Here is a 129,046-nt window from a genome sequence, read left to right as displayed (position 1 = left end):
GCATAAACAAACAGCAAAAGCGTACATACACACACACACACACACGCATGCACGCACGCACGCACGCACACACAGACATTTTGTACAAAAGTGATTTTTCGACGTTTTAGATCATTCTAAACACTTTGCCAAAGATAGTTGAAAAAAAATTTTTTCACGAAAACAAAGCTTCCTTTATGAGGAAGCAAAATTATCCATTAATGAAAAATCAAACTTATCCTTCAAAAATTAAAAAAAAAATTTGGCACTGGTTTCAAGAAAATCGGTTAATTAATACTTATTATTTCTCGAAATTTGAATAATTTCCAAACCGGTTTCCAAAAAATCGGTAACGAAAAATTATCCATAAAAAAAAATTCAGTTTGATATCTCAAAGTTTGCGGAAATTGGAGCATACTTTTTTTAAACAGAAATCGGAAACCCCTTTACTATTAGCAATTTTTCTAATTCTATTACATTCTTTAGTTCTTTCTACCCCTATTTCATACATAATTCTTTAAGATTCGGTCAATTATTTCCCGAAAAATTGGAAAAATTTCGGAACCGGTTTCCAAAAAATCGGTAACAAAAAATTATACACTTTATGGCAATCCCCGAAAAATTCTACCCCTACTTCATATATAATTCTTTAAGATTCGGTCGATTAACGAATGAGTAGTTCGCGGACAGACAGACAAACAGTCGGGTCTTATATTATAGTATGAAATATGATATATAACATATATAAATTCTATTCCTACTTCATATACAATTCTTTGAAATTCGGTCAATTAATTCCCGAATAATTGAAAAAATTTCGGAACCGGTTTCCAAAAAAATCGGTAACGAAAAATTATACACTTTATAGCACTCTCCGGAAAATTCTACCCCTGTTTCATATACAATTCTTTGAGATTCGGTCAATTATTTCCCGAAAAATTGGAAAAATTTGAAAAACCGTTTTCCAGAAAATCGGTAACAAAAAATTATACACTTTATGGCACTCCCCGGAAAATTCTACCCCTATTTCATATACTTCTGGTAAAAATTCGGTCCACTAACGAATGAGTAGTTCGCGGTCAGACAGACAGACAGACAGACGTCCGGTACTTATATATATAGATTATTAAAGGATAGTTTTTGTATTGTGTTTTTACAAAAAATTATAATTTTAGAAAATGAGAAAAACATTACTCTTATAAATGTAACAATTGTATTTAAAATATGATTTTATAGAATATTATATAATCTCGCAATTTTACTGTTTGTAAAAATACAATACGAAAATTATTTTTCTAATTACTTCAATTTTTTTCTACAAGAGAAAAATACACATATTGACGTAGATATTTTATGTATAATTACATACAAAAATTTTTTCTTGGACATTTACAAAAAATATATATCGATCTATCTTAAAGTATCTATCTATGTATATTGATATTATATAAAATACAACTATTATAGTCTTATACCTTATATATTATATAATACTACTAATCTTAAAACGTCACAGTGCATACAAAGGAAATGATGAAATGGTTTTTTATACGGTAAAAAAGTATAGACTTGAATTCTCTTAGGCATGTCCTAGGTCCGATGTACCAACGTCGCATAATTTTAACCTTAGCTTAACTCACTCTTCATCCCTTTCTAACTTCCTTTAGAAAGAGAGTGAGTTAGCTAAGGTTAAAATTATTTGACGTAAAATTATTTGGTGCAACCGGGCCTTACTTTATACAAAAGTAATTCTACTGATATGCAGCGATATATTATAGGTAATATTATTTAATGGATATAGATATGCAAATGTACACGGAGAGCATTTTTTGTTATATTTTACCCTTAAATTTACTACAAACTTGGGACAACTTGGCAACCAAGGAATTTTTAAAATATACAAAAGACATTTTACAAACAACGTGATAAAAATTACCATGCAGATTTGTAAATTTTGAAAAATTATTAAAATTTCCTAGATATATTTTAGTAAAATTAATCAAATATATTTTATATTTTAATGAAATAGATATTAATATTTCTTATTATGGTGGATATTAATCAGAATAGCTCACATAAAATTCTTGGTGGTACATGTTGTTCCACAACTACCATGATTTCAGGGTAAATTTTAAGAGAAAATTCTCTCCGTGTACATACAGGTACACGTATTGTCAATAAATGTACAGAATAACAATTCCAAGTTATTGTAAAATTAAATAGAATTATTAGCTGTAATGTTTACTAAATTAATGTAATTAAATAAAAAAAAAAGCTCACATCAGAGTATATCCAACGTGCGTCATAAGTATATCAAATAACGATGTAATTTGATAAAATAGAAATGCTTAAAGAATTAAAGATAATTTGATAAAATAGAGACTATTGTATAAAATTTCAAGAAATTTTCTTATTTCCTAAAATGTCACAGTATAAATGCGTCGTTAATTAATCGTGAATGGTGGTTACACATACGGTGCAACATTAAACATTTACTTAGGTGTAACAGTAATGGAAAAAGATTGAACTTATAACTCAGAAGGTATAACTTTTAAATCTGGATCGTCTGGTTTTATTTCTGCTATTATGTCTTTAGCTTTTTGACGATATGCTGCAAAAAACAAGGAGCATATTTATATATACCTTCTTCTTTCAATATAATCTGCCACTTCTCGCAAAGTTCTAATTTCAAGCGTTCAGGAAATGTTTTACGCGCGATGACCAATCGACTGGGTGCTAACGCGACGAAAACCGGCTCACTCTGCCCTTCACTTGAACGGAAGAGCGATTTGAGATGTTTCACGCGGCGACCTATCGAGCGGGTTGCGGCTCGCGATGAAACAATACGGACTTCGCGCAATTACTTTCGAGAACACTCCCGAAATGCTAATTGCCACGAACGGCCGGCTCGACTTTCTTCTTAGAGAGACAGAACAGAAGATCGATCCACGATGTAGTATGAGACGAATCACATCGATCCGCGATGTAACGCGTTGCGCGGTGTACGCAAATTAGGAAACGCGTGCGCGTTTTACATCGCGCGGTCGGAACGGTAGGCGCGACAACCGGATGATCTTGGGCGAGCTCGAGCCAAGCTCGAGGGTTGTTTGTGCTAGCGCAAGTGGCGTTCGCTGTCGCGACAGCGCCCTATTAGAACGACTTTACCTTAATCCTAAACAGATATATATGTAAAATCAGATATCATATCTGATTATCATTATCATGTCCCGGAAGGATCAGTGCGTTTCCCGGGGCCCCCTCACGGCGTGCCACGACGACACCCTCGGGATTTTAGTCAGTAGAAGTCTGACTTCCGGGATTTCCCCGGGTAAAAAAAATAAAAGATAAAATTATCATGGCTTTTTATAATCTTGGAGATGTCTCTGAGATATTCTCATGAATCATGATATCTTGCGCAATCAGATATTCCGCGTCATTCAGATGTCTTCTAGATATCTTGGTGATATATTTTGCTGTGTGGGCATCAGCCATATTCGGGAAAAAATATAATCGGATAAGATATAATTGGATCAACCGTCTATAAATTAACAAACGGATCGAATGTTTTACAATTTTTTGATCGGATAACTTTGTGTCGGATATCACTTCGGTTTGATCGGGTTTTTTTCTGATCTAAAAGATCGGAAACATCCGTCTGTTAATTTTCGGATGGATTATCCAATTATTTTAATCGGAAACAGCCTAGATTTTTCTCTCAGTGTAGTCATAGTAAACTCGACGGTCGCGTCAATGAACTCGAATCATCATGTCGGACGATCAAGATAGTAAGTGTTTATAACATCAAGATTCAGATAAACGTCAAAATATGCTTGTGCAATTTTTACAGGCGGAATATGGCAGATGCAGAAGAACACGATGACGATGTTCGTGGCAGAGATCATTGGCACTACTATCCTCCTATTCATTGGTTGCATGGGAAGTATCGGCGGCATGGGATCCGCGCCGCCTCCGCCGCTGCAACCGGCGCTCACCTTCGGTCCGACGGTGAATCTCATAATTATGGTACGTATTGTCGAATACTTGATTCCTCGAAACGATATGAATATTCTTTTTTGCTGAATATATTTAATAAACACAATTTACTAAAATACGTATAATGTACACTTGTTTTATGATACGGATTTTGTAATGTATATAATGCCAAGTTTATATTTGATACTTATTATTACATTTTATACTTACTACTTGTAATGCATAATATATTGTATTTTTCATTTATATGCGATATAAGTTTCATAAAACTTGCAATATCGATGAAGTTAAATTTTGCTGATTGGAATTTATGAAAAACATATATTTTTACAAGGCATATAAAGTCTGGTTCATCGTGTTTCCGCGTACAAAATTTCAATCGCCGATATTTCTCAGATGATAGGTCACGTAAGTGGCGCTCATCTTAATCCGGCTGTCACCATCGCATCGGCGCGGTCATTATGGGCCTGAAGTCAATTCCGACCGGCGTGGTTTACGTCCTGGGACAATTTATCGGCGCCACCGGTGGATATGGAATTTTAAAGGTGCTGTTTTATTGTTTCGTTATTGTTACACGGTACACCCGATATTCGCGCGAATGATGATCTGGTATTCCCGCAGATGATAACGCCGGCGGAATTGTTCAACGATGGAAACCCGAACTCGACTGTCGGCGTGTGCATGACGGTCGTTCATCCGGGGATCAGCAACGTGCAGGCTTTATTAGTCGAGGTGTTTTGCACGAGTTGCTTACTTTGAGCGTGTTGCGCCGCGTGCGATCCACGATGCGCTCACCTTTCAGACGCCCTCAAATTCGGCCTTTCGATCGCTACCCTTTCCTTCGCGGCGGTAAAAAAAAATTACTCTTAAACAACGCAATTTTCTTTATTATTAACATCATTATTACTTCAATGCATCAATTATTCTTTTACTGGAAAAAATATATTCTGTGTACAGTCCAATAATTTTCTATGAAATTTGTTATCCTATACAGATGCCATTTTATAAGAAAGGAAAGTAACAAAGTACATAGAAGTAACCGATAATCTTTTTACAGTGAAATATGCGATTGAAAAAATCAATAATTTATTCTTTTCTATCCCTTGAGAGCCCTTACACAGGGTGCAGTATGAATCCAGCGCGGACATTTGGGCCTGCAGTTTGGAATAATGCTTGGAAGGATCATTGGGTAAGTTGAAAATGAAAATTCTGTTTTATATGACAATCTTGCTGTATTATAATATGAACGAAAATTTATTCCTAAGATTGTCAGACTCCGATTTTGTAATGATAGTATATTTTATTGTTTTATATAATCAACTCGCACAATCAGATTATGTACGATACATAGAAGTCCGATTACATTAAGCCTTTCTTTTAATTGATCAATTATAAGAATTTTTATAAAACTACCCAGGTAGCAGGATGACGTCTAAAGACGTCTTAATGACGTTTTATTGACGTTAGAGACGTCACTAAGACGTTATTAATACGTCATTTGACGTCACTCTGCTACCTGGGTACATACCTGACATACCATACCTGATATGCGATAACGAACGCACAAACAACTCGATTGTAGCACACATAACAAAATTATCTTTAACGCTATATCAACTTATTTAAACATCGCATATCGATGATTTTTTTTGTTTTAATTCAGTGGCAATATCATTCCGAGATTAAACTATTGTAGAATACAATATTTTGTATAAGAATGAAACGTATAATCCTAACAATAGTTAAAATAAAATATGAAAATAATGTTCTTTTATCTTTAATTTATTTTTCTTTTTAAATTTCTATCAAATCGTTTAATTTTTTGTTTGTCCAATTAGATTTATTGGGTTGGTCCTATTTTGGGAGCTTTACTTGGAACATATGCCTATCACCTGCTGTTTGCAGAAAAACGACAAAGCAAGACAGAATCTATTGATAAAAAGCTTAACACTATATGTACGAAAAAAATCACGAGAAAAGTCAAAATGACGTTGTTTCGACGTCTTTGTGGCGTCACAAAACCGTCCTTGCCAAAAACACCTAACCTAACCACAATGATGTCATCATGACTTATAGAATTATGACTTTTGAAAGATGTCATTGTGACATCATCTTGACCTATGTGTTCTCCTTGGGAGGTTTCACGTATATGCTACTTGTACAAATTATCATATAACTGCGTCAATACATTTATATCACATAATTTTCCAGTTACGTCTTGGGCCATAAGTGTCTCCATTTGTGTGAAGTAACTGACTAATTGTAAGGGTCTCCGTGTACACTCTTAAGTTAATGTAAACGACAAATTTATTCTTCTCGGATTATTATTAACTTTGTAAGTCTTTTGTCTTCCTGAACGCCTTTTCCTTGAAGGTTTACAAAAATTCCAGTCCGACACGCATTCACGATTCTTGTTTCTGCGCTGAAAAATATGTAAAATAATGTATGCGTGTTTCTCTCAGAAAGATCGGTAGGGTCACTCTACTGCATAATATATATTGGACATCCATAAGCATTACTTTTGTTTATAAAAGATGAAACGAAAAGGAATAAGATTTTCTGTCGAACCAATTCGCATATGCCATATTTCAAAATACAAATGATGGAAATATATTCTGGAGAAAATCGATAGCAAAAAAGTATTCTACTGCTATACTATACATACCAGTGAGACTGGACTTCCACAGACACTCAGAGAAATAAATAATCGGATAATTCGTTCAAAAATTAACAAATGGATAATCCGATACTTTCAATCGGAATTATGAAAAGCCGATCAAGATTAGAATAATGTTCAATCAATGATAGCCGGATATCATTGATAATAATTGATCGGCTTTTTAATTATTCCGATTGAAAGTGTCGGATTGTCCGTTTGTTAATTTTCGAACGAATTGTCCGATCAGTTCAACCTGGATTTTTCTTTCAGTGGAAAATTGCTAGAAGGTATTTTTTGTTCCAATAAATGTGTATAATTGCAAAATTTGGGCAGAAAAGAGGACAAGAAAAGCAGAAGACTTCCCTCTAACAATGTTATTTCACTTGTGACTCACTGTTCTATTTATCTCATCGTTGTATTTATAATTAGTGTTTATATATTTAAGTGTGTGTGTACATATATATGTGTATACATATATGTATGTATATGAAAATTCAAAGCTCTGCCAGCCGTTTTTCTAAAAAATGTGACATTACAGGAACATAGGGGAAAAAATTTTATTACTCATGGACACCCAAGATAATCATTGGTGATGATTCTATTTTTCGGGACAAACCGGAATTAGATGTAACTGTGATCAGCTTTGAAATTTTAAATGGGAACATGGATCGAGTAGCGTATCGTTGGATAGAGCTTTGAAAAAAGAACAGCTTTTATTAAAACTTAATTCAATTATCTGTATCAGGTTTCGAGAAAAACGTTCGAATGTGTGAATCTCTGTAATAATTTATAAGTGTTTGAAATATTTTCGCGCTAGTGATTTGTCCAGTAGTTTGTCACCGGCATGGCAAAGGAAACATGTTCTCAGTTCTCATATAAGAAAGATTTTTATACGCTTATGATGTTGGGTGAATGTTTCAAATTGAAAATATTATATATGATATATAATTTTAAAGAAAATTTATTCGAAAAATAAACGTTTTGATCTAGATATTACATATTACTCTCTTTTTTTCTAACAAACTGCTTAAGAGAAACGTACAATGTGAATAACAAATTTCTGTAAATGTACTATAAATCGTGAATTATTAAATTGCGAATCGCGCATAGATTAGAGTTAGTTTAAAAATTCTTATATTCTAATATAAGCTAGATATGTTTTAAAAATCTTCTTAAAATAAACAGCTTTAATATATGCAAAAATCATATATGTATATTATAAGACTTGCATCAGTAATGATTACATTAATTCATTAAAAATTATAGTCTACAATCTACGGTGAAAATTACATCAATTGCGATTAATACGAATAAAATTACATCGATACTGTGTGTCCGCAACATATTGATGTCGCCGTAACGCATATTATTTGTATTATTATTGTACCTTTTCGTCGAATTACTTTATAAAAAAATGTATACTATTAATAACGCAAGAAACATAAAATTCAAATTACAAATATTATATATATTTTATAAAATATTCTTATCGCATATCTGAATGCGATTCCAAATTAATCACGTAAAACACAGCTCCTCAAAAAAATACATTCGTACAAGTATTTTATCAGTTAGTTAATAATAATAATGATTTCTCGCTGAAATTTTACTAGCGTACGTCACAAGTATATCAAATAATGATATGATTCATATAGATTATAATACTATGCAGAATGCATAGTATACAATCATGAATTGCATTTGTGAACACTTAATAATGTGACACTAATTATTTATATCTATATTCTATATGACGTGTAATGGAGAAAAAATTGAACACAATTACAATCGACTGAGAACAAATTCTAAATCCGGATCGTTTGACTTCATTTTTGCTATTATGTCCTTAGCTTTTTGACGATGTTCTAGAAAACAAGCGGTATATTTATACATAACTTTTCCTTTCTCCACAATCCTCCACTTTATACATAATTTCAATTTTAAACCTCGAGGAAATATTGGACACGTAAGAAATGTATAAATCCGAGTAAAAAGTGTGAATAATGAAACGTTTTTAATTCTATTCCTTTATTTTCTAACGCTATAAGCTCTATAAGCAAAAATATCGCATAAGGCGTACGCGCGACTTTTAGGAAGAACGGAAAAAATCGCAGGGAAAAGGATTCTTTTTGGAAGATTAAAATCAGAAAATTTATCAAAATATTTGGTATGCATGCCCGTATCAATGCTCATATCAAAATATATACTTGGGTAAGACATTGCTACGTCACGCAATGTGATTTTATTTTGCTCTCGTGTGGAATCTGTATTATTATCTCTCATTTCATTCTCTATCTATCCCGTACTTATTTATCATTAGTGACATCAAAATCTCTACTGTACGGCAGTTACGAAACCTGCTGGTGTCGCTCCGGAATGCGTGAAATAAAAAACATAGAATCGTAATATCATCACTAAACAACATGTTGTTAGAATATTGAAAAAAATGTGCAATATCATTAATGTCGAAATATGAGAAAAGACTTATTATCAAAGGATTTTGTTGTTTAGAAATGTCACATACATTGCGCAAATATGTTGTCAGCATATCCCGAATAACGTGTTTTGGATTAAGTTCGTTATCGAGCGTTCGTAGTGCGGCGAAGTCTTTCATATAATATGTCTCGCGGATATTTTTATACCGCTTGCGAAAACAATCTAACGACTGTAATACCAGTATATCGTCATCTTTTCCAGTTACATCAATTATTGCTGGTATCTCTCCTATTTCTATCGTTGTGTCAGTTACATTTGACATCCTTACTGAATCAAACTAATAATTGGTTTTGTATGAACTAATTTGACTAAAGATCACCTTGTACGCTATAATGTTACCGTGATCACTCAGTCACGAACAGAAATTCAGTCTTCTCGGATAATTTCCCCTATTAGTCTTCTGTGTTGCAGAATGTACTTCTCTGTCTCTGTGTTGCATAAACACCTGTTCGATATGCCCTCACAATTTTCTGCAAAATGTGTAAAATAATATGTGTAATATGTGTGTGTCTCTGAAAAATATTTGTGCAGGCATTCTACTGCATGCTAATATTGTATAAAGTTGTACAAAAGCATCGCTTGTAAAAGATGAGACAAAAGGAGAAAAGGGAATAAGATTTTCTATCAGACGAATTTGTATATATGGCACATTTCAAAATACAAATGATATGAATATACATATTCTACATATGATCGATATTAAAAGCACTTTACTGCTACATACCAGTGAGATTGTACTTTCATAAAAATTGCTAGAGAGTATTTTACATTCTACGGAATGCGCGTGAATTATTTTATTCCTATATGTAACTGCAAAATTATAGACAGAAATGAGAGAAAGAAAAGATGACTTGTCTGATGTAACATCTCTATCTGACTTGTGACTTATTGTTCTGTTTATTTCATCTTTCTGTTTATAACTAGTGTGTGTGTGTATATTTATGTAAGATATGTTACTTGTACATATACAATATATGTATTTATGCGTATGTGTTACACGTATACAGCTAGGGTATTTGGTAATCACAGTATTATTTATCATAGAAAAGTAGAGCGGATTAATCTCAAAGAGAATTAATGAGAAATTAATAAAGATTTGCCGTTCAGTGTGCAATCGCATGATTCAGTGGCGAGTGTAAGCGCGCGGTAAGGAAGAAACACGAGCGACGAGGCACTGAGATGAGCGCAATTCTAGCGAATAATGCGTAATGCTACGTTGTCTATTGCCACTGGATCACGTAGATGATCACATTTATTCGCAGATATTTATTAATTAATTTCTCATTAATTATTGAGAAGAGCGTAAAACTAGATTTTTTTATTTAGCTTTACCCGCTCTACTTATTAATACATTTATTTTATGTAATTCTTTAATAAGTTGTTGAATGTGTACTTAAACATGTTGACTCGGACTTATCAACTCAGGATGTATTCTTCTTAAATGTTGTTTTAAATTCCCATGCAGTGGTTTTTAAATAAGATGTTATTGAAACACATTTATTACATTTTGCCTCATATTTTGGTAAGTCTGTGAAATATTGCCGCAGCTTGTGAGATATTGTGCAGTTTTTATCGGGAGTCATGTCATGTATGTTTAGTAAGTGTGTTCTTAAATTTGTTAGAACTGCAGTTGGCGAAGGTAACCGAATTTCTTCTACACAATACTTGCACTTTGCGAGCAAACGTTTCAATTTTTCGAAATGATCCACAACACGCTGCATTTTCGTTGCTTCGGTAATTTCATTTTTAAAAATTGTGATTTTATTGAAAGTATAAACAATTAATTTTGTGAAAAATACCGGCTTCTTCTAAAAATTAAAACACTTAGGATGCACTTCAAAACCACTTTACAAGGAATGATAGACTAAAGTAAAATTTAATGAATTATTTAATAATATTTATTTCTGCCAATACAGGATTCTGATGTGTCGACAATTTTATGAGTTACATGGCATCTGCCACTAAAGGTACAATTTTCTGTACTTAATATAATTGCTCTTCTTTCGAATCTCTCTTATCCTTATACCATTAAATTATGTTTATAATTTACACTGGAGTAAGAAAAATATATTTGGCGACTTCTCATTCTTTATCTCACTTTAATATCTTTATTAAAATACTCTGTCAGATTAATTTTTTAAGCCATATAAAGTAAATGTATCAATGCCGGAACATTAAGACCTATGTCTGGACACCTTTATCATTTCAGTTTTTAAATAAGTATAACGCGAATTAAAATCAAAGATAAAAATATAATACAGAAAAAATATTTTTATCTTTGATTCTTATTCTTTGATTTAAATTCACGTTATAACTTATTTAAGGACTAAAATGATAAAAATGTCCATACATAGGTACGTGTCCAGACATTGGTACATTTACCTTATATTATAGAGCAAATTCAGTCATTTTCGCTACTCTTTACCGGTTAACAGATAAAAAATCAAATATTTTATTGATCAAAGCGTTGATATTTTTCACACAGATAACTTCATGTATATCAATCTTTGTAGCACATTAAAGGAGAGTTAGTGCATATTTGAGATCGTGATATTTATCTTTGCCGAATTTACTCTGATACAACCATCGGGCGTGGCTTAATTATGATCAGATTACTTTTTAAAATGTCATAGAACATAGTCGCAGCAATGATTACATTACAAATTTATCGAAAATTATTGGCTATACGGTAAATGTTACATCAATTGGTTGATAAAATTACATCGATGTGTGTCCGCGACATAGTGCCGCCGAAACGCACATTATTTTTATTGTGCTGTACCTTTTCGTCAAATTACTTTGTAAAAAGTGTATAACGCTAACGATGAAAAACATAAAACTTAAATTACAATTGTAATACATATTTCATAATACTTTGATCACATATATATGAATGTGATTCCAGTCAATTTCTAAACTAAATTACAACTAAATTACAAAATTAATCGGAATTATAGGTTACATGTATTGAAACAGTTAACTAATAATAATAATTTCTCGCTAAAATATTACTAGCGTATGTCACAATCTCAAATAATAATAGAATTCGATAAAGTAAAGATGCATTGTTAAAATAAGAAATTCTTAATTTCTAAATGTCACGATACAAATGCATAGTGGTATAATCATGAATTGCATTTGTGAACACTTGATAATGTGACATTAATTATTTATATCTATAACAGTAATGGAGAAGAAATTGAACACATAATTATAATGAAAGAAGAATCATTTGTAAGTACGGATCGTTTGATTTCATTTGCGCTATTATATCTTTAGCTTTTTGACGATGTTCTAGAAAACAAGCGTTATATTTATACATATTTTTTCTCTTCACCACGATACCCCATCTCATACATAATTCCAATTTTAAACGTCGAGGAAATATTTCATGCGCAAAAGCTCGAGAAATCTTCATAAAAACTTCGTCTGTTGAAATGATATTAATATCTATTCCTTTATCTTCTAACTTTTTAAATACTACAAGCATAAGTATCGCATTAATCGTTTTGCGAGTAACATTAGGAAGAAGGAAAATAATCTGAGGAAAAAAGATTCTTTTTGGAAGATTAAAATCAGAAAATTTATCAAGCCATGTGCAGGTATACATGCCCGTATCAATGCTCATATCCCATGTTATACTTGGATAAGACATTGCTACGTCACGCAATATGATTTTATTTTGCTTTTGTGTGGAATCTGTATTATTATCTCTCATTTCTTTCCCAATATCTATCCCGTACTTATTTTCCATTAGTAACATCAAAATCTTTACTACCTCGCACTCGTTAACCGTGGGACCACTTGATGCGTGAGATAAAAAACATAGAATCGTGATATCATCTTTAAACAACATATTGTTAGAATATTCAAATAAGCGTGTAATACCATTATTGTCGGAATATGAGAAAAGATACTTTTTCAAAAGATTTTGTTGTTTAGAAATATCACATGCGCTGCGCAAATATGTCATCAGCGTATACTGAATAACGTGTTTTGGATCACGCGTGTCACGGTACGTTCTAAGCGCGGCGAAGTCTTTCATATAACATGTCTCTCGGATTTCTGTATATTGCTTGCGAAAATTATCTAAGAACTGTAATATCGGTATATTTTTTCCAGTTACATTTATTGTTGGTACCGTTGGGTCAGTTACATCTGACATCCTCACCAAATTAAACTAATAATTGGTTTCGTATGAACTAATTACTAAATGACTAAAGATCACCTTGCACGCTGTAATGTTACCGTAATCGCTCAGTCATGAACAGAAATTCAGTCTTCTCGGATAATTTTCCCTATTAGTCTTCTGTGTTGCAGAATGTAAGTACTTCTCTGTTTGATATTGCATGAACATCTGTCCAATATGTTCTCACAATTTTCTGCAAAATATGTAAAATAAGTGTGTATTTCTCATATTTCTCTGAAAAATATTGGTGAAGGCATTCCACTGCATACTAATATTGTATAAAGTTGTGCAAAAGCATCGCTTGAAAGAGATGAGAGACAAAAGGAGAAAAGTGAATAAGATTTTCTATCGGACGAATTTATATATATGGCACATTTCAAAATACAAATGATATGAATATATATATTTTACATACGGATCGATAGTAAAAGCACTTTAATGCTATACGTACCAGTGAGATTGTACTTTCACAGAAATTGTTACAGAGTATTTTTTATTCTACAGAATGCGCGTGAATTGTTTTATTCCTATGTAAAACTGCAAAATTACAGACAGAAATGAGGGAAAGAAAAGCAGATGACTTCTCTGTAACAGTGTTATCTGACTTGTGACTTATTGTTCTGTTTATTTCATCATTCTGTTTATAACTAGTGTGTGTGTATATTTGTGTAAGTGTATATGTATATGTTGCTTATACATATACGCGCATATGCGTATGTGTTACTTGTACAGGGTATCTGGTAATTACCGTATTACCTGTCGTGAGAAAGTAGAGCAGATTAAAGAGTGATGGCAAACGCCCATTTTTGGGACCTCGAATTTTAAACTTTTTTTTATGGAAAATAGTACTATTAGATGAAACATTAATCCCAGTAAAATTTCAAGATGAGCATAGGCACGGTTCCGGAGATACAAGGGGGGTGAAAATAATACGGGATGTCGAAAATTCGTATAAGGGTAACTTTGTCATTTTTAGAGATATTTTAAATCCGCAAGCGGGTGCTGTTTCTCAGAATCGTTTGTACCCGTTTGTACCACCGCCAGTTTTGTTTGTACCTTTAAGGGGGTGATTGTACCGAATTTTCAAAATTGGGGTAAGAGCTATCTTCGCCATTTTTACAGATATTTTAAATTTACAAGCGGGTGCTGTTTCGGAATCGGGTACAAACGATTGAAGCAAACAATGGTAAGCAGAAGAGTTTTGGAATATTAAAACTGGAAAATGTTGTATAATGAGATAAAGAAATATCGACAATCTCATGATAGAAGATCGCGAATGTTATGCTCGGGTAAGAATACGCTATTCTGAACCAGGTGATACTTTTTTCATTATCTTTCGCCTAATAGACATTCAAATTGTCATGTATAGTATATTTCTTTTTCATTATGTTGAGTAAGTTAGTTACCGAGTGGAATTTTTTATATATTCATCTGTTCTCATAATATAATACAAGTAGCATATAGTTATAACATCCTCATAGAACTTCATGCCATTAGAAAATAAATACTCCTCTTATTCGTCGCCGGAATTGTATTCATAAACAAATCTATCAAGATCTGAAGGATTTGCCAAAATCATCTTCATAGTATCTCCATGCGTTTTTATCGTGTACTCAATAATCCATTTTGGACTAAATTCTTCTTTAGGGATGGGCATTTTAGTTTCAAGAAACTTATCCAGTAGAGAGAGCTCGAGGATGCCAGTAGGCCGACCAGATTTTTGCAGCATAGTCACTAACGAGCGCAACAGGCAAATATCCTTTCCGTAATTGCGTATTCCTTCGAATATCTCTAGGTTCATTTTTATCAGATCAAGTTAACGCGCGCCAATAATACGTATGTATCGAGTGAATAGTTGTTACTCTCTAATTTTGCGGTGCAGTTGAGTTCTCCAAGACGATTTGATCTCTAATTCTCTCATATTTATCCCGAATATCTTTTCTGTAATCCCGTTTGAGTTTGATACGCACGCACGAATTCTAAATACATTTTAAAATTATATAAATGTATGATTTTTAAAAAGATCGTTGATAAATACAATCAGTATAATAATTAATATTATACGCATATCACTATATTTTATTCTATGGCAATTATATTAGAAAAGATATAATAAAAATTACATCGTTTTAATAGATTTAGCATTTGAATCTCAAAATACAACAATATGTTTAAAATACATACCTGAGAAACTAATCCATTGCAGAAAAATATTCTTGATACTGCAATGGAGAGTATGTTAAGACCTTATCTTCGAAAAAGAAGCATCCGTTCTAACAAATAGCAATCAAAATAATATTCCAATGAAAGCTTGAAAAAGAAAATAAGGAAAGGTGATAAACAAATACATTTGACTAAAATATGTTAACTATACATTTTGCTATAGTACATGTTAAATTCGATGAAAGAAGAAGAAATAGAGAGATATTTTTCTGCGTTACATTATCCAGTAATAACTTTTCTTTGTTTTTCTCTCACTTTTGTAATATATTTCAGAATTCGCGATTTACAGTGCGATTTTCTAAAAGCAAAAAAGATACTTTTTTAGATAAAACTGCAACAGTAATTTTTAAATAAAAGTAATTAAAAACTTACGCATGAATCAGGAACAGTTAAGTACGTCATGGATATGTTTTACTGTTTTACTGTTTTTTCTAAAAATATGGTAGGGGAGACCGGGGCTAGACCGTTAGTTTTTTTTTGGTGCCGATTTTTAACAACAAAATAAATAATTGTAGTTAAATGTGGTATACCACTGTAAAGAGTGAACCTTTAGCTACAAAATTTATACAGGAAATTTTTATCTACGTCGCTTTGTTTAACCGGTATAGAGCAAAAACGACAACGGTGCAAAAATTGAAATCTCAAAAATGCCGGGGTTGAACCGCCACCCCCCCGGGATAAATCAGTTTCAGGTTTGATCGCCCATGAAATATTAGATATCTACACTGGATTCGTGTTCAGCATGCATTACTCTTTATAATCACGTACCTCGAGATTTGGAGAGCAAATATTATTGCAGATATTACAAAATTTCCACGCGCAGAAAATTTCACTTTTTACTACGAAAACACGTTTGCCTCCGTAAAAATCATAACACGGCAGGTAACCTGCCGAAACTCCGTTGGTCACATGGGTACCATAAGCAGCGTTTACAATTAAAAGTTTACAATGTTAATAGCGAGTTCGCACAATATACAGGTTCCGAGATATTTGATTTGGCGGATTTACCCCGTTAGCGGTCTAGCCCCGGTCTCCCCTATACCTATATAGGTTGTATAGGTACAGACGGCGTCATTAATGCCTTCCTAGCTGTGTTCTGGGGATTTCTATAGTGCACGTTACATGTACTATGCCTTCAGGTGGAAGGCATTAATGACGCCGTCTGTACATATTCAGTGACAATTTTATACTAAATGCATACCAAACTATAATAAAACATAAATACACATATATGCAAGGGAGAATTTGATAGAAGGTAAGTTATTAAAAATTGCAGACTACAATAAATATCATATCACAATTGCATTTAATGAATACGAATTAAAATCGTATGTTATATAATATATTATTACAGATATCGTTATTACAAATGTTTTCAAAAAATATGTTTTTTGAGTAGGTTTATGGATTATACATAATTTAATTTGATTATATTCAATTTTATATAATTACAACTTATAAAGCTTATGTAATAACGAAAGATATGTAGTCCGAGATAAAATATATCGAATTATTTTCTATTGTATATATAAATGCACGTTTAGTAACATGAAATTCAGTCGATGTAAAGTTGTAATATATAAAAATATATTTAGAAGAACAACATTAGAGAATTTACACATTAATACATTAAATCATATAGCTTTATTTTTTTGACTATATCTCTCTCACTTTTAAAGATGTATGTGCGCGCGCACATACGTATAAATATAAATATAGAAACTTTCGTTTTTTTTCAATTAACATACTAAAACCTTATCTTATTACAAAAAAAGGTCTCCGATTGATTACTATTTTCATTTGATTAAGAGCATAGTGTAACAAATTTAAAGAAAAAAAGCAAAACTTAAATTAAATTTATTGAAGATAATTATATTAAAAAAACATAAAAGATATAAAAAGATGTGATTTAATATGAGAAACGCTCTTACATGCAATTGTGCAAAGTAGATATATTAAAAATTATCTAATGTAATTATACATATAATACAGAAATATAGTTATAGGGTACACATATACGTGGTCGGTCTAAAAAGTAATGACCCACACAGACATTAATATTTAATAGATATCTATTAAATATCCACAATGTATATCCATGATATCCACGAGATATTTAATAGATATCCATTAAATATCCAGATGTCCGCCACCCGAGATCTAATCGATATCCATTAAATATCCATGGGGATATCCAGTGGATATCCATTAAATATTAGTGGATATATCTGCATGGATATCCATCAAATGTCTAATATACGTCCAGTAGGTATAAAATGGATATAAATGGGATAGGTTGGTTATCTATATATATATATATATAAACAAAATAGCTTTTATTTAATAAATTTTTTATTTTAAAAATTAAGTGTTGCGTGTGTACACGTGTGTGTGTGACGATCGTGGATCTATAATCGCGCGATTCAAAGATTTCACGAGAGAATCGATTTTCTTTTCTCTGCAAAATAATCGTACTTTCTTCTTCGATTCTAGTTCGATATAACATGCTACATTGACATCTGAATAATAATGCGCGTGACTCAAGAACTAATTTACCTAATATATCTTATGTCTATAAAACAATCGTTTTGCGAAATCGACTGCGCCCAATGGAGCTCTCTGCGTGCGAGGATAATCGGAAGAATCTAAACTTGGCAATATATCGTTTTTAAATGCATAGACTCTATATAAATCATACTTGCATACGTCGTCCAAATCATCACATTCGTATTCTTATGTCAGAAATAAATCTTAGGAAAAAAAAGAATTGCATTAAAGAGAGATAACAGTTTTGTATATCTGAATATCAGCTTATAAACTTTTTTATATATAGCTTTTACATATATATATATATATATATATATATACATAGTTTTTATATCTTATTTCGCTATAATACAATTTCAAATTCCTTTTTTTTACTCTGCCAAGTTTAGAGTTAATTTAATAACGAAGGCTTCCTATAATTAACACGACGATCGTCGTCGTAAATTGTAATTTAGTATTACTACCCGATTCAATTGACTCTTCGAAAAGTATCGGTTGCGCGGAGAGTGACACATGGAATATTTGCGCTATAGAATCCGTTTTACACCGTTCTGTCTTCAACACATGCTTTACACGAAAAGTTCTTGCGGTCCATTGTTTGACGTGCGTCCAGCGTCTTTCGCAAAATAATTAATAAATACTTTGCAAACTTATACTTACTTTGTAAAACTCGAGATCGCAACCTCATGCAAAGTCCTACCGCAAACTGCATTTGGTCGTCGCGCGACATCGAATCTCTGATTAGCATCGATCGCTTATTCCGACGGTTTCAATTAAGAATACAGTTTCGGCGGACCCACGGTTGCATTTGAGCTTAGTCTGAATTAAATATATGTGAATTTTTTGCTAGGACGAAAGGCCGCTAAACACACGGGACATCCCTCGCCCATCACATTTTATTTTAAATTTCTAGTACCTGATATAAACTCCTTTTAGATTTTTTTTAGATTTTACTCGAAACACTTATGCCCACGCATACACACACGCACATTCACTCACACGTACCGATCACCCGGTCATCAAGCGAATCACCATACAATGTAACGAATAGGACGCGCGCGTCGACGTTTCGTGAAAGTTTTAAACACAATTTTACATGGATTCTTTTTCGCCGCGCAACTGACGCGCTTTGTTTTATAAGACTTAATTGGATCGCAGAATTGATTACATTGCTAAGATTCACGTAGAACTTATTAACAAGGACGAAACGATAACGACGCGAATGTCCATCTTGGATAACGAACAAAGACTACGAAAATAATAACGACTAATCCTAAAGGCACCTTCCGCGCCGCGAACAGCAAAAAAAATAAGGAAAAAAAATAATACAGCCAGTTCTCGGTCACAAAAATAACTTTCTCCTGATACTTAAGCAATTTCAAATCATCAACATGCAAACTATTTGGCTATTTGTACTTCTTGGTTTTTCCGTAAATCCGCGTGTGTTCCGTCCAAATGACCGATATAACAGGGTATGGTCCCCCGCAATTACGCACGCAATCGGCATTATTAAGTACGTATCTGTTTCCGCAATTTCGATCGATGTGCAACGGATCTCCGAGATCGGCTTCGAGAGCGCTGACTGAACGCGTCATTGTGTTCGGAACGAAAAACATACACGCGATTGTTTTTCTTTTTACCATTTGGTGTCCAAATTGCATTTGTCTATCGACGATATTGGCGCCGACGACGAGAATGCCTTCCGTTCAGCGCCGGGCGCAGCGCTTCCAGAGAACGGACTAGTGCGTTTGTTCATTTCTGAAAGAGAAAAGAGTTATCGGGATTAGCAGTGTATAGAAAGAAAATAAGATATATCCAATTCTCAGTACAAAAAAGCTTTGTTCGTTATTTTTTTCTCTTTAATTTTATATCATGACACCTAGATAATTTTAAATCATGCAAAGTAGATTTGGTTAGTCAGATAGCTTCACAGAGATTTCGAGAGAGAAAGAATGTTATAGAAATATAGAAAAGCAGAAAATAGAGTAAAAGCAAAGCAATGGCACTCAATAGAAGGCGTGCAATTACTAGATTGTAACTTGTCCATACTCACGTATATATTTCTCCAAGCCGATACTAGTCAACATGCTGCCCAGATCATTGGTCATCTGTTTCGGCACTGAAAAATCAATATATAAATAGTAAGATTATTATATTTTATGACATAAAAGTCATTATTAGTAAAAAAAAAACAAGTAATTACTTACATATTAGATGGCCTTGTTTCCGTTGCCGTTGAAGTATTGACGTTATTATGCCAAAATACTTTAATAAATCTATTATTCAACACAGCCTCTGGGCTTCTGTAAGCAGACTCTGCTTCGGTTGGCAGCTGGAAGGCAACCAACGCTGCCTCAGGATCGCCGTCAAAATTAACATGGATATTTACAATTTTACCGAATTTGGAAAAATGATCATACAATTGTGTTATATTGTTTAAGCTTTGTGGAACCTTTTTCAGTTCCAGAGAGCAATTGGCCGGGAGATTAATATGTATGAGCATCCTCACCAAATACAATTAATAATTAATTTCGTACACTAAAGATCACCTTATAGGTTACCACAGACTAAAGGTGGAAGCACATAAAACTACAGTTTCGTTATCATCGTTATATTATCGTTGTGCACCCAGATAACCAAATATTGGCACAATGGCCGCATAATGCACGCACGCGTGCAATGGCATGCTGTCATGTGATGTCCAGATACTGCCGCACCTGACGAGCACAGTGACGGCACATTGCGCTTAACGGGCAATGCAGGTAGCATGCTAGCATTTTGCAGGTCAAAATTTTCGGCATCGTGCATAAGATAACAAACAATACTTATCGTGATAGCACCGTGCTAGCACTGTCTGCTTATCGATATAAAAGTGACACAGAGACATTTTTTGCATGACATGCTGAGCACAGCGTGCGCTGTCGTGCTAGCACGCTTGGTTATCGGGGCAGATATAATATATGATAAAAAAGCTGCGCAACGACAATATAATGATAACGAATTGTTGTTAATAGTTATGCAATCAAAATTAAGTATGTTAATTGTTAGGACTTTCAGCCCTTAAAAGAAATTTGTTATGTCAATTGTAGTTAAAAAGATATTGATGATCAACATAGAGTCTATTGCATCAAAGTTGCGACTTACATACACTGAAAAAAAAAATAGTTAGATTTGAGAAAAAATTTTTTCTTATAGTACCAATGGCCTTATTTACTTAATATAATCACATATTTATTTAGAATTAGATATCTGTTGAGAACCCATTTATTAAGGGAGAGGAGAATAACTGAGAAGACGCGTAAGGGGAAACGCGGGCGTTTATTGTGACTCCGTGAGACGCCGAGACGAGCTCACGATCGACTGACTCGTCGACTCGATATTAGGCGTTTATAGATACCATGTACCTTTAGGTGGGGATACCACAATATCTTTACTTAATTTAAGTAAAAATATCTAATTCTAAATAAATATGTGATTAAATTAAGTAAATAAGGCCATTGGTACTATGTGAAAAAATATTTTCTCAAATCTAACTATTTTTTTTCAGTGTATTGTTCAAAATATATTAATTCATTTCTAAGTCTTATTTATACCACAAGAAAAGATCTTTTTGTTCAAAGAAGAATCATATACCTATATCATCTATTTAGATTTTAAATTAATATGACATATTAATTAATAACTAAATTATAACATAAAATATTAATTTTATAATTTAGTCATTAGTTTTATAAAATATTAATTATTTCTTTAACTTTATAATGCGACAGGACTTTTTCTTAATCGACTATTATATTAGACTAGATTAATATCTTGGACTATAAATTCTGTAATAATATTTTTGTATAATTATTTTTCTTATGTGTAATTTTACATTTTACAGCTGACTTATGTTATCATATTAAATGTATTCGCACTCGTATATGCAATTAACAAATTTCGATATACATATATCTTATCGATGTATATTTCGACCTATATTATTTTAGTATTAACTTTATGAACTTTATATACTGTAATCGTAATACATTGTAAATATAATAAAAACTGCCAAAATAAAATATTTTTTTAAAAACACTATGATATAATTAAGTACATACTTTCATGTATGTTTATCAAACGCTATTTATACAATATTTATCACATTTAATAACTTCAAATTTTTTTATTCCAAGTTATTAAATTATTTATCACTAGTGGTAGGAACGAGCTAATTAAGAGCCAAGCGCGGTACACGATGCGCAGATTTTTCTTGAGAAATAATTCATTATTTGTTCGTACGTTTATAATACGTTTGTACGTATACATATAAATGTGTAAGCTAAATAGAAAAGTCCTGTACAGTCCTGTACAGTTTTACGCTCTTATTCTCAATAATTAATGCGAAATTAATTAATAAACATCTGCAAATGAGTGTGCATCTACGTGATTTAGTGGCAACAGACAACCCAGCGTTATATCACTCGCGATTGCTGAAAACGCGCTCTCTTAAGGCTGCGTTCGGGGAGCGCGCTATATTAGCGCTATATATTGAATCATTTTGTCTTTATCGCTCATCAGGTGTAAAACAAGGATAGAATAAGCAAATAGCGCTAATAGCGCGCTCCCCGAATCCAGCCTATATGTTCCGCTGCTTGCCTTGTTTCTTACCGCGCGCTTATATATCGTCGTTGAATCATACGAATGCATACTGATTGGCATATATTTATTAATTAATTCCTCACTAATTTTTTTAAATTTAATCTGCTCTACCTTCTCACGACAGGTAATACGGTAATTACCAGATACCCTGTATAAGTAACACATACGCATATGCGCGTATATGTAGAGGAACGTCCCCTATTATGAGATAGGCTCCTAATATGCGACAGCGAGGTTTCTGCTAAACTAATAGGCCCTATCTGTTGGTTCCACCATGAACTTATTGCCCTTGGGGTAAAACCTATTTAGTGGAAAATTCATTGTTTGATCGTGCGTGTAGTCGTTGCAGAGAAAGAAATTGTGAAATTGGATGTTGTCAAGTGCCATGGATATGAGTCTTTAAATCTTGTTTATTATATAATTAATAAATATTTGGCAATAAGTTCTGCATGCAGCGATAGAGTAAGGTCGTATTAATAGGAAAATACGGGATATGTTGAGTTGCTCAATTGTAGAGATTAGATTTGGTGATCGCGAAACCGCAAGGCGTGGTGCTCGTAACATGAGATACTCAGGGTACTCCTGGGTTGCTGGAGTATGAAAGTTATTGTATAGTAATAAAAGAAGAGAAAATACTATATTAACGTTAAGGGAAGGTTTATACGAATTTATAAGACTGTGCTGACCTTGAGTTGAGGGGAAAGGGTGGAGGGGGAAGATTAGGTACAATATTGAGTATAAGTGGGTTTACGATTGTTGCAAATATGCTTCTCCATTACATTTGTCTTTCAAAAACTTTAAATAAAGTTTTTTAATTGCAATATGATATATTTTGCACTTTATTAGCGATTTCCCGGGGTCTCTCATATTAGGAGCACACTTTTTCGATTTTTTTGAAAGCTTATTTTTTACATTTTTCTAATTTTCAGAAAAATCAATATTTAAATTAAATTTTACATTTCAGGATCTTAAAGTTGATTAAATTCCCTTCAAAATAACCTACTATATTTTTCAATTCTGCCCATAGACTTCCGGCAATCACACAAAATAGATGTAGTATCTCATAATCGGGGTCTTTCCTCTATAAGCAACATATACATATACACTTACATAAATATACACGCACACTAGTTATAAAAAAAGAACGATGATTAAAAATATATAATTGATGCATGATTATTAACATCGAGATTAACACAGAATCTATTGCGTCAAAAAGTTGCAACTATATACATATACCATTCAGAATTTATGAATTATTTTTTAATTATGTATTCGAAGTTAAGGGTTTTTTTTTAAATAACCGCAATATTAATCGGATGGCAAAGTTAATTAAAAATAGCGGATATTAAAAATAAAAATAATAGAATTTTTATTTTTGATATCCGGCCGCTATATGGCTCCGACATTTTGAATTTAGCAACTGAATTTAACATCAGATTAATATTTAGCAACCTGAAAAACTCTTAAGTTTGAATAACAAAAAAAATTTCATAGTTTCTTAATTAATGGTCTACCCCGGGTGGAAATGTGTCTGGGCGATCCAAGTTTCTATTTTGGGCCCCGTGGGGAATGTCGTGGCACGCCCGTATCGGAAATCTAGCCAGGCGCTGCCTAGTGTTTCATCTAGGCGCTAGACAGAATTGTGCGGGGGTGCCAAGATGGGAAATCCAGCCGGGGGCTAGCTAGCGCCCGGCCAGTGAGGCAGGATTATAACCCATGTGCGAATGTCGGACTTCTGCCAGAGTTGTCCGCATGGCCCAGAAGTGGCACAATATTGGCTGCCAAGACTTGATGTGTGTGGGTGGTACTGCCCCAGTACGGCTAAACCGCTAGATCAGTATTGTGCCAGTCTCGGTGACCAGTACCCCCATGCAACCATATTCTGTTCCGAGGCTAGTCTTGTCTCAGTACTGACCGTGTATAAGGCCAGAAATGATATTGATCTACGGCCGAGAGTCAGCTCAGTACTGGGCATGTATTGGGTCGACTTAGAAAATTTTCGCTCGAGCGGCGCCGGAGGTAACGACCGCGGCACGAAAGCAACACGCCGCGAGTATGATATGGCAATCAGTGTTGTCTTGGGGCAACATTGCTCCGCGAGCCAGGGCCTAGATAGTTTTCCAATATTGGAGCTGGCCATTATTGCCGTTACCACCCAGTACAACCCCAGGCTAGCCTTCCATCATAGCGCCCACATTAACTCGTGGAAAACTAGCCGGAGTCCATACAGCGCCAGGTTGTAATTTCCACCCGGGAATGCATTGTCGATTATCTGCTATTAATTATATCATATAAATTAACTATATAGTATATATATACCAAATATATTACATTTTAATTGTATACTATTTCTATAACACTAATTGTACGATAGTACAATTTAACGAAACAAAATTGACTATATATTGAAACAAATTTTCGTTTTTTAAACATCAGGACAAGTGTATTGTCAGTTAACTGTGCAATGCCAATGCAATCCTTGATGTAACGTTCATCATATATGTCTATACTAGTTCGAGTAACTATCTATTTCAGAAAATATTTGCATTAAATCTGATTCGTTTCTTAATTTTAATATTAATAATCTAGCTTTATCACGAGCATCTCTAAAATAAGAAGCATATTGATATTTATTTTCTTTTCGATGCACAACACCCCACTTCTGGCATAATTGTAATTTTAAATCTAGAGGAAAGGCTTTGGAAATGTACAACTTAAATGTATTATCCCAGATTTCATGTAATGAAATTTTATTGCTGCGTTCGTCATCGCTGTTTATAATAACAGCAAACGCCAGAAGCAATTCAAGTGGAGGATGAGAGTCCAATACAGGGATAATTGAAGCAAACAATGGTAAGCAGAAGATTTTTGGAATATTAAAGCTGGAAAATGTTGTCACTCTCTGATATTGCAGTTTGGTCCTTCAAGGCGACTCGATAGCTCTCTCAGATTTCCCGAATGCCTTCTCTCTAATCTCGTGTGAATGCCAGCCCGATACACAAGCATAAATTCAACGCCTACGGTTTAACCCTTAACTAGCACACGGGGTGTCAAACACCCCAAAACAAATTTCGTCAAGTTTAGGCATCTTTCTCGGTCGGTTAAACATAAAATAAAAATAAGTTTTCTTATAAAAATCAAGATTTCAATTCAGAAAAAAGGGGCACAGGCGATCATGAAAATAAATACCTTTTTTTAAATACCCACTACAATCATAATTTTTTTCGTAAAGTACTCTATCTCAAGAACATCGTGTTAAATTTTTATCAAAAAATATTTATTTTTGACTGAGATATGATTTTTTTTTAGCAAAACAAGCCATTTTTCATAACTTTATTTCAAGAATTTTTTTGAAGCCTCAAAACTAAAAATTTTATAGTTTAGGCTAATGGGTATCATTTTCCAGTGTTTAATGTATGTACTTGATTTTTTTCAAGCCTATTGGAGCCTCCATTTCGCCGTACCCAACGTTCAAAGTGTGTGGGGTGTACAACACCCCGTGTGCAGATAACGTTCGATCGCGGACGTGTGCTAGTTAAGGGTTAAGACACACAAATGCTTATAATTTTCAAAAAGATCGTTGATAAAGGCAATACGTTGCGTAATATATTTTCATTCGATTAAGAGCAAAGTGTAACAAATTTAAAGAAAAAAAGCAAAACTTAAATTAAATTTATTGAAGATAATTATATTTAAAAAACATAAAAGATATAAAAAGATGTGATTTAATATGAGAAACGCTCTTACATGCAATTGTGCAAAGTAGATATACATATAAATAATAAAGACGGAGATTAATATACATTTTTAATCCTTGCGATAATGATTTATTCTACTGTACATAATATACCTTACAATATATATGTATATATACACATCACTTACATAATGAATGCTTTGTAAAACTCCTTATACAGTAGACGAGAGTTTATAATAATTTTCGCGTATATACAGTAGAGCTACAATCTCGTTAAGAACGGGATACGAAATTATTGAGAATTATAGGCTACAATAAATATTGAATCAGCACGGTTAATGAGCTCACGTGAAAGCATCGCTGCCGTGTACCCTCGTCTCGATGCGGCCAATATAATCTCTTTTGTCTTTACAATTTTGTACTTCACGAACTGGTTTTACATTGTATATTTTACAAGGTGCGTATCATATAATGCTAATAACGACAGATGTTTAAATTGAGGGGTATTCGTATAAAACATTGGCCATCAAATTGTTCGATCTCATATACATGCAGCTCCACTTCAACGTGATCATGAAAAACGCAGTTATATCCTAACATAAGGGGGACACGGTGTACACTTACAAAAGTAACATAAATATTAATCGTCAGTCTAAAATGATCACAATTTATATCGGCTACATAAGTTTCGTATAACAACATTGCAGGTATTCCTTTACAAATGTGACAAATATACCGATCTAAAATCTTAGAATCTTTTCGCGAAACGAAGAAACGTTTCCTCTCTCTTCGCTAGAAGACAATAATAGAATAGAGGTGAGTTTCTTTAGGCAATGCACTTTCAATTAAAGAAATAACTCTATTGTATGATGATACAATTCGATGAATTATGCATTTTTTAACTAAATTCTTGCCTTCTAAATGCCGTAGTGCAAATACATTGCTAGTTAACTATGAAGTGCAAATCCTTGACGATGTAATAACATTAAATAAATTATTATTTACTATTAAATTATTTAGGTTCACAGTGGAACTGAAGAAGAAAAAGGGAACTTATATATATCATGGAAATTATATTTTCTAGGTCTGGGGACCTAGGATTATCAGATCTTTCCATTGATATTTGTTGCTTAAATCTCTCACGATACTTTTTAAATAAAATGTTAAACCTATATACATTTTTCTTCACCGTCACAATGCCCCATCTCCTACACAATTGTATATAATTTTAAACGTTCAGGAGAAAGACTGTGGAAGCGTAAGACATAATCGATAGATTGTGGATAACGAAGTCTTTGTATCAGAGAAATTGGAGCTATTGTCCAATTTAACAGCTACAGCCGTGAGTACCGCAATGGGAGGATCATTTAACTTAGGGATAATTAAGACGATTAAGAGAAAAAAATCGCATTAGGAAGTTTTCTACAGCAGAAAAATAAGTTACAAAGGAAACAGAGATAGTCATTGACATCATACGAGAGCATTTTCAATGTTACTAAATACATAAAATATGCGTTTTTTTATAATGCGTAAATCCACGATGGGGCATATACATCTAAGCATATATCTGAATCATGTATATACCTGAGATTTGCGTTTTGCAGAAATTACTTTGCATAAAATATCTTTGGTTCCGGAAAATCTTAAAGTTACTTTATTTTCAAGGTACTGGCATTCTTTCTAACAAACGTTGATCAGAAGAGTGTTCTCGACAATGGAAGTTTGGCCAGCAAACAAAGGAAAGATCATAAACGTACATATTTAAACTCTGCGCATTAGCCATACACTTTACTGTAGTTACGCATTGACAAAACGGGGAGAAATAAAACAATAGAATGCATAACCAAATTACTCTATACAACTTGTATTTTCTCCTTCTTTACGTATATATATGTATATATTTTTCTAATTTATTTTGATTCATTATATATTTTATATATCTTTATATAACGGAATAGAAATAAATTAGAAAAAAAATTGAGACGATTACATTAAATTATAAATCTATCACAATAAATGTAATGCTCACATATCACGTTAAATCGTCAAGGACTTTCAAACGAAACTGTATATTTAAATATTGAAATTTTGGGCGGACACACATAAGTTGATCATAATCTCATATTTGGCCACAATGTCGAGAGATTCGCGACACAACACGCATAACATCATGGAATTAAGTATTGAAAAAGATATCAAACAATTCTTAGGTTTTCAGTTATCCAATGAAGTTCTGAGTGTCTCTCAACGAGAGACACTCGATTGTACTTTAAGAATTATTTTTTACAGTGTACAATATTATCTTATCCCATATTGCTTAGAAAAACTAGCTGAGTATATCAAGTTTGTAACGATATCAATATCCTCAGATCGAGGCAATATTTGATTGACCAAAAAGTTTAACCCGTTCATGCTTCTTGATCCATGAATATGAGATTGAATATATATGAAAAGAATGAACAAATCTTCTCGAGTAACTCATACTTTGGTTTAACAAAAATACGACAACTTAAAGATGATTACGTCATTTGGTCCATTTGCGATACAATTCGGTGACAGTTCTTGCCCTCTTGTATTGCAATTATGATTAAAATATGAATTTATTATGTATATAATATATGTACATAATAAATTTACTATATATAAATAATTAATTATATTAATTAAATGACAATTATCTCAAGTGTAAATCTTCAAGCATTCAGAGGGCAAAAGCAGTTATTGTAGTAAAATTATGAAACTTTGCATATACGTATAATTCTTGGAACATATATACCAGTTTGCAGCCTTAATTATACGTATAACATAAAATTGTCATGTTAGCACTCACGTTCAACACAAGTTATATTCGATTTCAAGTATCAAAGCACAGCCATTAAAAAAAAGTAATCATTCTTTGATTTGCCTATCTAAAAATCATTGTCCGAGACTCATCAGATGCGCGGATATTTTGATAAATTCCTTTGTATTCAGAAAATATCTTCGCACAGAATCAAAAATCATCATTAGTCCACATGTGTACAGGTATAAAAATTATTTCGAAAGATATTTTGCATGCATTAAAAATATACGATAACGTATAATAATATAGAAACTTAACATCTAACAGCAATGATAATGTAAAATGATATTGATTAAATGGGATCACATCTTTGGTACACAATTTGTCATTAGTATCAATATTTCAACGAACACCACCTTTATCGTGCTAATAGCTATGGCAAGATGCGGCCAAATATATTCTGATTGTATATTAATTTCTTATCACCGATAATAATATTGTACGCTTCTGAAACAGAACGAGATTTCCGTTCTCCTTGTTTAATGTTATATCTGATAAATCTCACGTTAATCTCTCTTGTCGCTAATTTGTTATTCATAAAAGCATATTGTACAGCTACATCCCCATAACAGTCTTTATTTTAATATTAAATCCATCTAATTTCTCTCTTAATAATGAAATTTTTATTTCATTATTAAAAATTTCAAGCTTTTTATCGTTCCATACGTAATAACAATCGGATTCGTCATTTGTTACTATTTAGTATTTAGTTAAACGGCTCTCTTGTCAATTAAGAATAAATATATATGTTTCTATCCATGAAAAGCTTGATCGATCTAATTTCGTCAGTAATTAAAAACACCACAATAACAGCTTCTACCGATAACATTGGAAAACCGGACGTATTTTTTAAGATCGAAACTATTTCACGATTCGCGACATTTATCGAAAGAATATGGAATATTTGCAACGAATTAGTGTACATCGATACGTTTTGGCAAATACTAACATATACTTGAAATTCCATGGGTCAAGCTCTTCTCGAGGACAATATGGAATTCGCTCAACGGCTCAAGAATATGAATGAGGAAGGTCAATAAAGTAGGATTTCTCAAAAACGAATTCTCCTCGTACATATCCGTCGTTGAACGCGCGTCACTCATCGGCCGCAACATTGGATGAAGAAGCTGTTCTCTGAAAATTATATTAACGAACGATCCTATAAATAACAGCAAATGAAGAATTGTGTGTGAGAGTGGATAATATCGTTAAAAATATTGTATAAACTTACCTTGCCGCCAAACAAATAAATAGCTGGAATTTTCCATCTTTCCCTAAAGTTTGACTAAACATATTAATTTGATCGATGAGATGACAATAACATCTCAAAACCGTGAATCTTTGGCTGCTTTCCGTGTATACCCTTCTATCTCGGTTGAGTCTTTGAGAATACTCGTCCATTTCCTCTAGCAGAGAAATCTCGAAATTTTCTTTCACGCGTACTGCAATAGTTTTAATTATACACTTTTCTAAATTCCAATTTTGTCATCAAATATGATCAAATTTGTACTCACAGAGGTAGTCCCACACGTAAAAGTTCCTCCCAAATATTCTCTGATTCTTAAAGCCAAATAAAAATATGTGTTCCAAAGACGGCACGAGACCGCCTTCTCCACATAGGAGAGCCGTCAAAGAACCATCTTGACATTCTCTTCTGTAGTGATATTTGACTATGGCGTTTACAGCTTCACCTGTAATATTATATTTGATATTATTTTATTTAATTCTTAATATAATCTGGATTTTATATCAATTAGAATAAAAAAATTTGTATCATCTTTTATTTTATCATGCTATATAAATTTATTTTATTTTTATATATGATCAATAACATAATTATAAGTTTATTTTAATTTTTTAAAGAATTTACTATATGACTATAATTTACTATATAAATTTAATATATATTAAAATTAATATATATTAATATATTTTTAATGTATATAAATATATATTAATTAATATGAAATATAATAAATAGACAAATAATAGTAATTATAATATTTACCGAGCATGTGTTGCAGTTCAACTTGCGATAATATAGGGCGCCTAGGTATACTCGGAGATCTACATCTTGGAGGTGTGGAACATGACTCTACCAACTCCTCGCTGTCAATGCTTCGAGGTACTAAAGCACCCACTAATAAACGCTCCGTAGACCCGTCATCTATTCCTCTACCGAGCCAACGACCACAGGGAAATTTAAACGTGTGTCCAGTCACTTCGTTTCTCACTACAACGTGTTCCACCATCCATTTTGGTGATAATCCAGTATTGTCATGTCCAATCCGTAACGTAGACAACACGCCTAAATTTTTATGCTAAAAAAGAAAAATACAAAAATAATTACATAACTAGAATACACGAAATAAAATCTAATGCACAATACTAAGTTTAGAAAAAATTTTGTTTCTAAAATGTTGCAAATGAGCATTTACTATTATTTTCAGAATACTAGCCATCCTAAAATGGTTGGCTCAATTAACTTAAATAGAGCTGGCCAATTTAAATAAAATTAATAACTCTATTTTGTGCAGTTAAGTAGCAATGTAGCAGTGGTATATATAAATTAAAATACTTACATGAAATACAAATTCGAGTGCTCCTTTTGGTATGGGTACTGGATTAGTTTCGCAGAGTGTGCCAGAAATAGCGATCCAACTATTAGCCGAAGTTGTAGCAGCGCTTGCCTTTCGACTGGGGAATATCACAACTCGATACGGTAACTTTGTCGTGGGATAGTTATTTGTGAAGCAGAAGTAGTCAACAGCGTTCAGTGTCAGAAGATGGTACAAAAATTGCTCTTTCTCTTCTTCACAACGTAAAAACGCTGATCGTTTGTACTGGCTCCTAATAAACCATAAAGCTAACGAATTAGTTTAATGCTCAAGGAGATTATTATTTAGTTATATTTAATAATATTATCAAATATTATTAGCATTATTAATATTAATTAAATATTGCTAATATTATCACATATATCATGCAAAAATGATCGAATAAAAATAATAATTCTCAAAATGCACCTCAATAGAGCAGTATCCGACAGTAGCGTCTTTAAATGGCGCGACAGCAATTTCTTCTCAAGCGCTAACCGCACCCACGCTCTTGCGTACCCAATGTGTGTTTTGATATCGGTCATCGCTTGAACATTACGGATGTCGAAGATTAGAGAATCCGGGAGAGGTCTCAAGTGTTCAGGACCGACAGTTTTCCTCTCACCGAGAGATTTGTGCTTATCTGTACCTCTTGTAGGTGAAACGTCCGTCTCCAATTGCAAATTCGACAAATCTATCACAATATAAAATATTTTAGATACAGGTATTCCCCTCCAGTCAAGCAAGGGATGCGAACAAAACACAAGCAAAGACACAATATATTCTTTTGGTCAAACATTCATCTAATTATATTCAATATATATTTTTGCGCATACAATAATATACATGCAAGTTCAGTAACATGCTTCATATAAACATTCAACAACACGTGTAGACGTACACACAATCTTTATAAGTAATTTATATAAAAAATACATTACATATATACATATATATAATTATATCTATAATTATATTGTAGCAATCTGACATGCAATCTTTTCAATAAAAGATATTGGTAAATTTCTTTAAAAACCGTAATAATAAAATAATATGTAATGACAAATGTAACGACAAACTCTCACTCTGAAATGATTTGTTAATTAAACATTCACGAGCTTCAAAAAAAGAAATACCGCTAATGGAATTAGTTCATAAAACCGTTTTTTGTGGCAAGCCAATATTAAGGCTTACCATTAAAATTGTCCTTGACGTAAGAAGCAATTTCAATAATACTTTTGCCTCTCAAAAATGAAACCAAACGATCCGGTATCTCGAAAAACTTATTCGAGGATTTCTTAGCTAGTTACAACATAAAAAAATAAAAAAAAAGAAAGAAAAATTAAACATATAATAATGGTATAACAGAATGATAAAATCGCTTACATTATTGCTTAATTTAGACTTTGGGCGCGCTAATGCCGATTTCGCTTTTCGTCATCAAATATACGAAAATATTAAAATAATACGTGCGGCGAAGCGTAAACACGTAATATCAACTATTGTTTGGTGAATCACTTACAAAACTAATAGTGCGGGATATCTACGTACGAAGAGAACACTAATCTCTACTTTATAATACATTATCTTATTGTAAAACGGAGACACGTACAATCGAGTCGCTTCCGCAGCACGGACCACGCTAGTGCTGCATTTCCGCAAAATAATGATAATTCAATGTAATTTACAATCGATTCTTTCTCTGCTGCGTATATGTGCGTACATATCATATTTATGCGTATATTATTAGGTAAAAAGTATAACATTAAAGTATACTGAACTGCAATATTTACGCGACATTAAAACACATATTTAAAACATGCATATCTTACCAGGGGAAAGAAAGTTGGGATCTATAGACTTAGTCGCGTCATTACATTCTTCTGATTCCTGGTACATGGTCAAGTGCGACCAAAGAGCGCTCTTGCCCTGCTTGTTTTGTAGTCCGTGGCTCCACACTCGTTCCAACAGATCACAGAGACTAGCGACTAAAGTGTTCTCCTCGACGTCAGACAGAGACTCACCCCCGTGACCAAGTGCGACGGCTTCCGATCCCATCTTCTCCACTAACATTCTCTTTGTTTTTGATTTACAATCCTTATCACAAAAATGACATTTCGTAATGATAATTTTACAATTGTAATAGTTAAGGATAATAATAATCATATTAAACTTTTAATATAATATTAAACTGATGTAATATATAATTTATATGAAATAAATGTAATTTTTAAATACAATTTTTTTGTCATTTTTATATACTAAATATATAGTTTAAGTATAAATAACTCTAAACAATTAAAAAATTAGTATTTTATATTTAAATTATTGAAAATAATTTTAGATAATAAATAAAATAAAATTTCAATTATATTAAATAATATTCATAAGAGTACCTTGAGCAATTTTTCTACAAATGTCCAATTAGCTTGCGCTATTAAAGCAGGGCTCATGTCCGCTGAGAGTTTAGTTTGAGGTCGAGGTGATTGAGATTCTTGGGGTGTTACAGGCTTTCCATTTGTATCCATGGATTTCATCTTATATTTCCATTGTGTCTGTCCTCTTCTACTACTACAAACGGAAGCAATTATTTAATTACATATTCATATCATTAGACACGATAATTTGCGATACGATTTACAGATACATGCAAAAGTACATTTTTGAAGGACTCAGAGCAAAATGAATCAAGCAGACAATTCATACGATTTTCCTTAAAATTCTTTTAGTTGTAAAATAAACCTTACAGATTACAATTATGATACACTTTGCTGTAAGCCCCGTCATTTTATTCTGTTTGTACTAAAAGTTGACTCTTACCGAAGTATACTATACAAGAAGCACAAAATAGAAATAGCAGACATTAATGAATTTGAAAATGGGAGATTATGTTTTTTAAATAAAAATGTCGCAAATAATAATGTACCTTTGAGCAGGCTCTTTATTCAACGCGACATTATCCAACAACGGAAAACTCCGAAAATATGCGGCTCTATGAGGAAGAATCTCCGTAGGCGGATTTGTTTCAAAATCTATGCTAATTAATCTCTGTTCGAGTATTTTTTGCGTATCTGCGATGTTCGTGCAAGGCTCGTATCGCATTGATCGTATGATGCTTTCTCCGACTTTCTTCCTGAAATGCAGCATAGATCAAAGATAAATTTAGAAATTTTTATATCTTTTACTTTCAATTATTTACCTAAATAGAAATCGTTAAAAATAAATCAAAAGAGCATTATATCATTATGCCTTACTTTAGAGCGGAGATCCTTTGGTCGAAAACTTTAATATTACAGTCGAGTTCGCTCCACGTCGACATCACTTTGCTGTCAACGAGAGAAGCGAACATCTGTGTTTCCAGAAATCTCGACAAAAACGGCAGATGTTGAGTCGGCTGGTCAGATAAAAACGTAGCCTTGTCGAAAACGTGCATACTATCCCTATTGGTTATCCATTCATCCTTGTCCTTCAACGTAAAATTTATTATCATTTTATTATAATTACAAAAGGCAGATTTAATTTTGTCTTGTGAAAACATTGTATGTTTGTACCTGACTTGGTTGAATAACAAAATGTTCGTAACTAGAAAACATTTGTACAAAACGGTTCAAAAAGATCTCCCTAATAGCATTATTGAAGATAAGAGTCTCTTGATATTCCTCCTGCGGAGTGAGTATTTTTTCTGTGTCATCTTCTATAGGTTCAATATCATCCATGTTCACTGTAAGCACGAAAAAATTAAAAACTTTTGTTAGAAATAATTCTGATAATGTTTCGCTATATATCGACAAACTGTCTTACCTGTTCTCTTAACAATATCCACTATTCTTTGCAGATTATCTGACTGTGACCCTGGTTCCGGCCGATCCCAATCTAGCACATCGTGCAAAGAATGTTTTCTGCGAGGAAGATGAAAACCAGAACCGGGAAGCGTCAGGCTGCTGGTCATGATGTCGCCATTGTAATAATTAATGACCATGTTATCAGTCCTATAAAGATTTCGCTCGATTTAGATACAGAGTAGCACTAATCGAATTTCCTTGATTTAAAGATAGACAATTAACTCACTTTCCTGAATGTGGTATTTTGTACTTGTTTAGAAGCGCTCTGATTTCAGTAATAAATTGCATTTTATGAGGAAATATAGGTAACTCTTCCGGAAATTGGCTACTTTGCTTATCTATATCTACATAACAAAGGTTTGCCTGTAATCAAACGCAATTGGTATTACTCATAACTAGTAGCACACAAAATTGCCTTGATCTTTCACAGAACATTACTTTTATCGAATGTGATAAAAGAATGAGATATAGAAGGAAGATTTACAAAAACTTACCTCGCTAGCGATTTTTAGTACGCCACCCTCACTGTGCGCATGCAGACCCATTATAAAGGGCACAGGTGCATCTAGGAAGTGATGCAGACTCGCCGGCAATATCGGTACATAAACGTGTTGCCATGAGAAAGGAAACAAGAGCGCCGTTATGCATTCAGACACCACCATCAGCTTGTGAAAATCAGCGCTTCTCAAGAGAACTTGGTTCTCCAACAGCACGCAAGTGAACAATTGGATTAGGCAGTCTGCACCCAACCACGTAAACACGTCCTTGAGAGGATAGTCCAACATCGGTAGTTCTAGCGATGGAGATGGTTGATGGATAACCAATTCCAACGGTGATTTCGCCGGTTCATCATTAGGTACGAAAAACTTCAACGATTTGCCGGGTAACGGTACTGGTACGTTATACAGAAGGTTATACACGTAAGATTCTAAGCTAAGACCAGGTCCGGGATGTCTAGGAACACACCTAAAAAATTAAAAAAAATTCGCTGATTAAGTAATAATCTCTAATATTATCACAATATACATTAGCTTGTTATACATAAGTTCTATCAAACAGAGTATTTATCACTTCTAAAAGCTATCTATCACTCCTTGGCTTTTTAAACCAACGATATTTACACAGCATACAAAAGGCTTAAGACATTTTCGTTTAGTTTACCGTTGATTAATTATCCTAAAAAAATTGTGCAAATGTTTCAAATAATCAGTAAAACATAGTTAGCAGTATTACATGTTGTAAAAGTTTTAATTTGACTATAATAATCATGGATGCAGTAAAAAATATTTCCATAGCACTTAATAAAGATATTGTTATATGTTTGCATTGCGTCAGTAATTTGCAGAATTTCGTGCTGAAAATACGAGCTTAAACATAATATTTGAGAAGCCCGTCTAAAAATTAACGGTGATAAGATAAGCAAATTACTAAAAAAAAATATTAATTAACAAATTCTTTAAAAAAATTAAATTCCCGTCTCCTATGTTCATTAACAGACAACGTTTATACAGCGCTTTAATATAATATTATCACTTGTAAGTGCTCTTACGAAGCATAGCATAAATCTAGTTATATAAGAAGAATGGAGTGCTGTGTCAGCTTGTTTCAATGGAGCTTTATAAGATTCGCGGAATATCTTACTTATAGAGATTAGTGAGGAACGTCTTTGCCGCGTGGAGGTAAGGTTGTTGGCATAGCAAGGATATTGATTTGGTCACTAGCAACTTGTCTTTGGTAGAGTCATAATATCCTAATGCAGCACCGGGTGAATGGGCTGACAATTTAAAATGACGTGGCAGCGATCTCGTATTATGTCCATCCTGACCCTTCCTCGCACTGAAAAATTGCGAAACGTGTTTAAAAAATTCCGAAATATAGAAAGGCAAAGGGATTTATTTAACGTATGTCTATGTGCATGTCAAACGCACTTTTCAGATATTTTTACATTTTCCAGATTGTCCAAATTCGAAACGATGAGTTAGTTTATCAAATTCTGAGTTTTCAATTTCGCATAAGTAATCTTTGCCTCAATAAGAATTAGAAAGACAAATAAGAATTTCCAATTTATCGAGAAATATGACACTGAAAAAGATTTTTATACATTTGACACAAAGAGAGGTATACGCGGGTAAATAGAGAGAATTAGAAACGGAATTTGTACGGAAAGCAAACGTACGTAGGAGGCGTGCCGTTTTGGCCGCTGCTGAGCTCCGTGATGTGCATCGCCTGTAGCGTTTGCATAGCGGCGCATATTTTGCGATTGCGGCACTCCTCGTAGAAAACAAGGCTGAACCCATACGTCCTGTGACCGTCTTCTTTCGTGAGGACGAAGGAGTGGAAGGTCGGCTCCACCGAGTGCTTTTGCGTACGGAATCGCAAACCGCTTGGCAGACAAAGCTATTATCAATGTAATCGATAAGTTACTCCCCTCGAGTGCGCGAGACACAAATGTTTCCTGAATCTAATTAGAACGCGACTGAAAACACTTCGAGTCTGACAGCTTCTTACGTGACATAGAGTAAATTTTCTATTTTACATTTAATTATTATTAATTAAATTAATTTATTTTATTTATTTTTGCGACAAATACATGTATGAACTTGTTGATATATATTAACAAATAAATGTTACAAATTAATTCAGCTATTGTAGCATAGTAAATGAATTATATTAATACACACAAATTTATATTCATTACTAACTTATAAGACGCGACATAATTGTAATCAACAATTGGCTGTCATAACAGATACACGTACCATGCAGACAGCGTGTTCGTCGAACGGATTCCATGGTACCGAGTCTGGATAATGTCCTAATACTTTGCTTTTGTATGCTCGATCCAGGGGTGTGCACTGCAATGAGTCACCTGCAAAAACAATCAACAGCCAAATTAGACTTAATACCCTTCGTAAACATCAAGTATCGTTCTTAACGGCTCGCGGAATGAACGGTTTCTTGTAGTCACGAAACATTTTTTTCCGTTGGCTTCCACTTAAGAAACGATTAAAGAAACGCCACTTGTGCTTGTGCATTCTCTCCGTCACGAATGTCGCCGAGCATCTAAGCGTGGTTTCTTTTCGCGAACACGCAGTAGTCAAAATATTTGTGATGGAGGAAAAGAAAATTCAACGTGCGACTCAATCTTTGGCGAACAACGAAATTATTCCGGCTCTCACGAGAAAGAAAGAGAAAAAGAGAGAGAGAGAGAGGGGGGGCGCTTATCTAACAGCGGAATCAGCAAAGTTGTTATCGAACATGCCATGCACGAGAGACGGTCCAGGAGGAGCCTTGGCGCTGTTCCAACTGCTCCGGAGTATTACTCGTCAGAATACAAGAGTACTCCTGTACGAGGTTAATCGTTCATGATCAAAGAGCCACCCAAGACGATGAATTTGCATTTGTAAGATGCGAAGGAAGGGAAACTGCGAGTGAACACCGCGAATTGTGCAACGTCCTTTGCAACAAGATTACAAGAATTAATCACGATCAATGAATCAACCAATCGGTCACAGTCAATTAAGCCCTCGTTCTTCTTGATGCAAAGAAAATGAGCATATTAGCTCGTCGTCCTTGGGAACGTGGAGCTTTAATTCAGTTCCATTTTACAAAATTTATTTTATATATGGATTAATGGATATATACGTATAACATGTACAGATCGCATAACAAGTTGTAAGTTATTATATTTATAATTTACATGAATGTATTTGCCTATATAATTTGCGATATAATATTAAACACGTTTCATGTTTTAATTTACATACAGAACGCGTTAATTTACGAAATTACGCGTTACTATACAATGTTAATTGGATTACATTTTGAGAAAGATAGCTTTTTCCATTTACAGTGATTATCGCTTGTAAGATATCTCGCGAAGTTTCTGAAATTTTATCTCAACTATCGAGGTAGATAATGACCAGAACAAGGAAATGAGATTCGATCCAAGCATTACTTCCGTATGCGAAAGTCTCCCGTAAAGCCTCGTAAGCCGTTTGCCGACGTTGAACTTTCCTCGGATTAAAGTCGGATGGTACGCACATCCCAAGTTCGTGCTCCGAATTAATCTACGTGCATTCGAGGATCCGTTCTATCCAATAATTCTCGCTGCAGCATATTACGGCAATTGAATCCTACCTTAAACAACTATAGCTGTTTATACTGTCACATCCTATTACGATGTTGCTAGCGCAAGTTTCTCCGCTTGAATTTGTTGCGTTTTATACCCCCAGAACGCTTTGAAAGAGCAATTTATACAATAATTGTATTCGTACAGTAACATTACAACTTTAATATTAATAAAAACAAAATGCTTTTAACGTACATGTACTGCGTAAAAGTAAAATATTAAACGACTAGCTTGAATTACCCGGGGCTGTCCGAGATTCTTTTTTTATAGCAATTATATTTTAAAATTAACTGGTTTTTTCATTTAATTATTACATAATGCTCATTTCCATATACTTCATTAAGCAATGCTTACTTAGGTATATAATAATGCACTTGAATTACCACAAAATATCAAGGGGATGAAATCAGGAGGAGAAGATGGGTGGGATATCCAGATTTCATGGTAGCCTATATTTTTCGTAGTAGTTTAGAGAGTAAGTGACTATGCAAAACTTAACCCAAATCGGTAAAAGGATTTAGGAGTTAATAGGGAACATACAGACATTCTATTTTAGATATAACACATCGATAAAAGTATATTCAAATAAATGGTTAATTAACTAAAAACTCCCGATATTAAAACGTTGTGTAGCGCAACGATTTATAATTTGTGTTAAATTATTAACTAAATTTAAATAATGTCAATTCACGCACAACTGACCGCGTTTCACTTTCAAAGCTCTTTTCCTTGTTAATCGTTAATTGATAAAAGTATTAATAAATATATTTAAAAAGTAATACTCTCTTTAACATTTTGCAAAAAGTGGAAAATACAGCGATTATGGTTTGCTTAAAAAATTTTTAATAAATTTCAAATATACTTCCTTACAGTAAATGCAATAGATATTTTCTATGTAAGACGCGCGTGTCTGAATAAATGTATGTAGAATTGATTTTAATCTGAGGTCTTAATTGACGTTATAGACTGGTCTGCGAATCAATCTCCGGTTGGAAATGATGTTCACGAAGTAGCCGAGTGTTAATCGAATGGGCAGATTGAGTCGGTCGTCACCAAAATCACCAGTTTCGATCAACAGGCCGATAGCTTTTTCCGATATTTCAGTTTCTCATCTAAACATACATGAGATTCCCGAATAACAATAAATCGCTGTATATCGGATTGGCTCAGCGAATTTCAGTCTTCTATACAAAAAATATATATGTGTTTCGTTTATTTTTAGAAAACTGCGCGTCAAACTCATACAAGAATCTCTGGTTAAATATTGCAGCAGCAACGTTGTAAAAACTCGCGGCAAGTTTACAAAATAAACAATTTTCATCAAGAGTTCATATTCATTCATAAATGCATCAATTTTTATTAGAATATTATTCGCACTTATAATGAAAAGTGACAAACGAGAAATTTTTCTACCACTTCCATTTTATTATATGCACTACTTACTATTTATATACATATTTTTTCTTACCGTTATATTTTATTATTTATTATTATATAAACACAAGATTTTTAACAACAATATCAAATTGTACAGAGAGAAGATATCACAAATTTTACAAATTGTATTACAAATGTTTATTTTTATTTTAACCACGTAAGAGATTGTAAATTATAAAACAATTCATATCAGCATCGTATGGTTTTCTCTGTAATATCTAAACTTATTCTTTAATTTTTATCACTCTACACTCAACGAAAATTATTATTACGATTCAGCGACTTATGCAATGGTACGAGTTATCGATAAAAATTATCTACGATCTATTCATCTAAAATCATTGCGTATCCCCACCGAAAACGAGTCATACGGATCTGTCATCATCGTGTTTAATCGAGCGCAGAAAATTGGTTGCCGATTCCTTCAATTAAACGCTCGTTGCCATCGTGAGCCATCGTCTCGCGATGTTTAATAATTTCGCGATGTATCTCTAAGTACAAGTGCGTGCTCGAGGAAAATGTTGTAGAATAGCTTGTTTTCAACATCGTAATTATCGTACGAATGTTAGGACTCGAATTACGGCTCGAATCGCCCGTAACATTGCATGATTCAGGCCTCTTACTGTACGTCTACCTCGTCCCAGTTATTACACGAATATATTGTCCCTAAATCCCCCCCCCCCACACGTGAATCTTCGTGAACTTTCTACTCTCGTACACGCATCGCTGCCGAGACGGTCTTTATTACGAGTATACTCCTAATTACACCATACCTTACGCGCAACATCAAAGTGCGGTTACTAACGGTAATATGGAACGGGTAGTCTTGAAACAAACGGGTTTGCACCGGTTCTTAATTGTTCTACAAATCTCCCTGTGTTGCGCGAGTAACTATATAAATCAATTAAAACACCTCTAAAAATAGGTATATTTAGAGTAATCAAATGGCCGATATTGCATGTATGCGCAAAAACGTTAAAATCTTTTTTTCAGGATTTTTTCTTAGCTGCACAATTGTTTGAATTTCTTCTGTTTAAATTTATTTAAATTCCCCCCCTCTCTCTCTCTCTCTCTCAATGCTTCTTTCACTTTACATATAATTTATGAATCATATTTAAGTATTCAGGAAGTTATTTTGTTACCAAAGATAAATTTCTCAATTTGTAGTTTAGTTTCAAGCAGAATTATAGCTTAATTTTCTGTGAAATTACACTTAAATATAATTGCAAAATTATATGATAAGGTTGTACTATACATTCTATAATTTTCATTAAGTCCCTTTCGCAGAGATCATTGATCTCGTTTACGAGCAACCCGGGTACTTGCCTCGAAGAAGATAAACATCACGCGGTCGATTTATATAATATGCATCCGCGTGACACGAAGTAAATACAAAATGCAAGAGGAGAGCGAGGCACGAGCACGGCGGCAGAAGAGAAAGAGAGAATCACGTCCGAAGCAGAAGAAAAGGGGAAGAAAACGAGCAATAAATGAACGATATGCCCCTGTGCCATGGAAAGTATTGATTCGAGAGCATGATGCTCGGCACGAGGCGTAGAACAAACGAATATTTTCTGCGAATCCGCCTGTACGTATACACGTGCGCACGCACGCCCCACACGTGCTTGTAAAACGCGTGTATCAACCGCATGTGTCACGCAACAGCCAGAGAGAAGACTTTTGAAGTATTTTCTTAAGTATTATTTTCTTAAAAAAGAAAAAAGCTAAATTTTTTTTCTTTGTCAGCAAAGTTTTTAATTGCACCTAATTTATCAACCGACATAATTGATTACGAATCAATTATGTCGAGAATATTTATGTATATGAAGGAGAGGATTAAAGTTTTTTAGAAAATAATTTTTTTCATAAGTTGTAATCTGTGGCGAGGGAATTTAGAAAAGTTATTATACAATACCATAATGAAGCAGGGTTTCTGTGCGAAATTAATTAACTTTCTGGTAGCTGGAAACTGTCAACGATTAATAATATTAAGTTTAATAAAATTAAAAAGTATATAATTTATGTAATATGCATTCTATACTTTTTTCAGATTTATGTTGGAAAGCATCACTCTTGGAAGAATCTTATCTGCAGTCATAAAAAATGATCGTTGACCCTAACTTGTATATATCCTGTTGATAGAAAAATATCAAATTTTGATACAGTAGACATTCAAATTCTTGTATGAGATTACTTTTTCTTACAGCAAAACATTATAAAAAATTCCAAAATAAATAAATCAAATTAAAAAATGATCAATTAGATAATATGAGATTTATTCTAAAACAATATTCACTAAACCAATTTTGGACTCTCTTCAGAAATAATTTTATCTATTTTTAAATTCTATGATTGGCTTTCGCGAAATTTTCATGGAAAAATAAGGTTTTCTCTTATCCTAATTAATTAATTAAATAAAAACATACTAATTACCACTTATATTTAATAACAAAAAATAATTATTTTAAAAAACATATTATATGTGTTTATTAACGAATTATCTTTAATAATAAACGTTCCGCGATTCTTTTATTATACAAAAATGTACATTATTAAAATATTTTTAATTAGATATTGCGTTCTCGAACGCAAATCTGGTTTGTGGCAATTTGTTAAAGGTGTAAGAATTGAATTTTTGTTTTGTTTTGTTCCCATATGCTCCGTTTCAAGCTTCCCAAAGTGTCGTATCCGAATAAGTTGCCTCTCCCCTTCTTGCGAGCACGTATGATGTCATCATGTATGGGGTCATTTGTACACGAAGGGACTACCGGCACTTAAGTATGCGTTTAAAAGGCGGAAGCGTGGTTATAGGGCCAAGTCATACAACGCACATGCACGTAGGCGTTCACAACAAACATGTATGCACTATGATAAATAAAAAGAAGTTCGTTCTGCGCTAAAAAAGAGTTCATTGAACATCGAAAAATTTTAAGCAGTAGACATATTTCAAAGCAGTAGTAATATTTCGAAAATCAAAACTTTTCAAAAACACATTTAAATATACATTTTTTAAATATATAATTTTTAATAGTCTATATAAAACTATAACCACTTTAAATTATTATCCAAGCATTATTCTCTCCTACAACTTTATTCGTAATTTTTGTAAAAAATATTTCTTTATTATATGTTTGTAGTAATATTTGTTTACCGGACTAATCATCCCTAAATTAAATCATAATGATAAAATTGCAGTGGCAGATCTAAAATCGAGCTAAAACGTACGAAGAGTATATTTTATAGCACCGATATTTCATATTAAAATATTTCATACTTAAAATCTAACAGGCTAAAAATAAGTATTTAAGGGGTAATGCGACCCCTCTGCAGACCATTGCTCTTTAGACATTCGCAAAGAAGGGTGAGGCCCTAAGTGAAAAGAATGAGGCATGAAAATATGGATAGCTAATATTTGCAAAAAAAAACAGGAGATTTACTAGACGTAAGGAGATTGCTATAGACAAGTCTGCTAAAAATAAACGAAAGGAAAGCAAAGCTAACCGAAGGATACGCAATAAACAAAAAATGTGATTAATTTATGGATTAAAAAATAATCTAAAGATGGATCAACGATTAATTAACCCGTAGAAAAAAAAACAATCAAGAGTCACGATAATATTTCAACTAGATATTTTCAACAATTATTTGTATTCCCGCGAGGTATAAAAAAATATGTTGCATATATTGCATAGCGCGTAATAGATTTTTTGCGAACAAGGAGAAATGTTTTTCTATTTACGCATTTGATGAATATAAAATACTTCTAACAGAGAATAGAGAATACTTCTCTCCCTCGCTCTCTTCGCTAATTAACCGAGTTATTGCATTCCATTCGAAGCAGAAAATGAAGAACCGCAGTGAAACTGGGTGAAGTGTCGCGCTCGACAATCGTGCAGTTATTGATATTTACTAGTGCGCAATTTTGCGGAGAAATCAGCTTGACAGTAATAAAAAAAAAAATATCGGAGAAACGCGAAGGAAATAATATACCTAAACTGCAGTTATTACGTCGTAAGAAATTCGTCAACAGCATATATTAAACATTTAAAGTCATATTCTATAATACTATTTTCATAGAGAAATAGAACTATCTCTTTTTTTACTTCAAAAATGGGTTTTTTTCCAAATATCATAACAAATTTCTAAATTTATATATTCTACTTTACTTAAATAATCAAACAGAATAAAATATATACGCAAGCAATTTCACCTTAAGAAGTTTTCGCTGAATTCTGAAAGTCGCTATTAATCTCTTGTGCGAGATATATTCGTTATATACGTATGGGGGAACTTCGGAATATCCTGTGTAATATACTAATATATAAAACCCTCTGTGTATCCTGTATCGTTCCTCATACACATAAACTTTGACCTTATTCTCAGGCACGCGTTACCTTTTTTTCTTATGGATATTTTTACGCTGCAAATCTTGCTGATCTCGCTAAGAGTTAATCTTAAAACTCTATGCGCAAATCCAATAATTCAATTATATCATAAATACTATTATCATCATATTAAATATAGGTACATCGTATTGAAACTGGTATAAACAGAATAAATTCGCTATTCGAGTGTGAGAGAAACCATGTAATTACTTCCGTGAAAAAATCCTAAATAAATATCCCCGTTATACTCAACCCGTTCGAGGAATCGTTTCTCTTTTATCTGCAATTTTCGAGGCTGAAATTCTCGTGCAATTTCCGAGGCCAAGATCCTCGAGCGAGACGAATAACGTCCGAAGCCCATAAAACAATGTAGGGTAACAACTGATGGCGGGACAAGCACAATTCGTCACCGGGATACAAGAGCCCTTTTAGTTACGGGAGTTCTCGAGGGAGAAACCTCTCATTGAAACGATTCTTTTTTTTACGTGGAAAGCCGGTCCCAAAGTTTCTCAGAAGGGTTGTCGCTCGCCGCACATTCACGTATATCCCGAAGCCTCCCTATCGCGAGGTTTCCCGTACATCCGGTGTGTACGACAGCCTAACGACGGAGAGGGCCCGACACACGGGATTGAACGCGCGGTCCATTCCCGCACGCTGCGAGCTTAAACGCTTCCACGAAGGAAAATCAATTGTCAAACGTTCCCTGCGTCCGCACGAGGAAAACTATACCGCTCTCTACGCACCGTGTGGGTCCTTCCGCTCCTTCCTCACCCCGGGAGTCCTTGTTTCATTTGGAATGCAGAAAGTTTCAAGAAAGTACCGCCGAGATCCACACTTCTTGCTTAAAACGGAAACACGCGCGCCTTTCGTTCTGTTAATGTTAAATCTGCATTGCCCGTCGCTGTATGCGTGCGCGACTCGCAAAAAATACATTAATTCGCAAAAATCAAATGTGAGTCATTACGAGGAGCCTGCTTTTACTTTCGACTCGGAATGAAGCGCAGCTTAAATTCAATTTGCGGCTTACCATTGGACAGATTAATTAAACCTCGTGTAATATTTATACCGTCCCAAGTCTAGTCGCGAATGAAAGTTCCATTAAACTCTTGAATAGTAATTGAACTTTTTCGCCGGGCACGCATCGCGAAAGCTCAATTACCGCAATCGCGCACGAAATTATATTGTTAATACGAAGACCAATTGTCTCACCAGAGATTGGTCCTTGATGTCGGTTATTAAGCCGTGCGAATCGACGATTTTGGAACGCACTGTATACAATATAGTCGCGCCCTTGGATTACGGATCCTCTCGCGGATTTGGATGGAATATTATCTGCCTGCCGAGAGATTGTATTTTAAGACGAAAAATTATTTTTAGCAATATCCTTGGCCCCTTTGACATTTCGTTTTTCGCGACTATTGAATTCTGTCTCGGTTATAGAGCATTCTCCCCTCCCCCTCTCTCTCTCTCTCCCCCTCAGTCTCGCTTTCTCTCTTTCTCTCTCGCTTAATTCCACGCTGAGAATAAAGACTCGCGGGATAGATAACGACGAGAGCGCGGTATCAGCGCGCAAGAGGAAAGCGCGAGTGGCAACGACTCACCGAAGTACTTGTCCGGTTCAAGACCCGAGTCCTTATCGAGGCCGCATATGACGAAGTAATCCGCGAACCGATGTGGATGTTGCTCCGGGCCGCGCGTTATCCCCAGACTCCCGTTCATCTTTCCCGACGCGGATTTGTAGCCAAGCAGCAGCAGCAGCAGTTGCAACGCGCTGCTGCTCACCTCGCGCGGGCCACCTCGACCGCCGCCGCCGCCGCCTTCACGAAATTGATTTCCACATCGCGCACCACCGACGCGGTACTGTCACTTCACTTGGAGCGAGCCGAGACAACAGCTGAGCGAGCGCGCTGCGTATGACGCGACGCGCACGGAACGACTCACACTGTACGCTCTGCGCCTCTGCGGAGTGAAGCGGAACGGGACGGAATACGGAGCAGCGCGGAGCGGTGCGGTGCGGTGTGCGGTGCGGAACGAATAGCCGCGAATAATTGATCTCTCGCGGCGACGCTTGAAGTTGGCCGCGCGTCGTGCGCGCCGCGTCGACGCGCTCCGCCAGCTTCAGCGCCGCGGTGAGATTTGGCGCGCGATTTGATTTGGGAGCGGAAATCTTTGAAAATTTCTCTGCGAAAACACTGACAGCACCGACAAGGTAAGTACTATTAAAAACTGACAGTCTTAGCATGCTTTGTGGGTCTATCTTCTTCAGTTAAAAAAACGATGTTTCTTAAATTATTTTATAGCGATAGTTTTAGCTATTTAAACTTTACACTAAAGTCGAAATTAATGTTATTACGAATATGTTAATTTAATATGTTATTATAAAGCTTAAAGCGTGAAACACAGACTTTTGCATAACGCATAATGCGTAAGCATAAGAAAATTGATTGGTCTATTTTCTTATGCACATGTATATGGATCAATCAGTTTTCTTATGCTTACGCATTATGCGTTGTGCAGAAGTGTGTGCTCCCCGCTTAACTCATGCTTATCGCAAGTATTTCGTCTGTATGTATATGTTATGCGAGCAAAGATTTCGAACGAAAGATTAATTTGAATTCAAAAAGATATAGGGCCATATTGCGAACTCTCTTTTATTGATAAAGGCTGCGGTCCACTTGACGCTACAAATGCTTCGAAGCATTCCTCTTCTCTTTTTTTTCAATGAAGAAAGAAGGAGAAGAAGAACGCTCCAAAGCATTTGTAGCGTCAAGTGGACCGCAGCCAAAAGCGTCTCTAAAAGTGACGTATAATATTTATAATTGGCTGCAAACCACTTTTAAAGGTACTTGTTGTTAATGACGATAGTTTATGCAACAACCCCCGGGACGGGATGCGAAGAAATTCTCTCCAGACTGAGAACACGTGTTACTTTATTACGCTGACTCTCTCTCGTCAAGGTTCGCACGTACAGTAAGGCCCGGCCTACAATGGGTGTCGTAACTGTCGTAAGTCGTTAGTCGTAAGAAATTGACCAATCACAATCGAATTTGAAGAGAATAATCAACTAATGATTGGTCAATTTCTTACGACTCACGACTTACGACAGTTACGACATCCATTGTAGACCGGGCCTAAGGGGCGACGCTTGTCGCAAGCCGGCGATATCGCGGAACGCGAGAAAAGCGCGAGGTGAGGGAAACTGGACTTTGCTCCCTCGCGCCCGACTACCGAAACTGAGCTCTACGCATACTCACACGCATACGCTCATCCATAGCATTGCACGGGAAGCAAAAATAATTCTCAACAGTACTTTTATAGATAAAAGAGGACTCAGAATATGGACCATAGCTATGATAGATTCTTTATTGCTTTCTCAAAAGTTACTGAATGGAAAATCGTAGGTTTTTATATTTACGTTTTTTTTTCTGCAAAACAGTTCGATATTTGAAGAATAACGCAAAAAATGAAATTTTTTATTTTACATATACTTTTATGATTTTTGTGCATTTTAATCTATATTGCCGGAAAAAAATTATTTATATCAAAATATAAAGGTTCAAATTTTTGTTCTATTATATTACAACGATACATAAATTGTTATAGTTTAAAAAATTAAATTTATATGAAAATGATATATGTCACCCAAGAATTCGTGCATTTACATATAAATTGTGTTATTTTAATATTTATATGCTATACTATGCTAAAGTTAATGTTTTTAATGTAGGACTTTTTTCAGCGTATGGGCAAAAACAGGGATTGCTATTTTTATACATTATCCTTACAAATTTTAATTTTTATGTTTATTAATATTTATTTATAATTATATTTGTAAATTTTATATTTATAAATTTCATATATAATATAATTAAATAAATATTTATAAACATAAAAATTAAAATTCGTAAGTGTAAACATAACCCTGGCGAAAATGAGAAGTTTATTCATAAACGTTTGTTTGACGTTTACGTGAGCGTTTGCGGAAGTTCATTGAGAGTTTAGAAACGGTGAGTAGAGAGTTCGTAGGCAGCACATCCCCTCCATATAAGTATTATGCATTACCATGCATTACCGACGCTTTGGACATAGCACAGAACAGAACCAATAGAGCGTGCACATAACGGGTTAGGGCCTTGGCACATAGAAAAACTAAAGCCCCTTGCACAATGCCAGGCAACAGGCAACAGGCAATAGGAACAGGGAATAGAAATCAGAAATCATGTATAAATGCAGAATAAACAGTGACACAGGCAATAGGCACAGAGTTTCCGTCACGTTGGAAATTCTGTGCCTATTGCCTGTTGCCAACCAATCATAGCATTCGAATTTTTTAGGTTGTAATTAACGATTTTTTTGTTATTTCCTGTTCCTATTGCCTGTTGCCTGGCATTGTGCAAGGGGCTTTAAGCAGTAAAAGCCATCGCACACAAAATCCATAGCTTAGCATAAGCGTAGCATAAGACCGCTGGACCAATGAGCATTTTATGTAAATCAATATGGCGACTTTATGCTGGATGCTCATTGGTTTAGCGGTCTTATGTTACGCTTATGCTAAGCTATGCAATTTTGTGTGCGATGGCCTTAAGCTATATCCACACAAACTTGCATAAGCCCATAAACATAAGCATAAGAGAATTGATTGGTCCATATGCATGTGCATAAGGAAATAGACCAATCCGTTTCTTTATGCATATGGTTATGCACCTATGCAAGTTTGTCCGGATAGACCTTTAAACTTAAGCAGTAAGAAATCAACGGTATGGATTCGCTACCGCTTAGAGCCGTGCCTTAAGTTCTTGACTGTGATTGGCTGATTTGTTTACTGCTTGAGTTTTACTGCTTAAGTTTTTCTATGTGCCACGGCCTTTAGGCTGAGTTTCCACTGAGCGCGTCACGCGTCGCGTCATGTGTCGTTAACCAATCTGAACATCCCGTCACAAATAATGTAATAAAATACGATGTGTTGATTGGTCGTGACGGATGACGCGACGCGTGACGCGCTCAGTGGAAACTCAGCCTTACTCATCAGAAATTTTCGTGGACATAGCTACGTAGTTCAATGTCCACGTTTTGTGCACATAGAGGCGCTCATGGACGGGGACCACCTAAAACGCGGGCATGACCACTCTCATCCTTCTCTCTGACGAGACGCTCCCTTCGCCGCTTCAACACGTGGAAGCAAGGAAATAAACTCTCTTACAAGTAAGTATAGATATTAGGGCTGGTGATTTGCTTCGAAGATTTGGATATTTGAAGCTTCGAAGTTTCGAACAATATATTTGTGTGAATGTCGAATTCATTTAAAGGACGCTAAAAATATTTAAAAAAAAAGAATTAGTCAATATATAAGCTAAAAAAATGTGTAATTATTCCTAAATTACAATCTTGAAATATTATAACATGAATTATTACATAATTAAAATAGAAAAGTTTTAAATAAAATGTGTGCACATTTTTCAGAACATCCATTTTTCATGAAAATTTATAGAGAAAAGTCCCCTATTATGGGATAGGATCCTAATATGGGATATTATGTGATAGAATCTCATAATATGTCTCTGTGGAACCTATTAGTTTAGCAGAAACCTCGCTATCTCATATTAGGATACTATCCCATAATAGGGGACTTTCCTCTATCTAGAGGTTTTTGAGTTCGCTAATTACAAATTCATTGTTGGATTTTCCTAAAAATCGCCTAAAAAATTAAAAAAAAATTAAAAAAAATAAAATTGAAAATGGCGGATTTAATATGGCGGATTAAGATCCGCTATCTTGAATTTTGAAAATATCGCAGTATGCGTTATTTGATAATTTCAGAACGAGAAATATTTCCGAAAACTCGTTTTATGTTTCAATAAGAACGGCTTAATTTTTTATTTAAAACTTTTCTATTTTAATTATGTAATAATTCATGTTATAATATTTCAAAATTGTAATTTAGGAATAATTACACATTTTTGTAGCTTATATATTGATTAATTCTTTTTTTGACAATATTTTTAGCGTCCTTTAAATGAATTCGACATTTGCACAAATATATTGTTCGAAACTTCGAAGCTTCGAAGCTTCGAAGTTGTCAAAAGTAACAGCCCTACTTTGCGGTAGATAGATAGATTTATTTAATTTCAGCTACAGAAAGCCAAGAAATGGACTTGGTTTACAATATACCTTAAACACACTCATACCAACTTTTTTTATCTTAACGCGTGCAACTGTTAATTCATTATTCCATATTTTCTTAAAAAACCATCCCTTAAACCCTAAACGACTAAACCCATTATTTGCACGTTAACTCACAAAACTCATAATTAAACCTAGTCCGCTTCAGCAGTAGGCCAAGAAACGGACATTATTCACCTACACACACACACACACACACACACACACACACACACACACACACACACACACACACACACACATACCTTCATACAACACGCGCAACAAAATATTCCTTGCATCCTAAAACTTATAAAACTCGAATTCTAAATCAATGCATTCTCTCTATAAACCTTATACTTCAGAACCTATCGTATACCTTAAACTCATATCTTCCATAACTTCTGCGTGCGAAACTCAAAGCCTAATCTTAAAACTACAAAACATAATTCTCTCTCTTTTTCTTTATCCTTACCTCTACCTTAATTACATATAATAAACTCGACTAATAAAAAAACTCCTGCTTCCTAACTAAAACTTTCCTATGTCCCCAGCCCTACCGAACTCATCACATCTCCCTGTATGCCCCTCCCTTCTCATCTTTTCTTTTCTCTTCCAATATAACTTCTGTACCCTCGGATCGCTCCATTCCTCTTCCTTATTTGCCCAATTCCTCGGCACTGCTCCTCTCCACTCTTACTAAATTGTCTCCCAGCTCTTCTTCTCTCGTTCCCTCCGATGCAACATTTATTTCCTCCGCGCATGCGCGCGCGCGTTCTTTGGTTATCTTCCCGTACCTGCCGTTGCATAACTAATATACCTGGATTCGCCTCCGTGCCATCCAAAGATTCTAATATTTCCAGAAAACTGCTGCGTCCTTTCTTAAACTATAACGTTCATACCTCTTATTTTTCCTCCTTCCACATTTCCTTCCTCATCTTCCTTTCCTCTTCTCACCACGCCTTGTGTCCTCGTTCCTCAGTTACTTATCTTCTTTTACTACCCTTTCCTGGAACACCTCTGGACCCGCCAATCCTTGTGTCCTAGCTTTATTTCACCTTCCTTCTTTTCATTTCCATGAACCCGGAACTCTAGAGCTTTTACATCTACTTTTTCTTCTTTCTTCTTCGATAATCCTCTTCACATTTAATCCTCCCTTGTTTCGTATAACCTCTTCTATAACAGCGCTTCTTTCACCTACCTCTTGTCCTCTCCTCTGTTTTCTTCCCTTTTCCTCTTCTTCCTCTTCTTATTCTTGATCCTATATTTCCAATCTAAAATTTACCTGTGTTCTGAGTTCAACCTGTCATCCCTTTAACTATCTTATTAACCTATGCTTAATTTACGACCGAAGGTTCCTTAGCTAATCACTTATCATACAATCTTCTTTACAATCATCGATCGAAACCTTCCCTATACTTTACCTACATTACCATTACCGCCTTTCTCGCCTAACTGACTCGTCACCATAACCTCAACCTACCACGTTCTCTAAACACTTCTATACTACTTTTCTCTACTTGCATCCTACTATCTCCCTTCATTCTCATCGCATCCCCTACTTACACCCTATCTTTCCATTATCCCTACTTATTGCCACATACTGATTTTTAAACCCAGAAACAAAGCTAAAATCGCACAACGCACTTTCACCGCTACCATTCACACACGCGCCATCTAACCAAGTCCTACTTTGCAGTATAATTATAATAAATATATATTATTATGCTAACAAAGCACAAAGATTATTACATTATTACATTTTATTATACTATTACTTTATATTTTCCATCTTTTTTAAGAGAGAGAATATGACATTCAATTATCATTCCTCACATTGCGAGAATGATGTCAGATATCCTTATACTGACAGAGTAGCGGTAGGAGAGGATTATGTTGACTTCATCTATCAATTTGTGAAGGATAGCAATATATCTACAAAGGACTGTAAGAATACTACTAGCATAAGTAATATTCGTAATAATATAATTGGAACACCTAGCAATTTTCAAAGCCATGAAGATTTTCTTTTGGTATGTGTATTTTCTGTTCTGTAGAAAGTATATAATCGCAAAATCTAATTTATGCTACAACATTTGGTAATATTCAGTACTTTTTTTTACTCTTTAATACTAGGAGACGTATGATTTCGATATTTCAATATCTCCATGGCAGAAACAAGTGCCATATACTTTTGTACAACGGTTTCGGAAAGATTATTATTTTCATCATATTGGTATGTAACATTTGAATTGATAAATAAGATATTGTTAAGGAAAATGTTTGGGTTCAGAAAAGGTTATAATTTTCTGTTTTAAAGATCTCGAGTTTCATGAAGCTGTATATCCAATCAGAATCTCTATATATGAAGTATATAATTTTGGGAACGTAACTGAAGTTTGGGCTCAAAATTCTGAAGATGAAGGTCGGTGGATTTTATTATGGGATGGACCGCCACAATCCTACGAATTTTGTCATCTAACCAAACGTAGACGTTCGGAATCACGGATATTTTCTCCGCCCTTACGGTCTTGCAACTTTAAAACCAAAATGCTCAGATTACAATTTATATCCAACTCTTGCACACAGCTAGATGCTGTGATGCTGATCGGTACATCAAAATTGATTTTTCCTAAAAATCCTGAAGATAAGAGTATAACTAATCTCTTACACCGCATTCGGGCACAACGACATTCTTGTTCAAAGAGATTTTGTTCTTTTCGTTGTCCTGAAGAATTCTCAAGAATTGAAGAACCATATTCTATATACTGTTACTTTTTGGATCCCAGGAATTTGTTTGAGCCTTATAATACAACACGTGATTATGAAAATGCATACTTGGATATACTTGATCTTCAAAAGGAATTTCCTAAATATTGCGTTATTTATAAAAGGTATTATAATTGTCGGCATTAAGTAATCTTATATTATTTTCTTAACACTGCGCGGATACTGTGGGACTTTTAAGGCACAGTCAATTTCTCATTTATGATTCTCACGGAAATGGCTTCAGCGCTTACGTTGGCTCTCCTCCATAAAAAAACTTGGTGATTGTGGGAATGTAACTGCCAAGCGGCATTGAGGTTCGACAGTTCGTTGCGCGATACCGAGCAATCGAAGTGTAGTGTGTGCCTTCAAAGACCCAGGGAGTCCACCTCGGATGCTAAACGGCAGACGGAACAGCATGTTACGCTCGGCGTGTCGGCTACACGGATGGAGGAGCTTGTCCGTTGCTGTGCCTTGCACAGCCATGCCCTCCACATGCTGTAGCATGCTATTCCATCTGCCGTCTAGCATCACTGGCTCTCTACCTCGTTAATTTTGTCTACGGATAAGTAATTTTGCATTTTACGTGTTTTTTTTTCAATATTGATCCTACTTATAAATAATAAATAAGAAGTAACCTTTAAAAAAAAAATGGCATTGCTTTTGTCTTCAAATCTCATTTTTTCTGTATACCGAAATTAAGTACCAATTTTTAAGTGCTTTAATAATTCAACTTTTTTGAACTATAAAACCCTTGAACAATTTTTTTTTAGTCACACATTCAAAAAATATGCTATTATTTATCAAAACTCGCATTTTACAGTTTTCTCCTGACGTTTCGACACTTAAAAAAGAAATTGCAATAGTTCCGGCCTCTGTAGAAATCACTTTTTGAAATTTTAAAGATGATACAATGAATTTTTATAGATTTTTTGTAACAGAAACGCTTTTAAAAACACACTGTCCGCGTAGTGTTAATAATGAAAATAAATTTGTGTTCCAATGTTATTTGCAGCGACATAGCAACGAATTTTCACAAGAGCAAGCTCGCGCACAAGCAAGTATTTCGGGAGGAAAATGTGCCATCTTCTAAGCAGGGATATGTGAATCACCCTTTATTAAGAAATAATTGGAATTATGTAAAATTTATAGAAGATATCAAACTCTCTTCGGGAGAATCCAAGGAGCAACTTGACTGTTTTTCTGCGCTTCCTGTAAAATATTCGAAGTTTATTTTTCGTAATAATTTATTATAATATAATCTCATGTATTAAAATTTTATATTTTGTTTTTGCAGGATGAAATAATACTAATGATATTAAAATACTTGGATATGAGGTCGTTTTGCCGTATGAGCAAAGTAAATAAACGCCTCAATAATTTAACACAGGATCCTTTTCTCTTCAAATGTTTGAACTTACGAAATTTACAAAAAGAGCACTCTAAAGATTCATCCTTTTGTTATGATAAAATTCTGTTTTATTTTGCATCCAAATGTAAATATTTGCAACAGTTGGATCTTACAGAGAGCCGCGGCATTTCTGCTCCGGATTTCGTAAACTTTCTTCAGAGTTGCGGCGGTTGTTTGACGCACTTACGATTAAGTAACTGCAAATTTGTTGACAAATTATCTCTATTAAAAATTTCAGAGATAAGCAAAAATTTGAAAGGTACATAAATAAATATGATTGTTAAGATTACAAATAAACTGTATATGACTAATATGTACATTTTTTTTTTTAGTATTGGATCTCAGTTATTGTACTCTGGAGGGAATGGACCAAGAAGTTTCGAGTCTCGGAAATCTAGAATTTCTAGAGAAATTAGACCTTGAAGGCTCCAGTATAAGAACTGAATCTCTTTGCAAAATACTGCAAAAAACTCGCCGGATGCGTAACTTAAATCTGAGCCTGAGCTATTGCGCTTATTCAGAAGTACTAGATTTAGACGCAATTACAATACAGTTAAAAAATTCGTGTCCAGACTTGGAAATAATAGATTTATCGGGCTGCAATATTATTACATCGCGAGGTATTCATGCCCTCGCTGAATGCAAGAATTTACGAAAACTGACAATGATAGACAAGTACGTGTGTGCTACATTTTCTTTTAAAACACATATTATTCTTTATCAAAATGTGTATTTACATTTCTTGCAAACATCATGAAACGGTTATGTTGTTTTTCTTATTGCGATTGAAAAACCGCATAATAATATGACTTTTGTTACAGGAATTTACACTCCGAAGATCGCTGCACAATCGATAAGCATAGCTTGCATAAATTGTTTTCCTCCTGTCAATGCTTAGAAGAAGTCAATTTGAGAAATTCCTATATGATATTCAATTACGATGTCCATGAAGATCTGACACTGTGTAAAAACTTAAGACGAATATACTTGGATTATATGTCGGATTATAGTTTCGCAATTCTCGAGCAGTGTCCTAAACTGCAAACAATTTATCTTATGCGGAACGGGTTCGATAGCCAGGCATCATTCGTTGCTCAGGCGAAGGAAAAGTATCCACACGTGTCCATCCTTAAATATCAAAAGGGAACCAACAGTGATGAATATGGGGAAAAAATATGGTGAATGTGAAGGAAAGTGGATTCCTTACCGATTTGGCTGAAGTTTAACAATATATTATGTATTTCGGCGTGTTAAATTCGAATGTAAAAGCTACATTCGAACATACATTCGTACATACATGAGCATCAGAGAAAGCATGCGCAGTGATGTAAAAGTGCGTAAAATTTGAAATAAATAAGAGTTTTGAAATAATTTTTGTATATCTATATACATATAGTATAAAAAAAATTTAGAAGTAGGCGGAGAAGAACCTCCTTTCCCCCTGCACTCCCACACCCCAAAAAGATCTATCCAAACCCAAATCTATTTCTGACAAACTTAAATTTGATTTTGCACTTTTAATCCATGCAGTATCATATCAAAAATAATTTCTTGCTATAATCTCAGTTTGCAGACCATGAGCCATATCCCAGTGAGAAATACCTCATCAAAACGATATCAAATTGACGTCAAATAGATGAAATTTCATCTATTTGACGTCAATTTGATATCGTTTTGATGAGGTATTTCTCACTGGGATCTGCAATCATTCTTTCGTGAAACTTATTATTTTTAAATTGAATTGGCAAGTTCTTTAAAATTTTGTTTCCTCGTTTTGATGATTAACACCTTATTCGTTTAGACCTTTGGCTTAAATCATTGAACCCGATTGACTTTCCGACTTTATACAAATTTGAACCCATTCGTTTTTCGTCACTTGAATATTTTTATACGAGTTTTGAAGCTTTTCAGGATAGGTATTATACTCAATTCTTTTTAAAATTATTTTAAATCCTTTGTCTTATGAAAGTCATTCATAACTGTGATATGTATCACTAGTTTGGAATTTTTATAATTCTTTACATATACAAAACGCAATTCTTCCAGATGCTTCTCTTTTTCTTGCTTGTGAAAAGCTCTTTCCGATTGAGCTAATTTTTCAGTTTGTAAATATTTCGCAAATGGATACTTTATAACAACATAATTTTTTTTTTACGTGTTTAATTTCATCTACTGGAGTCCAGTACGTCGTGGTATCCTTCGTATACAATACACCAGGGGCTCGATTCTTGAAATCATTCGCAAGAGAAGCGTATGCGCAAATGATGTTCTTACAGAAAAGTTGCAAGTCGATTGGCTGTCGCATAGCTTTTAACCAATCAACTTGCAACGTTTCTGTAAGAGCAGAATTTTTGCATACGTTTCTCTTGTGAATGAAATCAAGAATCGAGCCCCAGGTATTACGTATCTTTTCTCTTCAAAGCGAGACGTATATCCATGTCAATTTCCTCTTCTATGTTGTTTCCTTTTTCTTTTTCTATAACAGAATTTGCTTGCTCTTGTATATCTTCTGTTATTGTGTCCTTTTCTGCTTCTGCATCCATTTCTATTTCACTGCAAAAAGATTTTACAAAATCAATAGTACATGATGTTTGAAAATAACATTTTTAAAATGTCATTATGTTCTTATTTTGAGCATGTGTGCTGACTGGATATGTTTGTATGATATATTATTACATTTTAAAACAACCAAAAAGAAACTGCAATGAAATTGATAGCAATCTAAAACATAATTATATAACCTACATTGTTTTAAAACATGTTGCTAAATCTTCTCCAAATCTTGTGGGTATGGCATCAGGATGAAGAAGAATTCTTCTTTTATTAATCCTAAACCATTTCTCCTCAAAATGTAAAGAGCAAAATCGGCAATTTCTATAAGAATATTCAAGTCTTTTTTCTTTTAAATCTAGTCTTCCACTTGCTTGTACCCATATTGCAACCATCTGTTATTACAAATGTATTAAACATTATAAATTTATGTAAAAAAATATAACGTAATTAGAAAAACTAAAAATACTGTTATAAAATAAAATGAAAAACCTGTCATGTTCTTTTGGAAATCTAAATACATGTCTTTCCTTTCAATTGAAGATTTCCAGGACATCCTGTTATTGAACAGGTTTTAGTTTTTTTTTTGCACTCATTTCCTTACTACTTCTGTTTTCCTCTGCATCTAAAACAGAGCTAAGATCAAAGTGTTTTCTGCAAGAGAATTGAAAATCTGAACAATATATATGTACAGATCTACAATTCTCTTTAAGGGGGTAGCCTAGTCAAGCGCCCGAAAAAAAAGTGATTTTTTAAAACTGTTTTATTCAGAATCTACAATTGCAATCAACTTAAAACTTTTTTTGCACACTAGTATAACTCTTAGACAATACAGAAAAATTTTATTCATGAAAAACAAATTATTTAAACAAAAGATATAGCAGATCTTGTTGAGCGCCTTAAATTCGAAGCACCAAATCGGCGTGCAGTCTCTGGGTCGCAAAAATGATCCAATCTGAAAATTTCAAATAATTTTGTAATCTATATATATATACTCACATTTTCTATATGAATAGGCGCAAAATTTAAAAAAATTAAAAATTTCAAGTTTTACAGCAATTTAAAAAAGAAGACCGATTTTTCTCATAAAAAAGTCGGTAAAAATGGCCAATAAAATTTTTTTAAACAATTTTTTAAAAATAATTTTTTATTCATATAGAAGAGAATTATGTATTTTCAAAGTATGTTAAGTTTAAAGTCAATCCGTTTATTAGTTTTTGAGTAATCGTGCACGCCAATTTCAAAAACATGTTATCGAGAAAAACGCGTTTAAAGTTTTCGCCTGAGCGGCAACTGCGTGCTCACCTGCTCGGAAAAAGGCTCGGTCGGTAGACTTACCGTTCGAATTTCGAAACAACAAATATAGCCCCGTATTCTACAGATGCAATGTTGGGGAGTATTTTAATAAAAAAAAAATGACTTTTTTGACTAGGCTACCCTCTTAAGGATAAATGTCACTTCCTTTCTTGCTTTTCTTTCACTTCACTTCACATCACTTCACTTCACTTTATTTCACTCCTCTTTAAATATCTAAAATTATCTAAAATATCAATTGAACGACATAACCGATGTGGTAAGCTAATGCCGCCAATGGGCGCGTTCAGCAGACCAAGCAGCTCAGTAGCAGTCGAACGTGATTGGCTCTTACTTTTAGAACCAACCAATCAACGCAGAGTGTTAATAAGACGAACTCAACAGTTGTGTCTGCTGAACGCGGCCAATTTCTAAACATTTGAATGGTCATGAGAAAGAGATCAGTGGCGAAAATGGAAAGAGTAAAGGCCATTGCACGTAACAAAGTTTTAGTCATAATCGTAAGGCCGTAAGAAAATAGACCAATCACAGTCGATTATTCTTCTTGAGTTCGAAGAATAATCGAGTGTGATTGGTCTATTTTTTTACGGCCTTACGATTATGACTAAAACTTTGTTACGTGCAATGGCCTTAAGGCCCCGGACACACACTTTTTCGTAACAGTAAAGCCCCTTGCACAATGCCCGGCAACAGGCAATAGGAACAGGAAATAACCAAAAAATAGTTAATTACAACCTAAAAAATTCGAATGCTATGATTGGTTGGCAACAGGCAATAAGCACAGAATTTCCAACGTGACGGAAACTCTGTATCTATTGTCACTGTTTATTCTGCATTTATACATGATTTCTGATTTCTATTCCCTGTTCCTATTGCCTGTTGCCTGGCATTGTGCAAGGGGCTTAACAGTAGAGTTTCGAGCAACGCGATAGGTCGAAATCCTACTGTTACTGTTACGAAAAAGTGTGTGTGGCCAGCTTAAAGCGTCGTCTACAATGGCAGCAGGAGTATACAGTAAGACGTAAGCAGTAACTTATTGACTAAGGCCTGGTCTACAATGGGTGTTGTAAGTCGTGAGTCGTAAGAATTGACCAATCACAGTTCATTATTCTTCAACCGCAAGGAGAATAATGGACTGTGATTGGTCAATTCTTACGACTCACAACTTACAACACCCATTGTAGACCGGGCATTATGGGATTTTTACAATTCAAGAATAATTGACTGTGGTTGGTCAATAGCTTACTGCTTACGTCTTACTGCATACTCCTGCTGCCATTGTAGACGACGCTTAAGGGCCCGGACACACACTTTTTCGTAACAGTAACAGTAGGATTTTGACCAATCGCGTTGCTCGATTCGGGAACGTACGGCCGTACGTTTCCGAATCGAGTAACGCGATTGGTCGAAATCCTACTGTTAGGGTGCCATTACATGGAGCGCGGAAACGCGGAAACGCGGAAGCGCGGAAGACAAAATTTACTAGATTTCCGTCGATCCGTTCCGTCTGTTTTGAATGCCTTATATTACATGGAGCACATTTTGAGCGGAAAAGCGGAACGGAGAATTATAAAATATTAATTTTTAACGGTATTTATTGATTAAAATGCTTGTATTCAATAGATAAGCTGAAAAGATAAGCATATTAATAAAAATTGCAATGAATTAAGTAAACACAATTTTAAGAAAGAATACAAATGTCTATTTGTCACTATACTGTTCCGCTTTTCCGCGCAAATTGTGCTCCATGTAATATAAGGAGAAACAAACTCGCGGAACGGACGCGTCAAATGTTCGTTCTTTTTCTCTGTACTGTTGCACGCAGATACCTCAGATAGGTTATGTATTTTTATAATATATTCTATCCCGCTTAGAATATTGTGGATATTTCTCCGTGAAATTGGAAAAGTGATTTAATTGTTATAAACTATTCGGTAGAACAAGCGCTAATGCATAAGTGCTCTATAGCCGTGACTCCTAGTGCAGGCTAGTTGTGGCACATGCGAAAGACTCCAAATATATATATATATATATATATATATATATATATTCTATCGATTACAAATCTCGGAAGAAAAAGTAATTTTGTACTTCGTGTATTTTATTAATTATTTTAAAAGTATATCATGGATCCAAATATCATGTTAATGATTATTATGAAGTTTCTCATACAAGCAAGAGATGAACCGATGAGACATGCAGAAATAACAATGAAAAAAGTGACTTCAATGTATTATTTGTACTTGCGTTACAAGAAATTGGAAGACAAAAAGAATCGAAGAATATGGGTACGACCTATTTTTACCGAAGAAAGAAGACTTGCACAAGGTGACAGCAACAATTTACTTGTAGAGATGAGATTGACAGATCCCGAAAAATACTTCAACTATCTCAGAATGTCATCAACAATCTTCAATGAGTTACTCAAGCTTGTATAAAATATAATTGTATATATGTATTTAATATCTTGTATTTAATATCTCAAGCTTGAGATATTAACTGTTAAAGTTATATACTTGATGTTTATTGTTTAGCACTTCTTGGCACACACACACACAAAACACGCATGATTTCCGCTGTTCCGCTCAAATGCGATAGAAAGAAGCGACGGAAACGCGGAATCTAGTTACTTTCTTTCCGCGTTTCCGCGTTTCCGCGTTTCCGCGCTCCATGTAATGGCACCCTTAGGGTGCCGTCCCATGCAGGACGGAATTTCGGAAAACGGAATCTCGGAATCATTCTGATTGGTTAGCCTCATGGGGCTTGTACTGTGCCCCATGGGGCTAACCAATCAGAATGATTCCGAGATTCCGTTTTCCGAAATTCCGTCCTGCATGGGACGGCATCCTTACTGTTACGAAAAAGTGTGTGTGGCCAGCTTAAGGGGATGCTGGAGCCGCAGGCGAACTCGATCAGCGTCGATAAAGAAGTGCTCACCGACTATATCTGTCCTTGTATAGACAAGGATATAGACAAGGATAGCACCTAACCTTGCATCTTCCACTGGTCTAAGTAATATCTTTTTTTTTAGGCTTCAAATCTTACTTCTAATTGCACGATATTATTCCTGACAGTTTTTTGTAGAGGGCTGCATCACTATTTTCTATAGAAAAACTGCAGAATTTTTGTATAAAGCAAATATTGTCGTCAGGTGAAGACAATATTTATAAAAATAAATTTTTTTTTAGTTTATCAGAAAAAATCATGTACAGCCCTCTACATTTTTGTGCGTACTTTAATCGTGTAAAAGGATTTTCCATTCTGTTCAGCCAATTCAAAGATATTGCTTAGACCGATTATGCCTTGTCGCTGTCACTCCAGGATCCCCTTAAGTGAGAGAGAGATTCAGATGGCGTTACATAAACTGGCTCAACTTGCGCATGCGCGCTGCGTTTTTGGCATCATCTGATGAATAGAGTTGCGCTACCGGCTACTGGCTACGGTCAACGTGACGCTACAAATGCTTCGAAGCATTTTTTGATTGGTTAATTCGTAAAATTCTTTTTTCTGATTGGTCGATCAAATGCTTCGAAGCATTTGTAGCGACACGTTGACCGTAGCCACTGTATACACACTGTGGCGCTACTGTATACTGTATACTACTGTCAGAGAGAAGGATCCTTCTCTCTGCTACTGTATAGGCTGCGTTCGGAAACGTCACCCGGGTACACACGGGTATACTCCCTTCTCCTTCTAACTCGCTGAGATAGAAAGAGAAGGGAGTATACTCGTGTGCACTCGGGTGACGTTTTCGAACGCAGCCATACTAGTGTATACTGTGCTCCGGCCCCGGCCCGGAAGGTTAGACCACAGTATATAGTGGTTAGACGTTAGATCCCGATGATTAAGAGCCGGACTTCATAAACACGCGATACGACGGGGCGGTAGCGGCGCCTCAGGACTTTCATCTTTTTACGTAGAGGATGGAGGAGATCGACAATATAATAATTCACTCGTTGCGACAAATAGGCTGGTAAGTGGTGCCCGGGCTCCGGCGATTCCGATCGGCTCGCCGCTATAGGTTTTTTCTTCACGGGGCGGCGATAAGGTGGGCGGTGTTTCGGCGATCTCTTCGCGATTCGCGATCGCAGTCGTCGCGCACGTGAGCTCATCCGCACGATTGTCTCCTCGCGACGTCGCCGTATCGTCGGCGTCGAAACGGGCGAGGACTGTCGAACGTTGATACTCGGGAGAAAAATATGGACGTGACGCGAAAGGACCTAAAATTAACGAACGGAAGCTATATCTTCTGTCTTCCTGCCTTGAAGGAATTCCAGAAGATGCCACAGGCTGACTCCTGCGTCTCTCTCGGCTCCTTCCTTATTACAAGCAAATGTTCCTTTTCAGTGACATTGAAGAGAACGTAACGAATCTAAGTGGCTTCAACACCGAATTAGTTGTGGAAGCTACTGTAAGATGCTTAGAAGCAATAAGGCCGGGTCTAGGCTTGTCCACTGTACTACCCGTGAACATGGCAGCGCGCTTTCGACTGGGCGCTACTCTCGCACAAACGTGCACGGTAAATATCTCTTGTCTTTTTTACAGACTCTGGAACGTAGCCATTTGATTTTGCTGATTTCCATCGGTCGATCGTAATTACAGGAACTCGGGTACAGAGGTGACATCGGCTACCAGACGTTCCTGTACAACTCTGAAGCAGATCTGCGGAGGGTATTCATGTTTCTCATCGAAAAACTGCCAAAGGAGAGTGAGAAAACTGTAAATGAGTCCATCAGTAAAGTCGCTTTATTAGAGAAATCGGTAGCGTCCGCGATATCCCAAGGACTCTCTGTACCATGGTTACCATATTACTGTCATAAAAAAGGATTTAGGAACAGAGGAAGAGCGAGTGTCCCCTACGCGTCTGTAAATATCGAAGTACCAATAGCAAACGTGGAGGATGGTAATATTAACATAAGTTGTAATATATATTAATAAAAATTGAATTAGTTTTGCCAGAGTGTCAAAAAACGAATAGTTGATGCACGAACCATTATATCGTTATTATTGCAGATTACAAAGACTACTGTATGCGCTATTTACAATCAGTGCCTGAACAAATGCAAGACATTTCATGCTTTTTACCTTCAATGATATCGCATAACGCGAAAGCGTTTAATGCTTCTTCGATAGATATTATGGAGCGCATAAATTGGCTCAATAGCCAACAGCCTGAAAAAACTGCTTATTCTAATGCACATAATATTGTCAAAGAGTTTAGCAAGTTCTCGTCAGAGAACAAGACGCAAACTTTAACAGTAAGCGTGCAAGATACATCTTATACATATTATATTTTTCTCTAATAAAACGAATAGTCGCTATATTATATATTTTACATATTTGAAACGATTTTTAAACTTTCAGGAATCTCAGGTGAAACCAGAATCCATGATGCATCCAGTGCTTCCAGATGAAGAAACATTAAGAAATGAGGCAAAGCAGGAAGTTGAAACAGAAAAGATGAAAACGGAATGCGAGAATCTTAGAATAAATATAGAAGAATTACAAAACGAAATTAAAAAATTGACCACTAGATTAGCACAAGCGACGATAACTAATCAGAACGAAGAGAAGGAATTAAAAATCAGTGAGGAACAAAAAAAGATCAAAGCAAAAGCATACGAATTACTTCAAGATGGACCTGAGAATATAAAGAAATTGGAATCTGCAATTGAGGCTAGTACGAGTAAATTGATTAATTTAGCAAACCAGTGGGAAAAGCATAGAGTACCCTTAATCATGAAGTATAGGCAAGAACGGGAAAAGCATTCCACAAAAGCAGTAAGTATATAAATAAGTTTTAGAGTAACAAGAAGGTGCTATGTGAATAGCATAAAATATATAACTTTTACAAACGATTACATTTTTACATAGAATGCGAGCCAAAAGAAGCTGGACGAGATAAAATTGTTAAAAGAAAAGGAGAAAGAACTTCAGGAGGAATGTCGGAATAAGGATCAACAGTATTCACAGTTGGTCGCGGAAGTTCAGAAACTTCCGAAAGAAGTGAATAGATCTGCATACACTCAACGAATTTTAGAAATAATAAATAACGTCAGGAAACAGAGGGATGAAATAAGCAAAGTTCTGGCGGATACTCGTGAGATTCAAAAGGAAATCAATACGCTTACCGGGAGATTGGAGAGATCCTTTACTGTCGTAGATGAACTGATATTCAGAGACGCGAGAACAAACGAGGCTTCGCGGAAAGCTTACAAATTATTAGCGACGTTACACTCGGACTGCAATGAACTCGTGAGTTTAGTCGAGGAAACGGGCGCGACAATACGAGAGATTAGAGATTTGGAAGAACAGGTAAGATATCAATAACAGCAGAAGATTAAAAAAAAAGTAGATTTATGTAGCGCAGAGAAAATCAGTGTTCAATCTAACATTTATTCAGATCGACTCTGAATCAGCGAAGAATGTCGGTGCTAATTTGGAAAGGATAACTGCCGATTTAAAACAGATGAAGCAAGAAACCGCCGCGTTAACCGCGCAACTCCAGAGTAAAGCCTCGTGATTGTTATGTACAGTGTTGCGCCATTTTGCAAATTGTAATATTCAGGACCAGATGGGAATCTAGTACAGGTACGAAATTCATTTTTCACGATAATCATGTACAATTAAAAATATTAGGACATAATTTAAAATTTTCTATAGGATTACATAAAATCATAGACTCATTTTGCTGTTTTACAGAATATAAACGAATACAATCGAATGCATCAAAGACCAAACATTTTTTAGCTGCGCAACTGGCAAGATATAATGCGATATTGCCGGTGAGGATCTCCACGAATCTACTAAGTTGGCTGCTAAAAGAACGTGCCTTGGCCTGGAGTCGTCAGGCATTAGGCTTCTGTTAGCCTCGGGCCAAGTGTATAATAAAGACACCCTATTAATATCGATGCTCAAAGAGACATTATTTGTTATAAAGCCTAATAATTTTTTAGCATCGAGTTCAACTTTCGTATTTCTCACAACTTGAAGATCTGACTTACGGCTGTAAATAAAATAACTGCTAAAACTTTCGAACAAAAAAACATGTACAAAATATAGAATGTGTACGAATAATGGTAAAATCAACGTTTAATAATTTATACATACTCTCCTTGAAAATTATTTTCACAAGCATATACATATATGAGAGATCCATATAATATCAAATTATAATAAAATAACAGTTCCGTTGACTTCTTTTTGTTCTGGTCCTCTATATATACGTAACTCTACCTCTTTATTTTATAGTACACTTCATCTCTTACTTTTAATGTCCGGTGGTACGTAGGACTCTATAGTAACTAAGTTTCTTAATTTCTTTTCACTGTTGGGTATAGCACGGATACGTTCATCTTCTTTGCGTTCCTTTTCCTGTATCTTCTCTATTTGCAATTCGATTTCTTCCTCCTTATCGAAGAATGTCAAAAATTGTTCTCTCTGTTTCAAATCCTTCTTCATCTTCTCTATATTACTAATTCTTCTTTCTCTCTCTATTGCTTTCATCTGCGCTTCTAATACTGAAGTTCTTTCACGCTCCCAATCGAGATAAGCCTGAAAATTCAGAATATATTCGGCAATTTTATAAATTTATTACAAGCATTGAGTAATTAAGATTCAAAGCAATTCTTTGATTAATATTCATTACCTGACATTGTTTAGATATATCTTTTTCAGCTTCCTCGTTTACGGCTGTTTCAATAAGGTTTTCTACTGCTTCGATGAAACTTTCTTTAAGATTTTGTTTCTCCTTCAACACGGACAATTGAGCTTCTACAAGTTTGAACCTTTCAGCATCTTGATCTTGAAGTCCACTGTTGTCTTTCGATATCAATTCGAATACTTCTTCATAAACTATCTTGTCTTGCATCGTCTCTAACCATTTCTTCATTAAGTTCAATACATCGTCATACTTTTTATACAATATTAAGCCCCTTAATTGGCAAGTTCTCCCTATAGCGTCTGCCCTATGCTTCCCCAGAAAGTTCAGCGTCTTGCCGACAAGATCTCTCGGATCGGTGAGATCGAAATGATCGTCAAAGTACGGATTTCTTAGATATTTTACGCGTATCTTCACCTCCTCTGTGGAGGTGTCCACCGGAACCTCAGGTTTCTTCCAATCGTCAGGATTTTCCAGATATCTGTGACACGCGTACAAGCACAAAGCATTGGTGATGGGATGATCCGCGTCTTCCTGCAACATGACCAAGCTTGCCACCTTAGCGGCAGAGGCGTAATCCTTCCTCTTTATGAAGTAGTCCATGAGTATGTTGTAATCAAAGTAATCGGGGAATATGCCATAATTGAGCCTGTCGTTCAGCACCTCGTGCAGCTCCTGGACGTGATCGTGCCGCAAGAAGTACCGCATCACGGCGTGGTGCGTCGAATCGAGTATATTCGTCGTCTCCACGGATTGCCTGAGATTGTTCAGAATCTTCATCACCTCGTCGACGTACAGATCGTCGGTGACGCTGTTGACGAAGATGTCGACGTCGACGGCGCTCACCTTGCCGACGCTGCCGTACTTCTGCTCCAGCTGGACGTACATCGTCGTCGGGTCGATCCTCCGCAACAGCGGCGACTCCAGCCTGCGACTCCACGCCTCCTCGCAGCGATACGCCTCCGACAGGAACAGCCTCCTCTGCACTCGCGCCGCGAGATCCGTGGATCCTCCGCGACGCACCCGGCAGAGCCTGTGACCAAGTCTGAGCGTTTTCAGCATCCCGATTGTTCAATTACTCGCGCGTAATCACATAACCTTGTCGCGGGTGACGCACCCTGGGCCGCCCTGGGGCAATAGATGCCCTCCTCTGTCTCCTTCGTTGAATCCTTGTCTTCTCTTCGTCTTCGGATCACGCTTTTTGTCTATCAATTTATTAGCCGGATTAACGATACCTTCGAGATTTCAGTACCAGAGAGAAGGATGAGAGGTGAGAGGCGCAATGATGGCGATTTTCTTGGGACGCTTTTGCTAGGGCCTAGGCCTAGGCCCTAGGCCGTACAGTAGCGCTACACATCCACTTTAGGAATTGGAAATTGGAACTACGAGTCACATCCACTTTTCGATACTGTCGATGAATTTGGTTCATGTCCGTGCTATGTATACATCCACTTTTCGATAATGTCGTGTCGGTCTTTGGTGGTTCGTGTCCGAACTACCCAGCTGGAGGGGATATGCTGAGTCTGAGTTATTACACGACCGTGGCCGTGACTCCATCGACATTGGTTCTGTTCCGTGCTATGCCATATTGTCCTCGGAAAATAGAGGCAGGACTGGCAGGAGCCAATTAAACAAAGAAGATGTTCCGTGCTATGTCCACTCCCCGTAACCCGTAATGATTCCTTTCCAGACTTCCACTTGGTAACACGGGTCATGAGGAATATACCCAGTGCGATGCTGCAAAATATCATAGAATTTCATAAATTAAGACAAGAGATGAATGATCGTGTGCAGCTTATTGTATATAGAGACCGCATGGTTTACGACAATGTCACTGTCAAATTGCACGGTGTATCTAGGTACGATCGGTACGATGAACGCAGTCAACGGCTCACCTCGCTTCCGCATGACGATGATAGTTGTATGTGTAAATTCACACGAGTCTGTCTGTACCGGAAAGGATTCAATTCCTACCTCGTCTCAGCCTATGTCGCAATGCTGTCGAAGTCATACGTCTACCGTAAGAACGCTATGAGGGTGTTGAAGCATTTTCAGACGGCGTGCTCCAGGCCGTACGATATAGAGCATTCGCAGAAGATATTTATAAGATTGAGAACACCGAGGAAGCAATTCCTGGATTACAAATGGCAAGTGATTTGCGGTGATTTTACAATACGATTTTAACCGTTATAGTCTTTCACATTTATCCTTTCTTAGGAGCGAAAAATTAATGCAAATGGTTGTAGAGAGGCAAGAAGCTGATCACGCTATGTCTTGGCTGTCCACGCTTGGAGGAGCGTTTTCCGCATTGGGAGAAGAATTTGAACACTGTGTAAGTTGCGGGGCTAGCTTTTTCATCGAATTATATATAACGTGCTTTTCGTTAATCCGACGTATTTTGTACGCAGGCTAAAATGGCAGGGAAAATCTCGGTGAAGCAGTTCGAGTTGGCGTTGCGCCTTGACAATCCTCTCCTTGTTGCCCGTTGCGAATTGTACGCTGCCCTAAGCTTCATTCAACGCGGCAACTTTACCACTCCCAAGTATATGATACGAAAAATTTATAAATTTGCAATTAAGAAAAAGGATGTTCGTCTCCAAAACATGTGTCAGGGTGTATGGGCCAAATTGCGATACAGTTACAAGCAATACAGACAGCAAAAGAAGTCCTTGAAAACTTTGAGTATATCCCCCGAGGTTTAGGAAAATTTACTTTCTGCGTTTTTGCAAGAGTGTTGATAATACATTATTTTACAAGCATACATTGGTTTCAAAGTTTCTTTAACACTTATCTTTTACGTACCCACATCGAGCGAGAAACAGTAGGCAATGAAGTTAAGACGACTTATTGAGCAAAATTTTTTAATCATATCGGCAAGTCTTTATTAAATTTTACATATCTATTTATATATACCGTCTCTCTATTACTTCATTTTGTAATGTGTACATGTGTGCAAATTTTAAAATTAACATGCACAGAAATACGAGCGCCTCTACGCGCGCTATATCGTACAGTACATTGCTGCTCTTGAATAATGAAAATTCATTAAATCGCAGGTTATGCAATACGACAGGAAATTTGTTTGCAGTCTATTTATTTTTGTTTGTATGAGATGTAGTTTGTCGCACGTGTTAAAAACGAAGTATTGATACAACCATTTGGTTAATCATAGCGGTAAATTACGTTTAAGACCGATACATTATTGCCTACTAAGATAAAGTTGCGACGCACCGTAGGACTCCTCTCTGTTTTCACTGATACGTTGCACGGAAACTGCGGTATTTTTTTTACGCACGCGTAAAACGACGATTATTTCGTGATTTCAAATATGGTAACTCATACATTCAGTCTTGATGATTGAACTAAACCCTCGTATACTGTAATAAACGAAACGGACTTATACAATTCATATGAACGACAAAGCCACTTATCAATACTGCTGCATTCTCTTGTATAAGGTATAAAATATTGGTATATTTTGTACAATCACTGCCCCCGGAATTTTTTATCAAATACTTTGTTTTTTCGTGTTATGCGTTGAAATCCTCCTGGTGAAATAAAATGGCTTGCCATTGCATTTAGTTAAATCACTTTAACATCAATGAGCGAGCGTGCCCATGGGATCCCAGGCAGGTAAAACGATGGGTTCCTGATTAAAAACAGCCATCACGTCCGCGGGTACGTATTTTTTATCCACGACCGCTTCAAAGACGAAATCGGCGAACCATTCGGTGCTCACGACCTGGTAGCCCTTCTGCCCGTGATCCTCGCCCCACGAATTCTCTATCCGGAACTTCTTTATCTTACCCTCGCGCTGAAACAGATTAGCATTCATATGTTAGATATATCATTAATAAATATCGCTCGGAATTATCTTATGCGTTCGATATAGAATGGTACTCGACAATGCTCACATCTATTGAAACGGCCGTAAATGCCATCGCATGCACCATCATAGAGTCCCCATAGAGCAGTCTATCGGCCTTGGAAAGTCCGACGTGAATGTCGGTGCCGAACATCAGCTCAAAGTTGTAAGCTTTTATATCGTGGATACCGTGCTTATCTATTAATCTTTTGTTAACATCGCAACCGAACCAAACAGGCTCGTTATCTTTAATACTCTCGGCACACAGTTTCATCAGCAATTCCACCGGCTGATTGTTGTACCGGGTAGTTTTTCCACTCACGACGTTTCCCAGGCAATCCACGGTATAGAGCTTCCCGTAAGGATTGCCCGGTCGTGGATCGGTTACCAGGCATACTTTATCGTTCACGTTGTAATGAGGTTTCACGTAGTTCTCGTAAAACTCCAGTGGCGTGATCGGGCCCACGCAATTGTAATTCTTCGACTTGTCGTAGTATTCCCATGTCACCTTCTCAGAAGGTACACCCAAACAGATACCGATTATCCGGTAGATCACCGTCATTTGCTCGCTTATTCGCGTCTTCAGCTCGTCGTCAGACGCGCCATTATCGATCATATCTCGCAGAGCCTTGGCGTACTCCCTCAGTTTGCTCTTCAGCAGGCTGTTCATGCGTACGCTGGACTCGCAGCTGTACGACTCTGGGAAACACGTTTTCGGCACGACACCGTGTCTGGTTATCAGGTTGACGATCATGTCCCACTGGCCACCATCGCAGGTGGGGTCGGTTAACAGGAAGTTAACCAAACGGCCCTCAACCGGCTCGCCGCGTTTCGCGGTGTTCACGATGTTATGCAGAAAATAATTGCAACGTTCTACCTGCAAGAGAAACATAGCTGGCTGTAATCCGAGTCTACGTAAAGACTTGTCTACAATAGCCGTAAGATTATGCAGTAAGACATAAGCTGTAAAGCTATAGACCAGGATTTTTACAGTTCAAGTATAATCAATTGTAGTTGGTCTATTTTTTACTGTTTATATCTTACGGCTGTTGTAGTAATAGGCTTAACGGCGAAGCGGGATGCCGCAACGTTGCCCCAAAAATGGCATGTACAGACCTTATCCCAGAAGAACAGGTAAGCCTGGCTGAACTCAAACTCGTCTAGATTATATTGCTTCATGAAGCTGGTTCTCATAACGTTTAGGATGGCAAACAGCCAGCACCTTCCCGAATTCTTTTGGTTAGTCACAGGCTTGCCCTCGGTCTCGATCTTATGAGTGAAGACGTGTTGGGTCTCCTCCAGGATCTTCCTCGAGGCGCACGCCTCGATGGGATTCGTCTTCGTGCAGACATTCTGCGCCAACACATTGCGGCTGTCGGCGTAAAACTTTGCACGCAGCTGATCGAGAACCTCGGGAGTCAGTGGACCTGTTCAAAAGAGAGAAGAAACATTTAGTTAAAATTCCGTACGGCTTATCAGCCTCGATCTCAATTACAATTGTCAACCGCGTGCTGTGAGAAGAAACGCACTATCATCGTCGCGTCGGTAAATATTTGTCCGAGATGAAGATACGCGCGATTCGATAACGACGGAGCGGAAGTGTTCGCGGGACGCCGATTTTGAAAATTATTAATAGCGCCCGAGGGTGTGGCTTGCACCGAGAGGCAAAAAAAATCGGGCATATTCGGAAAGGTTAAGGCTGGTCAGTTACATTCCCGCGTATCGATTCGCGCGTCTAATCCGAGGCCCCTTTTCGCGCTATTCCCCGAGGACGCTTCCCGTTCCATTCTCGTCGCGGGTCGAGGTACTTTCTCGATCTAAGTAGCATGTACATGTGCAACTTACAAACAACCATCGTAACGGATACGAGCGAGCTCGAGCAAACCCAGGCGACGCCAAGAACAGCCGAGAAGTCCACGATCGCGCTGCGCTCCAACTGCGTTCAGCAGGCCTGCACAGCGTTTATGGAAACGGCGCACCTCGCTTTTATCCCGTGATCGATAGACAAAGCAAGATCCACCGTCGCTCTATCTCGCTCCCTCTCCTTTGTGCATCCGCATTGGGCGGCCGAAAATGCGCGATCTGTGGGATTTTCCGTTCCGGGGGATCTTTTCGATTGGTTACATAAGACTCTCCCCCGGAAAACTGGCGCGGCCTCCCCGGACCGGCACATTCCGTGGGATAAATAAACATTTCAGAAGCGCGATAAAATTATATAAAATATATAGATCCGGAAATTTTTTTTCGTACATTTCATCATTTTTAAGTTTCCCGATGTCTTATTTATTTTTTAATCACTTACTTGGCATTACAAAGTTTTTAATCTTTTGAAGCAAAAGTGATTTTACACAATAAAATTGCGAAAATTGCGTACCGAGTATCTTTTCTCTGTATTTACATATTCGTTATATTTAGAGTTAGTTTTCTCTTTACATACATAATCAATTTCATTAAAATTAGGCCACGTTAGAAAATGGATAATTAGAGGATATCCTTTTACGCGGAGATTGTAACAGGTTTTCGGGGAAAAATATGTACAGTATAATTTTATTGAAATCGTCTGTGAAATTAGTTTCAAAAAGTTATCACAAGACTCACGCTTAGATCAATGTTGATTGTACTTGAAACTATATATTATCGTCACCTAATAATTGTTATATATTTATCTAACTAATCATCGCTTATAATTATCGATCCGTTCCTCTTTTGAAGAATCAGATTTCTACGGTAGGGGTGGATGGCTCCGCTTTCGATTCCAAGGAGAACGGTGGTATTCTACAATCGAACGCATATCCATCTTCTCTTTCCATCCTGAACGTTCCCCTGAAAACAGAGTTGTTGAGGAAACAATTACAGTTAGTAATACCTTTTCTCGTTGACGAGAAATTAAGTAATCGTGCTTACCACATGTGGCCGCTAGGAGCTTGCAAGCTCACATGACTACTGTATTGAAAAGCCGGTAAAGCTTTCGATAACACGGGTTCCTGACCCACTACGCCTCTTCCTCTGACGGTTTCCAACGTACCCGACAGGCTGAATATTCTCCAATGTCTTTCACGCAACTGCACGCTCAACTCACCCAAGTTTTCTAGTCGGATGCAATAACGCCACTAGAAAAGATATAACGAAGAATTAACGTTTAATTCAACCTCGGTCTCTTTTCCAAATGGAATGAAACATTTGACTTTGTTACTGAACTCACCCAGTATACAGAAGTGGTTTGACTCTCTCTGCAGCCCATGTAAAATGGTATAACGGTAATGCGAATATTCTCGGTCGTTTCCTTATGTACGTCCGACAACTCGAGCCACGGATGATTCTTTTTCTGCCACGTGCGAAGAGTCTCCTGTGCCACGAAGCACGGCTCCTTATCTGGATGATAGGTCAGAAACTTATCGAACAGCTCGTGTTGCAGCGCCGCTTTCTCGTTCGTGCTGTACGGCAATACGTCCTCGTGAGCGACATAATCCAATCCTGGAATAGCGTACAGGCTGCGACTGCTCTCATGATTGCCCAGGAAAGTAACTGCCTCGGTTTGAGCACGCTGCAAGCATATAAATGTTACGCCGAGTGTTAATCACTGTAACAACGTTCTGAATGATGCTTACTATGTAAGGACAATCACGTTGATCAATCAAAACTTGATAAAACGTGTGCGTCCTGCCTTTCACTTCTTTCTCGCCAACACTGTTAAAATTGCTGTTATCTTTTCTGTAATTAAATACACAGATTATCTGTATGATATTTATATATGAAACAAGCAGATATATTTATCTGTATAATTATAAATAACTATACGTACTCATCCTTCTTAGTAGATATATCTCTGTCGTACACTCTTGCCAGCCATGGAAATAAAATCACACCACGGTAACCGAAGACTCTGTGTAAAATTAATTGACCCGTGTCATATTTCCCTTGTAACTTTGGCGTTTCCAGTTTGCCGACTTCCGCCAATCTGCAAATATATTTATTGCAAGCACTGTGTTACATAATTAAGTACTATTTATATACATACAAATATTTCTATCACACATATTTATAACGTAGCAGATTATAACAAGTTACATAATTCATTAAAGATAGATCTGATTTCAAACTAGACCTAAACTAGGTAGCAAGAATGAACAATCGCACAAACATAATAAATTATTTTTTTCTTTAGTATACTGATAAGGAATATTCATTAATGCAGTTCATATTTGCTGCATTATCCATTTGTTTTATTTGTTCATGTTTATATTCCTTGTTTGATCCAAAGCTTGATTTCTTAAAGCTTAATACAGATATAATATAAATACAGATACTTCACGTTTCAACAACGCAAATTATTTGAATTGACAGATGGTAACGATCCCCTTTGTTTCTCTCTTTTCTAAGACTTATAATGTGCATAAACAGGATAAGGAAAAACAGATCTGCAATAATCAGCATCGTAGTGCATTCTTGCTCGAAAATGTAGTCTTTCTACGTCAATAGCTACTTGGTTGTAACGTGAGATTACTCGAAGCGTTTAACAATCCATAATTTCGTTCACTTCGTGCGTACCTGATGCATCGCACGTGTTGCAGGCGTGTCGCGGGCGCCTTCAGAAGCGTTCGTCTCAGGTTGCGGCCAACGAGACTCCGCACGAGTTCCATAGCTGTCCGAGAATTATTGCCGGTACCTAACGTGACCTGGGAAGAATTTTACGTCGCAGGATGGAAAACCGCGGTCGACGGTCGCTGCTGCGTTGACATCTCTACTGATTTTTACGGATCATCTCAGAATGTACCCGCGGAGGTTATACTGTTTATATCGCCGACGAGTTTTCGGACGGGGAACGGTGGGGAAAGGGAGCGAGGACCGCGAGGAGAGTAGTGGAAAAATTCAAAGGGTCGGATTGTCGGCTATGAGGGAAAGAAGAGCCCGTATCGAATAATAATTCTTGCGCATTTTGTACTTGATTAATTTTAACCAAAGAGCTAAGTAACTAAACTAATTTAAACTGATAAAGCGTGTAAGCTCAAGCGTATCGTGTTTTCCAATAATTAAACGTCGACTCGAACACTCGAAGCACGATTGGGGAGACGTGGCGATTTTTCGAACGGAATCCGCGTCCGCGGGCGGCGATTCGTCGCCGCGCGCGCGTCGCGTCACGGCGGGGGAAGAGGGGAGAAACGACGTCGATTGGCCGCCGCGGGTCAAGCGTGAACGGCGTCGCGGTTCGGTGAAAACGCGGCGACGCCGTGGCCGGCCGGGGGCCTCTCGGACCTTGCGAGCTTCGAGATAAATCGCGCGACGTGCGGCGGCAACTTCGCGCCGCGCGGCTCGGCGCGCGTCCACCAATGGGAACGCGGGGCGAGGCGGGCCGCGGTGATGTAGCGAGTAGCGACGCATCGCATCGCGCCGTCGTGGTCGCGGCGAACTTCAGGCGATCGAATTGCGCTGTCGCGTCCCTCGGCACGCTTAACCGCGTACTGGAACGAAGAGAGTCCTCGCCACCGTTTTTCCTCTCCACCGACGCCGCGGTCCTGCCGACCATGCCAAGTGTCTACGGAAAGTCGCGCGGATCACGTCGCGGGCGGTACGCACGCACTTAGTTAAGAACCAGGGCGGTTCGGAAAAAGCCGCGGCTTGTGCGTAAAGACCGTGGCGAGTGCTGCGGCCCCGTGAAAGAGGCGATTCCACCGCGCGGCGCGGGCGGCCCGTCGTCCGGATATATTTGCTTTATCGATAGTCTCAGTGTCACAGGCCCTGCGGCGCCTATGCATATCTCCAGGTAAACGCACGACCACGCGTCGCCGCCGCTCATTCCCCTTTCCCGCCACGGCGTTCCCCGGCCTCGGCCAGCACACCTCGCGGGTCCCCGTTACGCGAGAATCTTGTTTACGTCGTGGCTTGTATACGTGCACGGCGAGCGCACATAACCTCGAAACCGACGGCCTCCGACGGTTGTCCGTTGCTCCGATAATCAGTACGCCCGTCAGCTTACCGATACGACGTCGAGTAACACGGTATTTTGTCCCGCTCACGTTCCACCCGACTGTTTCGCGAACCGAGGTGAATCTCCGTCCTGGCGTCCCTCGCGAAATATGTTGCCAAACCACCCGTGTAAAGAGGCTTCCCCAGTTTTCATTGATCGTCACCTAATCTAGTGTTCAGATCGTTATCGCATTGACACTTTTGTCTTGAAATATATTAGAACGTGATTTACACATCGACAATCTTTTTAAAATATGATATTACCAGCGTTGTACCTTAAACATTAACATTGAGCTTTATATCACGTGAGATTTTTAGAGTATATTATAAATATGTTGTGTAAATTCTTCTAAACCGACCTATAGAAAGCATAATTTAAAATATCCTATAAGAATCTCATAGTTTCATATAAATCTATATAGATTAAAGGCTTATTTCTCTTTTGAATGTTACCCGTTTGTTGTATTTTCTGAAAAACGAGATTGCACTGTTAAACATAGCGTATATGTGAGATAAGATATCAGTGACATATTACTTAACATAGACCTTGTGAACAAATCAAACAAATCGTTGAAGATATCAAAATCATGTTCCCTGTATTGTAAATCCCTTTCAACTCAAACCATGTCTTATAGATCTTTATACATAGATAAACATCGCATTACAGAATTTGGACCGTGTTCTAGAATACATTAAAGATAAAGTGCTTGGTTACATTTGGTTGGTATACTAAGTAGCCACCATGTCTGAAATAATATACCCGCAAGGGTGCAGATCAGTCACCGAAGATTTAGGTCCCGATGAGCTGATCAGAAGACTCAAGGTATACTTAGAAGGCATATCTTACCGCTGTGACAAACAATACATTTATATGTAAGACACGTTATTAAGATGTAACAATTATGTAGACACTAGCGCACACGTTGCAAGCTATGGGACAAGATGAGGGAATGTATCAGCAATACATACCACTGGCATTACATTTGGCGGAAGAGCACTTTTTAATGCATCAGAGCAAAGATGTACAATTACTGATTGCTTGCTGCATTGCGGATGTTTTAAGAGTTTACGCACCAGAGGCTCCTTATAAAGATGCCGATCAGGTAAATATTCTAGTTATAATTATAATTATTTATTGAAGGATCCATTAATCATTCACGTGAATTATTGATCGAACTAAGCAGTTTATCATTGCTGTTTCTAATATTACTTTTTAGGTCAAAACGATATTCCTCTTCCTTATTAAACAACTGGCAGGTTTAAAAGATCCTAAAGATCCTGCTTTTAAGAGGTACTTTTATCTACTTGAGAATTTAGCTTATGTCAAATCTTTCAACATGTGCTTTGAGCTAGAGGATTGCCAAGAGATTTTCTGCGCATTATTTTCCCTCATGTTCAGAATTGTGAAGTGAGTATACCCGAAGATGAAAAAGAAAAAACAGATTGTTAAGATTTCTGCAATGTGATGCGATTAATACAACGTATTTTTAGTGACGAGCATTCTGGTAAAGTTAAAAGCTTCATGCTGGATGTTTTGTGCCCACTCATTACCGAATCTGACATTGTCAGTAACGAACTTCTGGATATCATACTTATGAATATCGTAGAACCAAACAAGACGCAAAAAAAGAATGCATATTTGCTGGCTAAAGAGTTGGTAATCAAATGTAGCGATACATTAGAACCATACATTCAAGCGGTAAGTAATGAGAGTGTTTCTGCCAAGAAACAAATGTGCCGATTTTCTTATAGAGACATTTATACAATACTAAAACTTCGTAATGTTTTACAGTTTTTCAATCATGTCTTAATACTGGGTAAGGAGGAGAAGAGTTTACAAATTTGCAAGAAGGTATACGATCTGATCTATGAGTTGAATCACATATGTCCGAGTGTCTTGCTGTCCGTCCTCCCGCAACTAGAATGTAAATTAAAATCCTCATCTGAGAATGAGAGATTGGGCGCTGTGGCATTACTTGCTAGAATGTTCTCCGAAAAGGGCTCACAATTAGCCGTACAGCATACACAATTATGGCGGGCGTTTTTGGGACGATTCAACGATATCAGCGTGTCGATTCGTAATAAGTGTGTGCAGTATTCAATGCACTTCTTGCTAAATCATCCTGAATTGAGGAAGGATATCACGGATACCTTGAAACTGAGGCAACACGATGCCGATGAAAGTGTCCGCTACGAAGTCGTTATGGCTATAGTGACAACTGCCAGACGGGACTTCGAAGTTGTGTCAGATAGTGAGGACTTGCTCGAATTTGTCAAAGAAAGGACTTTGGACAAAAAGGTAGAATATTAAATCTAACAAAGCTACTTAAATTTAATACTTACGTTTATGGCTTGAGTTTATTAATAATTATCTTTTTAGTTTAAAATACGGAAAGAGGCGATGTCCGGTTTGGCTATGATATACAAGAAACATTTGAACGATGCCGACGTGCCGCAGGCAACAAAGAAAGCGGTTATTTGGATAAAAGATAAAATATTACATGGTTATTATATGGCAGGCATGGAAGACAGATTGCTGGTGGAGAGATTGCTAAATACGTGCCTAGTACCTTATCAGTTGCAAGCTGAAGAGAGAATGAAAAAATTGTACCATCTTTTAGGTACAATTGATGATCATGCTTCTAAAGCATTTGTGGAACTTCAGAAGCACCAACTTGCGTATGTTATGCATTAATTGTTTTAATTTACAAGTTATCACAAAGATGTCTTTTAATATAAATTAATTTATTACATGTTTAGTGTGCGAAGGGCAGTAGTTGAATGGATAGACATTGTGAAGAAACCAGACGCTAAAAATGAGCTAATGACGAAGATTCATCAGATATCGCGCTTCCTGCCAGATCCCATGAAAGTACAGGAGTTTCTTCAAAAATTTAGCTCTCATATGAAGAAAGACGCCAGATTATTACAGGAAATGGAAACAATTGTGCAACCGAATGTCTCCTGCAAGGAATGCGCTGAAACGATAACTAAGGTTCTTAAAAAATTAGGACAGCCCGTTATGACTAATTTATATTATAATACAATTAAGATGCTACTCGAAAGAGTAAGCTCTGTCATGATTGACGAAGAGGCAATTCGAGTAAGTATCTTATCTTTTGGAATCTATTTTATTTTATTTTTCATTTATGAAGAAACGTTTAATATGTACATATGTATATGTATAAATCAGGTTTTGATCGGATACGTCTTAGACTGTTTGAAGGGAGGTAACGTGATAGAAGAAGTTGGTCTTAATCCTAATAATGCTGGGGAGAAAGGATTAAGACTATTAGTGGTAAGTCGACAATTCGGTATCCTAAAAATAAATGTTTGAATGTAAATTAATATAAATTTCTTTATACATCAACAGATAATTTTGTAACTAAGAGCACAAGTACATTATCCGAAATATTTCAGATGCTTTCATTTGTATTCGGTCCGCATTTCCTGCATAACGATATATTGATGCAATTGGTCAATTTGCTTGAATTGGAGGACGAGATGGTAGCACCGTTAGTTCTCTCTATCTTCACGTTCTTGGGAAAATATAAACCTCTATGCGACGTGGCGCCGGACATTATGAATCTTATGGTACCGATATGCAAGAACTTCGCTGAGACGGGAACACCGAAACAGGCAAAGCAAGCTGTGAGATGTTTGTTTGTCAACATGACCAATATTCATGATACCATCTTCCCCGAGATCATCGAGAGAATTAAGAACACGCTGACGCCGACGTCGGAATATTATCGGACGTCTATAGTCACGTTAGGTCACATAGCGTATAATTTGCCAGAAAAATATCAAGTACAAATAAAAAATATGGTGTCCAGGAAAGTAAGTGCAATAAAGTTCACAGTTATAACGTTAACACTTGTAATGAGCATTTTAGCACTTTGTTGTACACGGTATGATCTTCACTTCTGCAGATAGTTAAAGAATTACTAGTGAAGGAAAGCAGCGAGCAAACCTCCGAAGCTATCGAGGGAGATTGGTGCAAAGAGGATCAATTACCCGAAGAGACACGATGCAGATTGGAAGGCTTGAAGTGCATGGCTCGTTGGTTATTAGGATTAAAGTCCGACGTATTGTCAGCGCAAAAGACGTTCAGAATGCTGAATGCTTTCATGGTGAACAAAGGTGACTTGCTGTCACAGGGACGTTTGAGCAAAGCTGAAATGAGTTGGTTGCGATTACAAGCGGGTTGTTCAATGTTGAAGATATGCGAACAGAAGGGCGTCGGCGATCAATTCACTGCAGAACAATTTTATAATCTTTCGCAACTCATGGTGGTACGTTCAGATTGAATCTGTTCTTACGTTTAATATAATGAAAAACAAATTTCAGTCATAATTTATCTCAATATATCAACTTGGTACTTAGGATGAGGTCCCTCAAGTCAGAGAAGCTTTTGGTGGTAAACTGCACAAAGGTTTAGGAAGAGGAATCCCAAACAAATGTCTACCACTGGATTTCATGGGATATTACGCTCTTGCTGGCAAGGAACAAGATAAGAGATTAAAATGTGTATTGAAGACATATATGCAGACAGACATAAATAAAAGGAGGGATTATGTGAAAACTCTTTCATTGGGTACTGTTGAGCGAGCTATGGGTAAGAGATTAAATAAGACACAGTCGTTAAGGCAAATTTTGTTAAGTGTCGTATTTACCATTTCGTCAAATTAATCCACAAATTTTGTTACTTTGTAATTTCTCAGATCAACTGCCCCATATTTTGCCGGATTATATGCTAGTTTTCGCGGTACCTGTTCTCGCGCATGACCCCGAATTCACGAGTCATATGATGGTGAGCCAATTGAAAGTTATTCAACAATGTCTTTGGTTCATCTTGGAGCCTCTCATCACGAAGAACGAATATTATTGCTACGGATTTTACAAAAATCTCGTGGAACGTATGAAGACTCACAAAGACGCATTGAAACCTGAGGACAACGAAATGAATTATGTAATTATTATAAATAAGATTTGTCTAGCTCATTCCAAATAATCATTCGCGATTGAACTAATTTTAATTTTTGTTACGTACAGAAATTGTGGGCTGTTTGTGACTTGGCAATGAATGTAATATACACCAAGACTACCAATTTTGACATGAAGGAGTTTCCGAGTGAGACGCGAATTCCTACGATGTATTTTAAACGGTCAGACGAAACAATGCACAATCAGAAGAATTACTTACCTGTGGAATTACAAGTGAACATGACGAATCCAAAAGGAAAGGGATCATTCCACAATACACATACGGTTAATGAGAGACCACAGCGCAAGGCTAAATCCAAACAACAGAAGGAAGTAGGCATTGGGCCTAATGAAACAGATGCAAGGGTAAGATGATTTTTTAAAACAATTTTGCGATTGTTTTCGGATATCTCTAGTTTGTTTAACTTGAACTGAATGTACAGGGTATTTGTTAAAGAACGCCCACTAATTACATAGCACTATTCTTTATCAAAAAATAAATCGAGAAGTCCTAAACCATTTTTTTTATAATGCTTAATAAAACAGTGATTGTTGAGTAAAGTTAATCCAATCAGCGCCGTCTTTTAGCCGGGCATCTAGTAGTGTGCTTGAGCGCGCCGCTGCTGTACTATAGCACTTTGTAATTAGTTCTTTAAAAAACACCCTGTATATGCAAATAATAATAGATATTCCTGTTAATTATATTAAGGTAATAATTAAAGTAACAAAATAATTGTGATGGAACATCACACAAATTTAATACTCGAGTACGTATAATTGTTATTTCAAGCTGCAAGTTGGAGAAGCGGAATGTATCGATGCCCAGGTAACTTGAACGTAATATTAGAATAACGTTGTGTGCTCTTGCTAAAAATTTCCCTTTCCTATAAATATCCTAGTGTTTAAGTGTGAAAAATGTGTATGTAACATGTATTTAGATAAATTTATTTTCAGCCTGCGGAAGCATCAGAGACCAGGATTCAACTGCCTGGTTTAGAAGAAGAGGTAAGTTCTCTTCTCGATTGCGAAAAATCCTTCAATGCAAAGCGTTTAATGTTATTTTTCGTGTTTTAGATCGAGGAACCACCAGCGAAGAGGGCATTAAGGGAATCGGATAAAGTAAATAAATAATTCAGTGATCGGACTATACCCGGGGAACATTGGGACGGGGAAAGACTTAAAGAACATGATAAGAAAATTAAAGAATCTAAAAAATACTTTACAAATTAGAAAACAGAATATTTTGGTTATATATAACAATTAACTAAGTCGTTCGTGTATTTCTAGAGTGTAAGATGTTAAGATTATGACACAGTAACGTCAGGCTTATAATGCAAAGAGTTCTCTGGATTTGCAACTTGTGAGCAAGAAAGAAAAAAAAAGAAATAGAACGAAAAGTTCATTAATTCTTCGCAAATATATGGACCCGTGAATATAATTTGATTCGTTGACGACAAATTTATGAAATATTACATATTCGTATTTCTCTCTTGTTATTTTTATGACTGATAGAATGCATTAAAGTAATTTACGATATAGCAAAAAAATTTCTTCAAATGGTCCGAATGTCAGAATGAAAATTTTTTGTAAATTTTATAACAGATTTTTCCTGGATCGAAACTCTTATTCGGTACACGATCATTATTCACTTTTACACTATGATACATGAACGTTTTTTTTTTTATCTATTTCGCAACTGTCTAATGAACGCTATCACAAGATTATTTTACTAAAAAAAAGTATCAGTTAATAAGCAAGTATATATAAATATTGTCAACATACTTTATTAATAAATGACTGAAGTGAAAACTTTCTTTTTAAAGAGAAATATACCCAGATATATCAATTAAATCGTCACTTTATAAACAGTCAAGGAGAATACTACAGTTTTTTTGCATAAACGATACATATTAGATAAGAAGTTGTGTGTCTATTGGCTTTGCGATCCAAAGTTGTTGGTTTTTAATAATATAATTATCGCCACACTTTCGTCGCGATTATTATGATTGATACACATTAAGTATGATCATGTGTAACAATGGAAAAAAAAAGAATATTGCGAGAACTTGCGAAAACCTTCAACTTTTGTATTTATAAATAAACATAAAATTAAAATTATACCGATTGCGAAAGATTATTGCGTAATACCTTAATTTATGTCAATGTATATGCAATTCTTGCAATTTACAAGTGTGAAGAGATAAACGCGTTTCAATTTTATTTATTAAATATAATGTTCGAAGGATAGATTTTTGAGTATGAATTTTTGAATGGAGTTTTGAGTAAAGTGGGCCTAGATTTTAAAGATTTAAGTTCTCAGCATTATAATTATTAAACTTAAACATTCAACTGTCTTAAATTTAAACATGAATGAAAATGGCGCATGAATTCGTGAATGGTGATGGATGATTGAAATCGCATAAATATTATAGAATTAACATATACCTATTACCTTTTCATAGAAATTACAGTACAATGCACCTTCCAACAATATATAATTTTCCAAATCTATGAAAATATGTCATTCTTTCTCTTATTATCATTGATATTTCTCTTTTTTTCGTGTACCAGTTTTCTCATTAGATTCATGCTATATATTATCAATTAGCAAATATCTTTATATATATTATACTGATTAAAATTGGAATACGATAAAAACATTTTTGAAATGTACGATCCTTTTCTGCATAGTACTGCAATTTTTTTCAAATAGGTCATAGATTACGAAAAATATACATAATCTGATTAAACAACCAATTAATCAGTGCTATTCATCTGTCGATCTGTGAGACATATGGCGTATTGTAATGGTTCTATAATAAAACAAATTAAGTAACACGCTGTATGTATGTGTTTAATCATAGAATTATGCGTGCCGCGTATATGTTACAAAATTAGCGCTTTTTAAAAGATTTTTTTTGGCCCTTTTCTTTCGTTGCAAATTTACTTTTCTGTTGCGTTTTAAATGTGTTCTGTTTTTTCTTTACGTTTGCTCTGAAAAAAAAAGAAATCATTACATTATGTATTATAAATTTTGATAAAGAAAAAATTTTAAACGTACTCGTATCGCATTCTTTTAACACCCTTTTTACTCGTATCCGTTAAATCAGCGGCGAACGATGATCTTGGTCGTTTCAATGATCCTAAAATAACATAATTTATTGAATTAACGACGCCTTTGATATAAATATGAAATTACAGATACGAAATTATACCTTTTTTAGCAGAATCACGATTATTTTTTTCATCCATAACTGTTCTAATTTTCTTCTGCCTGTTACTTTTTTTGGCTAATCGCGCTTGATAGGCGGCTATTTTTTCTAGTTCTTTCTTAGCTCTATCCTCAGCTGTATCCTTTTTAGGCTCATTTTGTGCTTTTTTCTTTTTTTCTTGCACTATATTGGGAGGTTCTTTCTCATGCTTTTTACTTTTGCCAATTTGTTTCTTAGTTAATCGAAAATTATCTGAAAATATATAATTTAAGTAGTTTACAATCCGGAGGGAGCATATTGCTGTTCTCTATCTTTCTTATTGGGATATAAAGTATTATATTATAACATGCTGCATTACCTTTCTCTCTCTTTCTTTCCTTATTTGATTGGAACCAACTTCTCTTATCCTTGCCATCTTCAACTTTAAGTAACTTCTCAACGCGGTTAGCTTCATTCTCTACTTTAGCCAATTCTCTTTCACTCTTTTCCTCTTGCAAAATCCTTTCCACGTCTGGTTCCAAGGATTGTAATTTCTTATTATATTTCTCTATTATGTCAGGCGGTATTATCCTATTCTTGACCGGATTTTTCGCTTGCTTGATAACTTCTTTTACCAAAGAACGTTCCTGTTCTCCAGCTAACGATACAGAAACACCTCCACGTCCTGCTCTTGCAGTTCTCCCCACTCTAATAATTACAAACATAATTTTTTCATATGTAAACAATATGTTAGAAGCTTTATTTCATACCTGTGTATATAATGTTGAAGAGTAGCAGGCATCACGAAATTAATCACAGTCTTTACACCGCTTATATCTAAACCTCTTGCAGCAACATCAGTCGCTAATAAAATGTCAATTTCCTCGTCTTTAAATTTCCGAAGATTCTCCAATCGTTGTGGTTGTGTGAGATTACCGTGAAGTTCCCCAACCTTGAATACGAAAAAGACATTATATAAATTAATATTATACTCATTATTAGATATTATTCTTCTCTACTTTCTATTATATCCTAATTAATGATGTACTTACTTTCACACCTAATAATCCCAATAAAATATGCAATCTGTGAGCTTGTTTTTTCGTTTGTACAAAAACCATGGCGTGATCGTGGAAAGTTCGGCAAACTAACGCTGCTAAGATTGCTTCACGGTCACCTTCTCTTTCCTTACGTATGCTAAAATCATATTTATATGATAAATAATAATAATGTATTAGAAATAATAACTGCAAGTAGTTTATTTTACCGAATAAATTCTTGACGCAGATTAAAGGCTACATCTTGATTGCTATCCACGAATATTTTAATAGGTTTGTCAAGAGATACTGCAGCTAAATCTTTGACTTCTTCGGTCATGGTAGCAGAGAACAGGATAGTTTGTCTGCTTCTTGAGCATTGCTTCACAATGTATTTCATTTGTTCAGCAAAGTATTCATCTAACATTCTTAAATTAAAAAGTTGATTAAATATAGTTATTATCATATATGTAATCAATTAATATCGACACAGTACTAAAGAAACATATTTGTACACTAATTATTTTACCTATCGGCTTCATCCAGAATTAATACTTCAATACTGTCCAAAGAAAAAGTAGGCGCATTTCTTAAATGATCGATTAATCTCCCAGGCGTTGCTATTACAATATCTGGATTTTTTCTCAGTACACCTTCCTATACAATGCATGTAAAAAAAAGTATGAAGAATGAATTATCCAATTTTGGCTTTGATAATTTAAAAGAAGTTATATAACAGAGGATGAAATAATTTACCTGTACTTTCACATCCAATCCACCGACAGACAAACCAACTTCTACTGTTGTAAATTGTGCTAATTGTTTTGTCACTTGATAAACTTGCACTCCCAGCTCTCTGGTAGGCACAAGTACGAGAACACGCGAAATAGCGGGACCGTCCAACGGCCTGTATAATAATCTTTCCAAAGTGGGAAGCATGTAAGCCGCAGTCTTCCCTGTGCCCGTTGCCGCACAACCACAGATGTCACGACCCATTAAAGCTACCGGAATGGTAGCAGATTGTATGGGAGTTGGTTGTACAAAATTCATTGTTGTTATGGCCTAGAAATTTGTAAAGTTTGTAAATTAATCATTATATACTACTATATTTTAAATAGATTTTATACTTTTTATTAGATATTAACACATTTTATATATGTATATACTATCTTGAATACTATTTTACAAGGTAATTGCAATGATATTACATACCTTCAGCAAAGGCCTAGATAAGTTCATTTGGTAAAACGTAGCATGCGTTTGAGAATCTGTATATTCCTCGAAATCGACAGCTTCCTCGTTTTCTTCTTTCACAGACTTTTTCACTTTGCCTTTCTTCTCCTTGGTCTTAAAGATATCTATAATTGATCAATAAGCGAGATAAGTATTTATATATTCCTTATTAAATGTATATAACATATGAATAATATAATCAATATTTCCTGTTATGTACGAGTATGTGTGTGCAAATATAAATCCATCAAAATCGTAATTTCTGTAAATTTGTTTCGGCTCTGTATTATATAAATAAAACTAGTTATACCTTTTTTAAGTTCATCCTCAGATAGAGAAATTGTATCGTCATCCTGGTCTATTTCTGGTTCAATTTTAACAGGATCATCCTCTGTTCCAGCCTAACAATCATAATAGCAAATTCTTGTTTATAATCTCATCAATTTTAACAGTAAATATTTCATAAGACATTAAGATTTATTGTAACATATCTCATGACCATTGCAGATAATAACGTCACATACCTGCTTATATTCTTTCCTGACTTTCTTTATCTTGTCATCTAATTTCGTGTTCGGTTTGCGTTTAATATACTTGCTCAAGTCATTCCAAGGATCCTGATTGTGTTCAGCAGCAGTGAATTGGAAGCCACTGTCGAAGTCTTTGCTCTCTTTTTTCTTCTGCTTCCGTGGCTGATACTGAGTTTGGAAGAAAATTATTAGCACCCGAGACAAAACAAAGATATATTCACAAAGAAAAAGAACATTTTACGAAACAAAAGTAAAATAAAGTAAAAGTGTTTTTAACACGAATAGCTTGCATCGTTTTGACACAAAGCTTCCGTTTCAGCTTACGTTGTCCTCCTCGTCCGAATTCTCCGAATAATCCGGCACCTCCTGATCATCCTCGATTGTCTTTATCAAATCGCAGTTGCTCGTCATTTCTCATTACCTAAATAAAGCAGTGGCGAGAAAAACATGTGGCACTCGTTTTGGAGTCTTTGGAGGTTAACTCCCAACGACACCAACACGTGGGTGCGCACATAGGCGTCCACGTAATCACTTACGCACTGATAATTGACAATTTATATAGTACAATTATAAACCCAATTATAAACAATTTATATAGTACAATTATATACCTTAGACTAAATTCAATTTCTCTTATTAATTTTATGTGAATTTCTGGAATCAAATGGCTATAAATTTATACAATATAAATATATTTTTTCAAAAAATGTATTAAAGTTGTTTTAATTATATAAGCTTAACTTTTAATAAGCTCCTTATTTCCAGTCGTTTATAACTCCAAGAACTCTATGCGTCTCGATGTTTTGTTATCGAGAAGGAAAAATTCAAAATTTTGTATGATACATCTTCTATATCGACATGGTCTTTTAGCAGTATTTAATGATAAAATGTCCTGACTGACTGACTGACTCATCAACGTCCGGCCCAAACCCCTAAACTTAGAAACAAATTAAAATTGGGGGAGTATATTCTTTTTATGACGTAACCACCCACTAGAAACGATTTTTAGAAATTCGACCCCTATAAGGGAGTGAAAAATAAAGGTAAAATGTGTGTTACCGTAGCGAAGCACGGTATCAAGCTAATGTATTATACAGGTATTATCTGTCTGATTCAAAGAAGTGCAACTGAGAAAAACGACTTCTCAATATTATAAACATCAAACACATATTTGTGATCTATGATCTTCCCGTAGATATCTTTGTTCATAAATATTCAGAAAAATGTGTAACAATGGTACGAGTCGAACAGTTCCGTATGTAACAGGCACTGTATTTACATGACATATCTATCAAAACATCAGAGATTGACATTGTAACCAGTATTCGGTGTTCTTTCGAGATGGTCGAACGGGTCGAACGGCAGTTACGCTGAACTATCCCTCATATTAACGGCTTTCGTGGCGATAGTGCATAATTAATTGCTGCAAAGAACTGTAGCTTAATCAGCATACAAGTGTAATATACAAAGTAAGTCAATAAGAGCAATAATAATTAATTAGGTATTACATTTCATTGAAAATATAAATAAATATATAAAACGTAATTCAAAATAATTTCTACAGACAAAACACGATAAAATTTAACTTTATTTCCTCGAAATTCATGGATTGTAGTAAATTTTTATTTTAAATATGTATTTTTTTAATCAGTCGATATTTTGTTTCTAACGGTTCATATATTTTTCGCGATACGGTAAACACTGAATAAAAATTTTTAAAAAAGTTCGAATGTTAAGAAAACAGAATTAGACGATTTTACTTGAACAATGAATAACAAATAAAGAATGTCACTTAATTTTTATTTACAACATTCGTTGATTAATTCGCGCAATACTGAACAACTTTTTACTGAAAAAGAGTTGCTTTTGCTTCATTTAAACTCTATTAATGACTTTACCTGCAAGCTGATAGTAATCGTTGCATTTTCGGGGAGGCCAGCAATCTCGCTTCCGAAGGGTAATCCAATCGAGCCCTTCGTACTCTTGGTGCTCCGTTACCGGACACGACCAATTCGAGCATTTCCGGATTGTGCAAACTGTAAGAGAGTGACAACTATTCATCGGATTATTGGTAAGCATTAATTTGGTAAAAACAATATGTTCTTTAGTGAAAATATCACAACTCTATGTTTTTTACATCACATATCAAATGAGTGTCAGAGTGACGAGCGCGATCGAGGTAGTACAGATTTTGATGTCACTAATAAAAAATAAGTACGGGATAGATATTGAAGGAGAAATGAGAGAAAATAACATACGAGAGGAAAATAGAATCACACGTTATTTGATATAGCGTTTTCTTACCCAAGTGTATCATGTGATATGTGCATCGATATGGGCATATATGACACATGGTTTGATAAATTTTCTAAGTTTAATCTTACGAAAAGAATCTTTTTATCTCTGTGATTATTCCTGTTCTTCCCATGTTAAACCAAAACCCGCCCTTTGCGATACTTTTGCTTACAACACTTAGATTATTAAAAGACAAAGGGAAAGATATTAAAAGCATTTTATTACACACAACTTTTTCTCAGATTTATGTATCTTACTATAAGATATCCCTTCTATTATTTTTCATTAGTGACATCAAAACCTGTATGTATATGCACGTTTATCGAGTTACATTTGCGTTTATATTTATAAATTTCAATTTTTATATTTGTAAATAAATATATAAATTAAAATTTGTAAATATAAACGCAAATGTAACTCGATTATATTTAAAAAATGTATAACGCTAATAATGATGATGATAAGAAACAATGATAAATAAATACGGGATAGATATTGAGAATGAAATGAGAGATAATAATACAGATTCCACACGAGAGCAAAATAAAATCACATTGCGTGACGTAGCAATAATGTCTTACCCAAGTATATATTTTGATATGAGCATTGATACAGGCATGCATACCAAATATTTTGATAAATTTTCTTATTTTAATCTTCCAAAAAGAATCCATTTCCCTGCGATTTTTTCCGTTCTTCCTAAATTTAGTCGCGATACGCCTTATGCGATATTTTTGCTTATAGAACTTATAGCGTTAGAAAATAAAGGAATAGATATTAAAAACGTTTCATTATTCAAACTTAAACTCGGATTTATACATTTCTTACGTGTCCAATATTTCCTCGACGTTTAAAAGCGAGAAATTATTATTATTAACTAACTAATGAAATACATGTACGAATGTATTTTTTTTAGGAGCTGTGTTTTACGTAATTAATTTGGCTGGAATCGCATTCAGATATGCGATAAGAATATTTTATAAAATATAAAATTCTAAATAACAAGCTCGTGTGTATATAAAAAAAATCAAGGATAACAACGGCCAATAACGAGCAACAACGAATATTACAATTCAAACGTAATATATTAACAATGTTGGTTTGATTAATTGGCTGATGAAAGGACAGTGTGCAGAAACGTACCAACATTGTTAATATATTACGTTTGAATTGTAATATTCGTTGTTGCTCGTTATTGGCCGTTGTTATCCTTGATTCTTTTTATAAAATATATATAATATTTGTAATTTAAATTTTATATATTTCTTGCGTCATTAATAGTATATTTCCAGAATCTAGATCGGTACAATGGCGAACCCAGGGCCAGACGATTTGTGGTATTATTATGACGACGTACACAGTAAAAAATTTTGTGTCAGTGGAAGTCCACTCTCAATTTTGTGTTAAAATAACTCATTCATTGTGTTATTTTTGACATTTAGAAATGTTATATCGACATTTATAACATTTCTAAATGTCAAAAATAACACGATGAATGAGTTATTTTAACACAAAATTGAGAGTGGACTTCCATTGACACAAAATTTTTTACTGTGTAACAGACGGATTAGCAAAGTGTAGGGTTTGTCAACAGCCGATGGTTGAGCCACAAATCATAAATCATATGATACAACATTTAAAAAAAGCCCATAAGATCTCTGTAAATGCTGATTTCCCATTCAAGCTGCGGAAGCATTTTATAGTTGTAAAGCATATTGCATGTTGCAAATCGTGTAATTTTTTTAAAGAAAACTATAAAGACAGAATACAAACCTTGAAAGAACATGTCACCCAACATCTTCTGCCGCAAAACGTGTAAGTACATAATAATAGGATAAAGTAATAATGCGTAAAACTAGAATGTTAAAACATTTAAAAATAATCATTCCTTTTACTTTTTCTTAATCACTTAATTTTATTGCAGACAGCTCAATTTTTGGCAAGCGTTTCAGCAAGCGTTTCAGCAGGTGCTTCACCAGAATCAAGTGCAGCCGCCACAGTCGGTTCCGTTAACAATCCCTCAACAGATTGACGCGCAGTCACAGATGGTGCAGTCCATTCTTCAGAGTGAATCGACTCAATCGACCGCTCAAGGAAATCGGATCGTGACTAATCATCCTTCGACCAGCCACGAACCAGCTGCTGTTCCTAATGTTGCAGCTTCCGCATCAATCGATTACCAACCTGTGCAATCCGAAGAGTATTTTCAGCCAATTCAATCTGAAGCAAGTCAACTCCAATATCAACCTAATCAATACAATTATCAAGGGCAGATCGAGCATCAGGGATATCCGCCGAAACAGCAGAACTTTCAACAAGGGTTTCAAGTACGTACATGGGATAGAAATTGTGCAGAAGCCTATCCCATACAGCGTAAGGAAATGTTAAATTGGAAAGGAGCCCAGTTTGCCCCGCACAAGAGACCTATCTTGCACGGAGGGCGCAGTTTTGCGGAAAAAAACTTTCCATGGCTCTAGTGGACTCGAACCTGGTTCCTCAGATTACGAGTCTGGCGCTCTACCACTAGACCACACTGCCGCCCCGCTCGTGTAGATAACAGAATAGCAAAATGTAAATATAAGAAATGCATATATAAGAAAAATTATACAACAAGGCCCCAAAGTCTCAAAGAACATCTTGATAGAAAACACTCAAATTGGGAAAAAGAGTAAGTAAAAAAAAATTATATATAATTATATATAAATTATATATAATTATATATGATCATATAGAGACAAAATTCATATATAATCATATATATTTATCACACATTTCATTGCAGATTAGAACTTCATCCTTTGACCAGCCACGAACCAGCTGTTCCTAACGTTGCCACTTCGCATCAGTCGATACCTGTCGATACTACAAACCTGTGCAATCCGGACAGTATTTTCAGCGAATACAACCGGAGGCGAGTCAACTCCAAATTCAACCGCATATTCAACACAATAATTATCAAAGGCAGGTCGTGCATCAGAAATATCAGGGACAGCAGAACTTTCAGCAAGTGTTTGACCTTAATCATCTGGAACAGAGAGTAGTGTGTATTAATCTATTGGCCAATTGCTCTCTGGAACTGAAAAAGGTTCCAAAAAGCTTAAACAATGTAACACAATTGAATAATCATTTTTTCAAATTCGGTAAAATTGTAAATATCCATGTTAATTTCGGCGGCGATCCTGAGGCAGCGTTGGTTACCTTCAAGCTGCCAAACGAAGCACAGTCTGCTTACAGAAGCTCAGAAGCTGTGTTGAATAATAGATTTATTGAAGTATTTTAGCATAATAACGTCAATACTTCAACGGCAACGCAAATATATAGAGTGAGTATGGACAAGTTACAATCTAGTAATTGCACGCCTTCTATTGAGTGTCATTGCTTTGCTTTTACTCTATTTTCTGCTTTTCTATATTTCTATAACATTCTTTCTCTCTCGAAATCTCTGTGAAGCTATCTGACTAACCAAATCTACTTTGCATAATTTAAAATTATCTAGGTGTCACGATATAAAATTATTAAGAGAAAAAAATAACGAACAAAACTTTTTTGTACCGAGAACTGGATATATCTTATTTTCTTTTTATACACTGCTAATCCCGATAACTCTTTTCTCTTTCAGAAATGAACAAACGCACTAGTCCGTTCTCTGGAAGTGCTGCGCCCGGCGCTGAACGGAAGGCATCCTCGTCGTCGGCGCCAATATCGTCGATAGGCAAATGCAATTTGGACACCAAATGGTAAAAAGAAAAACAATCGCGTGTATGTTTTTCGTTCCGAACACAATGACGCGTTCAGTCAGCGCTCTCGAAGCCGATCTCGGAGATCCGTTGCACATCGATCGAAATTGCGGAAACAGATACGTACTTAATAATGCCGATTGCGTGCGTAATTGCGGGGGACCATACCCTGTTATATCGGTCATTTGGACGGAACACACGCGGATTTACGGAAAAACCAAGAAGTACAAATAGCCAAATAGTTTGCATGTTGATGATTTGAAATTGCTTAAGTATCAGGAGAAAGTTATTTTTGTGACCGAGAACTGGCTGTATTATTTTTTTTCCTTATTTTTTTTGCTGTTCGCGGCGCGGAAGGTGCCTTTAGGATTAGTCGTTATTATTTTCGTAGTCTTTGTTCGTTATCCAAGATGGACATTCGCGTCGTTATCGTTTCGTCCTTGTTAATAAGTTCTACGTGAATCTTAGCAATGTAATCAATTCTGCGATCCAATTAAGTCTTATAAAGCAAAGCGCGTCAGTTGCGCGGCGAAAAAGAATCCATGTAAAATTGTGTTTAAAACTTTCACGAAACGTCGACGCGCGCGTCCTATTCGTTACATTGTATGGTGATTCGCTTGATGACCGGGTGATCGGTACGTGTGAGTGAATGTGCGTGTGTGTATGCGTGGGCATAAGTGTTTCGAGTAAAATCTAAAAAAAATCTAAAAGGAGTTTATATCAGGTACTAGAAATTTAAAATAAAATGTGATGGGCGAGGGATGTCCCGTGTGTTTAGCGGCCTTTCGTCCTAGCAAAAAATTCACATATATTTAATTCAGACTAAGCTCAAATGCAACCGTGGGTCCGCCGAAACTGTATTCTTAATTGAAACCGTCGGAATAAGCGATCGATGCTAATCAGAGATTCGATGTCGCGCGACGACCAAATGCAGTTTGCGGTAGGACTTTGCATGAGGTTGCGATCTCGAGTTTTACAAAGTAAGTATAAGTTTGCAAAGTATTTATTAATTATTTTGCGAAAGACGCTGGACGCACGTCAAACAATGGACCGCAAGAACTTTTCGTGTAAAGCATGTGTTGAAGACAGAACGGTGTAAAACGGATTCTATAGCGCAAATATTCCATGTGTCACTCTCCGCGCAACCGATACTTTTCGAAGAGTCAATTGAATCGGGTAGTAATACTAAATTACAATTTACGACGACGATCGTCGTGTTAATTATAGGAAGCCTTCGTTATTAAATTAACTCTAAACTTGGCAGAGTAAAAAAAAGGAATTTGAAATTGTATTATAGCGAAATAAGATATAAAAACTATGTATATATATATATATATATATATGTAAAAGCTATATATAAAAAAGTTTATAAGCTGATATTCAGATATACAAAACTGTTATCTCTCTTTAATGCAATTCTTTTTTTTCCTAAGATTTATTTCTGACATAAGAATACGAATGTGATGATTTGGACGACGTATGCAAGTATGATTTATATAGAGTCTATGCATTTAAAAACGATATATTGCCAAGTTTAGATTCTTCCGATTATCCTCGCACGCAGAGAGCTCCATTGGGCGCAGTCGATTTCGCAAAACGATTGTTTTATAGACATAAGATATATTAGGTAAATTAGTTCTTGAGTCACGCGCATTATTATTCAGATGTCAATGTAGCATGTTATATCGAACTAGAATCGAAGAAGAAAGTACGATTATTTTGCGATTTTAATTCGTATTCATTAAATGCAATTGTGATATGATATTTATTGTAGTCTGCAATTTTTAATAACTTACCTTCTATCAAATTCTCCCTTGCATATATGTGTATTTATGTTTTATTATAGTTTGGTATGCATTTAGTATAAAATTGTCACTGAATATGTACCTATACAACCTATATAGGTATACCATATTTTTAGAAAAAACAGTAAAACAGTAAAACATATCCATGACGTACTTAACTGTTCCTGATTCATGCGTAAGTTTTTAATTACTTTTACTTAAAAATTACTGTTGCAGTTTTATCTGAAAAAGTCTCTTTTTTGCTTTTAGAAAATCGCACTGTAAATCGCGAATTCTGAAATATATTACGAAAGTGAGAGAAAAACAAAGAAAAGTTATTACTGGATAATGTAACGCAGAAAAATATCTCTCTATTTCTTCTTCTTTCATCGAATTTAAGGTAGATACTGCATCAGCGAAAACAAAGATTTTTGATTGGCATGAAACTATGTTATTCTATAGGGCATTATACGTGATCAGGAATTAATTCACGATTTTTTACCACGTAATTACGGAAATATAAGCATTCAAAGTTGGTCAGTTTTACATTAGGGTATGTGTGAACGACGTGCAAAATCGTAATTCACGAGATTTTACGAGTATTTTAAAAAAAGATTGAGGTTTGGAAAACAGAAGATCTTATCAATTAAACTATTACGAATGATTTAAAAAAAAAAAACGTTAGTTCACCATTGCAATAAAAAGATATTCAATATTACAGCAAACAAAATGTAGCTAACAGAGAAGCTCTGGCTAGGCTGCGTCATCGGAAGCGTCACTCGGGTGTTCTCCCTTCTCCTTCTAACTTGCTAAGATAGAAGAAGAGGGGAGTGTGCTCGTGTGCGCTCGGGTCCTCGGGTGACGTTTCCGAACGCAGTCAGTGGGCTGGCAACTGGCAACAGCGCGGACCGCACCTAACCTCACTGTCGACGCCAATGTCAAAATAATCAGAATTAATGACCCAAAACTTCCAGAAAGTCATTTTTTATCATTATTTTGATAGTTGAGAAACTTACGATTATATTGCACCCAATTTTTTAGATTTTTGTTACAGTCGTTTTGACAAATGTGAAGTTGGTACCCCTGTGTAAGACACTTCGTTTTTAATTAATTACCTGTATCTGGGATTAATTATATGGTGTTATTATATATTTCTGGAGACTAGAAGTTGCACGGAACAAGGTGATACCAAATATACATTTTTTAATACATTAATAAAAATTTTTTTTCGAGTGCTCTATTTTGACTCACGACAACGCAGTATCTACCTTAACATGTACTATAGCAAAATGTATAGTTAACATATTTTAGTCAAATGTATTTGTTTATCACCTTTCCTTGTTTTCTTTTTCAAGCTTTCATTGGAATATTATTTTGATTGCTATTTGTTAGAACGGATGCTTCTTTTTCGAAGATAAGGTCTTAACATACTCTCCATTGCAGTATCAAGAATATTTTTCTGCAATGGATTAGTTTCTCAGGTATGTATTTTAAACATATTGTTGTATTTCGAGATACAAATGCTAAATCTATTAAAACGATGTAATTTTTATTATATCTTTTCTAATATAATTGCCATAGAATAAAATATAGTGATATGCGTATAATATTAATTATTATACTGATTGTATTTATCAACGATCTTTTTAAAAATCATACATTTATATAATTTTAAAATGTATTTAGAATTCGTGCGTGCGTATCAAACTCAAACGGGATTACAGAAAAGATATTCGGGATAAATATGAGAGAATTAGAGATCAAATCGTCTTGGAGAATTCAACTGCACCGCAAAATTAGAGAGTAACAACTATTCACTCGATACATACGTATTATTGGCGCGCGTTAACTTGATCTGATAAAAATGAACCTAGAGATATTCGAAGGAATACGCAATTACGGAAAGGATATTTGCCCTGTTGCGCTCGTTAGTGACTATGCTGCAAAAATCTGGTCGGCCTACTGGCATCCTCGAGCTCTCTCTACTGGATAAGTTTCTTGAAACTAAAATGCCCATCTCTAAAGAAGAATTTAGTCCAAAATGGATTATTGAGTACACGATAAAAACGCATGAAGATACTATGAAGATGATTTTGGCAAATCCTTCAGATCTTGATAGATTTGTTTATGAATACAATTCCGGCGACGAATAAGAGGAGTATATATTTTCTAATGACATGAAGTTCTATGAGGATGTTATAACTATATGCTACTTGTATTATATTATGAGAACAGATGAATATATAAAAAATTCCACTCGGTAACTAACTTACTCAACATAATGAAAAAGAAATATACTATACATGACAATTTGAATGTCTATTAGGCGAAAGATAATGAAAAAAGTATCACCTGGTTCAGAATAGCGTATTCTTACCCGAGCATAACATTCGCGATCTTCTATCATGAGATTGTCGATATTTCTTTATCTCATTATACAACATTTTCCAGTTTTAATATTCCAAAACTCTTCTGCTTACCATTGTTTGCTTCAATCGTTTGTACCCGATTCCGAAACAGCACCCGCTTGTAAATTTAAAATATCTGTAAAAATGGCGAAGATAGCTCTTACCCCAATTTTGAAAATTCGGTACAATCACCCCCTTAAAGGTACAAACAAAACTGGCGGTGGTACAAACGGGTACAAACGATTCTAAGAAACAGCACCCGCTTGCGGATTTAAAATATCTCTAAAAATGACAAAGTTACCCTTATACGAATTTTCGACATCCCGTATTATTTTCACCCCCCTTGTATCTCCGGAACCGTGCCTATGCTCATCTTGAAATTTTACTGGGATTAATGTTTCATCTAATAGTACTATTTTCCATAAAAAAAAGTTTAAAATTCGAGGTCCCAAAAATGGGCGTTTGCCATCACTCTTTAATCTGCTCTACTTTCTCACGACAGGTAATACGGTAATTACCAGATACCCTGTACAAGTAACACATACGCATATGCGCGTATATGTATAAGCAACATATACATATACACTTACACAAATATACACACACACTAGTACTTATAAACAGAATGATGAAATAAACAGAACAATAAGTCACAAGTCAGATAACACTGTTACAGAGAAGTCATCTGCTTTTCTTTCCCTCATTTCTGTCTGTAATTTTGCAGTTTTACATAGGAATAAAACAATTCACGCGCATTCTGTAGAATAAAAAATACTCTGTAACAATTTCTGTGAAAGTACAATCTCACTGGTACGTATAGCATTAAAGTGCTTTTACTATCGATCCGTATGTAAAATATATATATTCATATCATTTGTATTTTGAAATGTGCCATATATATAAATTCGTCCGATAGAAAATCTTATTCACTTTTCTCCTTTTGTCTCTCATCTCTTTCAAGCGATGCTTTTGCACAACTTTATACAATATTAGTATGCAGTGGAATGCCTTCACCAATATTTTTCAGAGAAATATGAGAAATACACACTTATTTTACATATTTTGCAGAAAATTGTGAGAACATATTGGACAGATGTTCATGCAATATCAAACAGAGAAGTACTTACATTCTGCAACACAGAAGACTAATAGGGAAAATTATCCGAGAAGACTGAATTTCTGTTCATGACTGAGCGATTACGGTAACATTACAGCGTGCAAGGTGATCTTTAGTCATTTAGTAATTAGTTCATACGAAACCAATTATTAGTTTAATTTGGTGAGGATGTCAGATGTAACTGACCCAACGGTACCAACAATAAATGTAACTGGAAAAAATATACCGATATTACAGTTCTTAGATAATTTTCGCAAGCAATATACAGAAATCCGAGAGACATGTTATATGAAAGACTTCGCCGCGCTTAGAACGTACCGTGACACGCGTGATCCAAAACACGTTATTCAGTATACGCTGATGACATATTTGCGCAGCGCATGTGATATTTCTAAACAACAAAATCTTTTGAAAAAGTATATTTTCTCATATTCCGACAATAATGGTATTACACGCTTATTTGAATATTCTAACAACATGTTGTTTAAAGATGATATCACGATTCTATGTTTTTTATCTCACGCATCAAGTGGTCCCACGGTTAACGAGTGCGAGGTAGTAAAGATTTTGATGTTACTAATGGAAAATAAGTACGGGATAGATATTGGGAAAGAAATGAGAGATAATAATACAGATTCCACACAAAAGCAAAATAAAATCATATTGCGTGACGTAGCAATGTCTTATCCAAGTATAACATGGGATATGAGCATTGATACGGGCATGTATACCTGCACATGGCTTGATAAATTTTCTGATTTTAATCTTCCAAAAAGAATCTTTTTTCCTCAGATTATTTTCCTTCTTCCTAATGTTACTCGCAAAACGATTAATGCGATACTTATGCTTGTAGTATTTAAAAAGTTAGAAGATAAAGGAATAGATATTAATATCATTTCAACAGACGAAGTTTTTATGAAGATTTCTCGAGCTTTTGCGCATGAAATATTTCCTCGACGTTTAAAATTGGAATTATGTATGAGATGGGGTATCGTGGTGAAGAGAAAAAATATGTATAAATATAACGCTTGTTTTCTAGAACATCGTCAAAAAGCTAAAGATATAATAGCGCAAATGAAATCAAACGATCCGTACTTACAAATGATTCTTCTTTCATTATAATTATGTGTTCAATTTCTTCTCCATTACTGTTATAGATATAAATAATTAATGTCACATTATCAAGTGTTCACAAATGCAATTCATGATTATACCACTATGCATTTGTATCGTGACATTTAGAAATTAAGAATTTCTTATTTTAACAATGCATCTTTACTTTATCGAATTCTATTATTATTTGAGATTGTGACATACGCTAGTAATATTTTAGCGAGAAATTATTATTATTAGTTAACTGTTTCAATACATGTAACCTATAATTCCGATTAATTTTGTAATTTAGTTGTAATTTAGTTTAGAAATTGACTGGAATCACATTCATATATATGTGATCAAAGTATTATGAAATATGTATTACAATTGTAATTTAAGTTTTATGTTTTTCATCGTTAGCGTTATACACTTTTTACAAAGTAATTTGACGAAAAGGTACAGCACAATAAAAATAATGTGCGTTTCGGCGGCACTATGTCGCGGACACACATCGATGTAATTTTATCAACCAATTGATGTAACATTTACCGTATAGCCAATAATTTTCGATAAATTTGTAATGTAATCATTGCTGCGACTATGTTCTATGACATTTTAAAAAGTAATCTGATCATAATTAAGCCACGCCCGATGGTTGTATCAGAGTAAATTCGGCAAAGATAAATATCACGATCTCAAATATGCACTAACTCTCCTTTAATGTGCTACAAAGATTGATATACATGAAGTTATCTGTGTGAAAAATATCAACGCTTTGATCAATAAAATATTTGATTTTTTATCTGTTAACCGGTAAAGAGTAGCGAAAATGACTGAATTTGCTCTATAATATAAGGTAAATGTACCAATGTCTGGACACGTACCTATGTATGGACATTTTTATCATTTTAGTCCTTAAATAAGTTATAACGTGAATTTAAATCAAAGAATAAGAATCAAAGATAAAAATATTTTTTCTGTATTATATTTTTATTTTTGATTTTAATTCGCGTTATACTTATTTAAAAACTGAAATGATAAAGGTGTCCAGACATAGGTCTTAATGTTCCGGCATTGATACATTTACTTTATATGGCTTAAAAAATTAATCTGACAGAGTATTTTAATAAAGATATTAAAGTGAGATAAAGAATGAGAAGTCGCCAAATATATTTTTCTTACTCCAGTGTAAATTATAAACATAATTTAATGGTATAAGGATAAGAGAGATTCGAAAGAAGAGCAATTATATTAAGTACAGAAAATTGTACCTTTAGTGGCAGATGCCATGTAACTCATAAACGTATAATAACTCATAAAGATTTTTGCAATTCTATAAAGCCAATTAAAAGATTCATCGAAAAACGATAATGTCGGTAAATCATACGGCTGCAGGATCCCCTTAACCCCCCACCATATCTCTTTTCCGTTACTGTTCCGTTCCGCTATTCCTTCTCCATCGGGATGCACCCTATATAGGGTGCGTTCCGATTCCCCACCTGGGTTCTGAAAATCTATAGTGCATGTGACATATACTATAGGATTTTTAGCACTCGGGTGGGAATCCGAACGTAGCCCTAAAGGTGCGATTTCACGATGACGCTCGACGCTGGGCTGCGTTCGAAAACGTCAGCCGAGTGCACACGAGTATACTCCCTTCTCTTTCTATCTCAGCGAGTTAGAAGGAGAAGGGAGTATACCCATGTATAAAGCCTTGTGTACACGATACTAGAAATCAGTCCGAGTTTCGGTTTAAGCCAATGAAACTGCTGCTTTTCTGTAAAAGCTGCAAGTTGATTGGCTTAAACCGAAACTCGGACCGATTTCTAGTATCGTGTACACAAGGCTTAAGGCCTGTTTGTTTTAGCTAAACTTCTTGCACAGTTCAGCTTTTCTTTTTTTCTCTCCAATGTAAAAAGAAAAGGAGAAAAGATGAACCGTGCAGGAAGTTCAGCTAAAACAAACAGGCCTATACCCGGGTGACGTTTCCGAACGCAGCCCTGGATTCGAGATTCGAGCGTCAAATCTGGTCACGTGATAGATTCAGAGGGACGCGAAATATAACCTAACCACTGGATTGGCTGAAATGAGCGTCGAGTGTCAAAGCTAAACCAGAGAGAAACCTGAGAGAGGCCATCCCGGCGTTTTTCGTCAATTTTTGTGTGCCCGATTTTCCGACGCGCCGCCTGAGAAAGTGCAACTCAACTACGTCGTTTCGCTCGGTAACCGCACATGGTTTGCGTCCGTGCTAATGGTTCGTGTCCGAACTAGCCAGCTGGAGGGGATCTGCTGGCCGCGGCGGCCGCGCTCGGCCGGCCCGGCGCTCGGCAAGCTTCGAGCGAGGAGAGAAGGACAGACATACGATCTGCTGTCTCGGCTGTCTCCTTCTCTCTTGAGCTATGACGTAGCTGCTTCGGCACGCGCCGGCTATGCGACGTTGCCACGATGCCACGCATTTCGGGTATCGCGTACGGTGTCTCGCCGAGTGCCGAATCTCGAGTTGGCAAATCGACGAGATGCGCTACGTTACATTTATAAATATTTATAAATATATATGTATATATGTATGTATGTATGTATATGGGCAGATCCATTACTTTTCGACCAAAGGTTGCGGGGGTGGGTCACCGATTTTGATGCCGATTTTTTCCTCGAAAGTACACTAGAAAAGGAGATGATCCTGAAAATTTGAGCCCGATTCGATCAAATCCGGCCGTTGGAGAATTTTTTGAATTTTGAAAAAAGTCGATTTTTCAGTCATTTTCAAAAATTTATATCTCAGCTTCTATATAACTTAGAGACTCGTTTGAGGTTGCATTCTTTTCTGTAAATCCTCTACTTTTAAGGAAAAAATTGGTCATTGATTTACACTCAAGTCCGGCTTCACGGCGAGCTGCTAACTAAACCACTGTTTTAGAGAAATTTTGCCTATTTTTGAAATGCTGTCATATCTACAGTTTTCGAAGTAGAGGGTTGATCAGCAGCTGATATTTTTTGTTCATGTATACTCTGAAGAAATCTACCCACTTTTTACTTGATTGCTTCTATTTCGTTAAATTATGGCCATCTAAAGCCGATCGATTTTCGAAAAATCGCCATTTTCAGATAGCCAGAACTTTTTTCTTTCAACTCGAAATCCTTTGAAATTTTTAGGGAATATACTTCATTATATCCTTAAACAACCCTGAAAATTCCAATTTTGGAATAGAAGTGGTTTCCGAGTTATGAAGTTTTTAAAATGTCAACTTTTCGATTTAATATGACATTTTTTGTGGTTTTATCATCAATTTTGTAAATTTAATGTAAATAATTGATATTTTTCGGAAAATATATTCGAAAATAAGGAGCAAAACGGATTGTTTGAGAAAATTGAGAAAAAAAATTAATATTTTTTATTTTGATTTAGGGGAGACCGGGGCTAAGCCGACAACGGGGCAAACTTGACACTAGGCTTTTTGCCAATTTAAATCTATCGTAGAAACTTGCCTTTCCTACTGTAAATGCGTCTTTATGTGCCAGTATTATCAACGGAATTTGGTAACATTCTGAGTTATAGTGTAATTTTTAACGCGACATAAGCGTTTTTGATAGTGAAAAGTAATTTTTCTGATCTCTCGAAAATGTCTACTCTTTCATCGAGCTTTACTCTTGCGAATCTACCGGTAAGTGATTTTGATGGGAAATTTGATGCTCTATATGAATCCGATAATCGTTTTTGCATATTTTCAAAATTTTCATGTTTTTAAAGTGACAAAAGTGAAAAACGACGTCCGGGGCAAAGTCAACACCACGCCGTTTCGTCGGCTCCCAGTAACAAACGATGCTTGTCATGCAGCCGTATGGCTCATGACAAATGTATGCGCACGTCCGATCGCGAGTTTACCTGCATTAATTGTTTTTCAGACATGAGTTTAGATGAAGATAATTGAAAGTTCAACAATTTTTGTTCTCATTATTTTAAATGATTGTTCTAGCTACTTTATTCCGAATTTTTGTACTTTTTAAATACACAATAAACAATGTATTTTCATTTTCAGACAGAAAAAAATAAGTTCCAGATCAAATTGTGTCGATCAGACAAAGTGTTGAGTTTGCCCCGGCGGGGTGTCGAGTTTGCCCCGGCATTTTTCAATTCGAAAATTTGTCTTCGCGTCACTTTTCCTTTCCTGGCGGCAAAACAAAGCGACGTACAGCAAAACTTCCTGAATCAATTTTGTACCTGAAGAAACACTCTTTAAATATGTACCATTGAATTTGCCTAAAAATTTTAATTAAATATTAAAAATTGCCTTTGAAAAAATAGTGTCGGCTTAGCCCCGGTCTCCCCTATTTGTTTAAAATTTTTAAAAAGTAAATATTTGTTCATTTCTTTTAATAATATGTTGAATACAAATTTCCAAAGTATTTGAGAACTATCATGTCATGTTTAGCAAATTATACTTTGCTCATAATTTACCGCCAGTCTCCGGCTACAGCAAAGTATAATTTGCTAAACATGACATGATAGTTCTCAAATACTTTGGAAATTTGTATTCAACATATTATTAAAAGAAATGAACAAATATTTACTTTTTAAAAATTTTAAAAATTTTACCGGAGACTGGCGGTAAATTATGAGCAAAGTATAATTTGCTAAACATGACATGATAGTTCTCAAATACTTTGGAAATTTGTATTCAACATATTATTAAAAGAAATAAACAAATATTTACTTTTTAAAAATTTTAAACAAATAAATCAAAATAAAAAATATTAATTTTTTCCCTCAATTTTCTCAAACAATCCGTTTTGCTCCTTATTTTCGAATATATTTTCCGAAAAATATCAATTATTTACATTAAATTTACAAAATTGATGATAAAACCACAAAAAACGTCATATTAAATCGAAAAGTTGACATTTTAAAAACTTCATAACTCGGAAACCACTTCTATTCCAAAATTGAAATTTTCAGGGTTGTTTAAGGATATAATGAAGTATATTCCCTGAAAATTTCAAAGGATTTTGAGTTGAAAGAAAAAAGTTCTGGCTATCTGAAAATGGCGATTTTTCAAAAATCGATCGGCTTTAGATGGCCATAATTTAACGAAATAGAAGCAATCAAGTAAAAAGTGGGTAGATTTCTTCAGAGTATACTTGAACAAAAAATATCAGCTGCTGATCAACCCTCTACTTCGAAAACTGTAGATATGACAGCATTTCAAAAATAGGCAAAATTTCTCTAAAACAGTGGTTTAGTTAGCAGCTCGCCGTGAAGCCGGACTTGAGTGTAAACCAATGACCAATTTTTTCCTTAAAAGTAGAGGGTTTACAGAAAAGAATGCGGCCTCAAACGAGTCTCTAAGTTATATAGAAGCTGAGATATAAATTTTTGAAAATGACTGAAAAATCGACTTTTTTCAAAATTCAAAAAATTCTCCAACGGCCGGATTTGATCGAATCGGGCTCAAATTTTTAGGATCATCTCCTTTTCTAGTGTACTTTCGAGGAAAAAATCGGCATCAAAATCGGTGACCCACCCCCGCAACCTTTGGTCGAAAAGTAATGGATCTGCCCATATACATACATACATACATATATACATATATATTTATAAATATTTATAAATGTAACGTAGCGCATCTCGTCGATTTGCCAACTCGAGATTCGGCACTCGGCGAGACACCGTACGCGATACCCGAAATGCGTGGCATCGTGGCAACGTCGCATAGCCGGCGCGTGCCGAAGCAGCTACGTCATAGCTCAAGAGAGAAGGAGACAGCCGAGACAGCAGATCGTATGTCTGTCCTTCTCTCCTCGCTCGAAGCTTGCCGAGCGCCGGGCCGGCCGAGCGCGGCCGCCGCGGCCAGCAGATCCCCTCCAGCTGGCTAGTTCGGATACGAACCATTAGCACGGACGCAAACCATGTGCGGTTACCGAGCGAAACGACGTAGTTGAGTTGCACTTTCTCAGGCGGCGCGTCGGAAAATCGGGCACACAAAAATTGACAAAAAACGCCGGGATGGCCTCTCTCAGGTTTCTCTCTGGCTAAACACAGTTTAGCTTTTTGACGCTCGAATCCAGCGTCGAGCGTCATCGTGAAATCGCACCTTTACTTCAGACCTCGTTCGTCTTGTGGAAATTGGCGGGAAGCACATTGCCACATTCGTCTCTCAGAAAATGTCTGTATGACGCAGTTATCGGTTTCACGTGCATGACATTTTGCCGATATGGGTATTTTAGGCTTGTCAAAGTTAATAGCGGACATTGCTCCGGAAGCTATCAAAGAGCGAGAATTGAAGCATTACTTCGGTATGTGGTTATTGTCTGTCTTGCGTTTGATTTTGTGCCTTTGACCGAGAACCACGATCGACACGATCTTCGTATCTTGGCGACAAAATTTTACTATCTGTATTCTGCATCCTCATGTTACAATCAATTATCGAACCTGTTTTTAATGTTATTTCTTCTATTTGGCTTCAGGTCGCAAGATAGCTATCGACGCATCCATGTGTTTGTATCAGTTTCTCATAGCTGTGCGCAGTGAAGGAGCCCAGCTCACTACTGTAGATGGCGAAACAACTAGGTATATTTCTTGATTGCACGACAATCTTTTGTTACAAATTTTATCAGATTTTCATCAAATAATACAGAAGATTAAGATAAAAACTAATTGGCAATGTAAATTTTGTTACGCAGCCATTTAATGGGTACATTTTATCGTACCATACGCTTGGTGGAGCAAGGAGTAAAGCCTGTGTACGTATTTGATGGAAAACCACCAAATCTGAAAAGTGGAGAATTAGCCAAAAGAGCTGAAAGGAGGGATGAGGCACAGAAACTCCTGCAGGCTGCTGAAGAAGATGGTAATGACATATATCTTTATTGCTGTAATAATACTCTGAAAATAATTCATTATGTTCGACGTAAGAAGATTGCAAAAGATTATTATAGTTATTTTTTTATTAAAGGAAATGTGGAAGCTATAGACAAGTTTAATAGGAGATTGGTTAAAGTTACGAAAACTCACGCTGAGGAAGCTAAGGAATTACTTCGGTTAATGGGCATACCTTATATTGATGTAAGCATTTATGTGAAATCACAGTTTCTTTATTTATTCCTAATGGATATTTTCTGTGCAGGCTCCTTGCGAGGCTGAAGCACAGTGTGCCGCTTTAGTGAAAGCTGGTAAAGTTTTTGCTACTGCTACGGAAGATATGGACGCACTCACTTTTGGCTGCAACGTGCTACTACGACGCTTAACCTTCAGCGAAGCCAGGAAGTTACCCGTACAGGAGATTCATTTCGATAAAGTTCTAGCGGGTTTGGAACTGAATCATGATGAGGTGTGCATTCAGATTGTGTTTACTCAACACAATGATTTTTTATTACAAGTTTATTCATTATTCTGAAATAATACATAATTTACAGTTTATCGACCTCTGTATTATGTTGGGATGTGATTATACAAATAGTATCAGAGGCGTTGGCCCAAAAAGGGCAATAGAGTTGATAAAAAATCATAGAAACCTTGAAAAGATTATTGACAATATAGATACCAAGAAATATCCCATACCGGAAGATTGGAATTACAAAGAGGCAAGATTATTGTTTCAAGAACCAGAAGTATCGAATCCAGATGACATCCAGGTATTGTTTTTTATACCGAATAATTTTTCCTTACGTAAATCAAATATACTGAATATTCTTTCATCTTGCAAGCTAAAATGGTCCGAACCAGATGAAGAAGGTCTGGTGAAGTATTTATGTGGTGACAAACAGTTTAACGAAGAACGGGTTAGAAATGGAGCAAAGAAACTTTACAAGGCCCGAAATACGTCCACGCAGGGCCGATTGGACTCGTTCTTCAAAGTTTTGCCAAACTCGACTCCGACTCCAAAAAGGAAGGTGAGATATTTCTTGAACTTTTAATATTATTATTTTATATCTCTGAATTTTAATTAATTAAGATATTTTCTTTACACATTATTATAGGCGGAAGAAAAAAAGACACCGGCTAAAAAGACGAAGGCAGGTAACAGCAAATTTCGTGGTAAAGCAAAGTGAGAATAATTTTACAAATTTGACAAAAAATATACAATGATAGCGTACTTGTGTCTTGTATAAAATTCCATTTCGGCACAGTGTCTTATACACATGTCGCGCGTTTATTTTTTTTATAAATTTCTATGCAAATTGCAGTCTCGAACTAGTAACCATAGTATAATTTTTTCTATTTATTTCGCAAAATATATACAATATTCGTGTACAATATATATTATGAATGTATCATAGCGAGCGTTCAACAATAATCTGTCGCAGCATGTTTTTATAAAAATCTTAACAAACAACATTGTTACATCATTTAGATTCAAGCGGATAATCATCAGTATCATCACATATATTGTCATTATCATATATCTTCATCATATATATTTTATTTCTTATTAATATAACTTGGCAAGGATTTTAGAAAAGGATAAAGTATTCTATGTCTATTAATTATATCACATCAGTCTTTATTGTAGCACCAAGCATGTTTGAACTACCATTTCTTGGTTTGCAATGATGTAAATATTTATTAACAGTATACGGCAATGATTAGCCGCCAAAAATTATACAACTGTTATGTACAAAAGATATATAGTCGCGATATAAATTTCTTCCAATGATACTGTCACTGAAACGTTATAATCGTACTACCAATAGAGTTTGGATCTAAGACATGGAGCAACGCTCGCTCGATATTGTATGGCGCATACACCCTGTCCACAACCGTTTGCAATTGATTCGCATCGGTCAGCTCGCACAATGTTCGCAAATATGCGACATTCAACTTTGCTCCTTCCTTCCATTGATGCATATTAAATCCGAACATATACTATAATTTAAAGTATCAGTCAGTAATACAGTTGATGATTATTAATTGGAATGGAATTAACTGGAATAAACCGATACCTGAACCAATAATTTTATTCTAACACATCCAGCAAATATGTTTCCACAAATAAATCCCAGCGAGTCTGACGTCAATTGTTCAGGAACAGTTGATACATAGGAGCCATGAGGCAACAAGTGTTTCTTTAAAATATGTTCTTGAAAGGGTTGATTATCAGTATAAAAAATCGCATCGTACCTGTAATAAGAGATGAGCTCGATATAATTAAAAAAAAACCACTACATTTTCTATTCTTTCATTTAAATAAGATAATTTGAAATATATTATAAGTCTTGTGCAGAGAAGTTTTTCGTACTTATCGTGTAATTGTAGTTCCTTTTCGATGTCAGTTTCGTTTATTATCATAACTTCGTCGGCACCCAATGCTCTCATTATGGGCACGGCGTCTGTTCGGCAAGCGGTTACTACATATCCACCCCATAACTTAATTAATTGTATCAAGATACAACCGATCGGAGTACTTCCGCCGAAAACGAGAACTCTATAACGATAATATTATATCAATTGATATTTCAGATACAATAGCTAAGAGTGAGCATCAAGAGCATTACCGTTTTCCTTTGGCATTGCCTTCCTTGATGACAGATCTATTAACTAAAGCGTCCCACGCCAAGCAACCATTGTAAGGCAGGCTGGCGGAGGCTTCGAAGTTACATGATTTAGGCCGTCTTGCTACTTGCGTTTCTGGAACAATTATATATTCCGCCATCGTGCCAGAAGCCCACGATGGTACGGCTAAAAATACCTCATCTCCGATGTCGAAGTTGATAACGCCTTGTCCAACGTCGACTATCACTCCGGCGCAATCCCTCCCTAAAGTTACAGGTAGTTCTTTCTGTTTCTAAATACATACGTTCGTGCATTACAACGATATTGCGTTGTATTCGGATATCGGTGGGCGTTCAAGAAAGTTTACTTACTCCTGAGTTAAGTAATCTTCTATAAATCCTAGAGTAACCGGAGCATATCTTTGTATCGATAACATTAAGTGAAGCGGCCTTAACTTGTATGAGTAATTCGTTCGATTTTTTAATCGTTGGCATTTCGGAGTCGTCTATCATCAGCACACCCTGTAACAATAACGAGACACGATATCTATATCTATACTCAAAACTGTAATAGAATGTCATGCTTGCGTTTGTTTATTCCCATTGGCAATGCGAATAAACGAACGCAGGCATTATACACGATATATACCTCGATACCGTAATAATGGTGGCAGGCAATAGCTTTTATATGATGTACATGTCGAGAGGCAGGTTTCCAAGTTACGCCGATATAGTAGCCGGTTATAGTTCCAATCATTAGGCCTGTCAAGCAAAACATCGCTTCTCTCCTTGACACTGGACAGAATATAAACAAACATACGTACGATAAAAATCCACTTTGGCGCTACATACAGAAACGTGACATTGTCGAAACATTTTTGAAATATTCAACGTACCTTTACCAGCACACAAGGTTCCCAGTTGGCGATAAAAATCTATTGTGTTCCATTGACTATTGTAATACTGAAACTGAATTTCTTGCCACCCTCTCTGTACAGAGGCAGCCATGCCCAGCCCGATGTCTTTGGCGTACTGAGCGTGTTGCTCGTCGCAAAGCTGCTGGATAAATTCTCGCAACTGCGCTAGCCACGCCGCACACCATTGCTGCCCCTGTTGCGCCGCTAGCGATGCTTGTACCTTCCCCCAAATTTTTTTGTGTAGTATACTGAGATTTCTATGAATAATTATATTTTATGCCAAGTGATTCGCACATTAAGTCTGAGACACCAAAATATTACATAATATTGAACTATTTATATAATACTGACACACAATATACTAAAACGTTTATCTTTCATTACACAAATATAGGTAGTTTCTAAGTATACACTGCGAAGTCACGCGAGTTCCATGAAATTTGAAAACAAAGGCAATAAATAGGTGTCAGTTCCAATTGTTCCAAATTGAAAAATTATAATTGAAAATATATAAAGCAAGATTATATAAAGCGCGAAGAGATCTGAGGGAAATCCGATTACCTGCAACGTTTCGAGCTGATTCGAGAGGTGAAACCAAACCTCGTCCATAACTTGTACACGAAAATGAAAAAAAAAAAAAAAAAACAGTGTGACGGGGAGAGAGAGAGGGACGTTGAAGCTTAACGCATTTTACGATAACGCGAGAGTGCGCAAGGGGGTAAACGTCAGTTGCAGAAGCGACACGTTTATAAATAAACGATTAACGCATTGCGTACGACTCGAAATAGAATATCAAGTTCGTGGTGCGAAGCGCGATGACGGGTCGACGAACATCCTGGCGACTCTCGACGCGGGTCAACGTCTCTCAATCGGACAGCTAAGCTCGCCTGCCGACATGTCGCGTTCGCGGCGGGGACTGCAGGGGACTGTAATCCCTGTCCCTCCTTTAAATCGACATCGGCACGTCGCGGATACGTGGGATAGGTTAGCTCGCGCCGTGCGTGCGGTTATGGCGTGAACTTGTTTGATTTCGGAGCGTGACGTAACGCGCCGGAGCGACGCACGCGCAACGCGCAACTTCAGTCCGGCGGTCACGTGACGCCGTGAATATCGCGCCGTTTGAATCGGAGCTTCTCCTCGGCGGAGTGACGGAGTACGGAGTTCGGACCAGTTCGGACTGTTCGGAACTTCGGAGTTCGGAGTCCTCGGGTTCGGGTGCGCGGAGCCGGTCGCGGCTCGCGGCGGCTCGCCGGCTTTGCGAGCACGAATTAAGTAACGTTCGGAGGATGAGCGCGGAGGTTTCGTCATCGCGAAAAGACGCGAACTTGTAATGTGATGGCCGGCTACGCGCGACGACGGTGAGTCATTCCAGTCGCGTTCAAGTCGCGTTTATTCCGCACGACTTGTCGCGTTAATGGCGACTCTTCTCAAGATTCGAGAAAAGCACGATAGAGGAGGAAGAAAGAGAAGAGATGAATTGATAGGACGAGATATTTATGTTTTATGTTATATAATGTGAGAGGGCGCGCGAATATTATTATAATTATACATGGTAATATTTTGTACATATTAATTCATAGATACGTGATTTTTGCGAGATTGGCACTTGACAATTTCGTGCCGTTACCGAACGGTAATTCAGCTTTGTCAATTAATATGTGATAAATTTCTCAGTACAAGGTTACTCGCGCATAAGCGCAATATCTGGAAAAAAAACGAGGGGATATTCGTATCTGAGGATTCGCGTGAAAAGATGTCGTATTTTCCAGATTAGTTTCAGTACGAATTCTTGCTCGAATATGCATGCCATATATAAGTGCGCCATTTTCTCAAACGCGATAATTTCAAATTGTCGCGTTCGCGGTCTTCGTCGATAAGTACGATGAAGTACCGTCGATGGCTGCGGTCCAGTTGATGTTTCTAAATGTTATGAACGCTACGCTCCAAACGCTACGCTCCGATTGGTCCACTTAAGTTACGAATGTTGCAGTTGCTACGTAAATGGACCAGATTGTAGCACTTGTAGCGCCGTATAGATTTCTTAATCTATAACGAAATATCATCTTATTAACCTAATATACTTATTTATTCCTTAAGAGTCGGCAGGAGACCCAGGCAAACTCAGGTGCACTGTATGCACTAAGTGCACGTTAAACTGCACTTTAACTCCGTATTTTATTTATTATAAATTTTTAAGAGCAAAAATGCAAAATCGGGCTCTGTAGCTGACTGCATTATTATATATAAAGAGTATATAAAAAAAAATTCACGAATCTATGTAACTTATTTTATGAGAAATCTTGTTATTACGAATTATGGATTCGTATATATAAAGAGTATATAAAAAAAAATTCACGAATCTATGTAACTTATTTTATGAGAAATCTTGTTATTACGAATTATGGATTCGTAATAACAAGATCTCTCATAAAATAAGTTACATAGATTCGTGAATTTTTTTTTATATACTCTTTATATATAATAATATGCAGTCAGCATGATTTTGCATTTTTGCTCTTAAAAATTTATAATAAATAAAATACGGACTCGCAGCGAGTCGCAGCTAAGGTCGCCTTCTTCTTCAGTTTTTTTTCCTGGCACCTCCGCTACGAAACACGTCCGAACACGCTCGCCACCAGTTCGCGAATGTTAACGGTCGCCGTGTGCCTGTGAAAATATTAAATTTTCCGCCATATATCTTGAACGCTCCCGCTAACCCGTAACGATGTAGTGGTATTACTATACATCGGTAAAAAGATTTATGCAGAAGATAAAGATATCGAGTTCGTTGGATAAACATATGTAATACCAATATGCTAAAATTTATCGAGTACACGCAAGCGAAATTCGAGTAATGCATCGTTAGATGACAGCACACAATAGTTTTTTTTAGAAAGTGTCTTTTGCCGTAGCAATAATAACAGCAATAAGACTGTAGTAGTGTAAAAATAGATTATATGCAAGTTTTTTAACATGAATTTGTTAATATAAATTAAAAAGGAGAATATTTACAACACTAAATAAAATATGGTCAAATTAACTTCTTGCTCGATAAATTTGAAAAATTTTTTTAATCGTTTCTAATTTTTCTATTTAACATATATTATTTTCGATTTTATTTTTAATCTGAAGTTTTAACTATGAATAACTTTCCAAATCTAATTTGTTGAACTTTAATGACCGTAAAAATAATAAATAAATTTTCTGCGATTGATTTAAATAATAGAAACTTTCATGTACCGATATACCTATAATATATATAATTCGGTATGTTTCGTAACATACCGAAAAATATTTATCGAATGTTTTAAACTTTTTTGAATACTTATATCGTCGAACCTGTTTCATAAATAAAGTCAATGCGCATAAATTTAAATTAGTTATTGCGCATAATATAATTAAAGTATGAATATAATCGTAGAACGAATAAAATTATGATCCTTTTGATCTAATCGCTGATTCTATTAAGTATTTAATTGAAGAAGAAAGTAATGTTTTTAAGAATGTGTGTTTCTCAAGTCGAAAATAAAACAGAATAAAATCTCATTAAATACAAATAAGGATGTAAATATCTAACCAGTAGTATGACGGTAAACGGTATAACGGTCATTTTATTCACTCAAAACTTGTTCCGGGATAATCTACGATTTAAAATCATAGTAAATAATTTATATATATATTTAATATCTACGAATTTTATATTTGATATTTACGATTATACGATTACGATTCATATATTCCCGAAAAGAAAGTAACGTTGCTCTTTAATCTTAAAAAATGTTAATCTTCTAATACACAAATTTACTTGACAACAAGATACTAATTGCCACTTTTTATATATTATATTACATAGTTTTAATATTATATATATTTCGATTTAACACAAATCACGTGTAATATACAATATTACTGTGCTATATGTAAATTACGACAATATACACGTGACCGTATAACGCAGAGACGTTTCTTTACGTCGATCCATCTCTCTACTCTTTTACTCTATCTTCTTTATCATTGTTTTCTCAACCCTGAAAAGGATCGTTATATAAATGCGTGCAAGTTGTTGATATCTTGCTGCTGATGATCGCGTGCGATTGTTCCGGCGAGAACGGTCGCGGCAATTAAAGTCATCGTGACATTGACCCGTGCGACTACCGTGTTCGTTTTTAGTGAAAAATACGCGTACGTCCGCGCTCACTTACATTTCGACAGCGTCGCGCGGAGCATCGAACAAACGTTAATCACGTAAATGTCGTAAATCAACGCGCGCGTCTCACTGCTGCGATCCGTGACGATCGCACAGTGTACCGATACTCGACGTACCAAAATGCGGGTGTGTAAAATAAAGAGTATATGTACCTTGCGTAAAGTGCATTAAGAGTGTCGCGAGTGTGTCGTTTGATCGTTACATACTAAGATATATGTATACATGTATGCATGACGGCGGTTCAAGTTCTCTCAAATGCGATATTCAATCATCGGCGCAAAAGTGTCGCGGTATTTTCTATCACGTTGGAAGGTAAACGTGTGTACGTGCGCACGTGCGTGAATGCGCGTCGGGAGTGCCGAGTCAAGTGCCGCGCGCGAACGTATCGCGTTATTAATCGATGTGCGTAGCGGTAATTAACCGCGTTTTTTCTTCATCGATCGGTGGGCGAGTGGACGGCTAGATCGAGGGTGCAGCATTTGGCGCGGAGGGACAAACGCTGCTGCGCAGGATGGTGAGTACAATTATCCTTGCATTATAATTATCTATTTATTCGGTGCGTCTCATTGCGGTTTAACAAACGCTCTGTTGCTCAGCGGGACAAATTAGATGAGACGATAAGTGGGATTTACTTTCGTTCGCAGAAAATTAAAATATTGCGAATTCCTGATCTTAGTAGATTGCTAAATAAACAAGAAACATTAATATTGAATTAAAGTCAATGTTGAATTTTTGTGCCAATTGTGCCACTAAAATCGCATTGTATATGTAAATAAAATAATATAATGAATTAATTGGTAAAGTCCGTTTGCGGACGATATTAAAAATGTTATATTGCTCCTTTTCTGAAAAATTCCATAATTGGGCTTTCTGGATGCTGGATCATCGTGCAATGTTATCGTGAATCTTGTTTCTCATCTTTTGAGATCCTCTTATTATGGTTTTCTATATAGAGTTCGCATTGGTTCGCACTATTCTCGCGTCACATTAAATTTCGCGGTTATTATATCTTCATTCTCACGTGAAATTTCACTGTCGCTATTTCACTGCTCCCAATCTAAAATATTAAGATAATTAGTCTTGCGCATAGAAGATCGCAGCGCATCTTCCAGATGTGACTTTCAAAGCTGCGATCTTAAACAAGAAATCACGCGATATAAAATATTTTTCCGTCGAAATGCCTCCATATTTCGCGAGGAAGAGTCTTTTCCTTTATGTATGATCTTTCTTTTCTCGAAAACATTTCCGTGTGTTCTTTGCGTGCTGCGTTTCTCCCGTAAGAGTCAATTCTCCGAAGTCTGCGTCCATTTCGCCACAGCCGCACCGGCAAATACTTAATTTTCATCTTTTACGTCATTGCGTCGCGTGTAACGTCGAGCGACGCCTCTCGGCAGTAAATTTTGCACTTTCGATAATTTTCTTTTTTTTTACGTACGCCACGTGTCTGTTAAACCTTCCGCCGCGAGAGCCGTCTCTCGATTTTCTCGGCGGCGTACACCGCGGCGCATATGCATACGCTCATTTTCCGCGCCGCGCTCGGGGCCCGCATTAGCAAGCCGTTCGATGTCCGGACACGTCCTGGACGAGTCCTGGCGTCCGTGTATCCGGAGTCTCTTCTCCACGAGGCGACGGATACATCGACGCTCGCTCGTGAGAGCTTCGTTGCGTTAAACGCGACGAAGTGAGCCGTAACCGAAAGCTCCGATTGCGTGCGCGCGCGTGAGATCGGTGAACGTACTTAATCGTGGAAAACGTGCACATGCCGTCAGGAATGACAGGAATCCCGCGATCTGCCTCAGTCTGTTTTTCGACGTCGTCGTTAACTCGTTTTTGATATCGTTTGGCCGGATCCGGACCAAGCGAGCGCGAACAAACACGAATGAACGTACAGTGCGGCGACATCGTTCGCGTTCATTGAAGCGAGTTGTTGATTCGCGTTCATTCGCGCTCGCTCGCTTAGTAGGAATCCGGCTTTACTATGCACGCCCGCGCTTTTAAATGTCTCTTTAACGGCATGGCGATCGGCATGCGTGATTTACAGTGGACACACACTTTCACCGAACTTTCAAATATCAATTAATTCAGCGGCGTCAATCGACGTGCGTTGCATTGAGACAGAATGAGATATTAATTGCGACACCCTCGTGCCGATCTACACTGTAACAAAAAAAACGGAGAAAAACGAAAAGAAGCCACGCGTAATCCATAATTAAAATAAATAGATAAGGAAGTTAATGATGGTCTCCGGTTAATTTCTCACAAGCAGCTTTGATTTTAATATAAATTTCACGAGAAAAATTGATATATTACGATGTTCTTTCAAATTCTCGTTAAAAGGTCCACTCCGAGTTGAAACGTGTTGATCTTCCTGGTCGAAATAAAACGTGAAATCGAGATTTCAAAATTTCACGACATTTCTCCGCATTAATAAGGCCCGATACTATCGGTCCGTTGACAGTCCGCTCACGGTCCGATCAAATATTCTTTCATTATTTATAATATACGTATCCACACTATGGGTAACGCTCAAGTTTTGGTCCGGTCTCGCTTCAGCAACGATCGATTCGAAAGAATAAACAACGAAAGAATATTTGATCGGACCGTGAGCGGAGCGTGATAGGGTGTATCGGGCCTAAAGAAACGCCTTTGCCTATCGTGATTTATACTTCGAGAGAATTTATTCGCAACGAAATGCACGAGAAGGGCCTACAAAAGCGTCACGTGTGTGTACGTGCGCGTACACGTGGGGTTCGCGTGTGTTGGGTATGCAATACGCCAGGCAGAGTCCCTAACCGCGTGTACATGCGTACGGGATCCTTTATTGTCGCGAGTATTCCGCTTACGACGATTTCCCCCGCGCCGACAAAGGGGCGACGAGGCGAATATGAGGTATCGCGCGACTGCCAAAAAGCTGACTGCACTGTGTGTGCGCGCGCGCGTATACGTGTATGCGTCCCGCGTGCGCGTGTGCGGTGACGCGCGGGACGCAGAAACGCACGCGACAATCTCGTATTCCCATCGCGCCGTCTCGTTACGGAGCGTCTTGCGGCGCCGCGACGATAAAGGCGCCGGTAACTCATTGTTCATACCCGGGACAATGAGCGTGCACCGGCGACTCGGCCTGATTCTGAACGAGACTTCTCTCTCCACCGCGCGTATAAAACGTTTCGCCATTCGCCCCCTCTGCCCCGCCACGCGCGCATCCCGTAAATAAATGGAAGCTGCTGATGCTGGCGGCGCGGCGGTCTGACGAAATTATTAGCCCGGGGGCCCGATAAAAGTGCGAACTTTATAATAATGGAGCGTTGATGAGCGAATATAATGTGATAGAGGAATATTAATATATAACGTAGACATATTATTATTGCTTACATACATTTATTTAATTTTATTATGGCGTATTATCGAAAATAGTTTTTAGAAGTTTGGTTTTGTTTTATCGTTTCATAGATTTACTTAGGGATTACCAATGCGACTAACATTTCTGTCGTAGATTAGATTAATCTAGCATTAGTAGATTCTTCTTAAATTATACCCGAATGGAATTTGTTAAGATTTATAGTGACATGAAGAAATTATTAGAGAACACTTAATATAATTTTTTTACAATTCTTAATTGCATTTGGCTGTAAAAGCACGCTGTCTTAATTTTGCCGAGTGCGTGCATTTCTTCGCGCAAAGGCCCCGTGTCTTGAACTTTCATGTCGTTTTCAAGTCAGTATCGCGCCAGAGCCAAGTGTCGATCTATATAGTTGGCGATAGTAGAAAAGCCGCGGCAGCAGTCGACGGGAATAAAACCCCGTGTCCGCGGGAAGCTTCTGTTTGGCCATGGAAATCGGTAAAGGAGGTCAGCGTATGCAAATAACAGGGTCGCGAGGGCTGTCGCGGAGCCAGCCGGGAGGGTCCCGTGAGCCAACGGACAAGCAGCGAGGCGTCGGCGGCGTCGGCGGCGTCGGCGTCGGCGATGGCAGCGACGGAGGGTATATCCACGTTCCATTTCGTTCCATTCCAGCCCTCTCTTGTTTTTCCTTCTCTCTCTTTCTCACACACATACATCGCGGGCGGTTTTCCCATCCCTCTAACGCTTCCATAACTCTCGTTCTCTCTCTTTCTCTCTCTCTCTCTCTCTCTCTCTCTCTCTCTCTCTCTCTCTCTCTCTCTCTCTCTCTCTCTCTCTCTCTCTCTCTCTCTCTCTCTCTCTCCTTCTCGTTCTCTTTCTCTGTCTCTCTCTCTCGTTCCAGCTTTTGCCAGAGAAGCCAGCTTCGCGTTCTCCGCAACGCTCTCGTTTCCCTCGTTTCGAACTCCCATCCTCCCATCGTCGTCGTCGTCGTCGTCGTCGTCGTCGTCTTCCGTCCTCTTCTAGCCGCTACTTCAGTTCCTCGTTCAGTTCCTCCGCTCGAGCTTCCCGTGGCAGCGGCGACCGTTACGGCCCCATATATTTCCGCAGCCGGTGTTGGAGTCACGTCTACGAACGTAAAGGTGCCTCCGCCGCGCTCTGCTCCCTTTCCCTTTCTCTCTCTCTTCTTCTCTCACACTCCCTCCCTCTCTCCTCCCTCCTCCCTCCTCCCTCCTCCCTCTCCCTCTCTCTCTTTCTCTCACTCTCTCTCACTCACCTACGCTGTGGAAACATTCGATTTTTACGATACGATACGAGCGAGCTCTCGGGCCCACCGATGTTCGTCGTTCGTTCCCCGCATCGGCATCCAGTTTTGCGCCCCCATCTCATCGCTGAAACGCGCGCTTCCTCCGGTTTTCGATTTTTTTTCTTTGTCTTCAATCTCTCTACTTCGGGACGCAATTAAATGAGAAGATTTTTCATATGTTGTAGACAGTTTGAAAGATATCACTTCGAGAATGTCTGACGCTTATTAACTAGAACGTATAATGATCTTATCTTAATTAGGAAATCCCTCATATTACTTATTTTTTTTCTGCGGTTGCACAAGAAGATCATCGATTGCAATATCAATCTGTCGCGTTTGAATAAAGAATTAAATGTTCTTTCCGATATCAATACGATTTGCAATCCTCTATAAGGATTAGCTATTAAAATTATGTAAAATTGAAGATTTTTAAATATAAATATAATCGTGCCAACATCACTCGTAACTGAAAAACTACGTACAATTAATCTAAGCATGATCAGTAATCATGCTTACGTGAAAAATGTTCCAATTTTACCCTCGATATTCGCCAGTTGGAGGGTCGCGAAAACAGCTTCGAGCCGGCACGCCGGGGTGACTAATCCACTGAGTGTTAATTAAAATAAAGGCACGGCCGCCACTATGCGGGTAAGTAGAAATTAGCGTGGGGGGTGCGCGTGGGGTCGGCAGCAGGACAAGGGAACGTAGGGTGGCCGAGAGAGAACGGTGCAGATAGGCCAGATGTCCACCCTTTCGTGTGACACATCGCTGTCGCGTTTTTTTAGCGCGAGCCGGCTCGCGCGTTTTGGTTAATGCGACTAGCTATGGACACACGCTTAATTGCTTTAATTAAAATTCACGTTACGCGCCGCGACGTCGCTGACGGCGGACATCGCCGACGTGTGCGTGTAAGCTTATTCGCCGGTTGGCGTAACCCCGTGCAGCGAAGCAGCGGAATTCTCATCTGAAAAGAACGAGCGCGACATTCTTTTACATATTTTTGGAGAAACTCGTATATATCTATAATATCTGTCGCGTGAGAAATTGATTTTTGCCTAAACCTGTTAATGAGGAACAATAGTTTTGTTGCATTATTCTAAATCATTATTGTATAATAGTTGTATATGTGTAATGTATTATACCGTTATTTAGCATAACATCAAATATAATGCGAGTTATCAAAAAGATTGCGGATTTACATCTGCAGTTTCACATTTTGCACATACAGATGGAAAAATATCCGATTACAATAATATTTTCATAATCGATATGGTCCAAGGAACATCTGTCGGTTATAATTCGACTCGCTGCAATATCGTTCCGATATGCCCTTTTCGGGGCGCACCGGAGAACCGACCTTCCTAAAATTTTTAAAATACGTGCGGGCGAACAATTCCCCTTAAAATTCCGGAAACGAGCAAGCGAGAACCTGGGTCTCGCGAACCTCCCCGTAACTTCCTCTCGAGCGGCGCGTACACGTGTCGGCGATTCGTTATATCGTTCCCCGAAAATTTCGCCGCGAGGCTGAGAACGGAACGTTTTTTTTCTCTCGTTTTTTTTTCCTCAACCACTAGAGAAGTCGACGGGAGAAGGTGAGTTAAATTCGAGGGTTTTTCGTGGCTCGGTGGTGCGTCGGTTTGATAGCCAGGGTCGGACGGTAGCCACAAGTGTCCGCCCGAGCGCCCTCTCTCATTAATTCTCCACCCTTGTTACTTGTTAAGGTAGGGCTGCCGGCTCTCTCACCCTTACCCTCTGGCCTCCGCCATACTCGCCCCCATCCTTGGCTCTGCGACTCGCTTTTCCTCCCCTGTCGCCGCCGCCGCCGCCGCCCGGAGTTGCCGCGGCAGGGTGGAAATGCTCTCTCTCTCTCTCTCTCTCTCTCTTGTTTGAGGAGGGTTCGTGTGAGGGTCGGCGCAAGTGAGGGAGCGCGCTATCCAGAGAGAGAAACGAAACAGGGAACGGAGGGCGGGCAGCCTTGAAGGGGAGAAAAGGCGGGATGACGGATAGAGAGCGCGCGAAAGGAGTTAGAGATGGGCGAGAAATACGGGGAGGAAAAAAGCACACGAGGGAGAGGGAAACAGAGACGGGCCGATTCGCTCGTGATGGAGGGTGAGTAGGATGCGGGTGAAGGGGGCGAGACGGGGCAATCGACGGGCGCCGACGGGTGCAGATGTATTATGTACACCCGTTAAGTGGCCGATGCAAATCGAACGTCACCGCCGGACGATGGGCGTGCACGTGACTGTAAACGAGCCGATTAGCACGTCGTTTCTCTTATTCAATGCCTTTTCCGAACGGGCGCCATCGCGACGCCGAACGCGGGTCGATTTCGAGTTTCGCGGGAGAGAAGGGTTCTAAATTTTAAACTTTTTTTGTATCGTCGATACAAAGCCGTTCTTTTACAAAGCCGTGACAGTCGTTAACTAATGAAGAAAAACGCGAAGAAAAATTTTGACTCCAAGTTCCAGTTGAAAATAAAAAAATTATGTATTTTGTCACACATTTTTTTTTAGATACATTAAGTATCAATCAAGATATTTGTAAACGCTGTTAACTTCGCGCGGAGAATCGAAGATTGTCTAACAATAATTAATAAACAAAGTTATGATCATTCCCTGATGATTAATCGACTTTAAATAATTTTTCGATACGTTGCTTCATTTCTCGAGAAGATATCTACAGTTTTGGCCATCAATTTTTTGACCTATCACAGATTTCATCGCGCGAGATATCAAAGAAATGAATAAAAGAAATGAAATTTTGAGTAGTATTGCGATAAGTGCATTTATTGAGTGCACTTTCATCGATAACTATTTACATCGCCAGCATGTATTATATGTATCCGGACTGTCCCGCATGCGGTCCCGGACGGCGCACATGCATCCGCGCACGCGATGAGAGAATCGTTCCCGCCTTTCGAATAACGCGACTGCGAGATCTCACTTTCGACGCCGTTTCCGAGGATCGTCACCGCCACGGTCGCAATTCCTTTTGTTTGTGTCTGGCCGATGTTGGCATCTCACCTGTGTTGCTCCGCGACTCACCGCGTGTTTCCTTTTTACGCCATCTCCTTCCCTCTCTCCTTCTCACATCGCTTGCACTACCTCTCTCTTTCTCTCTCTCTCTCTCTTTCGCCGTACCCTTCGCATCTTCGAGAGGGCAGAGTTACGGGGAAAGCGACAGGGCGGCGGTGTCGGTCGAGGGAGCAGGGTGGATGAAGGTCGTAGGAGGGAGACGGAGGGAGGGAGACCTGTGCGTTGAATTAATTCGCGCTTGGCTGACGGGCTCTCGTTTGTAACTCTCTCTCCGTTCTATCGGCCCTCTTTCTCTCCTCCCTCATCCTCCTCCTCCTCAGCCGCCGCCTCATCCTCTGAATCTTCCCGCCGGCTTTCTTTCTCTCTTTTTGCTTCTGTCTCGCGTTGCTCCACTACGCTTTCTCTCTCTTTCTCTCTCTCGCTCTCTCGTTATTCGACGAGAAGTAGGTAGGGCGAGAGGAGGGTATCATGGCCGCGATCTCGCAGCCCGCTCGGGCTTAAATACCACCAAGTCCCGCGATGCAAACGAATCTCTCGGGAATCGGGGCCCCGGGTCGGCCCGACCGCGAATTAAGGAGTCTTTTCTTCGCTCTCTCCCTCCTTCGCTTTCCGGAGGGCTCTTTCTCCTCCTCCCTCTTCCCCGTTCCCTCACCGTTCACTCCGACCAAGAGAATCACCTCGGGGATACAGCATCCGGTCCGGCGGGTTCGAGAAAGAGGACTGGTCCTGTCCGGGCGGGCTCCTTCCTCCTTCGTACTCTCTGTTATCGTCACAGCTATCTCTCCCCAGCCAGTTGACTCTGACCTGTCGAGTCCTCGCCCGCGGAATGCCTAGGATTAAGCCCTTTTCGGGGAGGGCTAGGAGACACGCGATGCCCTCTTCGCGCCGTCTTGCCTGCCCGGCGACGACGTCGACGACGACGGTCGATCGATCGGATCGCCGAAGTCTCGTAAGAGAGGGCGGGCGATAGGAAGAAGGGCGGCATGGCGGGACGCGTATGTCTGGAAAATGTGATCGGAATCGTAACAAGGGACCCTACCGTTGGATTCCTGATGTCGCGAACATGCGGCGCGTTCGGGATCTTTGTGTCATTACTGAGGTAAAAAATAGTTCGGCAGTTTTGTAGCCTTCTACTTTTAGCTCTCCACGCTCGTAGCATCTTCGAAGAGACTTGATATAAAGAAAACCTGCAAACGTCGTATTCTCAAAGCCACTTTCGCGAATATGTAGATAATTTAACTTCGTGTATTGCTGTCGAATAGAAAAGACTTATGCTACTTGCATGCTTTCGAGATAATTGGAGACTAAAGAAAAGTTTTACATTTTCTTCATGTTGTCTTTTCATTAACGAATTGAGAGATACATAGAATGGTGTCTATGAAAAAGCGATAGTTAGCGGTTTATACGAGGTATTTTCGTGCGATTTTTTTAAAGGGATCTTTATAATTGTGCTTGAAATAGTTTTACAATATTTTACGTCGCGATACGATTACGCGCTAATGACTCGCGAGCAGAAGTTTCGAGCATGGTGTGTGTATGTGTATACGCCGCGTTTAATTCAAGAAATATGCGGATATACACCGTGACGCTCGTTTTTAATTTCGTGAAGCCGCTCGCAATTAAGCGCGGCCGGAAGTTCGGTAATACCTGTCGGCCCGCTTCTCGAGGAGAAAAGTGCCGCCTCCGAAAACCGCTTGTAAAATAATGCCGTAAAGAGTGGATGTATTATGCAGCCTCGGTGTGCCGTTAACGTTTTTACGATAAACAATTATCGGGAAACGTCCAACGGATATCCAACTTTACAGCTCGCGAAAGCTCTCTGTGGGAGCTAACTCCGTCTAAATTACTTCCCTTCAACTCGCTTATGGCTGCGCAAGTATGTTGCTGATGTCGTCGTCGTCGTCGCCGGGATAAATCGTCTCCTTAACCAGGTGGTATTAATATTCCAGACGATCGCGCCTCGCGGTGGAAATCACTTATCGTTCGACGCTGAACGCGTATCTATACGTACGCGCGCTTTCTTCGTCGCAATTTTCCAATTAATATTGCTAATAGCTGGAAGCGGAGTGCCGGTTCTAAAACGGCGCGACAAGCCGCGTTTACGGCGAGTCTTAAGGACCGTCTACAATAGCCGTAAGAGTATGCAGTAAGACGTAAGCATCAGTAAGCTGACTAATATAGGATTTTTACAATTCAACAATAATCGACTGCGGTCAATAGCTTACTGCATACTCTTACGATTGTAGACGGTCCTTTACATACATTTATCTATTCGAGCGTTCGAAGCGAGCGCGACGTTAAGGATTTTGCATTAAGTCGTTTTCGCAAGTACATTATGTACGAGTGGACTCTCGATCGCGATACGAGACATCTGAACGGCGCGCCGCCTCGCAGAAGCGCCAATTTTGATCGTAAAACGTGTCGTTGCTTTTTCAAAACATACGCGAACGCTTTATGGCTGTCAATCTTTGACCCTTAAAAGTCCTCGATACATACGCACGATTTGACTACCTATGGACGGTTGACGCATTAACGCTTTCGAGAGTGACACGAAAGGACTGACGAAGATTCCATTAGTGATTATTATCGGCCGTGTCCAAAAGCTGATAAGTCGTTATGGCCGTGGTCAACTTCCGAATACTTATTGTTACACTCTTAAGCATGTGTCGCCAAAATTGGAGGTACATGTTGAAAAAAAGTCCCTACGTAATTACGAGGGACATAAGTACCCTCAAAAATAGAAGGGAAGATGGTACCTCGAAGTTAGGAAGTACGTTATGCGGTATCGACGCGGACGTGTCTGGACGTGTCATATCGTTGCTCGAGCAAAGGATTCTTAGACCGTTTTATACGACTGTTATATTATTTACGCAACTAACATGAATATGAATATATTCACAAGCAGTGACATTCGCGGAATATTTCGCGGTGCGTACCGGGAGTTACAGTGCGAAAATTTTTGAATATTTTGGCATTTTATAATCAATTATTTTATGTTTTAAAAACATAAATAATGTGTTAAACTTTCTGTGATTTTTCAAGAAATATCAAAGCAAGGTAAAAGAAATAATCATTACTTTAATTTCAAAGTAAATGTTTGGGGAAAGATAAGATCGGATTGGAAGGAAAAAAGATATCTCCAATCATCTAGTACATTTGTACATTTTGCTTTGATATTTCTTGAAAAATCACAGAAAGTTTAACACACCATTTATGTTTTTAAAACATAATATAATTGATTATAAAATGCCAAAATATTCAAAAATTTTCGTACTGTGACTCCCAGCACGCACCGCGAAATATTCTGCGAATGTCACTGCTTGTGAATATATTCATACTCATGTTAGTTGCGTAAATAATATAACAGTCGTATAAAACGGTCTAAGAATCCTTTGCTCGAGCAACGATATGACACGTCCAGACACGTCCGCGTCGATGCCACTACTATTCGCGAATGTCTTTTGTTCAACAGATGTCGCGATCATGGTGGGCTACGTATACGAGGTACGTATGTAGGAGGTACATTTGTACGAGGTATGTATGTACGAGGTACATATGTACGTACGAGGTACGTATGTACGGGGTACATACGGGAAGCCCCCTAAAAAACTGTACCTCCTAAAACTGTACCTCCTAAAAAAATTGTACCGTGAATTTATAAGTGCGATACCTCCAATCGGTACCTCCTCCTTTATCAGTACCTCGTGTATTCCGTACCTCGTGCTACTGTACCGGGGAAAAGTATCTCCTAGCAGCATGTAACTCGAAATGTCATTTCCATTTAGAAATTAGTACCTCGAATTTGGAGGTACTACGCGGTACATGGTTAAGAGTGTAGTTTAACGTACCTCTTTGAGAGATAACATTTCTTTGTTCTCTCATATGAAGGAAGTTATCGCGAGCATTAAACAAATATTATAATTTATATTTGTATAATGGGCATAATATTGTAAAAGAATATTTTCCTTTAAAATTAATGTTATTTCTTTCGATATGTTTTTACATGGTCTTTTTAGTCTGGGTACAGATATATAAACATATCAATTACTTACAAATTTATATTGTTATCATATTACCATTTTATTGCCATCATTATGCGTGACTGTAACAATTAAAATAAACGTTAATATCGTTACCCCGTTACACGGAGATATCGCGTTACACCGCGAATTCAATCGGCATGTAATGCGAAAGCGCAAACATGTCGGACTGATTCGCGCGAGTCCCACCGCAGATGAATGGATCGCGCTAAGCCTCTATTATTAGCAGATGGAAGATTATATCGATTTTTCCCTATAGCCCCGGCCCCCTTTTTCCTTCCCGTCACCCTCGCATTTACCCTTGGCCGCCACTCCCGCAGGGCGGCCCTTCCGCACTTTATGCTCTAACAAACACATCGTGGCGCTGGCAATTACGTGATGACGCAGGACGGCCTGCAGTGTTAATTAATTTCTAGCTCGCTAATCACGAGCCTCGGTTGAGCCGGGAGTATCGTTTCGTACTTTCTTGCTGGTGGGAGGATAATCCTATACTGTAGTGCAGGATTCTCTTTGGCGTTAACGATCACGTTTCCCTCCGCGTCTCGGTTTCTTTTTTACTTTTCAATTTTCCGCAGGAGATAAAGTCTTCCAGATAAAAGTCTTTCAAGTTTAAAGGTTATTACGATACCGAAATATGGTACCTTTCGCGATAATGATAGATATGCGTGATATACATATTCTCTGTGTTTAGATATCTTAAATCCTACAGAATTATCAGAAAGTCTTTGCAGATCTTCGCGAGTAAAGGGATGCATTTGGGAGGATTTTCAATGCGACATCGCATCTTCTATCACGTATCGAGATACATTTCTCTCTTCGCCGTCAGAAATTGAGCTTGGCAGAAATAGACACACGGAAACATATCACGTCTTCGCGTGTTTTCGTCGATATATCGGCTTAATTAGTCGAATAAACGATACTTACCTCGACTAGACACAAGACTCTCGGGAATTCTTATATTACTTTGAGAGAAACAGAGGAGGATGGAGACAGGGTGGCAATACGGAGTAGACAGTCGATGAGGCGAATGTATTGTGCTACAATACACTCGCCACTCTGGGGCAAAGACCAAACGGAGAAAGAGGAAAAAGCGAGCCATGTCGATACCAATCATACGTGTTGCCTCTGGGGCTCGGAGAAGTGTTCAAAATTCAAAAGCTTTCTTCCATCTCGCGACGAACCGAGATAGCGCTCGTATTTCTTTAAAGGGATGCTATTTATAAGTCAGATTTCGCTTAAGAATGTGACACAATCTTTATATATTGTAATATATAAATTCGCGCGTGATATCTTAAACCAAACGTAATTGATAGTTCTCTGCGATGCTGCGTCTTTTTTAAAGCATAATTAGTTTTTTCAACACATCGAGGAATAACGTTAATTTTTTATTCTATACACAGTAAAAAATTTTGTGTCAATGGAAGTCCACTCTCAATTTTGTGTTAAAATAACTCATTCATCGTGTTATTTTTGACATTTAGAAATGTTATATCGACATTTATAACATTTCTAAATGTCAAAAATAACACGATGAAAAATTTTTTACTGTGTATAGCTCTGGAAAAACGACGCTGCAAGGTAATCTAATGCGAAGTGCCGCTTTAATATTTTTATTCGAAATTTAGCACGATTATAGGTATATTAAGCTATCTAAGCCAAATTATCGGAACATAAAAAATTTTATATGGAATTAATTTGCTAATTATTTGCTATTTTTTGCTTTTAAAAGTAATTTTTTGCTCGAGCTATTACAAAATTACGAAGGGCTGGATAGCTTAAGATTAAGCTGCCACGCCATTGTAAAAAACAGCATATACATAAGTCAAAGGGAAACAGACTTATATAATGATTAAAATATAAATTTTTTAAAATTATTTCGCGAGCAAAAAATTCGAGACTTGGATATCTTGAGAGCAAATAATTCAGGGAACATTCTGATGCTATAATAATGCGA

General features: G+C 36.7%; 11 protein-coding genes, 3 long non-coding RNA genes and 1 pseudogene across 22 annotated transcripts; 7 read left to right on the top strand and 8 right to left on the bottom strand.

Moving 5' to 3' along the window:
* Window positions 1-3,745: 3,745 nt before the first annotated feature.
* On the top strand, window positions 3,746-6,041 carry LOC139770361 (aquaporin AQPAe.a-like; annotated as a pseudogene).
* An 11,832-nt stretch (window positions 6,042-17,873) lies between these two features.
* On the bottom strand, window positions 17,874-21,161 carry LOC139770382 (uncharacterized). Its single transcript, XR_011717730.1, has 3 exons — window positions 20,294-21,161; window positions 20,140-20,205; window positions 17,874-19,844 (listed from the first exon to the last, which is right to left on the bottom strand). It is a non-coding gene; the product is annotated as an uncharacterized lncRNA (long non-coding RNA).
* A 5,369-nt stretch (window positions 21,162-26,530) lies between these two features.
* On the bottom strand, window positions 26,531-47,597 carry Pns (DENN domain containing pinstripe). Of its 4 annotated transcripts, none has more exons than XM_071702279.1 (19): window positions 47,264-47,597; window positions 38,468-38,577; window positions 37,885-38,105; window positions 37,350-37,544; window positions 36,203-36,674; window positions 35,935-36,071; window positions 35,668-35,855; window positions 35,418-35,587; window positions 35,121-35,332; window positions 34,793-34,999; window positions 34,263-34,437; window positions 33,699-33,963; window positions 33,061-33,168; window positions 32,296-32,560; window positions 31,852-32,119; window positions 31,278-31,590; window positions 30,784-30,960; window positions 30,501-30,711; window positions 26,531-30,403 (listed from the first exon to the last, which is right to left on the bottom strand). In XM_071702279.1, exons 1-19 carry the CDS (start codon window positions 47,379-47,381, stop codon window positions 30,214-30,216), a joined length of 4,002 nt encoding a protein of 1,333 aa, XP_071558380.1. In that variant the 5' UTR covers window positions 47,382-47,597; the 3' UTR covers window positions 26,531-30,213. The 4 variants fall into 4 exon arrangements, with proteins under 4 accessions (XP_071558380.1, XP_071558381.1, XP_071558383.1 ...); XM_071702280.1 differs by lacking the exon at window positions 33,061-33,168 and adding an exon at window positions 33,479-33,514 and having other exon boundaries at window positions 47,264-47,596; XM_071702282.1 differs by having other exon boundaries at window positions 37,885-38,091; window positions 47,264-47,288.
* Window positions 47,598-50,787: 3,190 nt separating this feature from the next.
* LOC139770381 (F-box/LRR-repeat protein 4-like) lies at window positions 50,788-57,369 on the top strand. Its single transcript, XM_071702283.1, has 8 exons — window positions 50,788-50,864; window positions 53,695-53,854; window positions 53,958-54,057; window positions 54,142-54,715; window positions 55,603-55,801; window positions 55,885-56,257; window positions 56,331-56,673; window positions 56,820-57,369. The coding sequence occupies exons 4-8, from the start codon at window positions 54,372-54,374 to the stop codon at window positions 57,178-57,180; spliced, it is 1,620 nt and encodes a 539-aa protein (XP_071558384.1). The 5' UTR covers window positions 50,788-50,864; window positions 53,695-53,854; window positions 53,958-54,057; window positions 54,142-54,371; the 3' UTR covers window positions 57,181-57,369.
* Window positions 57,370-62,075: 4,706 nt separating this feature from the next.
* LOC139770347 (uncharacterized) lies at window positions 62,076-62,439 on the bottom strand. The gene is made up of 2 exons (XR_011717717.1): window positions 62,379-62,439; window positions 62,076-62,291 (listed from the first exon to the last, which is right to left on the bottom strand). It is a non-coding gene; the product is annotated as an uncharacterized lncRNA (long non-coding RNA).
* Window positions 62,440-63,600: 1,161 nt separating this feature from the next.
* On the top strand, window positions 63,601-67,058 carry LOC139770373 (coiled-coil domain-containing protein 22 homolog). The gene is made up of 8 exons (XM_071702273.1): window positions 63,601-63,835; window positions 64,210-64,381; window positions 64,465-64,765; window positions 64,876-65,120; window positions 65,227-65,643; window positions 65,737-66,177; window positions 66,266-66,453; window positions 66,565-67,058. The coding sequence occupies exons 1-7, from the start codon at window positions 63,786-63,788 to the stop codon at window positions 66,383-66,385; spliced, it is 1,746 nt and encodes a 581-aa protein (XP_071558374.1). The 5' UTR covers window positions 63,601-63,785; the 3' UTR covers window positions 66,386-66,453; window positions 66,565-67,058.
* LOC139770374 (uncharacterized) lies at window positions 66,937-68,843 on the bottom strand. Its single transcript, XM_071702274.1, has 2 exons — window positions 67,511-68,843; window positions 66,937-67,416 (listed from the first exon to the last, which is right to left on the bottom strand). The coding sequence occupies exons 1-2, from the start codon at window positions 68,582-68,584 to the stop codon at window positions 67,120-67,122; spliced, it is 1,371 nt and encodes a 456-aa protein (XP_071558375.1). The 5' UTR covers window positions 68,585-68,843; the 3' UTR covers window positions 66,937-67,119.
* Window positions 68,844-69,074: 231 nt separating this feature from the next.
* On the top strand, window positions 69,075-70,283 carry LOC139770377 (uncharacterized). The gene is made up of 3 exons (XM_071702278.1): window positions 69,075-69,669; window positions 69,740-69,854; window positions 69,931-70,283. Exons 1-3 carry the CDS (start codon window positions 69,236-69,238, stop codon window positions 70,222-70,224), a joined length of 843 nt encoding a protein of 280 aa, XP_071558379.1. The 5' UTR covers window positions 69,075-69,235; the 3' UTR covers window positions 70,225-70,283.
* Window positions 70,284-70,366: 83 nt separating this feature from the next.
* LOC139770375 (bleomycin hydrolase) lies at window positions 70,367-73,474 on the bottom strand. The gene is made up of 4 exons (XM_071702276.1): window positions 73,233-73,474; window positions 72,504-72,814; window positions 71,437-72,264; window positions 70,367-71,336 (listed from the first exon to the last, which is right to left on the bottom strand). Exons 1-4 carry the CDS (start codon window positions 73,240-73,242, stop codon window positions 71,121-71,123), a joined length of 1,365 nt encoding a protein of 454 aa, XP_071558377.1. The 5' UTR covers window positions 73,243-73,474; the 3' UTR covers window positions 70,367-71,120.
* Window positions 73,475-73,918: 444 nt separating this feature from the next.
* Poldip2 (DNA polymerase delta interacting protein 2) lies at window positions 73,919-76,456 on the bottom strand. The gene is made up of 6 exons (XM_071702277.1): window positions 75,936-76,456; window positions 75,190-75,345; window positions 74,996-75,098; window positions 74,590-74,931; window positions 74,292-74,497; window positions 73,919-74,210 (listed from the first exon to the last, which is right to left on the bottom strand). Exons 1-6 carry the CDS (start codon window positions 76,025-76,027, stop codon window positions 74,102-74,104), a joined length of 1,008 nt encoding a protein of 335 aa, XP_071558378.1. The 5' UTR covers window positions 76,028-76,456; the 3' UTR covers window positions 73,919-74,101.
* A 270-nt stretch (window positions 76,457-76,726) lies between these two features.
* On the top strand, window positions 76,727-85,175 carry Pds5 (cohesin associated factor B pds5). 3 transcript variants are annotated; one of them, XM_071702270.1, is made up of 17 exons: window positions 76,727-77,148; window positions 78,038-78,174; window positions 78,260-78,454; window positions 78,569-78,759; window positions 78,843-79,050; window positions 79,144-79,650; window positions 79,732-80,030; window positions 80,112-80,454; window positions 80,545-80,649; window positions 80,772-81,191; window positions 81,284-81,646; window positions 81,738-81,969; window positions 82,076-82,323; window positions 82,407-82,703; window positions 83,128-83,163; window positions 83,292-83,342; window positions 83,412-85,175. In XM_071702270.1, exons 2-17 carry the CDS (start codon window positions 78,094-78,096, stop codon window positions 83,466-83,468), a joined length of 3,633 nt encoding a protein of 1,210 aa, XP_071558371.1. In that variant the 5' UTR covers window positions 76,727-77,148; window positions 78,038-78,093; the 3' UTR covers window positions 83,469-85,175. The 3 variants fall into 3 exon arrangements, with proteins under 3 accessions (XP_071558371.1, XP_071558370.1, XP_071558372.1); XM_071702269.1 differs by having other exon boundaries at window positions 76,728-77,148; window positions 78,019-78,174; XM_071702271.1 differs by lacking the exon at window positions 83,128-83,163 and having other exon boundaries at window positions 76,728-77,148; window positions 78,019-78,174.
* On the bottom strand, window positions 85,171-88,835 carry Rs1 (Dead-box helicase Rs1). The gene is made up of 13 exons (XM_071702272.1): window positions 88,653-88,835; window positions 88,323-88,496; window positions 88,109-88,199; window positions 87,778-87,923; window positions 87,322-87,627; window positions 87,095-87,222; window positions 86,796-86,993; window positions 86,581-86,725; window positions 86,299-86,480; window positions 85,908-86,236; window positions 85,553-85,801; window positions 85,399-85,480; window positions 85,171-85,331 (listed from the first exon to the last, which is right to left on the bottom strand). The coding sequence occupies exons 1-13, from the start codon at window positions 88,737-88,739 to the stop codon at window positions 85,232-85,234; spliced, it is 2,217 nt and encodes a 738-aa protein (XP_071558373.1). The 5' UTR covers window positions 88,740-88,835; the 3' UTR covers window positions 85,171-85,231.
* A 7,714-nt stretch (window positions 88,836-96,549) lies between these two features.
* Window positions 96,550-101,917, top strand: LOC139770378 (uncharacterized). Of its 2 annotated transcripts, XR_011717729.1 has the most exons (4): window positions 96,550-97,326; window positions 97,500-97,625; window positions 97,831-98,404; window positions 99,621-101,917. It is a non-coding gene; the product is annotated as an uncharacterized lncRNA (long non-coding RNA). The 2 variants fall into 2 exon arrangements; XR_011717728.1 differs by having other exon boundaries at window positions 97,831-101,917.
* Window positions 101,918-106,739: 4,822 nt separating this feature from the next.
* On the top strand, window positions 106,740-109,713 carry Fen1 (flap endonuclease 1). Of its 2 annotated transcripts, none has more exons than XM_071702268.1 (8): window positions 106,740-106,925; window positions 107,227-107,329; window positions 107,443-107,609; window positions 107,715-107,824; window positions 107,886-108,089; window positions 108,175-108,393; window positions 108,466-108,651; window positions 108,739-109,713. In XM_071702268.1, exons 2-8 carry the CDS (start codon window positions 107,253-107,255, stop codon window positions 108,808-108,810), a joined length of 1,035 nt encoding a protein of 344 aa, XP_071558369.1. In that variant the 5' UTR covers window positions 106,740-106,925; window positions 107,227-107,252; the 3' UTR covers window positions 108,811-109,713. The 2 variants fall into 2 exon arrangements, with proteins under 2 accessions (XP_071558369.1, XP_071558368.1); XM_071702267.1 differs by having other exon boundaries at window positions 106,740-107,055.
* On the bottom strand, window positions 108,968-112,201 carry LOC139770368 (reticulon-4-interacting protein 1, mitochondrial). Of its 2 annotated transcripts, none has more exons than XM_071702266.1 (8): window positions 111,729-112,201; window positions 111,147-111,424; window positions 110,900-111,045; window positions 110,623-110,772; window positions 110,254-110,543; window positions 109,998-110,183; window positions 109,702-109,879; window positions 108,968-109,624 (listed from the first exon to the last, which is right to left on the bottom strand). In XM_071702266.1, the coding sequence occupies exons 2-8, from the start codon at window positions 111,256-111,258 to the stop codon at window positions 109,421-109,423; spliced, it is 1,266 nt and encodes a 421-aa protein (XP_071558367.1). In that variant the 5' UTR covers window positions 111,259-111,424; window positions 111,729-112,201; the 3' UTR covers window positions 108,968-109,420. The 2 variants fall into 2 exon arrangements, with proteins under 2 accessions (XP_071558367.1, XP_071558366.1); XM_071702265.1 differs by having other exon boundaries at window positions 111,147-111,387.
* Between the last annotated feature and the right edge of the window lie 16,845 nt (window positions 112,202-129,046).

The sequence above is a fragment of the Temnothorax nylanderi genome, unplaced genomic scaffold (assembly GCF_030848795.1).
Source record: "Temnothorax nylanderi isolate EJ_2023f unplaced genomic scaffold, tnyl_v1.0 TNYL_tig0029_pilon, whole genome shotgun sequence".
Classification (NCBI taxonomy): domain Eukaryota; kingdom Metazoa; phylum Arthropoda; class Insecta; order Hymenoptera; family Formicidae; genus Temnothorax; species Temnothorax nylanderi.
The sequence above is the reverse complement of the archived record's forward strand: the minus strand, read 5'-3'. Positions and strand labels throughout refer to the sequence as shown.

Excerpts from the sequence above, each read along its gene's own strand:
- Pns (XM_071702279.1), bottom strand. The coding sequence starts at position 47,381 with ATGAACGGGAGTCTGGGGATAACGCGCGGCCCGGAGCAACATCCACAT. Across the intron at positions 35,000-35,120 it reads CAAAGGATCTCCGCTCTAAA|GAAGAAAGTCGGAGAAAGCA; the intron begins GTAAGGCATAAT and ends GCTGCATTTCAG. Across the intron at positions 31,591-31,851 it reads CACTCGAATTTGTATTTCAT|CATAAAAATTTAGGCGTGTT; the intron begins GTAAGTATTTTA and ends TTTCTTTTTTAG.
- LOC139770381 (XM_071702283.1), top strand. The coding sequence starts at position 54,372 with ATGCTCAGATTACAATTTATATCCAACTCTTGCACACAGCTAGATGCT. Across the intron at positions 56,258-56,330 it reads GATAAGCAAAAATTTGAAAG|TATTGGATCTCAGTTATTGT; the intron begins GTACATAAATAA and ends TTTTTTTTTTAG. Across the intron at positions 56,674-56,819 it reads AAACTGACAATGATAGACAA|GAATTTACACTCCGAAGATC; the intron begins GTACGTGTGTGC and ends CTTTTGTTACAG.
- LOC139770373 (XM_071702273.1), top strand. The coding sequence starts at position 63,786 with ATGGAGGAGATCGACAATATAATAATTCACTCGTTGCGACAAATAGGC. Across the intron at positions 64,382-64,464 it reads CTCTCGCACAAACGTGCACG|GAACTCGGGTACAGAGGTGA; the intron begins GTAAATATCTCT and ends TCGTAATTACAG. Across the intron at positions 65,644-65,736 it reads AAAAGCATTCCACAAAAGCA|AATGCGAGCCAAAAGAAGCT; the intron begins GTAAGTATATAA and ends ATTTTTACATAG.
- LOC139770374 (XM_071702274.1), bottom strand. The coding sequence starts at position 68,584 with ATGCTGAAAACGCTCAGACTTGGTCACAGGCTCTGCCGGGTGCGTCGC. Across the intron at positions 67,417-67,510 it reads ATATATCTAAACAATGTCAG|GCTTATCTCGATTGGGAGCG; the intron begins GTAATGAATATT and ends CTGAATTTTCAG.
- LOC139770377 (XM_071702278.1), top strand. The coding sequence starts at position 69,236 with ATGAGGAATATACCCAGTGCGATGCTGCAAAATATCATAGAATTTCAT. Across the intron at positions 69,670-69,739 it reads CAATTCCTGGATTACAAATG|GAGCGAAAAATTAATGCAAA; the intron begins GCAAGTGATTTG and ends ATCCTTTCTTAG. Across the intron at positions 69,855-69,930 it reads GAGAAGAATTTGAACACTGT|GCTAAAATGGCAGGGAAAAT; the intron begins GTAAGTTGCGGG and ends TTTTGTACGCAG.
- LOC139770375 (XM_071702276.1), bottom strand. Across the intron at positions 72,265-72,503 it reads ACCTGTTCTTCTGGGATAAG|GTAGAACGTTGCAATTATTT; the intron begins GTCTGTACATGC and ends TTTCTCTTGCAG. Across the intron at positions 71,337-71,436 it reads TTACGGCCGTTTCAATAGAT|CGCGAGGGTAAGATAAAGAA; the intron begins GTGAGCATTGTC and ends AATCTGTTTCAG.
- Poldip2 (XM_071702277.1), bottom strand. The coding sequence starts at position 76,027 with ATGGAACTCGTGCGGAGTCTCGTTGGCCGCAACCTGAGACGAACGCTT. Across the intron at positions 75,346-75,935 it reads CAACACGTGCGATGCATCAG|ATTGGCGGAAGTCGGCAAAC; the intron begins GTACGCACGAAG and ends ATATATTTGCAG. Across the intron at positions 74,498-74,589 it reads AAACCACTTCTGTATACTGG|TGGCGTTATTGCATCCGACT; the intron begins GTGAGTTCAGTA and ends TATCTTTTCTAG.
- Pds5 (XM_071702270.1), top strand. The coding sequence starts at position 78,094 with ATGTCTGAAATAATATACCCGCAAGGGTGCAGATCAGTCACCGAAGAT. Across the intron at positions 81,192-81,283 it reads AAAATATGGTGTCCAGGAAA|ATAGTTAAAGAATTACTAGT; the intron begins GTAAGTGCAATA and ends TCACTTCTGCAG. Across the intron at positions 81,970-82,075 it reads TACTGTTGAGCGAGCTATGG|ATCAACTGCCCCATATTTTG; the intron begins GTAAGAGATTAA and ends GTAATTTCTCAG.
- Rs1 (XM_071702272.1), bottom strand. The coding sequence starts at position 88,739 with ATGACGAGCAACTGCGATTTGATAAAGACAATCGAGGATGATCAGGAG. Across the intron at positions 87,223-87,321 it reads GATTGGATGTGAAAGTACAG|GAAGGTGTACTGAGAAAAAA; the intron begins GTAAATTATTTC and ends TGCATTGTATAG. Across the intron at positions 85,481-85,552 it reads TCGTGATTCTGCTAAAAAAG|GATCATTGAAACGACCAAGA; the intron begins GTATAATTTCGT and ends ATGTTATTTTAG.
- Fen1 (XM_071702267.1), top strand. The coding sequence starts at position 106,974 with ATGGGTATTTTAGGCTTGTCAAAGTTAATAGCGGACATTGCTCCGGAA. Across the intron at positions 108,394-108,465 it reads CGAATCCAGATGACATCCAG|CTAAAATGGTCCGAACCAGA; the intron begins GTATTGTTTTTT and ends TCATCTTGCAAG. Across the intron at positions 108,652-108,738 it reads CTCCGACTCCAAAAAGGAAG|GCGGAAGAAAAAAAGACACC; the intron begins GTGAGATATTTC and ends ACATTATTATAG.
- LOC139770368 (XM_071702265.1), bottom strand. The coding sequence starts at position 111,776 with ATGGACGAGGTTTGGTTTCACCTCTCGAATCAGCTCGAAACGTTGCAG. Across the intron at positions 109,880-109,997 it reads GAACTACAATTACACGATAA|GTACGATGCGATTTTTTATA; the intron begins GTACGAAAAACT and ends CTCTTATTACAG. Across the intron at positions 109,625-109,701 it reads GAATAAAATTATTGGTTCAG|TATATGTTCGGATTTAATAT; the intron begins GTATCGGTTTAT and ends TTTAAATTATAG.